Below are 114,494 nucleotides of genomic sequence, written 5' to 3' on the forward strand. Positions count from 1 at the left end.
CTTATTTGGTAAAGTGCACGGCAGCAAATGTCAACAAGTCTCGATTCAGGTAAGGTTTTTAAAGATAACTTTCTTAATATTTGGAGATTTATTTGTGAAATAAAGACCATAAACCCCGCATTTAAGAGCTCTATCCAAGGTAATAAAGAACTTTCTCTAATATCCTTAAGTTTTCCTGAACATCTTGACCAACTGATTTCTCAGAGTTGAAATCTAAGGCAAAGTACATGGCTTTTGACAAATCTATCGCTTTACTTCATGTTAGCCGTAAATAATTAATACACAAATCTTATTTTAAGCAAATTTTATGTATTTTATAGTTTTCAGCGTGTACTGTTTAACTTTCAAAGGTAAAAATGAACTTAAACCAAATTGATAAAATACACGGACATTTTAGGATGATAAAGTACACGGTCATTTTAGTTTATGTTTGAAAGTAGAGTGCGGTTTACAAACTAATAGTTATATAATCATTTTCTATTCGTGAAGTCAGATGTCAAAAATCAGATAGTTTTACTTATAAATTATAATCTGGACTGACGGCGAATAAAACATCTCTGTAGTAAGCGGCCCGTTTGTGGTGATTATAAATTTCATGAATGTTCCGATTAGGATATAAAGCATATAATAAAACAATAAAATAGGCACATCACAAATAGTTTATATATATTTCCACATTTAAAGCATATTGTTCATACCTTTCAGTCAACACTGAATCTTTTATTTGGTTCAGTTTGAACAAATATTATCTGATCTACATCAGTAAAACTGCGGTCGTTCGAACAATACAGACAAGAACTCATTGTAAAGATGGAGGCTCGGAGTTAGATGGGAAACAGCAAGGACGAATGAGAGCACACTATAATACCAACTTACAGGCTAGGACTAAGCCTTGAACATCTAGATAAGAGCGAGGGTAGTCATAATAAAAGTATAACTGTTAGTATATTCTTAGTTCACTGCGAAAAAAATAAAGCTAAAAACTAACCTGTGTCTGTGTAAACGCTTTCCCGCAAAAACGATGGCAATTGACCAGAATGCCTTCTATCGTGGTCTACTTGATGCTGTTTTTTTTATTTTGAAATGCCATTCCGCATTCTTTGCATAAAGTCGGAGTCTTCATATTCTGAAATGAAACAAATGTCACAAAATCATAAGTCTATCAAATCAGCTAGCAATTGAAAACATTAAAAGTACAAGAACAGTTTTCATTCTCAAAATTTACAAAATGAAGTGTTATTAAGCAGTTATGTGTTATTGTTTACCATGTATAATGATTACAAACACGTTTTACATATACGATACCTAAAAGAAGTGGAACACCCTTTACAAAAACTTCAAGCCCTTTATATGTCAATTGCGAATATATTTTTAAAATACGGGACTGTATTTTAGTGTGATAACACATGTTTCCATGAGTCATGAAAATGAGCCATTATTTAGGCGAATCCGTCGGTCTAACTGTTAAAACGCGTTCATTATTCCATTGCCATTCCATTACAAAACGTCTTTTCAAACATGGAGCAATGTTTAATAATAAATTTGAAGAATAGAAATAATAAATACATTTATAATAACTCGTTTTGGAACCAGTTAGTGAAATAATGAGTATATACACTGAAGGTTGTAAACGACCGTGTACTTTATCAAACCTAAAATGTCTGTGTACTTTATCAATTTGGTTTTAGTTCATTTTCGCCTTTGAAATAACTATAAAAAAAGTTCAACAATACACGCTGAAAACTTTAAAATACATAAAATTTGCTTAAAATAAGATTTGTGCATTAATTATTTACTGATAACATGAAGTAAAGCGATAGATTTGTCAAAAGCCGTGCACTTTGCCTTAGATTTCAACTCTGAGAAATCAGTTGGTCAAGATTTTCAGGAAAACTTTAGAATATTAGAGAAAGTTCTTTATTACCGTGAATAGAGCTCTTAAATGCGGGGTTTATGGTCTTTATTTCACAAAAAATCTCCAAATATTAAAAACCTTACCTTGATCGAGACTTGTTGACATTTGTTGCCGTGCACTTTACCAAATAAGTCACGTGGGTTCTCCACCGTGATAAAGCCCTTGCGGAAACAGCGATAGATTACTGAATCAAATGGATGGTATCACTGTGTAGATAAATAGAAATTCGATTTGGCCTAGCTAAAGAACTTCAGCGATCACGTTATATATATATTATTACCTTTTGGGACGCGTTCGCTGAAAAGAACGCGGTTTCCAAACCCAACCAGAATTCTTGACATTGTATGTCGCGCTGTTATTTCACTTGTACGCATTGTACAGACAAAAAAAAATATCATCAGATAAATGAAGAAAATGTAGTTAACCGACATATTTTCAAACCAAAAACGCTTAGTAGATATGTGTTTCACCTTTATAATAAATCCGATTAGAAACATTCCTTAAATAGATCATAGTTGTGTTCAAATTTAATCACGTGATAACAAGATTTTCAGAAATTACCCACGTGATCTTCATTTGACCTCACAAATGTAAGGTTTATTTTGCTGTTATTTTTCTATTTTAAATGATAACAAATCTGACAGATAACATATTTGGAATATAATTATTGTATTTATATATTAAAATTAATTTTCAACCTAACTGCAATTGGTTTCAACAAAATAAACTTTGAGAAGCCGATGCTAAAATTAGAATCATTCGACGTCATCACGGACATGTGCCGAGTCATTTCATTGAATCAGCGTAGTCAGTTTTTTCTGTTTACATTGGTATGGGAGTTACACCATAACTTAAATGTGTAGTAAACATCAAAACAATAAATATATAAATTAAAGTTATGGAAGCCAGAACTGGGTTTGCACATGTAAATCCGTTTTTTTCACCTGTTTAAGTTTTTGTAAATTACATGCAGAAAAAATCATAACACTATACATTTAAAGTAAACCAAAAATTTTTTTTCTCATTTATTTTTCAACATATATCATATTTACATGATGTATCAAGAACATATGTTTGTATATATGCTTAAACATTTCTATGTTGTGTAAAAATCATTTATCATACACAAACGCGCTCACACATACACACACACTTACTAAGTGATGTCCCTGTTAATGTTTATAAAATTTAGTTTATTTATTTGAGGAAAAGAAACAATGATTTGATATGCGTTGTTTAGGCTAGATGTATCTGTTTTGTATCTTAAGTTGTTTAGACTATTGAGTACTTCCCATTTATTTCTGTGGGTTTCAGACTTATCATTGTTTAATGCTTTTTGCTTTTCTATTTTGGTTCTTAATTTCAGATAATGCAAAAATGCATTGAAAGATAAATGTCTGTCATTACATTTTGATGAGTTTATATAAATTTCAGCGGCGGAGGATTCTCCTTGTGGCGGTTTTTCCACCCAGATATGTATTTCGGGAAATGTTATTATACACAGGCTATTGACACTTATGTTTTATTTTACGATATTTCGTAAAAACACTTTTATGGCATTAATAAATGCCCTATTTTCATTCAAAGCTTGTGTTACGTTTTCCCTTCATCCATACGAGTTCGACCCGGCCTGTGACTTAGTACCTTGACGTTGAGCAATACATAAATGAAATTTTATGCAAACATAAAATTATTTATGGAATTGTTCAACCATTAATTTAGTGGTATTTAACCATGTCAGCACCCTGCATAAATTATTGCCTCAGCCAATCACCTTTGAGTTTTATCTCATGTGGCTCTGAACAGCCAATCACGATACGTTGTAGCCATTACTGATATATTTTTAGCGTGGGCGAAAGCCTCGGCATTTTATTTTAGTTTTCATATAATACACCACCACCATCCCCACCACCTTCTGTTTAAATATCTGTTTTCCACCCAGATATGTATTTCGGGAAATGTTATTATACACAGGCTATTGACACTTATGTTTTATTTTACGATATTTCGTAAAAACACTTTTATGGCATTAATAAATGCCCTATTTTCATTCAAAGCTTGTGTTACGTTTTCCCTTCATCCATACGAGTTCGACCCGGCCTGTGACTTAGTACCTTGACGTTGAGCAATACATAAATGAATTCATTGATAAGTTGTCTCTTTAACTTCCATGAAATAAATTGTCTTGTTTTGATAACCTATAATAACATTTGTAATTTGAATCCTGGGTTTGGCAATTATACTCCAGTAGTTCAAGATAATGTGGTTGTTGACTGATTTAAATGTCAAAGACTCTGTATCTGTACATGAAAACAATAACCAAATGTCCAAGATTGGCTATTTTGTGAAAAATAGTGTTCAAACTTTTCGAATTTAATTTTAGTAGATATACAAAGAAATGATGATTCTTTCAAGCAATCATTCGCAAAACATTAAAAACATATACACATGAATGCATGGTTATGAATTATAATAGCTTATACTAGTATACAAATCAGCTATGACACTTGACATTTAAATGGATGATTAGGGATTAGTATTGCCCTTATAACTCACGTAATCCTTGCAACGGATTGGTGGTTTGCGCTCTTGTTGTGCTCGTTGATACTGCTGTTGTTGTAGCTGTTGATTAGGTGGATGCTGTGGTTGTTCCGCTGCTAGTGAAGTATCGGCGATTGTTGACGGATCCTCCACCTCCACCAACGACCATCATTTACTTCAATTTAACATGAAACCGGACCAGTTTGATTAATGACTGTCCCCTGTGTCCATGATATTTTAACACTTTCCCACACAAAAACCTTTTCTCCAGTTTGATACAGTTTCTCCACTTTTCGAGCACGACTTTTTGATGAATGGGGGGCTATAGACAGAAAACTTCCGGTCCTCCCTTGCGACCCCCCCCCCCTCCCCCACTTCCCACACCCGGTCCTTTTGACCCGAGACTGATGGGAACCGGTTTTCCCCCTGAACGTTCTAGTTTTAGGTCATTTTGTGAGACGGGTCAATAATAAGGTCGCCGGTCGGACCAACCGGAAATAAGTACTTGAGAGTTTCCATAAACGGAGCTTGCACACGGTACCTACATTTTGGCATCGGAAATAAGTGCTTGAAACTGTTCGCACGTGTTTCGACCCGTTACGGAAACTGGTTCGGACCAGGTTGTTTAAAAACGATTTTGGTAAGTATAAAATAGCATACCTGCAATATAGATGCAATAAATATGCAATACATGTTATATCATTAATATGCGTGAAGCAAAGCGGTAGTCGGCTGAATGAGATTATCAATAGCTGATACATTTCACAGCTAGCTGAACACACTGTTATTATTGCTGGTAAACGCTATCGCTTCATGCTATTGTAAATATGTGTTAAGATCTCATTTGTTCTGCAATTTGTCTGCAATTATTTTGTGCTTTGTAATTGCCTGAATTATGTATTTATCCGTTGACAGATACAAGCTTTCTTTTATATCAGGTATTTAGTTGACTGACGCTTTGCTTCAGGCATATTAATATTATTTGTATACATTGCAGTTGTGTATCTTTGTCGGTAGAACCCCTAACATCCATCCGGTAACATTTACACGAACGGTTTAAGAAGCATAATTTCCATTTTTTGTTACGCATACACATAATATAAATAGACAATGCATGCTCAACGCACACATCCGGCACAGACGGTGATACCCTTGAAATGAAATTGGAGGTATGCGTTCAAATTTGATCCAAAATTTTTTATACATTTCACCATATGATTTGTCATACATTTTATTATACAAAGAATAACTACAAAGCGGTTTCGATGTATTCATTTTAACGAGGTAGAACTCAAAATACTCCCTTTACGAAGCATACTGAAAATGCGACTGGGAAATGATGTAAAGTATGACTCCTTGCTATTAAAGCAAGTGTTCACTTGTAAGATAATTGTACACAATCAACCGTCTTTCATTAGTTTGAATTAGCATCAATCTTCGCTCGGTGTGTGGTTCGTGTGCTCCAATGTGTATGAAGGCATATACAGTCGAAACCGGTCGATCGATATCGCTTGGCTCCATCTCTTCGTTATTTCGAACTGGATGTCAAGGGCAAATTTGTTTTACTATTTGTAAGCATTCCTGCTTGGCTCGATATTCGCGAGGCTCGAAGTATTTTGCCGGTCCCTGTGAAATCGAGGCAACGGGTTTCGACTGTATATTAACTTTTGCCCGCTTGCAAAATGATATTGATATCCAGTTAAATCATAATAAGCTCAAAGATCAAACTGATCGGGTTGCAAGTTTGATTATTATTCAAGCAGTAAATAACTCTTGAACAGTTTGAGTTGGCTTGCACATTGGTATTTGTCACGCTTTTAATTTCTCAAATTGAATTGGTATTTAAACTTGCTACTCGGGTTGCTTATCTTCTAATTATAGGTGGAAGTGTATGGAATGATTTGAATTTGTTTTTCAGAAATTTGTGAAATTTTATGACGAGAGCACATATTTAAAACATTGATCCTAAAGTAAACACAAGTTTTCCTTTTTAATGTTCAGCAAGAACAATTTTAAATCCGCTAGTGGAGTTTTCTTTTTTAATACCTATTTCATGCACTATTTTCTTCTCTTTTTTTTCAAAACAACAACAACATATAAATATGCTAATGAATTCTGCATTGATGTTTTCTTTTTTACAACTATATATTCGTATTGAAGAACATCACTACTTTCATATAAAAAGAGGATACTTGTTTGTTTCAGTGTTACATCTCAATATATTTCACCGAGTGAGTTATATTTCACGAGTGGGGTCGCTATGAGTGAAATATTTACTGTTAGCGTTCACGAGGTGAAATATTTTACGATCGGACACGGAAACAAATAATTTTTGTTATAGTATATGCTATAAATGATATAAAGTCACATTTAACTGTAGTTTTTCAGAAAGCGCGGCAAATTGTATGCGAATTGAACGTCATTTTGGAAATGACGTCGTTGCAATTGTTTCCCAGCCCTGTGTGCGCTGATGTTTGATCTGGACAATAGAATGGACTAAAATTTCAAAACAGTGAAAATACCAATTGATATTTTCACAGTTTGAAACAGTGAATTATTATTTTTATGTCAATGATAAACCTTTTTAAACCAACTGAAAGAATTTAATAAATAAAATGTGAAAAGAGAGGTCAAAGCAACAGTTCAGAAGATGAAATATGTTTGGAAAGATAATGAATATACGGCGAGAGAGAATATGAATTAAGTTACTCTCGTGTTGACCCATTTTATCATTCTCACTGCAATTCCTTTGCCTTTATTATTTTCTCATTATCATATACTTATATTGCATGACTCGGAAACGTTTTGTTCTGTACTTTGAACAAAAAATGTAGAATTTTATATACAACTAAAAAGTTGGCTATTATATTAACGGTTTTTCTGTGACTGACTTATCCGAAGTTGATATCTTATATCCATTTTATTATATTTTTAAGAATTCAATTATTTTATTCCACAATGATTGTACGAGCCAACCTTTTGTTTAGGGGACCTCTAAGCAAATGACTAGATCAGTAAAACAAAATGCCGTCTCGGCCTTGTGATTTACATGCACACGGTACAGATATGTAAACCCAATTCAAAATATTTACGTTCAACTAGGGTGGTATTCAATATGCAACTTAGGCCACAACAAATTGACCATTTGTTCTGCGGATCTTGACAAAATAGAGAAGGAGCGAGCGAACAAAAAAATATTTTATTTTTTTTTATGTATACTTCTTACCAAATTTATCTTACAATTATATTAAAAAATGCTTTTTTAATTGCGAAGAAAAGGTTCTCAGTTATAAATGAATAGGTTTGGATTGGCAATAAGATCCAGTGCTTTACTATTAACTTTCATTGCATCAGCAATTTAAACGTGGATATATTGTAAAGCCAGCATTCCTCACAGTAACGTGCAATTTCTCGAAGACCTAAATTGTATTAATTCCGTACTAATTTAACTTATTATCACAAAAAAAACATTTGAAAATTTCCAAATATTGGGTCAGGACTAAATTTGAACCTCTTGAAGCACATGATAAAATTTTAGTGACGTTGACATGGCAGAAGATGGAAAATGTAAATAACACATAACATTTCTAAAAAGACACTGTGAAGCAGTATCAAAAAATCTGCAAATGTGGCACAGGTCATTATAATAATGCAGGTGGTGGATTAAAGACCTCGCCTTTACCACGAACCTATGGTTAATAAGTCCATGCCTTGGAAAAGAATAACATGACAGCCTCCATAGCTTCAATGCCGTACGAGACGGTCCACATTATAACTAATCGATCAAAAAAATAAGTGTGGAATAAAAAAATAAGAATTTTACTTATAAAAAGATTTTTTTTCTGAAACAGACTGTTTCTAAGTCCAACTTTTTATCTGTTTATAACACTTATGAGTATAATAAAACTGAAAAATTCATTTTAGAATTTAAAAAATAACTCACGAAACCATGTTCAATGGTTGTAAGTCGATGTTCGTGTATTTGAATATAAGTTTTGCACTCAAAATATGATTTAGTTATTATTTAGCACTAAATTTTGAGAACAAAACAATGAATTACTTAAAACACACATAACTAATTATTTCCTTTGACGCTGTGAAACTGCTGTTGTTTACTGAAGACTATATCCATTGACAATGACGCTTATTTTCACTTAAAACCTGTATTTATTTATTTAACTTTACGAAAACTGAAAGTAAACTGAAAATTAATACCGGAAATGAATACCAACGAAGCGTCCTGCAAAATATTCCCGACAAAAAAGGCTGTCAACAAATATTAGCTGTATTACGGTTACCCGGACCTGATTTTGTCCTGACACGAGGAAAGTTTGCTCGCGAAGAAAGTGTAAAGCATGGAAATACCTTCAAAAAAGGCGAAGTCGAAGTTGCAGGTTTAAATTGAAGTAAAAGAAATTCAGAAAATGGTGGAAATTCAGAAGTAAACAAAAAAATAATCTGCGCTGCCTAATTTTATTATTTTTTTCGTATTTCGAATTTTAGGTGCGGCAAACAAATACGACGAACAAATTATCAATTTGTTGTGGCCTTATGACACTCTTATGGTCATACATCATTGACTCCATTCACTGTAAAGATCCGTTAATTATGTCGAGTAATCCAATAAGCTACATAGTTCTTAGATCGAATTTAGACCTGTATTGAAAACCAGACCTAGCCCTTTGTATAGACAAAATTTAATGTTCGTATTGTATACCACAAAAGAGTCATAAGAGTATTAATATTATTGTTTCTGGCATTTATGCTGTATGTATGCAGAAGGGCAAGCGACAAGCGCTCGCGCTCGTCATGGTCGCGAACGCATGAAATTGTCAGTGTGCTCTTAACAGTGTCAGCCGCAATGTGTTTTTAAATGGCACTGGCGTTTCCGTGACGACAGAGAGAACCTTGAAAATTACGAGGGTAGAGGACAAAAGAAAAAAAAAAACGGTGCGACGTAAATCACGTCAGTCGCTGACGCCTTAGCAGAGAATCTGCAAATGTCAAAGGTGTGTGCATAAATTATACGATGTACAAATATTATTTTCTAAAGAAGATTTCCTCATAAATGAAACGACATGCATATTTTAAAGAAACATAGATTCAAGTAGAGAAGGACAAAATCATGAATAACTTGTGTGGAATTAATACTTTTTATAATTTTAACAAATCATTTCAACCTCTTAAATAACTATTAATAACTAATAGAATAAAAACGACCGACGAGACGTGCCTTTGGTTTTATGATCCCGAGACAAAATCACAATCGACCGTGTGGAAACATGGCGGATTCCCACCTCAAAAGAAACCCGTGTGTCCAAGAGTTTCCGGAAAAATCATGTGCCATGTTTGCAGACATTCATGGGATGATTCTTAGCCACGCAGGTCCAAGCCGTATGGACGTAAATACAGATTACTATAGCATAATAGCGTTATAGCGTAAAATAGCGTAATTTTATAAGTAGCCTATCGTGAATATTTTAGCCACGCATATTTTCAATTGAGCGGGTCGTACCTGTCTGTTTATTTTGAACGAAGAGGTCGGAACTGCCCTCGATAATTTTATATTTTGCCTATTGACAATGCATCGTCCTTTTACAACAAATACGAATCGTTTATAGATCGGATTCGAGACATTAATTATCACCATATTCATAAAAGATTTTGCACCTTTTGATTTTTCCAACGCCCCGACAATCAAAACTCAATTGAAAGCAAGTCGATTCGCTGACAGACCTCCGGTCGGGGACATCTAAAATGATCAAAGAGCATGACTCTAAGTGGTGTAGCAAAGTAAGCCGACACCAATGGATAAATCGCAACCAACGGTGTAGTAATTGTGACGTCGTTCCAACGTATCGGACGTGCGCCGGGTAATATAACTTCCATTCAAAAAAGATATATTATAACCACTCTTAAGAGTACAGAATTTTAACGAATAATGTATAATTTCACACCTTCCAACTCCAAGACCATCTAGATAATGCTTTTAAACAGCTATATTTCAATATTGACAAACACACACAAAGCTTCAAATTTACTTTCTATCGTTTGCACTATCTATCTGTTTTATCAACTTAGCATATGCAAATTAATTCAACTATAACACACACCGGAAAAACACCTTATGATCTATGTGCACATAAATTACCCCTAATCCGGCAGAGTGAGAACATTTCAAGCTATCCAGACATGATCCTCAATGTACTACCTGTTAAAATTACAATGCAAATACACCCATCTTTATTTCAAAACTGATACGATAAATTAAATCACATGTTAACCCATATATTCAGTGTGACTGTGTATATAATATTGCTCAAATCAAACTGTTAGAATGACCACAATCAACAACACATATCTTGCACATAAATATATACAAGGCTCAACTAATTCAGTTCCTACTTATGTGCACAGCGATCACTCAATCAGTACGATTTAAGTACTATCAATTCATTGCTTGAGGATGCCGCCTAATTTATGTCAGGACGGTTTAAAATGTCTTCTAACCGTTCGGCACGAGGGGTGACCATCTTGTTTACGACGGTGTCGATTAAACCTGACGGTGCCTAAATCTAAGTTGGTAATTGAATACGGCACAAGGTTTTTTAAAGTTTCCATTGATAATCAGACGGGACTTGTGTTATGATGGCGTTTTATCCCTAGGTCTTCGTCAATCGTCCATCTTGGACCAGATGCAATCTGATATGGTGAATAACCAGTGGACTCGTGTACAACTGTGTTGTAGGCTTGAAATAGGGTTGGAACAACGTTCTTCCAGTTTGCTTTTCTTTCATTTGAGGTGCGTCAAGCATTTGAGGGAGTATGTCACGGTACCCTTATCTATACAGATGTTGAGAAGGTGTATATGCGGTCTTGTAGCTCAGTCAGCATAGCTCTCGCACTGTAGGCGAGTGTCCCGGTTTTGAGCCCCGATCTGGCTGCACAGTTTTCGCACACTGTGACAAAGGGCGTCCAACAAGAGACCAGGCACCATGCCCTGATAAGGTATATGCACCTAACGGGAAACCGACGACTTTCGGTCTTCGTACGGTACTAATTACCACACAGGATTGGTTAAAATAAATGATTCTTAATTGCCGTGTTCGCAGTGTAAATAACAGCTTTATCACTGTATACATTTAACTTTCTGTTCCGACGGTCCATATTAAACACGTTTAAAAGTATTTAACCTCTCCAGAGCTTTTCACGACACAGAGATTAATAGTTAAGTTTAGTGTAAACAAATGCGCATTTGTTATTTATATCATGGTCATCCGATTTTCAAAAAATCATGAACCGGAAGATTTCAATTTCTTGAAAGTATTTTAACGGACGGGGTAAAGACGGATTGGTAATAGATGGGTTGGCGTTCGGTGGATGGAAGAGGGAATGTAAGGCGGAAACAAATCACGACAGGAACAGAGAGACGGGTGGAATGGCAATTTGATGGATAACAGATCTGTGAATGAATAGTTTAATCCAATGCATGGAAGGACGGACTGTGTTAAGCCGTACATTCTGTGTTCTTTTTTTATCTTTTCACCCCCACACTTTAATTGTTTTAAGCTGTCAACACCCTTACCTTTCAGTTTTGTATTGTAGATTTGAGCAAGGTGTATTTTGTTCGTATTGGCCCAGATCTACCGTGCCTATTGGAGCTACGCCGATGAATTTGTTTATTTGGGTAAATTATTTACATGTCGAAAAAGTCGATTTTAAAAGTAAGCTGCATAACATGTTATAAATATATTGTACTATGTAATTAAATAAAATAGCTCTTTTAAATTCGAACGTACAAAGTTTAAGATGGCTGAGGTGTTCCAAATGCTTCTTTATATATTTCATGATACCCGTACGTCTGGTGAATATAACTTAACATACTTGAATAAGAATTGAAACTGCTAACACTGTTATCCAAACTATTTTACGTACTTTACAATACGTTTACGTTCGTGTTAATTTCATTACAAGTAGTACCCCTGCATACATCATTCTGCTGCTTTACAAATCATCTAGGTGAAATACATAAAGCTTAAACCATGTGTAAACATATATTTGGTGCGAGAGCTTACAAACTGAAATTATACATAATTTAAAGACACGACTTGTGATAAGAGATTAATGGTTAATAAGTGCTATTCGTTCAAACTAGGACAGATGCATGTCGTGTTTTGACAATGTGTTTGGTGGTAATTCTTTTTTTAAGCTGCCGTAAGTTGCCTATTTGTTATTTTTGTTGACAATTGTACTCGAACAAATACAGTTCTGTGCTAATTGTTATGTGACTAGAAAAGCAGGGCTTCTGTTGTTGAGTAAGATGGGAAACCGGCCCATATTTAAGCTGCTTCAGGAACATGGATTCATTATTTGTATAAGGTGGAAGCAGGCTCCTATTTAAACTGCTGCATGGACATGGATTCATTAATTGTATATGGTGGAAACAGGCTCCTGTTTAAGCTGCTTCTGGTACGCGGATTCAGTATTTGTCTAATTGGGAAGCAGGCTCCTATTTAGGCTGCTCTAGAAACATGAATTCAGTTTTTGTGTAAGGGGGAACAACTCTCCTATTCAAGCTGCTCCGGGAACAAAGATTCAATACTCGTATACTGGGGAAGCATACTCCATTTCAAGCTGTTCCAGGACGGGTTCATTATTTTTGTTAGGGGAAAGCGCGCTCCTATTTAAGCCGCTTCTGGAACGAGGATTCAGTATTTGTCTAAGGGTGAAGCAGATTGCTATTTAAGCTGCCCCATGTACATGAATTCAGTATTTGTATAAGGGGTAAGCAGTCTCCTATTTTAGCTACTACATGAGCACATATTCACATATTTCATATATTGTGTAAGCGGGACGCAGGTAATCTATTATAGCTGCTCCAGGAACACGAAGGAATTAGTATTTGTGAAAAGAGGGATCAGGTTCTTATATGAGCTGCTCCAGAACACGGATTCTGTATTTGTGTAAGAGGGAAGCAGGCTCCCATTTAGGTTGCCTCTTTCACAAGGATACATTATTTATGTAAGAGTTGAGCAGCCTCTCATTTCAGGAACTCCAAGAACACAGATTCAGTATTTGTGTAAGGTGTGAAGCAACCTTCTATTTAAACTGATCACTTCAAACCTCACCCCCATCTCCCGTCCCACTCGAATAAAACCATAATTATTCTACATAGTTGAAAAATACTTTGAGAACATGATCATGAATAAATACTTTTCACTTAGATCAACTCAATTGTGGTGAAGGGGCTGAGCCAAAAAACAATCGTCTCATTTAGAACGATACAGAACAATGCTATGTATACAGCTGGCAATTTGGATCCCATTTCAGACATTAGGCAAACCCTTATAGCCACAGCCAGTCCAAATCGAAGTTTTCTTTCACAATTTAAATGTTGCACAATCAAAATTGAAGTGTGCTTACAAAGTCAAAGTATTTGAGCGCTTTTTGCAGTGCTGACGTCAGCGTCCCTGGCATGTCGGCAGTGTGATAACGTCCTGTCTTGGACCGACTGCTCGGCCCCGTTTCACTGTCTTAACGAGGTAAGGACTACTTTACAGAGTTACGTTAGTGTTGGCGGGTACTGCGGTTTACTGCTTCGTGTGACGAATATGTTTGCCGTAAAGGCGTTCAAATGACTCGCATATATGTGACAACGGCGATATCGAAATATCGTATCTTATGAAGCCTTAGTATAATATGAACAAGACTGTTTTATAAAATCAATCCATTCTGGTTAAAAGCTTTGTTTTTATATAATATAAAGAAACATATCCCTAATTATGTAGCATTAGTCGAAGTCTAAGCCTAATTTGTAATTATTTGCAAATACAGGACAAGTGCATCATGACAGTGACACAGGAACATCACGGGAACTTCTTCTCTGTACACTGTGGCAAAGTTGAAGCGGTATGTTATCCTTTGATTATAATATCACACCGTTGCTCGAACATAGAGAATAATGGTTCTGTGTTAATACGTTATATAGTTTGAGATTAACCGGGTGACCACCAAAAGCTATATTCGACGAGTATTATAATTTACTTTTGGTATTCATAATGTGAAATATATTGTAATATAACTGTGAAACAGACAATATTTAAGTTAATCATTATGCTCGAAATGATATAAAGTGATGTGTTTTGTATTTGTTCAGAAAAGAACGCCGAATTGTATGCAAACGTAACTTCAATTCTGAATTGACGTCGTTAAAATTGTATCTCAGCCCTGTGCGTGCTGAAGTCTGGAAGTGAGAGGGGTCTGAAAAAATCGAAAACAATAAAATTGTTATTTAACAGTTCTAAGTATTGAAATATCATATCGATTTCTTTGTTAAAATCTCTGTAAGCCACCGGAAAGCATATACCTATTTATTGTCATTCTTTTTAAATTAGTCACTGTACTGTACGTGTGAAGTGTAGGAAAAACTTAAGCAATGGAAAAACTGAAGAGTGAGCATGGTAATTTGCGTCAATTGACGTTAAATGGTAAGATTAAGACGTTGGTAGTCTTATCTTATAATGAACTGGAAGTCCTTCCGGCCTTTTCTATGTACCCGCGTCTCCGGGAGGGACTTATACTTGCTTTCCTTGTTTATCCAGGTACTCGGGTCAGCATTAAAGGTCCATATATTTGCCCACTTGGTTAACAACAATTTAACGTTGCTTGTTTGAAAAAAACATATAAATCTCTATTGCTTTTCAATAAGTCCGTATTTGATTGTTACACTAATGTAACCAAAATGTTTTGTTTCACAATCCGCATGAAGGTTCAACATGACAAACACACAGTTTGTGTGGACTCCTGTAACACTCCGGACTGCCTTCACACCCTCTGTTGTATGTATTATCTCTCTACTTATGAAATATTTACAAAGTAGAACAATCTCAATTTCACAAATAACATTTCACGAAACGCAATTATTGTGTATGAATAGCGGAAATTACACTTTCGGTAATTCAATACGTGATTTATTTAGCTGGTTTTCTATACCTTATATAATGAGCCTTGGCGGTTAATGTTTCTTTCATGATGGTGACGTCATTTATGATTTAGTAAAGTGTGTTTCGAAATTGGTAATGACAGCATGTAACAAGTGTTTTAAATTTCTACGGATATCCTAAATGCTAACCCTAACCATCCTTGCCGTGTTTGATATACAGCTGAGTGGTTAACCGAAGCATCACCTGTGCATGACCACAATGCACACGGCCACAACACACATGCCCCAAAAGACACCGTAGCACCAGCTACAGACGGTAGGTGAAGAACACATTGAATATGCCCATTATGCGCCAAAAACCCATCTAGGTTTTTTAGTGGCATAAAAATCAATTTAATTCAATGATCAAACATTGGTTTTGCAAGTCTTGCAAGACACAAGTAATTAAGGCGACAACATTAGTGTAGTTGGGCCACGGTGCAATCTAATTTCCTTTTTATGTTCAAAATCATACTTGACCTTTCTGCCTGTTTGGCATCGGCATCTACCGAGCTTTCCAACATTTACAACGGACAATCTGTTTATATCCACAACAATACATCCCCAGGTAAGCCATAGTACGCATATTCACAGTACGCAAAACCATACCAAGGGTGATACAACAGTGACCATAGAAGGCAGCTGACACGACGTTTTTAATGTTCAAGATGCATTTAAACGTCTGTACTTGTTAATTTTGAGTTTATCATGGCCTGCCTGCGCCCATTGGCTGCATTATAGCTTGACCCCGCCGTGACGCCAAAACGACTTAAAAGAAATTAAATGCCATAAGTGACATGCGATAGAAGTGACAGCAATTCGCAGTCAAACCCAGACATTGGGAAACTTGAAAAAACAGAGTGAGATACAAGAGATCCGGTAGCGATACACTTGCTCTTTGCGAAGAAGAGTTGGGTTGAACCAGAACTGAGCACACCACTTTTCTAAGCACTATCCTTTAAATGCCGAGCGCCAGGCAAGGGAGCTACTTGCAGACGCCTTATCCACTATGCAACGGAGACGGTAAAATGATCGTATTAAAGCCACGGGCTATAATATATTTATTTGATTCGTATAAATAACAAGATTCATACAAGCAAGTTAGCACACATTGGGCCAGATCTTTATTAACGTTTTTTTCATAAAACACTAGTGATCTGCAGTTTTCTTAAATAATTCGAGACAATTATTTTAGGTATGACTATTTGATTTAATTATATGAGCACAACGTCACATGCTTCAAGTTTAAAAGTAAAGCAACGTTGTCGTTTATAACATTAGTAACTTTAACATAGTTTTAAACAATCGGCCCATGGACATGTTATTAGATACAGTTATCAAAGGTCAAGCGTCGTATGTGTGTTCCAGTCATCGCAGTTTGCAATCTGGCCTATTCTTGAATTGATTCAATTATAAGAGACCAAGCCGAGTTCTCGAATAACGTATGGCAGCCTACGAAGTCATTGAATGCAAACACGACGAGAGCAATTCAGACGTTAAAAACACAGTTGGCCCCAATGTTAAAAATACCCATATGTTCTTCCTCCAACTCAATCTCAACTAAATTTACAACAACATCAAACCTTGATTCAACCTGATTTTCGTGTTGCATTGTTTATTCATTTTCTGAGCAACATGGTACTTTGATCCAGCTTATTGACTAATGCCACTAATACATAGTATATTCCGCGCAATTCGAGAAGCGTAGTATTGGGATTTGTTACTAACACTATCAATTGGACTTAAAGAAGCAACACTTATTAAACGCTGCGTTGTGTTAACCAATGACGTCACAACAATTGTTTGCTTTAGAACGTTCTCATGCCAACATGAGTATTTGAAATGTTAATACACATGACTGTTTGCAAAACAAACTTAGATAAACGTGATCGTCAGTCCGTTCAACAGTGCACGATAGCCATGGACACCGTAGATACATCCAATTCAAACTAAACCACTTGCGGTCAGTTTTGGTACTTCAAAGAGTATCTTCTGCACTGCCTCTCTGGTATATGCGTTGTTGAAAGCTGTTGTCGATTGAAGATACCAGTTTAAAAGGTTAATGTATGATGCTTTGCGGGGGTAAAGGCCCACAACGACAGTAGGTAGTACCGAATGATAACTCAAAGTATATGTAAACTCACTGATAACTAAAGTCGTTTTTAATGTTGCAAGTCACTCGACAACCTATATATTCTATTGTATATTTTTGAAAGTCAATTGATGTATTGGGGCAAAATATATGCTAAGATTATTCAGTGCTTCCAAAACAGATTTATATGACTTTATGAAAAAGCACGCCTCATATGCAGACAGTATATTGCCCCTTTCACTTCACATTAAAGTGAAATACAGCAGTAAAACAATATAACGTTGTATTTTCCTCTATCCTGTTTGTTGGTATATCGACAGGAGTAACACCACAAACGCAGGTGATGACAACGATTGGAACGGCCAAAACAACAGGTTCCCAGTTGCCACCCACGACTGTTAAATACATGTTAACGAGTGGTTAGCACGATTTTGATTTGGATTTTGTAATGCTAAATGCTGTATAATGCTTTAAAACTTATGACTATTGACATTGCCACAAAGTTTATTCGGAATTTGAAACTAAAAATACTAAAAACATTTAGCACTAATTTATTGCCAAACGTTCGAACTAAGATCTTATCTATGTATAGGAGTTGGTCATTTCTTACTATATATGTATTGGTTTTGAATTGGAAAATATCTGGCATATTCAAATAGACGTTGGCGAGATATTTAAACTTATTATCTCACTAAGTGTGCAATAATTTTGCAAATGTTTTGTCATATGATGTAAAATCGGGCTAATATCTTTTCAGAAAAACAGTGCACCGACCACGAAACGGACATGTTTAAGTGTGAACATTTCAACCGTACGTACAACGCATGTCAAAGCAGCGATTTGTCTATAACTACCATAGTACTTTCAAAATGTTTGAGGTATTGTGGATTGTGCGATGCCACTACTACAGATTCACAGCATCTTACATCAACAAATGCTAAACCTGGCACCACGACGGAAATGTACACAACAACACAAAATAACTTGCATGACACAACCACCGGAAAGAACGTTTTTGACACTACGACAGGAGCAACACCGGCACAAACCCAGGCAATAACAACGACTGGAACGACCAAAACAACAGGTTCCCAGTTGCAATCAACGAACGCTCAGTATATATCGACTACTGGTAAGCAAAATGTGTTTAAAAAAATAAGTTTTATGCTTCGGAGTTATCAATAATGCAGACTCTTTTTTGAAATTCGGATATAAATGTAATAAACACAATTAGCCCTTATTTAGTACCGATGTACAAACTAAGATATTATCCTTGTGGATGAGTTAAACATTTGTACCAGATGGAAACTGGTGTTGCAATGGAAAACGACTGGAATTGGCGAGAATGTTCAAATAACTATCATATGTTTTGTGTAATTAGCCTACAAGAGTTATGTTTTGTGATGAGAACTTGAATTAAACGCATTTCAGCCATTTTATCAACGTTAGAATTCAAAAACGAATTTGAATTACACACAATACATATGCGGATCCCTCTTCAGGATCACAGTATAACCTGTGGTTATTTAACTCATTTGCAGAAAACCAGTGCACCGACCACGAAACAGACATGCTTAAGTGTGAACAATTCAATCACACATACAACGCTTGTCAAAGCAGCGAATGGTCTATTAATATCATCGTTCATTCAAAATGTCTGAGGTATTGTGGGTTGTGCGATGCCACTACTCCAGGTTCACAGCATCTTACATCATCAAATATTAAACCTGGCACCACGACGGAAACCTTTACAACATCACAAAACAACTTGCTTGACATAACCACAGGAAAGAACGTTTTTGACACTACGACAACGAATTATTTACATCACACAACTACTGAAAAACAAATCACATTTTCACAACCGAAATCATCCACTCAGCTACATGTCACACAGACAACTGATTTCATTGTGACCGCAACATCTTCTATCCGACACCAGACTGCTGCTACCACCTCTTCACTTCAACCCAACGGGCTTGGTAAACTAGATTCTTTTATTGTCAAATTATTGACATGTTGACATTATATTGACTATGTCGATTAACTTATTCCGGTTAAAAGATAGCTGTACTGAGTTGGTAGTTTTTAAATACGTGCAAATCGCATTGGACCGCAGTTATTGTTCAATAATTTTATAATAAATATCATCAATCGATATCAAGTACATTGAGTTCATATCGATGGCTATCGTCGATAATACAAAATTTCGATGTTTGCTTACCACATAGAATTAGTATGTTTTAGGACTAAATACTATTGACTAAGGACTGTAGCATGCAGGTTTCTTATCTATTAAATTAATAACCGTCACTTCATTTTAGAAAACGTTACTGCAGTGAAATGACAACTTTTTGAATATTTCAAGACCAGAAAACACTCTTTTATATTTGATAGTATTTTGTTTTACATATTCAGGCATCCACGCTTCACTTAATTGTACATTACATATATGTACATATTATACCTTAAATAAACCATATTTACAACGTATATCACACAACTTGGTATCTTGATAGCATTAAAGATACTTTTTTACCCAATTGTGTACAACAGTAACTTCAATGTCGTTGGTAGAACAATTCCAATTAATTAAGTGGTATTTTAAATCAATGCAGGACCACAGGTAACGAAGAACTTCCTGACAAGTACAGACGTCCGATCCTCTTCGCATGATGCATCAACACCCTCAATGGTACTTATCCGAAATAACGTAACTGTGTCAAACACTACGAGTGACGTCCCGTTTACCGCTACAAGCCGATCAATGAACACATTTTCTTCAACAGATGCTACAACAGCTGTCGATTCAATAACGACGTTTCCTTCTAAATCAACTTCAAGCTCCAACAAAACGACACTAGGCACTCACTGAAAATTATGAATTAAAATGTAATTTGTACCACGCATTGGGTTAATGCAAACCTAAGTCTTACTGACATTAAAGTTAGGAGTGTTGACAAAATCTGCGTTTTTGTGTCTAAATCTATTATTTAATGTAAATAATGCTTCGGTTGGCAGCCTTATATCAGTACATTTGTATATATTTTTTTATATATGTATTAAACATACTTTTATATTATTTTGAAGAAAAAAGTCATTAAACATACAATTATACTTCAAATAAAATAATTGATTTGATATTATTGATATTTATACCAATACTTGAGTGAAAGTATTGAACAACAAAAACACAGTGTGCATTAAATATTTATGTAAAAAAACTCAGTAGCCAAAAGTTTGAACATAAGGCTCGTTTAATGGCACAGGGTAAACACCAAAGACATAGAACACAAAACCAAACAAACCACAAGCAAGAAACACGGAACAACAGCACAAAACTCCGCAAACAACACAGTACCAATATATTATAAAAAACTTTAAACAGTAAAACATTAAAACATTAAAGGTTGTTTTATATTGTACGTAGTCTACTCAAGATGGTAATAAAATGAAAGTATAGTTCAATACTTCAAGAGTTAATACCTCTGTCGTTTAAACCATTTAGTTAAACATTGCCCGAAGCCATATCGGTTGTGCAAAACCAATCCTACTGTCCTTCATTCTCATATACAGATATAAAGCATTCTAAAGTTTGACTCGTAACAATGTCAACGTAGTTTATTCCCAAATTGTAAGTGCATAGTTTAACGCTTAATTATTTTATTTAATTTACGGTCAGTTGCAAACCACCAGACAGTTTTCATTGAACTACAATGCCAGCATTTGTTTCATTTTTGGTTAACCACAATGTATATATTGAACATATACAATTATACGTGATTACGATTGATATAATCTGTATTCAGTGAGTTTTGAAAATAATATGTTAATGAATAGGTAAATCAGTAAAGGAAAACTTGCATTATTGCACAAAATGTGTGTTTTCGGTCCGTTATCGTGTATTAAAACGCAAAACCCCAGGCGTTATCGGTAAAAAAATGTGCATTTTTCAGTAAATTCACTTGCCGTTAATGACCGGTTCTTTGTTTTACATAAGCGCTTTCAGGGCTCGCATCATAACAATGGCAGCTTAGTGACCTGGTTTCTGACCGATAGTGGGTCAATGATGCGAACGTTTGCCTAAAACAAATTTCAGCATATATAGCTGTATACAAAAATAAACAAATTAAATAAACTAAAATTTTAACTATTTGTTTGCTTTAAAAACACTAGATCTAAATTAAGACTAAACCGTTCAACTCCTCCGAACCGACGACTTATATGGACATGACTTCATTACGTCGTATGCAATGAACAAAGAAATTTCAAATATTTTTCTCTGATCCTGAAGATGCTGTACATTTCATCAAGAACATGTTAACTAATTGTTCAGGCTAAAATTAGCTGTCTCAACAAATAAAGGTTAAAGTAAGACTATATCGGTAATTAATCGATTACCCAAAAGGTATTGTGTGTAAATAATCAGGTCATTTTCCCAAAAAACACACTTTCCAAACGAATGAACACTGCAAAAAAGGACGTCGAACAATGACATCACTCATTACGTCACACAAGCACCTGTTATGGAGGTTAATTTGAACTAACTGTTTTAGCATTTTCGTGATATTTAACAGCTTTTTTTTAAACACAAACGTTTCTTATGGTGTGTATTTTATGCACTCGGGCTGTAAACCATTTTGCGGGCCTTTGCAGATGGTAACGAATTTAAAAAGGTATATTAACACTATAATAAAATTTAACGACATCCGAAGTACTTCTACTGCCCGATATGAGATTGGCATGCAGCAATTATTTGGTTTATAACAATTTCAGTTGCGCTGATTAAGATTGTTTGGACTGTCATGATTCTAAAACTAAAATGGATGAGATCGGCGGTTGTTAGTCCAACACTATTAAAATAACAGTTTCATGTTAAAATCTATCGGAAGTTAATTTTTACACTAATGAGTGCAATGCTTTGTCAATAGTTTTTGAAACTCTTGTAAGATTTATCTGAATATAGAGGAAATTAAAAGTTGGATATAATATAGTTTGCACTTAGACCGGTAATATGCTATCTATTGAGCACGTTCTGAGTTGGTCTTTATATCCAAAGGGAAACTCCTAAATACTCTTGATTGCAAGCAGAGGCATTATACTTTGTTTATTGACAACGTACACGCGTTGTAAAGGTGAAGTATGACAGCTTTTAATATTTGATCTCTAAGTGTTATTTTTGACCGCGAATAAATCTATATTTGCCAGAACCCTCAGATTGAGAAGTTTTAAGGAAGATCGCGGTAGAGTAAGAAAGTTGAATGCGACGGAGGCTGTTGCATAACAAGAGTTCAAAGTTACATACTAGGCCAATATATAAAGGCTTGATGTAACCACTGATAATGTTATTTATTATGTAGATAGGGATCATAAACGCCATATGTACCTTTCCAATCGTTGAAAGATTTTGAATTTTTCAATTAAGTTAGGCGACACACTATTTTGAAAAGAGACAATATAACTGCAATAAATGCATAATAAAAAGGGAACCCAAAACATATTAACAACGGGCCTCTACAGTTGGTAACGACCGGAAAAAGTGTGTTTTCGCTATTATTGCAATGATTCTAAGATATGAGGTATCTGCAAAATCGTATGGAAATGACATGACATGCAGAAAGAGTTCAAATTAACACTAACACAAAAAGACGAGTGCTTGCTTGTCGTCAATTTGTTTTTGTTTTTATCTAAAACTGTTTTCGTAAAACGTCTGTGAGGTCCAAAATGAACAAAACATTATACTTTTTTTCTTTTTTTTATTAGGTTTGGATATACATGAATATCATTAATTATTATTTATTACTTTACTTTACTTTACTGTCCGAACTTTGACTTAAGATACAATTATTTAAAAAAACACCTTTGTGCAGCAAAATTATATGGTATTTCTACTAGTTTTCTTGTATTCAGCTGATCACTCGGACGCCGGCACCTTTTTTTGTATCGCCCTTAGGCATTGATCAAGAAAAGTGTGCGGTAAGAGAATCGTTTGTACTCTCATAACTGGTATATTTCTTGTATAAGTCACGAGTACCCCATGAACTTCTTTTTACAATTAATTTTTACACAATTTGCAAGAAACAATCGAACCTAAATTAAAATTCATAACAAAATTGATCAATGCTGCTTTGTCGGAGCTTGTGTAAGGTCATTGCCGATAGCATCATCGACTAATAAGCCCCGTCGTATATAGACGATGTTTGGTAAATCGGTTATCGGCCGGCTGGTGTGATTGACAGGCTGTAACATGTCACTTTAAAAATCCAGTAACGTGGATGGTGTCGAATTTGATTGAAACTTTAAACGACCGAGAGGGCATTTCCATCTGATTTTCGATGATAGCCAGACTTCATGATAGGGATTTTTATATTAAAATACCAATTAACTGTTGAATATAAGGGGCGGTGTTTGAAAAGTCGTACCCCACATATTTTCATGGTCATTTTGTCTTAGATATATGTGTACACTATATTGGAGTTTATTATCACTCTGATATTTGGTTCACATTATCACCATGACTTGGTTGAAGGCCTAACGAGTTTTTATTGACCCATGACCATTTTGTCTAAAAGTTATTTGCAATTTCATACATTATGATTTATTGGAATTTGTACGGCGAAAATCTCCCACCGCTCAATATGTATTACACTAATAACTTGAACATAATACCAGCAAGGTGTGTGATAACGAGTCTAGCATGTTTTCGTGGCAAGCGGCCACTTCGTTTTAAATAAATGTGTCCCTGAATATGATTGTTACATTTGTGGATGTATTGGGGTTTGTGGAGCCATTTCATGCCACAGATTAAGAGGTACCACTCTGATAATTGATACACAGTACCGCCACAATGAGTAGTATATTCTGGCGAATTTTTCGTGACCTACGACCATTTCTACGTAGAGTTACGAGCCCTTGAATATGATTTTACACTGTGGGTTATATTGGAATTTGTGGAGCAGGTGATTTATTTAATGCTAACTGGTGTAATTACATGCATGCGATAAATGAAGAGAATACAACTATTACCTTATCTTCTAATGATGTTGATTATTTGATAACAAGACACGGGGATGTTTCTATATGAATTAAAAACGAAGAGTTTCTGCATGTCGATCTAATTACGAGGCAATAGAAGTACTTGCCAATGTCTATTTTGATATTCCAGTCTTTTTTTATTGCATCACCAGTTTCCATCTGGTACAAATGTTTAAACTCATCCACAAAGATAATAGCTTAGTTTGTACGTTGGCATTAAATACGGGGTAAATGAGTTTATTAGATTTATTTCTGAATTCAAAAAAATGTGTCTGCATTATTCATTAACTTAGAATAATAAGGCTTATCTTCCTAAATATACATTGATTACGAGTTGTCGATATGTTCTGAACGTTCGTTGTCTGCAACTGGGAGACTGTTGTTTTAATCATTCAAATCATTGTTTTCGCAAGGGTTTGTGCCGGTGATGCTCCTTTCGTTGTGTCAAAACGTATATTCCATTGGTTGTGTCATGAATTATATTTTTTGTGTTGTGTATCTTTCCGTTGAAGTATTTGTTGATATAAGATGCTGTTAATCTAGAGTTGTTGCATTGTACAGTCCACAATACCTCAGACATTTTGAAAGTATGATGGTAGTAATAGACAACTGGCTGCTTTGACGTGCATTGTATGTAAGGTCAAACTGTTCACACTTTAACATGTCCGTTTTGTGGTCGGTGCACTCTCTGAAAACATGTTAACCCGAATCTGCGCCATATGACAAAAACTTTGTAAACTAATTGCACAAAAAGTTAGATAGTCTAAGTAAGAAAACTATCGCCAATGTCTTTTTGAAAACCAGTTTTCATCTAGTTTGAAATTCCCAACTCCTTCACATTGATAAGATCTTAGTTTGTACGTTTGGCAATAATTGTGTGCTAAATGTGAAAACCCTTTGTGGTGACAATGTCATTATTACTAACTTAAAAGTATTTGTAAAAGTCCTAACCAAAATCATGCTAACCAGTTGTAAACATGGACCTCGTAAACAGTTGTGGGTGGCAACAGGAGAACTGTTGTTTTTGTCGTTCCAGTTTTACGGCAGTCTTGAGATATGTTCTTTAGTGAGTGATTTATTATGTATGAATTGAATGCATTGATGCCAAAATCAGCTGACTGCGAGGAAAAAAGATAATACTGTCATTCTGTAAGAGAGCAGGTTTAACAATTCCTGTATATGTTATATATGACTAGTTTCAATTTTATATATTCTTTTTTTGTCGATGGAGTGTCTGATATAATCGACTTTTTATTTAATTTATAAATTCCTGTTTTTGAGTTTGAATCAAAGACTCAATACTCGAGTGATTATTGAATACGCTTGCTCTTGCAAGAGTCCGCAGTAGGGTAAATAATAGGTTGGTATGTGACATACGTGGTTGAATCCGCTTGCTTCTTTAAGAGTCCTCAGAAGGGTAAATAATAAGTTGATATGTGACATACTTGGTTGAATCCGCTTGCTCTTTTAAGAGTCCGCAGTAGGGTGAATAATAGGTTGGTACGTGACATACGTGGTTGAATCCGCTTGCTCTTTAAGAGGCCTCAGTAAGGTAAATAATAGGTTGGGATTTTACATACGTGGTCGAATCCGCTTGCTTCTTTAAGAGTCCTCATTAGGGTAAATAAAAGGTTGGTACATGACATACGTGGTTGAATCCGCTTGCTCTTTCAAGAGTCCTCAGTAGGGTAAATCATAGGTTGGTACCTGATATACGTGGTTGAATCTGCTTTGTCCTCTAAGAGTCCTCAGTAGGGTAAATAATAGGTTGGTATGTTACATACTTGGTTGAATCCACTTGGTCCTTTAAGAGTCTGCAGTAAGGTAAATAATAGGTTGGTATGTGGCATACTTGGTTGAATTCGCTTGCTTCTTTAAGAGTTTGTGGTAGGGTAAATAATAGGTTGGTATGTGGCATACTTGGTTGTATCCGCTTGCTCTTTCAAGAGTCCAAAGTATGGTATATATTGGGTTGGTACCTGACATACTTGGTTGAATCCGCTTGCTTCTTTAAGAGTCCTCATTAGGGTAAATAATAGGTTGGTACATGACATACGTGGTTGAATCCGCTTGCTCTTTCAAGAGTCCTCAGTAGGGTAAATAATAGGTTGGTACCTGATTTACGTGGTTGAATCTGCTTTGTCCTTTAAGAGTCCTCAGTAGGGTAAATAATAGGTTGGTATGTTACATACTTGGTTGAATCCACTTGGTCCTTTAAGAGTCTGCAGTAGGGTAAATAATAGGTTGGTATGTGGCATACTTGGTTGAATCCGCTTGCTTCTTTAAGAGTTTGTGGTAGGGTAAATAATAGGTTGGTATGTGGCATACTTGGTTGTATCCGCTTGCTCTTTCAAGAGTCCAAAGTATGGTATATATTGGGTTGGTACCTGACATACTTGGTTGAATCCGCTTCTTCTTAAAGGGTCCGCAGTAGGATAAATAAAAGGTTGGCACGTGACATACGTGGTTGAATCTGCTTGCACCTTTAAGAGTCCGCAGTAGTGTAAATAACAGGTTGGTATGTGACATACGTGGTTGAATCCGCTTGCTCCTTTAAGAGTCTGCAGTGGGGTAAATAATAGGTTGGTATGTGACATACGCGGTTAAATCCGCTTGCTTCTTTAAGAGGCTGCAGTAGGGTAAATAATAGGTTGGTATGTGACATACGCGGTTGAATCCGCTTGCTTTTTTAAGAGTCCGCAACAGGGTATATAATAGGTTGGTATGTGACATGCGTGATTGAATCCTCTTATTCTTTCAAGAGTCCGCAGTAGGCTAAATGTGCACTGTGCCATGGCAGACATATACTTTGAAAAGGTTGGTATGTGACAAACGTGATTCCCAGTCAAAATTGTACCATGCTTTAATATAAAAATAATACCCATTCGTTTCGTTTATTAAATTAGATTAGATCAAATTAATACATGTTATTTATAACATACGTTTTAGTAGAGTATAACAATAGAAATAATATGGGAATTAATTTTCCTATTGAGCTTAATGTTATCTGTGTTTAAAAAAATCGAGATGAAGCCTTATTTATTATATATTAACTTTGGGCTCTTGCCTTGTGCCTATAAACAGTGTTTACTTTTGAATATTCAACTACTGGTCGTGTCCGTGTGGTAATATTCATTGAAATATTAAAATAATGCGGAATTGACAATAAGATAAAAGTTTTGAACATTTCAATGATAATGTTTATTGATTTAGGTGAATCGGACATCATCTGGTATATAAAAAGTTACGTATAAAAAGGCTGGATGCATCCTTTAATTTATTTTATTAATTATTTAGACACAACACACGAACTACAAACTACAGAGTAGGGAATCAACCTGGTACTGGCGTTTATGTTGCACACCAAAGACTACTTTTACTTCAAGACCTGCGTGTAAATAGACCCGGGCGTAAAAATAGACATGGGGGCACACAGTGAACTAATTTACAGTATTCTAGTCTGGATTTGAAATCAAGTCTTTCAATTTTCAATTTCAAAGTGTCAAAGTTGTTATTTTATTTTATTAGATAATTGCAGACATTATTTAGATTTTCCTTCTATTCTTTATGTTTCGTATAGGGAATAGCAATCATTTTAACAGTTTGTATTATCTGCTTTCCGGTGGTTAATAAAGATTTATGAGTAAGATATATTTAAATATGTTCACCATTTCAAACAGTGAAACATTAAAAAATCAATTTCACTCAATGGGGGGGGACTCATTTTGATATGTTTTGACACTCGGAAGCGGGTATGGGAGGATGCTGCTCAATGTGCTGCGTACTGGCACAGAAAATTACTCGGAGGAGGGGATGAGGTCACAATGTGATGCGTTCTGACACGGAAAAACTTCTCGGAGGCAGGTAGTGGTTGGGTGCTTAATGTGTTGCGTTCTGACACAGAAAGCTACTTGGAGGCGGGAAGGTGGCTGCGTGCTAAATGTGTTGCGATCTGACACAGACATATACTCGGAGGCCGGAAGGATGGGAAGGTCGAAACAATGTTATGCGTCCTGACACAGAAAGCTACTCGGAAGCGGGAAGGGGGTGGTCTGCTAAATATTTTGTGTTTTTGACACAAAAATCTACTCTGAAGCACGGAGATGGGCTAATCGGAGACGGGAATGGAGGGGTGCACAATGTGTTGCGTTCTGACAAAGAAAGCTACACGGAGGCGGGGAGGCGGACACAATGTGTTACGTCCTGACGCATAATGCTACTCGGGGGCGGGGAGGGGGGATGCACAATGTGATGAGTCATGACACAGAAAGCTTCTCGGGGGTGGGGATGAGGGATAACACAATGTGATGAATCCTGACACAGAAAGCTTCACGGAGACGGGGATGAGGTAGGGCACAATAAAAACGTCCTGGCACAGAAACGTTACTCGGACGCGCCGAGGAGGGTGCCTAATGTGTTGTGTTCTGACAAAGAAAGCTTCTCGGAGGCGGGATAGGATGGCCCTATTTATTGCTTTCTGACACAGAGAGCTACTCGGACGGGGGAGGGGCGGTGCACAATGTGTTGCGTCCTGACACAGAAAGCTATTCGGAAATCGGAAGGGGGTTGCACAATCTGTCGCGTCCGCAAACAAAAAGCTACTCGGAAGCAGGGAGGCACAATGTCATGTGTCCTGACACAGAAGGTTACTCGTATGAGTGGAGCGGGTTGAAGCACAATGTGTAGCTTGCTGAAAGAGAAAGCTAATGGGAAGCGGGGAGGGGGAGGTGCACAATGCGATGCGTCCTGACACAGAAAGTTTATCGGAAGTGTGGAGGGAGATACAATGTGTTTCGTCCTGAAACTGAAAGCTACTGGAAAACATAAAGGGTGGCACAATGTTTTCGTCCTAATACAGAAAGCTACTCCAGGGAAGGTGGTGTTGCTTAATTTGATGCGTCCTGACAGAAGAAGCTACTCAGAGGCGGGAGATGCAGTATGCGTTGCGTTTTGACACTAAAATCTAATCAGACGGTGGGGGGCTGTGCACTATAGTTTGCTTCCAGACCCAGAAGGCTTCTCGGCGGCGGGGAGTGGAGGGTGCTCAATGTGTTGCATTTTAAGACAGAAACCTACTCGCAGTCGGGGTGTGGAGTGCTAAATGTGATTCGTTTTGACATGGAAAATCTCCTCGGAGGCTGAAGGGGGATTGCTTAATATGTTGCGTGCTGACACAAAAAGCTTCGAAGTCGGGAAGAGGGTCAAAATGTGTTGCGTTCTGACACAGAGTGCTACTAAGAGGCGGGCTGGAACTACTCTATGTGAATCCTCCTGACACAGATACCTACAGAGGCCGGCATGGGGTATTAATGTAATACGTTTTGACACAGGGGCTCAGTGTGATACCTCCTTACACAGAGAGCTAAATAGAGTCGGGGAGGGTGTGCTCATTGTGTTGCGTTTTGACACAGATTTATTCTCGTAACCGGGAAGGGGTTTGCTCTGTGTGTTGCGTCCTGACACCGGAATCAACTCGGATGCGGGGTGCACAATGTATTGCGTTCTGACACAGAGAGCTAATGTGCGGCGTCCTGACGTATGAAGTTACTCTTTGCGTTTAATGTGTCTGTTTGGAACGTTGAAAGCTCTCTGCGTCTGGAGTTTAAAGTGTCGGAACTCTATGCTTCCGGATCTCTATGTGTCGGGATCTCTTTATGTCGACGGGCTCTATGTGTCAGAGCTATATGTGTGGGCGAGATCTATGTGAAGTACCGACATTTTCCAATCCTTGTTTATTGAAATGTTTAATTAAATGATTTCATACTTATAAATAGTTTAAAACTTGGCGACCTGATTTTTGTTGAACACTGTAATTGTTTTAATTAACATGTGGAAGAAAAATTCATTGATAATAAAAATGCGCTCATCGTTACGAATAACATAACTCAATGAACACGGCAAATGTACACTTAGGCAGATACGAATTGTTTTATTAACCTTTTTAGAACATATATTATAAAAATTGCTATTTATATAGTCAGGACAATTTTGACATATAATACATATTGCTGTTCTAAGAGTGTTCCGTTCAAACGTATAAGGAATTTCAAACTTTCCTTTTAGACCTTTGCTGTTGTTTTCATTTTTGTTAATTTGATGTTTAAACGTTTCACAGAATGTGCAATACATAGACTTGGTGAGAATTCTCTTTGTTTAGATCCACCGTTTAATTGTATCAGAGTCATAAGATTGCTTATGATTGGTTCTTCCCAATGTCTGTATACGAAGGTATTGAACATGGCGTGCATTAGCGCTCAACACTAGGTCTACAAAGAACAGACGACTTGTTAATTATTCAAGCGTATTGTGTGGAATGTGATACTATTCCATTAAAAAATATATAATAGATTTGTATCAAAGAATAAAAATCAGAAAAAAGCATAACCAACATAACAAACAAACCGCAACAACGGATTCGAACTCATAACCATTTCGGAATTGACAATTACAAGTTCGGAGCTCTATCGCCGAAAACATACATTGTATTACATAATGCCGATTTAACTATCACAATGAACGAGTACTTGTTATATATTTTATACGAGCTCTAAATTGATAGAATCTCAGCAGAGTCCTATTAATGCTACATGTATGCGCGTATACAAATAGTACTACCTTCTTTCAAAAGTGTTACTACTATATGCCGGAAAAGAGTCGTAAATTGTGATGGAATCAGTATTTGACGGTTTAAAAACCAAATCGAGTGCTTGATTGTCGGACACCAAAATTTCAACAGAGCGTGACGGAACTGTCATTGTTAACTCGGCCGTTACCGTATATTTTTTGCTTAAAACCACGAGAAGCTAAAAGTCCAAAAAAGTAATTCTCAGAATAGTTTAAAGTATTCTTATTTACAAAGAACATGTTTACTGTATATGGGTAAACTAACACGTAAAAACAAATTAAAACTTGATATGTTAAGGGAGATAAATATCTTGTATTCAGTTTTTCATAAAAGAGATTCATACGCACGAAAAAAGTTCATATTTGTTATCGAAGTTTTTCGGTAGGCATTCAACGTTACTTGCATACCTATTGTGGATCGTAAGTGTTTCTTCAAGTTACTTACATTTTAGATTGGGTCTCTTAAGTTATTGAGGTAACAAACGTACAAGTTGGGGTCTCTCAAGTTATTATCAATGTTACGTACATACGAATTGTTGTTTGTAAAGTGTTTTTTGTGGTTACTTACATACGACTTGTGGTCTCTGAAGTGTTTCTTGAGGTTTCTTACATACTAGTTGTGGTCCCTCAAGTGTTTCTGGAGGTAACTTACATACTAGTTTGATTTTCTAGAGTTTCTTGAGGTTACTTACATACCAGTTATGATATCTAAAGTGTTTCTTGAGGTAACTTATATACTAGTAAGGGTTTATTAAGTGCCTTTGCGTGTTACTAACATGATAGGTTTGGTCTCTCAAGAGTTTGCTGAGATTATTTACATACTAGTGGGGATCTTTTAAGTGTTTCTTGAGGTAACGTACATACAAGTTATGGTCTCTCAAGTGCCTCTTCAGGTTACTTACATCCTAGTTGGGATCTCTGAAGTGTTTATTGAGGTGACTTACATACTAGTTGCGATCTCCCAAGTTCTACTTGAGGTTGATTACATACTAGTTGGGGTCTCTCAAGTGTTTCTTGATGTTATTTACATACTAGTTGGGGGTCTCTCAAGTGTTTCTTGAGGTTACTTACATACTAGTTGTGGTCTCTCAAGTGTTTCTTGAGGTAACTTACATACTAGTTGTGGTCTCTCAAGTGTTTCTTGGGGTTATTTACATACTAGTTGGGGGTCTCTCAAGTGTTTCTTGAGGTTACTTACATACTAGTTGGGGTCTCTCAAGTGTTTCTTGAGGTAACTTACATACCAGTTGTGGTCTCTCAAGTTTTTCTTGAGGTAACTTACATACCAGTTGTGGTCTCTCAAGTTTTTCTTGAGAGAACTTACATACCAGTTGTGGTCTCTCAAGTGTTTCTTGAGGTAACTTACATACTAGTTGGGGTCTCTCTGGTGTTTCTTGAGGTTACTTACATATTAGTTGGGGTCTCTCAAGTGTTTCTTGAGGTTACTTACATATTAGTTGGGGTCTCTCAAGTGTTTCTTCTGGTTATGTAACCAATTGTGGTCTCTGACGTGTTTTTTGAGGTAACGTTCATACAAGTTGTGGTCTCTCAAGTGTTTCGTTAGGTTACATACTAGTTGGTGTCCATCAAGTACTTCTTGAGATAACTTACATTAGTTTTGGTCTCTCAAATACCTTTTAATATTTCAAACAGTCGACATATCATGATAAGAGCATTGTACATAATGTTTTCAGGAAATAACTTTTAAAAATACATACTGAATAAAGGGCTTATCTACAAACAAACTATACTTAGTAAAGCAGATCCATGTAAATACTAATATAAGCACATAAAATGCATGTGATTTTAAATTTATGTAGGATATACGTTCAGAGTATATGGGTACGTGTAATGTTCATTTAGCTAACGAAGAGATGTATATATTTATGACGTCATCGGTATGATCAGATAGAAGCACGCGAAAAGGCCCAAACTTCTTGAAACACCTTAATTTTCTAACATGATTAAGCTAAGCTCACTGTATTAGTTTGGTATAATTTGTGATATATTCAAATACACTTTGGACATTAAAAAGGAATTATTATTATAGAACCACGATAAAATTATCTTGATTTATTTAAATTAAGATTACGTAAGAACCCAGCCTACTTAAATTAGCTACTTAATTCTGGTAAGCTTATTAAGTTTTGAGAAATTGAGGCCAATATTATTAAATAACAATTCCTTGTCAAGGTACCATACATGTTGAATAGAAATAGTTATATAAATAGATAAATGGCCCTTTTCTGTGGATCTCTTCAAATGGCCATTCCACGATCTTTAAAGTACAAAACCTGTTAATAGTATGCAAGGAGAAAATCTGATCAGTAGTTAATAAGGCAGACTCCACCTTTTATATCGCCTTTTATAAGCGACGTAAATTGTACACACAACTGTTAATTGTTGTGGCTCTGTATTGTATTAGTTTGTATTAAATAATGTTATTTATGTATACGTGAACATATTTCGTTGTAAGTCATATACTCTATTGGCGATGAAAAATGTGCAAGTCATAAGTAAACTTTCAGACGGTATGACCTTGTTTCTTAGGGTAGAACGAACGCATTGAGAAAAATGAATCGCCTAACATCCCACAAAAACGTTACCTCTGATACATACTATTACGTGAAAACAATAGTTGAAAATAATAAAATGATAACAGGGCAGATTAATCAATATAGCTATTTAATGATATACACTCTAGTTTCCTCCCCTGATTTTATTTTTAACCCAGTTACATACTTTCTATCGTCATGGTAATGGGTACCCCTGAGTCATAACGTTACCCGTTTATCTATTGCAAATATTGAATATGGAAGGAACAGGTAAATATTTAACTTATTTGTACATTTTACATGCTGAAATATTTTCTAAGATGTTACATAACAAGTTTATATAATTATGCTAAAACTGCTGTGACCTTTTGTTAGTTTGTGTTTTAAGGTTCAACATAATAGGAGTGATGTAACACACGGTGTCTTATATTTAATATCGACTTTACAAACGCTTTAGGCCACACCAAATTAATGTTTAGTTCCTCGGATTTTTGCCAAAAAAATTTGGAGCGAGCGAGCGAAAAAAAAATAAAAAAAAATTTTTGTCAGTTTTCATTAAAACCGAAGCGAGCGAAGAGCGAAAAATATATTTTTCCTTATATTCAATATAAATAAGAAGGATTGTTCAAAATAATTGCCCTTAAACCCATTTTAATGCCATCTTGAACTGAACCTCTATTGGACATTGGGAAAATGTCGGAATACACACTATTTATTCATCCGTGTTTAGTACAAACATTATATGGATAAATCTAATTTCTTATATAATTAAAACGTACTTTAATATGACGAACATTCATAATAATAAATAACCCTGCTTTTAGTAAAAAGTTTGAAACGACTTATATAAATCTAGCTGACTCAGTTTAACATCATATGCAACTGTATTTAGACATAACTTAGGATTGATTTTGTATTTGTAAAAAATGATCACTTACACAGGCATCATCAAACATCAGACTCCATTTAACATAGACTAAATTTTGTTTTTATTATCACAGGAAATGCAATGACATGTGCTTATTAAAACAAAAAGAAGGATATTTTTTAGAGTACTTTTTTGGTTATTTAGATGTTTTTATACACCAGCCAATTGTATATGCCAACTCCCCCCCCCCCCCTAAGTCCGGAATAGCGGGGACTTTGACTTCCGGTCTCTCAAAACCCGGGTAAAATACCCGACCTGCAAGGACAGTGCTGGTAAAATCCCTGCCAAATGGCCCCGCAACCCCGAATACCTATGTGAGGCCCATTCCCGACTATTTTCAATATGAAGACAAAACCACATTCACTAGGCACTGCGGGGCCACCTGTAAGGTAAAAACACAGCCCATTGCCTCTGCTGTCCCCGGTATACCCCTGGAACAAGGGCGAGGGGTGGGCGGGGCAGTAGTTACAATTGACAAGTGCATTACAATCCCGGATTATGCTGCAAATAAAAACAAAATATAAGGTGATAAACTTACGCTTACTTATGTTCAGGTATATCCAGACCAGTGTTTATATCGCTATTTGTGAAAGATACTTGTTCAAAACTGTTGTTTTGTCAGAATTTGATCAAAAATGAGATTGATACATCAATTTGGACCAAACAATGACTCATGTTCCGTATCATCTTCAGCATCGTCGTAACGAGGTAAAATTTTGGTCCCTTGTATTATGACTTGAATAAAACAGTACAGAACTAAGTTGATCATTCCGATTTCCATTCAAAACGAGTCACTAATTACGCAATATAATCGCTACCAGTCTCAGGTACACATGCTTTATTGCATAATGATTTCTTTAAATAATGATCCTTTAGTGCATGAGACGATCCACAATGACTTCAAGCATGCTCAAAACATATTTATTGTTAAAAATAAGATTTAATTTCCAAACTTCGAGCCACATTGTTTATACCGGAAGCCGCCATTTTGATTGAATTTATTGAAACCCATGCTAAACCGATCGAGATACAGTATAAAAACACTACGCATCGGTAACTTCCCTTTACAAAAACATGAAAACTAGCGTAGAAAAATTATACTTGATTATTTTTAGCCTTTTAATAAATTATTACCTGAAAAAAATCTGCTTGGCGATCAAAATGGAGGTGCGGGCGCACAAAAAAAATAAAAATATTTTTTTTACATTTTCAAAAAAAATAGGAGCGGTAAATCCGAGGAAAGAAATATCAATTTGGTGTTGCCTTATTTAAGATAATCGTGGCATAAAGCTGATTGGTAAAATGTCTTACCTGATCTGTATTAGGCCTTAAAGCTGCACTCTCACAGATTGAACGTTTTGACAACTGTTTTATTTTTTGTATAGGAATCAGCCATTTTTTTGCGAAAATGCATGTATGCCAGTTATATAAGACTGGTGACAAAACATAGATCGCTGATTTTTATATTCAAGTTCAAAAATTAATGTTTTATGCATTTTTCTTAAACCGCACATCCAAAGAGGAATAAAACATTTGTTTATATTTGTGCAAGAATGTTTTTGAACCATATGATTTTTAATCAATGAGCTTCCGTTACGGAGGGTTCATTCATTTTTTTACTGTTTTTTCCAGGAAATTAAAATGTATTAACTTTAATAGATTCATCTGTGGTTATATAACTCAAGTATGCACATAGTAGAAGCCGCTTTTTGTTCAATTCACATTTTATGGAAACGTGTGAAAAAGGATAACGTAAAATCAACGTGTTTATGCAGTTTGACAGTTCGAAGAGATGTACAAGTATGAAGGATCCTCGAAAAATTGTGGCCGAGCGTCCATAGTGCATACACGCTAAAAAATAAGGATCAACCCTTATGTATGTATTTACAGTTTCCTCTTTCATAACTTTGTTGTTGTTGTTTTTATAATGATTTTCTTGGTAAAACATTTCGAGTTTAATCAGGAAAGTAGCGGTTTTTGTTTTTTAATTCGAGTTTTACATATGAATAAATGACCCGGGTCTTTCTTGCGAATCACGATTATAAATGTACGAAAGGTCTTCAGGTTCATTAAAAATAAACTAAGTTTTTACCGCATAGTATTCAAATGTGGATGTAAATGATACGACCATAAGCAAAAATTCATATGTGGCTACCGATCTCGGAATTGTTACTTATATGCGTTTTATATACTTTTGGTAAGTACACCGGCCTATTATACCAGTGAACATAAGGCACGATCGTATTGAGTTGTTTTATTTACATCAGTACTTCTACGTTATACTTATACCTAGTTTCCAAACAATTGTTTGATCCGTTAGTACATAGAAAGTGTATTTGACGTTGGAAATAAAACTTGCAATACCATTTGTAACACGCAACTACAGATAAAATCAAAGCGCTGAAAGCGCTGCAAGACTGTCGGTGACGTAACTGAAGCAAGCAAACACTACCGCAAAGTTCTTTCAAATGAAACGTGATCAAATGTTTTCATACAAACGATGAACACTCTTTAAGGTAGATGAAGAAGGATAAATGTGATTATAATAAGCACAAATATATTGGCCCTACTTAATCATGTATCCAATGGCCTACAAGATTCTTAATTCAAATTTCCTAATTTTGAACCGCTTTAAATTAGTTAAATGCATATTCATTATGTTAAAATTGCTTCAATTTATGACGTCGCTTATAACAGTTTCAGTAAGCAATTACATTCCTTCATTTCATTAGGGTCTGTTGAAGCCAATGTCTTTAAAATGCAAATACAATACAAACTATACCCAAGATTCAAGGGACATAATAAAAATATAACTTTAAAATGATGCTCTTTCAAGCCTAAAAATGCCTCCCAGAACTTCTATCAACAGAGTCCACATATCTACAAAATTTGTGCTCGAGTTACTTTCTTTGATATAAAAGTGAAAACAAGTCTGCATGGTGCTGTGGCATCATACCATGAACTAATATCTTTAACATTTGTTTTCTAGTTTGTTTTTATTATAAAAGTGTTAATAAATCTGCATGGTGCTGAAGAAAAAAAACTAATGTCTTAAATTTCAAACCTGCAGCATTAGTTAGCGCCATGTTGTCAAGAATATCTGGACAATTGAATGAAATATGCATGGACCGAAATGACAGCTGGTTTTTCATTGACAAAAGATGCCTTTGAGGCAGTTTTAAGATTATGCTATTCAAAGTATGAGGGTAGTTGGTACAGTTTTCACTCATATTCAGATGATGGCTGATATTTGCTGATAAACATGTATCCTCTTAGCAGCAGGGAATAAGTAAATGACATAATTTTAATGACCAATATTGGAGATGTGACCTTGACCTCCAAATCCAAAGAGGTCATCTGCTGGTCACCCCAAACCTAAATTTCAAGTTTGAAGGCCATGGGTACAGACTTTGTCGAGTTGTCACACAGGCAAGCTTTTTGCGTTCAATGGTCTGTGACAAATCAATAGGGCTCACCTACTGGTCAGGCCCAACCCCAAAGTCAAGTTGTTCAAGGGCCATGGGTGCAGGCTTTGTCCAGTCATTATTAGTACAACCTTTTAGCATTCAAGGTCACTGTGACCTTGACTTTTAACCCAATGACCCCTTAAATCAATAGGATCTTCTAATAGTCAGACTTAGCCTCCATGTTGAGTTTGAGGGCCATAGGTGCAGGCATTGTCAACTTATCAGTCAGATGTATGGTTTGACACCTTCCTGTTCAAGGTCACTGTGACCTTTGACCATATTACCCCTAAAATCAAAAGGGGTCATCTACTGGTTAAACCAAACTTTCATGTCAAGTTTGACAATAGGTCTAGGAATTACACTACATACAACAAGTACCATTTTGATATTTTCGAATGCTCATTTGGGCATGTACATGGGTTTTGATCTGACTATGAACATGAAACTACATAGTGATGTTCCCTCCTATCAATTCTAAATTTAAATAACCATGAGAAAAAAAGAATGTTTTCACTGCACCATAAATAAATATGTCAAACAAAATAAATGTCAAGTTATTCAAGATTAATTTAACACTGTTCTTTTGATGATTTCCGTGCATTCCTGACTGCAGGTTTTTCCCATTTTCCCACACAGTTATTTCATATTGGCCTTACAAGGTCAGATCTTGAGTTGGGTCTTCATTGCTGGACACTATCTCTTTATCTCCACAGAAAACACACTGGTGCAAGTTTCACTGCAACAACTGCAAAAAAAAGTTATATTATATTCTAACTGAACTATGCATCAATATTCAATTATTTTTTATTGGATTTAGAAAATGTCTTTGTTTTAAAGGGTTCATATAAATTAATGCATTTTTTTTTCAATTTAATGCATTATCATGCTGGACTCTTTGACATTGATGGTTAAAACAAAGTAGGCATATGATTTGTGTACAGATTGAACATTATTATTAAAAATGTGTTCTTTAATTAATAGACAAGTGGCAACAATTTCCCCAGTTAAAAAAGCTTACATTTGTATATCTGCAGATTAATCATTTGCATTTCTTTTGCTCTGATCATTTAAGTCAAATGAGTTAGACATGATAATGCATTAAAATAAGAAATATAGTTTTGGGCATCAATCTATAGTGTGTGCCTTCAATCTAGAAATAAATTTCTTCTCAACAGATGCTAAATTATAAAAAAAATATATAAACCAAGATTTTGATTATGACATACCTGCATAGTTAGTGATCTCCATAACTGCTCAGAAATGCTCCCTATGACAAACTAAGTGCTGGTGTATGGCTGGGTAATAGTGCTGCTCCAACCAATAGCGCAATTCTTCCTACAGGTGGACCAGCTCCTCAATATGGTTTCTGTCATGGCAGTGATAACAGTATGTAACATGCCCTTTTCTACTTTCCAGAGAATGAATCTTCCAATCTAAATTACAAATTTAAGAACAAATATATACATATGCACATGTAATGTTGTTAAAAACAAACCATTTAGATGCCACAAAACTATAAGATTTTAGGTGAAAATTGACCCAAATCAAAACATTTAGTCATTTAAAGCTGCACTCTCACAGATTTACTGTTTTTACAACTTTTGTATTTTTTGTCTTGGAATGACCTATTTTTTTGCTAAAATATCTGCAAACCAGTGATATAAGACTACTGACAAAATATTAGATTGCAGACTTCCATATTTCAGGTCGAAAACAAAGGTTTTATGGCTTAAAGCGTTACTAACGGTTTAAGAAAAATGCAAATCTCAATCTGAAAGCTTACAAAAGAACATGGCCTGTAATATTTAATAAAAAAATCATAATTGTTTACTCCTGGATGGTGGGTTCTAAAGTAAACCTTTGAGAAAAGATGCTACTGGTATGGTGCTTGAACCCACGACCATGTGAACACTTGCATGGAGATCTGTCAAACTGAGCTAACTGGGTAACTGATTTTTAGGCAGCTCCCAGCTTGGCTCTACAATTGACAGGTGCATTATACATTATAGAGACAATAAATCAAACACTTGAAGCAGTAGTCCAAATAATAGTAACTTAACTGATCTTTTTACAAATTTTGAAATGACATATCCTTCACATACAATTTTTTTGTACAAAAAGTGGGTAGCTATTCCGATTGGGATTCTGGGTCAGATAATTATATATATCTAAAATATGAGTTATGTACACAAAAAATAAAAGCTGACGAATTATATCATCATTTCTTCATTTCATACTGTCAAAACATAATGATATAAACTGTTATACATGAAAATCACCTGCAAGGCTGCGGTGCATAGATTTACATAGATGTAAAATGGTTGTGTTTAAATACATTAAATGCTTGTTTTGTGAAAAAAATCTTTGCACTTACATGGTAATAACTAAAATACGAATATAAACCTTTAATATCTATTTCAAACATATAATACTTCTCTAACTACGATTTCAATATCTTTCAACCCCCACCCTGTTTTGCACAAACCCGATTAGACGTAAGGGATTGGAAGAATCCCATATAACACGTCTATTTTTTTTAGACTATTGAAGCATATATGTTCTTTTTTGATGGTTGAGACGTTTCAGGTTAAACAACAATTAAAAATGCGAAATAATTTTAGTGAATTATCAACTCTGAATTGAAAGTAACATGAAGATGTTGTAGTGAAGGATTTGCCATATATATATATATATATATATAAATATATATATACATTATTTTTAATCGTAAAAAGAGTCCGTCAACGTACAAATATTTAGACTAAGAGATGTAGATCAGCTAGATGTACCTTCTAGTCCAAATAATTGTACGTTGACAGATTTTTTTTACGATTTTTGATACAGCAAATCCTTCACGTACAAATTGTTTTGTACGAAAAGTGGGTAGTTATTCCGATCGGGATTCCGGGTTAAAGCATATTGCTTCTATAAAATATCATAAAAACAAGAAATATTACCAGATAATGTTATTTTATATAAATTCCGTAACCAAAAAGTAATATCAAGCAAATAATTATGAGTTTGATGTTTTTTTCTTCATTTCATTCTGTCAAAACATAACAATATATACATGAAGGGCACATGCAAGGCTGCAGTTCACAATTTTACAACAATCGAGCATTTCGGCCATCAATTGTAACAACTCGCCATCTTCGGTAAGCTTCGAGATAGTCAATCCCTGTTGGATACTGGCTGAGGTGTTCAGATTGTTCGGCCAAGGCCGAGTTGTTACTATTGTATTATCTCGAAGCTTGTCGGAGGTGGCCGAATTATTACGATTGGGTCAAGTTGTTCCACTTGGCATAATTGTTGTCTGTGTCAGTCAACTTTCCTTTTAATGAAAAGGTAAATAATGTGTTTTAATGCATTAAATGCTTGGTTTTTTTTGCAAAATAGCTTTGCACTTCCATGTTAAAATATGAATATGAATCTTTACTTTATTATCCATTTCAACCATAAAATACTTCACTTAATACAATTTCAATATTTTTCAAACACCCCCGCTTTTTGCACAAAACCGTTTAGACGTTAGGGATTGGAAGAATCCCGTATAACAAGTATATTATTTCAGACTAATGTACATGTACCTTCGTGTCCGAAATCGATCACTTCCTGGCAGCTCATTTCTGGATTGTCTCCATCTAAATTTAACATTTTTAGACGCATACATTGATGCCATTTTTGCTTCGATTGATGTTAAAGCAATATAGCACTAAATACAGGTTGGTTATTTTGTAGAAGAACGTGTTCGAAGTAACATTCAATTTCATTTCCGCATAATCGCCGCCATATTGTGTTTGACTTTAAAAACTACACCCTATAGTCCAAAATAACAATAGGCATAACGTTGACACACTGTGATAGGTATAATCCAAATAATTTACTCAAACAAATACAATAGTTCGATTGCTGCTGAAAAAAATCATTTGAAACATAAAAGCTATTTCACAAAATATTACATGACATGAACTCTTTAACCGCGTATGATTTATTTCTTAATAGCTTTCATTCATAAAATAAGTTCTTTGCCGGGGTTTGCCGGGTCAGTCTTGGATGCCGGGATATGTGTGACGTCACACGGGGTGCAAACATGTGGTGTAGCTTACTATTGGATGAAGGGTAAAATGACTTCGTATGTAAATGCTATACTTACATTATTTTTCATTATTTTGTTCAATAAAACTCACCAAATTGCAACGGTACAACTATACTAAGAGTAACACGCAATGTTTGTCATAAAAAAGGCAATAACGCGTTAAATACACATAAGCAGGTAATTGACGCCCCACATTCAGGTAAGTAGTTCTGTTGCTACGCAGGTGGTGTGTATTAATATATTCATGTTCAATATGGCGTGTCAGGCGACTAGTCGCGTTTCTGAAATACCGCTCTCTAAAGACTGTCGGCTTGCAGCCGACAGTCTAAAAACCATCTTGATCTTGATTTTGATCAAGATATGTTGTTGTACGCTCATTTGTAAGACATTTAAAAGTACATCATCATTCAATATCGTTAAAAGTACATTTGAATCCCGTTGGCTCGAACTCGAAACTTCGAGCCAAGCCTTTACCTGATATTTTGGCATAGCGTATGACACGAGTGTTTTCAACTGAAATCAAATTAATCGATCGGAAAATTTCAATGTCAATAGAACTATTGCTGTACACATGTATAAAGTAATACGTATTAAAAGTTGTACGTTCAGCGAGAATTTTGGTTATAAAACACAAAAATAACACAACTGTCGTGAAAAGGCATCCTTATTTTAGCGTTGTGCGAAATTTCGTCTCTAGATTCCACTCCGATGGCCTGATATTAACACGATTTTCAGACCATATTTATTTTTTGGTGGTTACCAAAAAATCCGCTATGACCTACTCGGAGTTATTCCGAGCAGTTTCGAAAGCCTACGAAAATAAACGGAGCACAAGCACGTGACAGTTATGAAGTCAGCAAATCAAAACAAAGATGAACAGATGAAAATGAAAAGAGAAACAGGGCAGACAGAGATTGCCAAAATCGATCAGAAAGCGACGGTAAATGGAAACTGTAGGAAAGATATTGACGTCAATGGTTTATTTAGGCATTCATTAAAAGAAAAGGATAGCAATTAAAGCTTCAAATGGAGTGGGAAAATGGAGGGCGTGGAGACGAAACATCACGATAGGTTTGTGTTTTATCTTTAACATTTTACCTGTTTTGAAAAACATTGATAGTTTATTTATTAACAGTCAGTAGGGCTATCTTTCGACACACTTTCGGGCGGGTGCACATACCCCATTTCCATGGAGAACGGATGTACTTATTCGCCAAAATGTTAGTGAAAGTTCCTATTCAAAATCCAAAATAATTTCGAAAACAAACAAGAGCTGTCAGAGGCAGCATGATCGACTTTTTTCATTGCTATAATGCACCAGTCAGTTGTAGCCACGCCCCCCAGGTCCGGGGGTATACCGGGGAAATGGGGCGTGGTATTACCTTCCAGGTGGCCCCGCAGTACCGCGTGAATGGGGTGGTTTTATGTTCGCAAAAATTTGTGGGGAATGGACCTTACCTAGGGTGCGGGGATTTTACCAACTGGTCGTCCCGGCAGGGCCGGGATTTTACCCGGGGTAGGCTGAAACGAAAGTCAAAGTCCCTGCTATTCCCCGGACCTACGGGGCTGTGGTTACAAATGACTGGTACATAAGCATTAAGGATTTCAGCACTTGCAATATCAATATGGGGGGGCACACCCCACACCTAACCCCATAACTTCCTTGTTTACTGCCTCTTTCAATGGTACTGGTACACTAATAAGCAATCAGGCATACTTTTTTTATTGTTTTGACATTTCTTATCTTCTCCCTGTACGCTTAAGTTATAAAAATGGTCAAAAGACTCGTTGAAAGTCATTCAGGTGGCATATTTTTATATAGGATTAAAAAGAAATAAATTGCCCAAAATGTACCATTTCGGACTAGATATTATGTACATTTCCTAGGGGGTGAACCTGGCCGTTTGCCATCATTGCTGACCAAAATTATTCAGTTCGGGGGGGGGGGGACACACGTTGAAAGGTTACAACCCCTGAGTGACTCCAATCTTGTGTCAATTACTGGATCCGCCTTTGGCAGGCTTTGGCAAAACATGCCTGGATCACTGTAAAATAAGATTACATGCAAAATCCAGAATTTCTAAGTCAAATGTTAAAAGGGCAAAATAGTTGGCATCATATGCAAGTTAGAGATATCGTCAAAAACATGAAAAAGTCAAGCTAAATCCAATAGCAACTGCAATTTAATTGAAAAGAACAATTGTATACAGCACATTTATTTGCATTTCAATATATGTAATTTGTTTTGAAATATTTTTATTACCAAAAAATTGCATTTGATGTCTTTTTTGACTAACTGAAGGACCTGAGCCCAACCCCCAAATGTGTAAATACAGCTCTTCAATAAGCTGTGATAAAGCATTCTTTTGTTAAGAAAATCCATTCCTTTTGACAAATGGTCGAAATTAACACAAGCCAGTAAGCCCTGCACTGGTAAAAAGCCTCGGGTCCTACCCAAATTTTGATTTTTTTATAGCAGGGCTTGTTTGAAATTTGATCCAAAGCTAAAGTATACGAATCAGGGCTTCTTCATCTAATTTCAATGATTGTTTTGATCCTGCTCATGATTGTATTGGCATTTGAAAAAAATATTTTATTATCATTTGTATATCAATAATATAAGAACCTGGCTTTAAATAGAAATTGGTACATATGTGATACTAGTTAACATGTTAAAGGTAGTCCATCCATCTTTTATGCAAAAAAAAATTCAAAAAATTATATTTCTTTTCTTTTTATATTTCTGTTTTGTATATGAACTCTACACAATACATGTACCAAGGGTTTATTTATTATAAGATAAATGATTTGCTGAAATTTCTATATGAACATAATATAATACTAGTTAATAAAAATTTACAATATTCTGGGTTTCAGTATCTTTTGACATCACGCTTCAAGACTCCGATGTCAGGAGGCTGGTGATGTCACAGATTTTAACCTGGCTTGAACATGCCAAGTGTACTGTAAGTACAGTTTTTTTTGCAAATATAAAAAATATCATTCGAACTTTTCAAATATAGAAAATCAAAGGCAGCGTTTTATCAACTCCAAAATCTCATTTTCTATTCATAAGTGTTAGAAAGGCTTTTAGGCAAAAAACATCATACTTTTTGAAAGTAAGTATGAATAACTGCACTCACCTCTTTTGTCAGCATATCTTATATCACTGGTTTCATGATATAAGCTTAAAAAGTGGCTAATGAATTCCAAAACAAAAATTGAAATAAAATATGTTTACACAGTCCATAGGTGAGAATGCAGCTTTAAAAATCATGAAAAGGTAGAAAAGAGGTTGATATCCTTTTTATCAAATAAGGCCTGATATTTGTGTCATGAAAATGCAGTGATTTGAGCTTGGAAGTATATGTTTGTATATTGATTAAGTATTTATAATATTGATAATTAACATATAACATTTATTGATGATATAAGTAGATAAATGAAAATAAAATGAAATGCTATTTATTTTAAGGGCATCTCAGCTGTTCTTCTCCACCATTTGACGGATGAGCATGAGTGGCCTCCCCCGATTCAATATTATGAGTAAAGTCATGGGCCATTGAGCCAAGAAGAGAGGAATTCACCATGGCTTAACAAGAAAAAAAACTTAAGTACCCTTAAAGCCCTCCGAGTGATTGTCCTTGACAACCACCTTCCATCAAAGACGCATACTATCTAGTCTACAGGTAAATAAATTTAATGTACAGCAAGCTTTGACTCTTTTCACATCTTATATTAGTAGAAGTTTGAAGTTATACCCTTTTATATATTATTATATTAAAAATCAGGGAATTCAGGCTATTTATACAGGAAACAAGAATAAGCATTTCATAAAATAACTGCATCATAATTCATGAAATTGAAATGATCTGATCGCATTTTCAGGCTTTAAAGCTGCACTCCCACAGATTGAACGTTTTGACAACTTTTATTTGTTTTGTCTTGGAACGAGCAGATTTTTATATTTATGTTAAAGAAAGTGATGTTTATGCATTAAACATTATTTTTCGAACGGAAATATGAAAAACTGCCATCTGATTTTTTTGTCAGCAATCTTATATTATTGGTTACCAGATATTCTCGCAAAAATGTGCTCTTTGCAAGACAAAAAAATAAAAAATGTAAAATTTGTATATCTGTGAGAGTGCAGCTTTAAGTCTGGTTCTTTGGCAAACTTTTTTTGTGAAAGTGGAAATATTTATTTCGATAACTATCTTACTTCTAGATAATTGTGCGTGTGTGTGTGATCTGGTCAAATCTTATTCTGTAAATGAAACATTTCTTGTTTTGTTTGCAGACTAAACCGTGCATGGAACAATAGAAGAGGATGGCAATATTCCCAAGTAAACGCAGTGAAAGAAAAAAGACCTATCCATACAAAGAGTCGCTGAAGAAACTGATCTCCATGTGTCACTTGACCAACAATTTTTCGGTATGGGTAGAAAGGCTGTTATGGAGAAGCACTACCCTCGACAAATCTCTAGCCACCTTGAACAGTTATCTCCTTAACCAAGAAAGGAATTGTACAGCGAGCAAGAATCTAGGTTTGATAAGAGACATTTCTAGTGGTTTACTATGTGCTCCAATATTCATGAAACGTAATGACAATGGTCTCATTGTTGTCTTGTTTGAAACTAGGTCACATGCGGACTGAATGGAAGTCACTTGATTTTATTTTTAAAACTTTATAGAATCAAACCTTGGTATTGCTTTGTAAGATTACATGTGTTCAAACTTAGTGAAAATGTTCCCCTTGATGAAATGTTAAGGGAGATCAAGTTTGTCACATACGGTAAAAAATATGGTCACTTCTTAAGAAATACTTGGGTACTAGAAGCAAAATATGTACTCGCAATCATGTAAATTTGTGTGTATATTTGTTCTCTTCAGCTTTATAAGTCGTGTTACCTGCGAAATGCTAACGCATTTTATGTATTTAAAAAACGTTTGATTTTATATTAAAGTGGATGGAACTTGACCAAAACCCTTTGAAAATAGGGTATATCAAAAGCACATAGGATACTTTGAAAGTTGAACTTCATACATGTATATTGATTTATATGTGATGATTATTTTGGTGAAGTTCTCAAAAATAGACAAAATGTCAAAATAAACATTTGTTTTTCATGGAATCTTTCTGTAAAAGAAAAAAACAACACAACACTAAGACAAGTTAGCTTTTAGATAACTGGGCCAACATTAGTATTTCTTTTAAACATTAACTCTCATTAACTTTTGACATTATATAGCTCCGTATCAACAGTTTTATATAAGTGACATTGGCTAGAAATAGTGATGTTTGCGAGAAATGACAACAATCACAAGATAGAGCATTTTCTTGAATATAATCTCTACCTTACCTGCCTTATAATTTTGGAGATGTTAACCTAAACAAACGTTTTTAAGACCATTTCAGAACAGTGTTGTGGTTGGGTATTTTGTAGCTAGCAAATTGACTAGCATTGTCAAGAATTCATCTGATTATATTAACTTTCAAAATATAATAAGCACTTAAGGAGCAATTGTCACATACCAGCAAATCATACATACTGACCATTCCGAACAACTCTTCGGGTGCATACAGAGGCAGCTCTTTTTTTACTATTTTGCTTACACAAATTATCGGATATATAAGATTTGAGTTTTTAAATCAAGAAGAGGTCAACAAACTGTGGGATATTCATGGTTTTATTTCAGTTATTTACTTCTTTGTGGGAAAGTGGTTTATAATCAAATTATTGCATTAATCTTTGTTCTACTTAAGAAATGGGCTGTATCAAAATTGAGCCTGCTTTAGGTCCATTTCATTATTTTTAAACAAGGTTGAGAAAGGTATGACACATTTTAAAGATAAAATGTGAAATATGGATTCAAACAGACATATTGCTTGAGTGTCATTTGAAAGCGCTTTTAAACAGAAAAACAAGAGATGTTTGTCAAACATATGAACCCCCCCCCCTTGAGGAGCACCAAGTTGTCAGGCTTATTCCGCAAATTGAATTAAATATGCAAAGACTGAAATGACAGCTGACTTGTCTTTGACATTAGATGCCTTTGCGGCAGTTTTAAGATTATGACCGTTCAAAGTGTGAGGATAGTAAGTAAAGTTCTAAATCATGTTCAGATGATGACTGATATTTGCAGATAAAAATATATCCTTTCAGCATCAGGAAATAAGTAATTATGACAAAATACTTAATCATGCATATGGGTTGACCTCTGACTTCAAGATCTATAAGATCATCAACTGGTCACCCCCAACCTAGATGGCAAGTTTGAGGACCATGGGTGCAGGCATTGTCAAGTAATCACACGAATATGCTTTCAAGGTCACTGTAACCTTCACCTTTGACCTGATTACCCGAATTCAAAATGGACCATCTACTGGTAAAGCCAAATTCCCTTATCATGTTTGAGAGCCATGGGTGCAGGCATTGTTGATTTATCACTCGTTCATTCTTTACGCACTTTCGTCACTTAGGGCCAATGACTCCTTAAATCAGTTATGGTCATACCCAGCCTCAATGTCAAGTTTGATGATCATAGGGCCAGACATTGTTGTGATATCACTCAGAGAATCTTTGTTAACCCTTTCACCTTAAAGGTCACTGTGACTGTTACCATTGGCCCAATGACTAAAATCAATAGGGGTCATCTACTAATCAGGCCCAGCCTCCATGTCAAATTTGATAACCATACCGTACGTTCAGGTATTTTTTAGTTATTTCTCGGACAAGCTTTAACAACTTTATACAATGTAATAAAGGTCACTGTGATCTTGAACTTGGACCTGATGACCCCTTAAATCAATAGGGGTTATCTACTGGTCAGACCCAACATTCATGTCAAGTTTGATAACCATCTGTCCTTCAATGTGTAATTATCTCGTTTCAATTTAAAATCCAGAAAACCTGCTTGTTATGTATACTCATGTTATTGTTTATATGTATGCCCCCTCCGAGGAAGAGGATTATATTGCATTGCACATGTTGGTCGGACGATTCGCAGCTTTGTTGGTAGACCAAAGCTTGTCTAAGTGATAACTCAACAATTGAAGGACAGATGGTTATCAAACTTGACATGAATGTTGGGCCTGACCAAAACATTTCAAGATCATGTTTAGGTAAAACGAATGCTATAAGCGAACGTTTTTAAGACTATTAAACCTTATAATGCAGTTTAATCGAAATGAGCATCGAATAAAAGCAGCATAACAGTTTCCTACCAATAACATAAACATATTATTTTGTTCGAAAAAACACTGTTTACCTTACGAGTCATCTTGTAATGATTGAGATAGGAATTATTGTAAATTGCTGTGTTTACATAAAAACTTTAAATAAGAACATGGCTTGCAAACGTGATCTTTATCTGTTTGAAGGCCAATCTTAGTCTGTAACAACAATAGATTGCACTCTTGTCGCTCATAGCAAGAAATGGATTTAAAATTTAGAAAAAGTCACACAAGGAAAACTATCAATCTTTTTGTTATGATGTTAATATCCCGTGGATAACTTTTGTCGGTCATAGACAGACCTTCACCTTAATATCTTATTCTATGATAAATTTCTAAAAATCGCACAAGGACACCTATCAAGTTTCTTGTACTGAATTAAACACTGGCCTCGTTGCGCTCGTTCCATTTTTTATCGATCACCAAATCGACCTCTAACATATAAATAGATTTCTTAAAATTGAACAATGAGAACTATCAAGTTTTTTGTAATGATTTAAACACTGGCCTTGGTACGCTCGCTCCATTTTCTATAGATCACCGAATCGAACTCTAACATGTAAACAGATTTCTAAAAATTGCACAAGGACACCTATCAAGTTTTTTGTAATGAATTAAACACTGGCCTCGTTGCACTCGTTCCATTTCTTATGGATCACCAAATCGACATATAAATAGATTTCTAAAAATTGCACAAGGAAAACTATCAAATTTCTTGTTACGGTTTAAACATAACGTGAGTCTCTCTCGTCGCTTATAGAAAGAAAAATGATTAAAAAGGTGTTGTTATATTTCATTTTGGTATTCTAGTGAAACTGGAGCGAGCGCAGGGAGGCTGCAGGCTAAGAAAGCTCGCACCTTTTTCTGTAGATCGCTTAAATGAACTCTAACTTATTATTTATTAACTTCCCACTAATTCTTCCCTTTTTGTAGTCACGCGATAATTTGGCGCGAACGTTAAACTGCATAGGCGTTAGTTTCATTAAATGAGTGTCGGGCAAGCTTTTTCGGCTTTTTGAGTTATGAGAGCAAATAAAATGGAGTCACGTTTGTACAAAACTAGAAAACACATGAACGTCTATGGTACTTGTGTTGATAGTATTTGTTATTTAGATTAATGCAATTACCTAGGTTTGTTTGCATAGTACAGAAATTCGTTGGGATCATCTCTTTAAGTTTTTATTTTTCATAATAATCAACAACAGATTGCACTGAATTCGCTTGACTGGTTGTAGTATAATTAGAGCATATTACGGAAGATGCGTAAATCGTAAATTCGTATTTGAATATTGTCACACAGATTTTATAATGTTGCACTGAATAGTTGTCAACACGATTTGATAGCTGATTAAACATCCATTTAAACTCGGGATCATAACGTTAGCTTAAACTGCCTATAGACATGAAATTGAATGTTAATCTAGTTACTTCATGCATGCGCAGATGACAGGGCGATCAATGAAAAAATGACGACTGTACCAATGCATTTAGACCAACAAAATACCCTCTACAAAAGTAAAGGTTTGTTTTCGCCCTCAACTCTGCTAAACATGATATTGAGCCTCAGTAAATGGGGTGAATCATCGATTGTCATTAGCCTAAAATTATGTACAAACCCCAAATATCTTAAATTCGCACAAGGAAAATTGTCAATTTTCTTGATATTATGTTAACAACATGCGAATGGTCTTGAACAACGCGACGATTGATAAAAAGGCATGTTAACTACCACGCTTCAAATATTCAACACATCCGAGTTTATTCGTTGTTCGCATGTTAAAATGTTAGATGTAAAAGACCTCTTGTAATAAGTTGAGTTCATAGCTGTTTTTAGTTCAGACTTTCAGTCTATAATTAAATTGCATATATAGACGCGTGATATTTATCTGTGTCAGGGACAAACGTCGGCTGTTTGCGTTCTTGTCGTTCGTGGAAAAAGAAATGGTTTTTTTCTAAAAATCAGACAAAGAAAACTATCAAGTTTCTTATGGCGTGATGTTTAACGAGCCATGAGAAAATACCGCTTATAAATGTATTCAACATGCCCTGGTCTATTCTTGACTGATATGCGAAGACGACCAACGTTGGCTGGTACTTTAGACAACCGGTGAGTAGATGTGTATCTTGTCGGAATACTTGTTAATGATAAGCGGAAAATGATGAAGTTAGTTCATACTTAATTTTGTGCTCTTTGAGTAAAAGAACAAAAATAGAAAACAAACATGACTTGCGTCGGCGGATACGTACTATTGTGTAGAGTATTTTGAATAACACTACATCATATTTGTTTTGTTTTTTTGTGTTCTTGTTTTAAATTAACCAGGGCTTCGTAAAAACTTAAAGGTATGTAAGACTATGTTGACAGTTTGGTAACGCACTTCAAGCAGATTATGACTATCTTTATAAAATCGCAAATACAGCCTATCACTTAATTAAATTGTCGCTATCTAATCCTTACAATCACAAGGGGTCCAACGTGTTTTATGTTTTCCGAATTTTAAATGTGGTAAATGTGTGATGCGGAATAAATGCGTTCTCAGAGATTTTAAAGTTTTGGGAGAATATTTTCACCTAGAAAGTATGTTTTATCACTTTTCTCGCAATATAAATACGCCTACCCGGAGGCTACATGTGTAAGCTTTTCTCAGCCTTTTAACCTATGTTTCTAGAGGCCTTAACAAAAAAGTTATTGAATGTATAAGCAGTATACAGACACAGCTGCCGGGGTTGGCGGGGGGGGGGGGGGTGGAACTACCACTGTTTTAAGACATATTTACGTGATTTTCGTGGTAAAATAGTATCAGATAGATAATGTTTGCATTCATTTTATTTGCCGTCGAAAATTCAATGAAAAATAGCTGAACTAGGTAAAAAAATTGCACTTTGACTAAAAACACAGTTTCTAGTCACATTATTTTCTATTTTCGCTTACAAGCAATCGTTTAGCTTATACATTCAATAACATTTTTAGAAACATAGGGAATGCGTTTTAAACTGCGAGAAAAGTGATACAAATTATTAACCAGGTGAAAATATTCTCCCAAAACACCAAAACCCCTTCAAATACCGCCATTTTATTCCGCATCATACAATTCCCTCAATTAAAATTCGGAAAACATATTAGACCGACCTAAAACATTCAATATCTTTTACTTCTGCATATCAGTACTTCTATGAATCATTTTCGTAGCATTTATCATAAAAGCGACCTGTAAAGGATACCAATTCTGTCTCGGCTTACTGTAATGGGAACGGCATCTTTTATGGAGGTACACCTCTCCCCTCTCTGCATCCCGGATTGAGGGCAAATTTAGGCGGTATTTTAAAGGCCGAGGTTAGATACGCTGGAGTGTGGGCTACTTCGGGCTCTTTTCCCGATGCCGAGGTCAGATTCGCCGAATTTTGGGCAGTTTTCCAGATGCCGAGGTTAGATACGCTGGATTCGGGCTTTTCCGGGCAGTTTTAGATGTCGAGGTAAGATTTGCCGGATTGTGGGTTATTCCTGGTCGTACGTCTAATTGCCGAGGTTAGATACGCAGGATTTCGGGTCATTACTGGCGGCTTTTCAAATGCAATTTTTCAAATGTCAAATGCTTTTCATTCGCTGGATTCCGATCCATCGCGGGAGGTGTGTAACAGGAAAGAAGTAAGTTTAGAGAGCATATCTATGATTTATTCCACTGAAACAGTTGTGGACGGTGAGAAAAGTGTCGTTTACGCACAAACGCAGATCCATGAAAATAAAAACAGACACGCCAACTCAGATGTAAACAAAGAATGTGGGTCAAATAATGTACATGTAAACAACGAAGCGAACGATGCACAAGAAGTAAACAATGATTTACCGGTTGAGAACAATGACAGTTATCCAATTAAATCCATCTAGAATAACGAGAGATCTATAAAAGCGCCTGCAAAAACTCTTATTGTCGATAAGAAGAACAGCAAAACACATGAACCCCGAACGCCTTCAACTAGAACGATGAAACATCAAACAAGCGATGGAAAGCTAAGTGTAGAGAGCGATAAAAATAGACAGAGTAGTGTAAGGGGCGACAAAAATAGCGTGGGAATCGAGAAACTGTCCAGGGGATCCCAGAAAAAGACTGTGCGTAACACTGTGGGGAACGAGAAACAGGGCAAGGGAACAGAAACGACCAATCAGAAGCCAGCCAGGGAAAGGTAGGACAGCGGTGACGTCAAGAACGAGGTCAAAGTGTGTTTACTTAACGTGCAGGGCTTAATAGGTAAATAATATAATAAACTTAACTGTGAAGAAATGAAATTTTTGTTTAATACTTATGACATTCTTTTATTTACCGCAACTTTGTCAAATTATTTATTTAATTATGATGTTGATAATTTTACTGCATATATTCTTCATAAAACAGATGAAGTTAAAAATAATAAAAGAAGTAGTGGTGATGTAATGATTTATATTCATGATAAATTAAAACAGCTTGTTACATTTGTATAGAATAATAATGATTGTATCCAATGGATGAAACTGGATGGGGAATTATTGAACATTAATCATGATATTCTGTTATGTCTTACTTATAATGTTCCACAAGGTAGTTGTAGGGGATATTTGATTGATAAAAAAATGTTTGAATTAATATTAATTGATATGTTATATTTCAATACGATATTTGACAATGCATGGGAAGTTTTCATATGTGAGGATTTTAATGGTATATAGAGTTGGTGAAAGGCCTGATTTGATCTAAAATGACAATTCTCGCTTTTGTCTAGAAGATATTTTACCAGATGATTATGTCAAGGATGATTTTTTTATCAAAAAACAACTTTGATAAGACCGCAAATGAAAATGGAAATCTGTTATTAGATTTTTGTAATATTGAGAATTCTAGAGCGTAGGATTAGATGCGAGTATCTTATAGACAAATATTATATTGTTAATTTTCTTGGATGTAGCACCATTGATCTAGTTTTAGGTCAAAATAAAATGTTTTCATATGTTTAAAGCTTTGAGGTATTAGATTCCAATATAATATCTGATCATTGCATTGTGAGCTATAGCTTAAGTCGTTCCACAAGATTTGATATGAGTGAAAATGAGGGGCTTGTAATGAGGCGGTGAATATTGAGCACAATGTTAGTTGCTTACCATATAGATACAAATGGAGTGATGAGAAAAAATGATTATGTTAATGCATTGAATGATAATAATGTTACACTTTGTGAAAATATTGAAAGTTCATAGAATAATTTCTGACATAGATGAAGAATTAAATTATTTTTGCAATATTATAGAAGATGTGTGTTAACCATTGTTAAAAAAATGTTGTACTACTTATAATATCTCTAGTAATAATAAATCTGATGATGCTATATGTTTTGATGATGAGTGTAGATACTTTAAACATTGTTATTACCAGAATTTGAATGTATACAGAAATTACTCATGTGATATAAGGCCACTACTTTTATATAAATTGGTTTACAAAACCGGCGGGTCTAATTTTCCGAAAAGTACAAAAAAAAATAAAAAATGAATTTCACTTTTTTTTTCAAAATTATTTTCCCGACCGTATTGATTTTGGTGCGAAACGAAAGAAAAACGAACAGATAAGAGTACGAATGCAGTGGATCTCGACTGGTTTGTTGTTCCGTAGCCGTATCCACCAATTTTTAGTGATAGCATGTGAGCCAGTCAACTGTTATGGCAGCGCCCTTGGCAATGGCGGAATTGACGATAGCAGTCATTCTTTGTATGAAATAATTAATTAAAATATGCAGGAGTTATTAAAATAACAATAGCAATAAACATTGGCAAATTGAGCAGCCGACACAAACAATAACTGTCACTTGATTGTTGTTCTTCCCCGCCAATTTAGGTCATGAAAATATTGTTGTTTATAGTAGATGAAAAATAAAAGTGTCAGCGGCTGCCATCGAATAAGTAGACACAAATATCCGTAAATTGTGAGAAAAACATTTTAAAACATTTTCTGGTTAAATATCAAATAAAAGTGCACTTAGTGTGAGTGGTGAAATCGAAAGTAAATGTTCTAAGTTGACACCGGTGACCTAGTTTCACAAGTTCGGTTGGTTGTGTTAATGGATTTTAAATCACAAAATGGTTTGGAAATACTTGTCATTGAGTCAATGTAAAGCTTGTGTTTATTCAAGATTACAAGTTTATTCCTGTTTGCGTTAATAGTAGAGTAAAAACAATGAAAGAGTTGAACACATGTGCCAATGACATTTACTAATGCCAGAACTGGCAGGAGTTGTGTGCAAAACATTTAGATAAAACAACACGGAAAACTATTTTGAATAAGTCCATTTTAATTTGTAATGAACTTGAAATTTCACTATAAATGAGATTTGTTGTTGTAACCAAGGAATACTCTTTAAAATGAAAAATAAACAATCATGAAGTATAGATGCCCTGTGAACACATGATAATCAAAATGGCGAAGTTGGGAGAAGATGAAAATATCCGATACATAATTATGGATTTCTCTGTTACTATCATTGGTACATAAAGTTAAGTCACAAGCTAGATTTATTATTTTGCTATGTGATTTTTATGTATTGATGTGGTAATTTGCTGCAAGATTTGAATTTGAAATGGATTTGGTGAACATCCCATGGTAAATATCCCGGTCCGAAAATATCCAGCCTGAGCATGGATTGGGTTACACACAACTAGGACCCCGCATGGTAAAGGTTATTAAAACTCAAATCTAGGTCTAGTTTGGTTTTTACTTTTTCAGGAATTGTTTCCACAATATTAAAGCTCAAATGTCTTCACAAAATGTTACTTCTTTATTTACAAAATTTTATTTACAAAATTGGAAATTATTTCACTTTATTGACATTTTCCAATATTGAAATAACTGAAACAATGTTTAGAAAATGTAATGTATTGTCTTAATACAGTGCATTTTTTGTGTATTTTAATGCGTAAAATTCGCCTTCCCTTTTTTCAATTTAATATTGGTCAGTTTTTAAGTGTTCTGCATTCACTTTTGCTTTAGCATACCCTTAAAGCTAAACAAATGTCTTGCTGAGTAATATTCAATGTATCTTTGATAAAAAGTGTAGTTTAAACATGTAAACATGTTTTATAGTCAATTTCATTGATGTTTTATATGCACAGTATGTAAGATTTAAACTGTGTGTTTAATTAGAATTTTGAAACTTTGAGTGTATTAAAACATGCATTAATAGCAGTTTAAAAATTTTAAATGTCAAGTAAATGATATAAATTTTCAATGATATTATGTTGTTCTCTGATTTTCACACTTTAAGAGTATGTTTTGTGACTTTTTTCCTTTTTTTTTTTTTTTTCGACCACCCGGTGGACATTTTTTCCAAAAATTCTTGTAAACCAAAAAATAAAAAAGGAGTGGCCTAATTAGAAAAAAATGGTAGAAGCTAGAAGCATGTTTAAGTATAAAAATACTGTTAGAAAACAGAAATATATTTATGATAGACAACAAACACAAAACCTAGAAAATGCTATATTATCAAATGCTAAACTTTATTGGAAATTGTTAAAAGGGTCGTTTGTAAAGACAGACAAATTGAATTTGTCAAATAAAGATTTCCTGGAGTATTTTACAAAAAAAACAATAAAGTAATGATTTTTAAAAAGGGTGGAAGGTTAAGGAATAATATTAGTTTCTTATATAAGGGTGAAAATTTAGATTTGGTGAGATAGTCAGGAATTGTTCATACTTGGGTATTGTTTTTACAAGTGGAGGCTCTTTTACAACAACTTTTGATACACTAGCAGGACAAGCATCTAAGGCTTTTGAAATTAAATTCATATTTAATACAATTTCATTTAATTTCCAAGCAATATTATATAGATCTGTTTGATAAATTAATCCTTCCAATTTTAAATTATGGATCAGAAATTTGGGGTCTAAATAATTATCTTGTTCTAGAATGAGTTAATTTATTTTTTTGTAAAAAAGGTGTTAAAATTCAAATTCAGAATAATTTGATCTATGTAGAGCTTGGTAGAACTTTATTGTTTAGCAGTAGAGCTGTTAATGTAATATGACGATATTGGTTAAAACTTGTTTAATTAGAAGATCATAAATATTCTAGAGGTATTTACATTCAAATGTGTATTTACATAGAAACACAGCCAAATTGTAAGTCTTGGGCAAAATCTGTATGTACTGTGTTACAATCTCTTGGATTCCATTATGCTTGGTTGAATCAAGGTGTTGGTGATGAAAACATATTTATGTCTTTTAAGTCTAGACTAAATGATACATTTATCCGAAACTGGAGGTCAGAACTGAATAACTCGTCACGTGCATGAACTTATACAATTTTTTGTAATTTTATGTTGCAACCTTATTTGACATATGTTAATATGTATAAATTTGGAAAAGACCTTTGTACTTTAAACTTATCATCTCATAGATTAAAAATATAAGCAGGAAGATGGCACATACCCGAACCAATACAAAATTTGTTGAATTAATGCAATCCGAAAATGTTAAAGTGAATAGAAATTTAGCCATGTATGATAATGTTGTTAATTATGCATTAAGTTTAAGTAAAACAAGTATCATTATTATTATGACTAGTGATATCCTATTTTACTGTACATTTATACAAAAGTTATTAGTTTTGTATTCTATGCGATGTCATATATGTTCTGTATATTATAAATATTGAATTGATCACTTGACAATATATATATAGTTTTGTAACACCGTACATGTGGGAAGAATTGTAATCCTCAGACCTTCGTTCTGGGATGTTCACCGTCAATGTGGGCAGATCGGAATCGTCGCAAATATACGGTACCCTCATTTCATTGATTATGTCTTAAGGGGTGATAATTCGGCCTTAAAAAATCTGCCCGCAATCCGCAGGCTTGGGTTGTGGGACGAAAAATCTTGTTTGGATTGCCTCCCTTGATATATTTTCTCAGTAAAATTTTCAATCGGAGCAATTTGGTCACCGATATCCCGAAGCCTGCCGGAGATGGCCGAGTTGTCCGCCATTTTGATAAACATTTATGGAATAGCAGCACAGAGTTTGAGGTACACATGTACTTAATGACAGTTTAGCAACCAAAGACAGTACAAATCAGTATTTATAAAATAACAAGTCATTCACAAAAGTATACAAAAATGACCTGATATTGTTTATATCATATTTTAATATTTAAGAAAATCGAGAGAACAGATACGATCCGTCTGCAAAAATTGTGTTCATCTACTGAACCCTCCTTTGCACAAGGCCAGTGTATTGTTGTTAGGGAATCGGGAGGGTTTCCTGGACTCTCCACACACCATAAGGGAATAGCCCTCTTGTCACCAGCCCAAAAATAACTCTGTGTCAGAACACCATATAAGTCGCCTAGTAGCGGTTGGGTCACGCCTGGTCCTCCTCATCAATGAACACAAGAAATCCTGCCTCATCAAATGGGCAAGGGTAAGAACCTCTTCATTCAAAACAAGGAGGTCAGAGTCCTGAAAGAGCGAAGGTTTATCAAAAGCCAGTAGCATAATTCACAGATACTAAGATTAAAAATAAGAAATATGCAGTGATGTGCTACTATTAAGTCATACTTACTTCAGTACGAATGTTCAAGAAAGTTCTCAGCACTCACCTAAACAGGAGTGCTTTAAATAACTTAGTAGATACAAACTTTGCATATAAACATATAAAATAGCTTTTAAATGTTTAAAAAAACAACACTGCCCATGTTTCATACATGCCAACAATTCAACTTGGTATGTCTGTGTGTGACTACATCATGTTAAGATGTTTAAAACCATATGATTATACTCAGTAAGCTGGGTTTTTTTTAGAAAAATACAACACTAGACTTCCTAAGAAGTAATAAGTACAATCATGCAAATGAGTTGTCAAGTATCCATTTTTCAGTACAAATTTTCAAGAACTCATTAGCAGTATTAAATAATGTAAAACCAGCTTTTAAATGTTTAAAAAAATAACACTGCCCATGTTTCATACATGCCAACAATTCAACTTGGTCTGTCTGTGTGTGACTACATGCATGTTAAGATGTTTAAAACCATACGATTATACTCCGTATGCTGGTTTTTTTTTAGAAAAATACAACACTAGACTTCCTAAGAAGTAATAAGTACAATCATGCAAATGAGTTGTCAAGTATCCATTTTTCAGTACAAATTTTCAAGAACTCATTAGCAGTATTAAATAATGTAAAACCAGCTTTTAAATTCACATGAAATGTTATAAAATTGTTCATAAATATCAACTTCATTTAACATTTAGGTACACTCATGTCTTAGATCTATACTGAATTTTAGTTTCTATAAGGTTCTTACAGCAGTTTGAGAAAGACGGGCCTCGCGGCGACAACAAACTTTGAAATGTCCCGGCAGTTGAAGCACACTCAAACCAGCTTGGAGTTCTACTCCCTTCCTCAGACTCTAGTCCAGCACCTCTAATACGAGCATCATGAATCCTGGCTCCATCTTGATGACCCTTATAATTGCTCCCAACTTTGTCAGCTTGCTAACTTGTTTCTAAAGATAATAAATAATATTACAAGTATAATTGTACCTTTAAAATAGCGCAGCGCTTTGTTTGGCAAAAGGCACTAGACATTTTGGGAATTTTGAGTCGCGAATATTCCTAAATAGGGAAATTTTACAGTTACAAAAACAAGATTTTCAGTCTCCTGTGAATAGAGAATTTTTTATAAAAAAGTTTATTTTCCCGTTCAAAAGACCTTAATTGCCTGAAATATCAATACTTGGGGTATAAATATCTTTAGCAATAAATCATGACACAAAATATTTTATACTGATAGATCTCTGAATGTGATGAAAATCAATAATTTCTGATTTCAAATATTTCCAAAACTTTAGATTACATAACACATAGTTAATTAGGATGCTGAATGAGCCAGTACAGGTAAAAAGACTTCCATAAAAAAGGGGTTTTTTTGCCTTTGTTTGACTAGGATTTTTTTCTGAAGATTGGGAAAAAATATTGTATGTTTTGCTTTGGGAATGGGTCTGATAGTCGGAGCTGTGGGTACTATAGAAAAAGCCCTAAAGCTGACTCTCATTTATGATCAACTTGTTTACATTTATTCCAAAACAACAAACCAGTCAGTTGTAACCATGCCCCCCCCCCACCGGTGCGGGAAGCAGGGACTTTGACTTTAGGTCCAGAAAATATCCCTGAACTGCTGGTAAAATCCCCACCAAATGCAACTGCACCCCGGGGATCAAAGGTAAGGCTCATTCCCCGCTATTTAAGCACTAGACAAAACCACCGCATTCATCCAGGTTCACATTGGAGGTAAAACACGGCCCATTTCGCCGGACCTGGGGGAAGTGGGGGGGCGTAGTTACAATTGACTGTTGCATAATTCTTACAAGTTCACATTTCAATTGCAAATACTGACATGTTTTGGAAACTTGAAGAACATTTGGGGAGTATAATGGCAATTAAAGACAAATGCTATATAAGAAGTCAAAACGGTCAATTGGTGAGAATTCAGCTTTAAAATATACAATATAAAAAAATATGGAAAGGAGTACCCTCCAAACATAATTGTGTCACCCCCCCCCCCCATAACATATTTATTATTACTGGATCAACTTGTGGTTTAAATTTTATGTGTGCAGTTTCACTTATGTGTAGTGTCAAATTATAGAGTGATCTAGTTTTGGATTCTTAATTCTCTGCATCATTCAAGTACATTCAAATACACATTTAAAATGGATTTCTAAGATGATGTACGTGTTATAAACTTACGCTGTTGTTTTTTTTTGGTTGGCTGTGTTAAGGTATTTGAATCGACGGATCAGGCTCATCAACATTCTCTTTTAATATCAATTTGGGATAAGGGAATGCTTGGAGGTGACTGAAAATAAGAATTTTATCTACATACTGTACAGTATATTATCTACCTGACACCCATGCAGATCACTACGTGATTTACTTTTAGTTTCATCTTTTTTACAAAAGAAATAAGTCAATCAATCATGAATTAATGGTCCAGAAATCAAATGCACGTTTACTTACAAGTATGCGTTGCTCCAAACATAATACTGTACGATATCTATGATAAATTAGGCGCGATTGAATATTAACTTAATTTTACCCCACCCACTTCAGTTACTGTAGACATGCCTTTTGATTTATGGTAGAATTTAGAAAATATAAACAATAAAATGCAAGTTCGTTCATTACCTCATTAAAAAAACGGTTAGAAGTAAAATAAAATAACGCTCTAACCTCAAGAGTAACTGGTAGAAACATTTCTTTTGATCATGTTGGTAGCTGAATGAAAGTCGCTATCGCCTGTATCGGTTGTTTACATACGGGCGCTTCATTCATGTATTATGCAAATGATCGATTCCGAAGCTGGCTACGGACGGCTACAAACTGTGGCGGGTAATTCGAAAGTTGATATCTTTGATCTCCAAAATATCAACAAATGCGAGTTTTCTTTATAAAAAATTGAAATGTAACATCAAATGAATATGATATGAACTAGTATATCATAATATTTTAACTTTATTTATGCTCACGTATTTTTCTAATTACCGCTGAACGTATAACTTTAAGGAAATATTTATCATGTATTACGGGTACTCTTGACGCCATTTAATAATTTACGCTGTAAGACATATTTCTGTGATGTGCGATTTGATTATGTACTTGATATTGTACCTTCTCTCAAAGCTCTTGAATCTCCATCGTAAACATATGTACTCACTTTAATGCAATGAACTCAAGCGTTCAGCCAGATCGACTGCCTTTCAAAGTGTTGAGTGTATGTACAGTGCACCCGAGCGATTCTGTCATATCTTCAATTTAATTAATCAAGCATTTGTATTGAAAGTCACAGACTTACGAACACACTTATAATAATTTTTATCTTTGAATGAAAACCGTCTAGCAGTTAGGTGAAGCGTAGAAATGAGACTTTATTTATGAGACGATTATTTATACAATGTATACATTGATTTCATTCGCCTGTTTGAATGGTTTAAAATAGTATTTGTAAACAGTTAAAATTATGTACCCTTGCACAATGTATATACTCGTATTTAGATGTTGTTTTATAAGATTTTAAACTCCATAGTTTTATGTTGTTTGTTACGTTCTAAAGCCTCACTTTAATGAGATTGTCTAATGTGGTGTTCTAAAACCTCATTTATATGAAGTTCTCTTGCGTTACTATATAAAGCAGTTCGCAAAGTTTCTACAAACATGTCTTTCGTAACGTTCTAAAGACTCAGTCATATGCAACGGTCACGCTTGACAAGTCAAATATAAGAAAACAGGTGCGCATATTGAATGTTTTGCACAGATAATGTTTAATGATTTTAGCGGGATAACGTATCAACCAGCATTAAATCTTGCAACTCTGTAAACTGAGCATACCAAGTAAACCAACATAGTGCAATTAGACGGGATGAAATACCTCTCCGATGAAATATGCCATTATATAGGGTTAAGGCAAAAAACTATTCGCGAAACAAACACTAAATCTATTCACTTCATTAAGCCCCGAACTTGAGAGATAACAAAAACACATTTTTCTTCTAACTTTAATTTCGTGTTTTTATACACAAAAATTATCCACAAAGGTATATTTTAGTGTTCAATAGTTAATAGAAGTTCAAGCATATTTAAAACACCTTTTGAATCCAATATGAACTGATAAACCGAAGTCCAAACATTATATATTGAACACAATTGCGAACCGATTTATACCAACCTTTTCCGCCAGCTACATATGAAATGCACAAGCATTGCGGGTAACATTAAATAAGATTCTAACGGAGCAGACTCCGCCGGAGTTGTTACACCATTGAAAGCACGCTTGTGTAATACCTCAACGGTGCCAAAATAATAAAGCAAACAAGCAACTTAACTCATGATGGAAAAATACAACGATGAAAATTAAACAATCAACAAGTTATTATAAGGTAACAAAGATTAATTTAATTTATACTCAAATAGTTTTTAAACATAATTGTCCACATTCGTTATCAATTAACAAAGATAGAAATGCTTTAATAGCATATTCGCAGAGTTCGCACGACAACCCTTGATATGGTAGTTAAACACCAGGTAGCAATATACTAACACATAAGTCATTATAACATTGAGAAGTACGGACAATTTACAATTACTGGTTATTGTAATGTTTAATTTAATGATTTCATAGTTATAAAAAAATTCAATACTTGGCGCCCTGATATTTGTTAAGAACTGTTATAGTGTCAATTAATACGTATAAGAAAATATCTTTGATGATAAAAATGCGAATATCAACGTTACTTAATGAACACGGCATAATGTACACTTAAATAGATACGAATTGTTTTATTAACGTTTTTGACATATATTATAAATATGCAACAAAACACTGTTTCTTGATAGTCAGGACTCTTTTGGCATTTAAACAATTTTCCGTTTAAAAGATATATGGAACTTTGCTTATGTTTTTTTTTTTTTCATTTTCGTTAATTTTATGTCCAAACATTTCACACAATGTACATTACATGAACTTGATGATAATTAGTTTTGTTTTGGATCCATCGTTTAATTCTCTATCAGAGTTGTACTTTAGATTGCCAATGATTAGTTATTCCAAATTTCTGTATACTAAGGTATTAAAAAGGTCATGCATTAGCGCACACACTTGGTCTACATAGATCAGACGACTTGTAATTCTTTCAAGGGCATTATATGGAATGTGATATTATTCCATTGATATAATATGTATTCAATTTGTATATTAGAATAAAGCTCAGATGAAACAGGCATAACGAACATAAATTCAAATCGCTAAATGGTAAACAAATACCGCTTACAAGATAGCCTTAACGATTTCATATTTGCATAATGTAGCACGTTCGAAGTCGAGCAGGAAAAACTATATCCATAAAACTGTAAAACAGACAGAACTAACTCTATGGCCCGTAAGACTTAACAGTGACAGGGATTTTTTAATGTTCAAAAAACTCCATAAACAAATTGAGTCATGTGTTGTGTGGCTGTCCGCAAATAATCGCTCGGACTTAAAACTTGCGCTCTTTATTGCTCAATTGTGGCTAGAAGCCTTCTAAATGATCACATCGACAGTTCTAGGCTTATTTTGAAGAAATACAGTACTCGCCAACCTGGTGTCTAGTCCCTTTAAGTTTATGGCTACATTGCACACAAATAAAGTAGGTATGTTGCATGAACATTATCTTCAACTAGAAGCGCCGCAATGCGACAGGTTTTTGTTATGGGCAATCAGGCTACATTGCACACAAATAAAGTAGGTATGTTGCATGAACATAATCTTCAACTAGAAGCGCCGCAATGCGACAGGTTTTTGTTATGGGCAATCAGAATTTATAGCCAATTTATTTGTTGTATGACTTTATCTTTACTTTTATCAAAAAGAGATGCCCCCCTCAAAAGCAATCCCAAGCTAGCTCTTCACATAAGCTACCCACACACCAAGTTTAATCAATATCTATCAATGCTAACAAAAGTTATTTGGCAAAAAACATTTTTCTATTTCAAGTAACAGTGACATTGACCGTAGCCCCTCCCCACTCAAAAGCAATCCCAAGCTAGCTCTTCACATGCTACCTACACACCAAGTTTCATCAATATCTGTCAATCCTAACTTAAGTTATTGGGCGGAAACCATTTTTCTATTTTTAGTAATAGTGACCTTGACCTTAGCCCCTCCCCACTCAAAAGCAATTCCAAGCTAGCTCTTCACATAAGCTACCTACACACTAAGTTTCATCAATATCTATCAATGCTTACTTATGTTATTGGGCAGAAACCATTTTTCTATTTAATTTTTAGTAACAGGCGACCATGACCTTAGCCCCACCCCCCTCAAAAGCAATCCCAAGCTAGCTCTTCACATAAGCTACCTTCACACCAAGTTTCATCAATATCGGTCAATGCTAACTAAAGTTATTGGGCAGAAACCATTTTCATTTTAAGTAACAGTGACCTTGACCATTTTTCTATTTTAAGTAATAGTGACCTTGACCTTAGCCCCTCCCCACTCAAAAGCAATACTAAGCTACCTCTTCACATAAGCAACTTACACACCAAGTTTCATCAATATCGGTCAATGCTAACTAAAGTTATTGGGCAGAAACCATTTTTCTATTTTAAGTAACAGTGACCTTGACCTTAGCCCCTCCCCCCTCAATAGCAATCCCAAGCTAGCTCTTCACATAAGCTACCTACACACCAACTTTCGTCAATATCTATCAATCCTAACTATAGTTATTGGGCAGAAACCATTTTTCTATTTTTAGTAACAGGCGACCTTGACCTTAGCCCCAACCCCCTCAAAAGCAATACCAACCTAGCTCTTCACATAAGCTACCTACACACCAAGTTTCATCAATATCGGTCAATGCTAACTAAAGTTATTGGGCAGAAACCATTTTTCTATTTTAAGTAACAGTGACATTGACCATTTTTCTATTTTAAGTAATAGTGACCTTGACCTTCGCCCCTCCCCACTCAAAAGCAATCCCAAGCTAGCTCTTCACATAAGCAACTTACACACCAAGTTTCGTCAATATCTATCAATGCTAACTAAAGTTATTGGGCAGAAACCATTTTTCTATTTTTAGCAACAGCGACCTTGACCTTAGCCCCACCCCTCTCAAAACCAATCCCAAGCTAGCTCTTCCCATAAGCTACCTACACACCAAGTTTCATCAATATCTCTCAATGCTAACTAAAGTTATTGAACAGAAACCGATGTTTGACGCCCGCCCGCCCGCCTGCCCAACGACAGCCTCATTCTAATACCCCAGTTTTCGTTGAAAACCTGGTTAATAAAAAAAGCCTATTCAAAATATATTGTTGAATACGTCAATAATGTTTCAAATCTAATGGAAATCATCCAACTTGAGGCATACAGTCATTCTTTTTTGAGACATTAACAAAATAAAAAGACAATAAAAAAGTCATATGCTCATTGACTTAAAGAATCCATGATAGCAAATTGATTGTTTAGTTTTGTTTAATTACATAATTTAATCAATGACGTTCTAATGAGTAGGTCATATTTATGGAATAAGACAAACACTTATATCTTATTCATGTGTATGTCAAAACTTTGCATTCATATATACATACCATTCAACTTTGTCTTTGGTGTTTGTTGCATTTGCAAGTCTAGAAGAAGATGATGATGCTGGTGTTCTTAAAGAGTGTGTTGCTGGTGTTCTTGTGGTTCGAGTATTTTTATTCGGGTAGCTGTTGTTGCTGATGTTTGTGTTTAGGATGAATTTGTTCTTGAAGCCGATGTTTTTGTAGTTGTCCCTGCAGGAAGTGTTGATGTTCTGGGGTTGAAGTTGTTGTTCTTGAAGATGGGGTTGGTGTTCATGTTCTAGTAATCAGAGTTGTTCATAAATCTGGAGTTGCTTTTGTTTGTTTTTGTCAGAAGTATTGTAGTTCTTATACGCAGGGTTGTTCTTGTAAATGAAGTTGTTGTGTCAGGGGTTGTTTCAGGATCCCACTCAAATATGTCGAAGGCCTTAAAAATAAGAGAATGTGAAGCTGTGACAAGTTTTTTAAATGACAAAAAAGTTTCACATTTTAATTATATTTTTTATTATTAAATTTTAAGTTTAATTTAACATTTTATGCTAAAGTTTAGAATGTTACAGACTATATATATATATATATATATATATATATATATATATATATATATATATCCCTCCTTAGTTGAACCACCACTTGAAAGATTAAAACTTAAATTGTCACTATCAAGATGTGTTTTATTACCCCCAATTAACCCCCTAATTCACTCCATGTGTTAGGTTTAGAAGTGTTACTATGGAGACCTTTAAAGCCAATGTTCTTAAACTAGTATTTTGCTTCAAACACTTTCAACAGAACCTACCATAAATCAAGAGTTGAAGTTGGCCCCCAAGGCCCCTGACAGCCAGCAAAAGAACTTTACATTTGCAGGGCTTGTGGGCTTGTGATTATTTTGATCACTGATATGACAACATGGACATAATAAGGCCTATACAAATCTTTGTTTACACCCATCTGAATTTTTTTTCTTCCTATATTTTTTTTTTGCGTTTTGATCAAAATGCGTTATTTCAGAGACCTAAAATAATACCCTGATACAGGTCAGTTTGCTAAAGAATTATGGTCGTCCAAAAACAAGTAATGCCTACCTATCTACCCTTTTTTGGGGGGATGTTAGTAGAAACTAAGAATATTTGTTTGGCCTAATCAAGGATTTAATTTGAAGACAGTTTTGCTGCATACTGTATATATTTTTACTTTATTTAATACATTGCATTGTGTGGGAGTAGGATTTGATATATTGGTGCAAGGTATTTTGATTATAACAATTCCAGGAAGTTTATCAAAATGCTAATCTTTATGCAAGATGTGTCATGTTTGGTGTCATTATTTTGCTTTTATAATTCACTTTTATATTGTATCAATGTAAAAGTTTAATTTTTATTACAAGAAAATGAGGAAAATCAAAATAGTTCCTCAGTTGGTAAGATCCATCTACATTTCATGTCAGTATTTATCTTAGCTCCGCCCCTTTCACTGGACTTGACATTGCCCCTTTCACTGATTTTGACATCTGATTGGCTGAGTTAAAGTGCCTTTTAATGTTTCTTTATGAATGACAGTTTTATACAGGGAAAGCCTGGTTAATGTGACAATCATTATTCTGAAAATGGTGCTATAAATATGATTATGAATGGGCTTATAATTTATTTAAGATAATAAACATAATCTGCAGTTATGCACTTTAATTGATCAAAATACATGTTTCTTAATTATACTTAAAATATAAATCCTTATAATATTGGAAGAAATACATGTATGACTGTCAATTTAGAATTGAACTTCAATTTCATAGCATTTCACAGAATTGATTAAAATAATTGCTTTATGGTCATGTTGATTTATTTATAGGCTAATAGCAAAGAGGGAAAAAAAAAGAAATATATATAATCATATGGAAAGGAAAAATTGAGGTGAATTTTATGTGAATATCTTAAATGTATAAACATTTTCTCCATTTTGCTAAATTGGCTAATTGTTATTTAATTCAGATGTTGTTGTTTTTTGTACATTTCATTTTGGCATTTTGATATTATTTCAAGGATATTCTGGATATGCCGTTTTAATGTCTTTTGTTTGATTAAAAAATTAGTTTCTATTTGTGTAAGAAAAGCCAGACAAAACTATAATTATTGTTATTATTTGCAATTGTTTAAACCTGGGAGTAAGATAACATATTATTGGTCCCAGTTTAAACATAATTTGGCTTTAAGTGAAATTTATTCAATATTTTTACCAGTTTTCTTTGTACGGTGCACTTAAAGCTGCACTCTCACAGATTGAACGTTTTGACATTACTTTTTATTGTTTGCCTTGGAACCAGCCAATTTTTGCAAAAATCCATGGAACCAGTTATATAAATAAAACTTCTAACAAAAAATCCAAAAATCATATAATATGCATTTTCCTTAAAAAACATAAATTTTTCAAACCGAAAAATGTAAAAATCTAAGATCTGATTTTGTCAGCAATCTTATATCATAAATTTATTTGCAGATATCTTGGCAGAAATTTGCTCTTTCCAAGACAAACGAAAAAAAATTGTCAAAATGGTATATCTGTGAGAGTGCAGCTTTAAGGTCATCTAACACCTAGATTTTAGAGTAATTAACAAGTCTTACTTTTTGTTTTTAATTTTAAGTTTAATTGGCTATTATAAGGGCCCTTTCCATATCTTGATTAAGATTTGTTTTATTGGAAAAGTTTAATTATGTTCTCTTCTACTATTTTCTAATTGTGGACTTTTTGTTAATAGGGAATTTTAAGGGCATTAATGGTACAAAAATACTCCTTTAGCAAAAGTTCCATCAACGGATGGGGGTAAAACTCCCCCCTTTGGTTTCAAAATTTTGTTCAGTCACACTTGGATATATATGTAAAGGGATCAAGCCATCATAGGGCACGGGCAGACCTTCATTATCTCAACAACAACAGGATCAGAGTGGCATAAATGCAGCCACAGAGACAATTATAAACAAAAGCCTTCTAAAATAGACATGTCACATATGAAAAATTCATATAACTATACATGAAATAGACTTAAATCATACTGGATTTGCAATTGCAATTGTGTTATTTGTTATCGCTGATTTAAAAGGTACACTATTCTTAGAATAAAGGAATGGAAATCCTGAACAGAAGTCTCTGACTGTTGAAAAAACTACATCAGCCAACCTCAAATACTCTAAGGCTGACCAACAGTAATCTTTCAGTAGGGACTGAAAACAAGGAGGCACACTAGGGGCACTACTGTGCTATTCCCCAGTCATTCAAAGTACCCCCTGCGAACGCGTTAGCGGACTTGCGCCCAATTCTTAGCAAAATATTGTGCATGAGTGTAGACATTAGACATATATATATATATATAATCCATATATAATCCAAATGTGAACTTATTTGACAGCTTCAAGGAACAGAGAGAACTCAGCGGATTATTTTGTTTCGCCAAGGCATGTAGGAAAATGAAACCCATTTCATCATAAATTTTGTTTATTCCACACTTTAACAATAGTAAAATCTTCCAACTAAAAAAAATAATATCAGTGTCTGCAATTTCAGAGTACCATCCACTCATGATATATTATCATTTATCATGGTGTATTTAATTAATTAAGTCATTTTGACATCCTACTGTTAGTTTTAAAATAATATACTAAAGTAATAAAAAATTATGGGTACATGTACATTACCATGACAGTCACGCCAATGGGAATACTTATTTAGGGACTAACATTATAATTCACCAGTCAATTGTAACCACAGCCCCCCCAGGTCCGGGGAATAGCCAGGACTTTGACTTTCGGTCCAGCCGACCCCGGGTAAAATCCCCGCCCTACGGGGACGAACTGATGGTTAAACCCCACCCAAATGCCCCCGCACCCCAGAGACTCTATATAAGGCCCAATCTTGGCTTAATTTGGCCCTATGACAAAACCACCGCAGTCACCCGGCCCTGCGGGACCACTTGGAAAGTAAAAACACGGCCCTTTTCCCCGGTATACCCCCGGACCTGGGTGGGGTGGGCCGGGGCCGTGGTTACAATTGACTGGTGCATAACATTGACAATATAGAATTTAGTTACCCTGACATGTACTGACATTGAATCACTACATGGGGACATTTATTCAGGGTGATGGACATAACATTGACATACACTATTGTAATAGAATTTCTGACATTAACTTTGAAAAGACACACACCATGAGGACAGTTCAATACAGGGACAAACATAATGTTCATTGACATACACTAAAGTAATGGTTATTCTGACATGAACATTGCAGAGACAGCCATGGGGAGACTTATTTAGGGAAATAACATTGGCATACAATTATATAGTAATTAGCATTGTAAAGACACACACCAGACACCCTAAGGGTGACTTAATTAGGGACAGACATAACACTGATATACAATACAGTAATTAATTATCCTGATGTGTACTTTACATAGAATCCCTACATGAGGACAGTTAATCAGGGACGGACATTACATTAACACCACTATAGAAATAGTAATTCTGAAATGAATATTGCAAAGACACACACTATGGGGAAAGTTTATCAGGGCCTGTCACACTAAATTGACATACACTATATATAGAAATAGTTATTCTGAAATTTATGAACATTGCAAAGACATACCCCATGGGGACAGTTAATAAGGGACGGACATTACATTGACATACAAGTTATAAAAATAGTTATTCTGATATGAAAATTGTAAAGACACACACCATGGGGACATTTCAGGGATAGACATTTCATTGACATATACATTATAGAAATAGTATTTCTGCCATTATCATTGTAACAACAAATGCCACCATGGGGACAGTTATTCAGCGACGGACATTACATTGATGTATACACTTTTATAAGTACTAGTTATTTTGACATATTAACATTTTAAGACAAGCGCCATGAGGACAGTTATTCAGAGACGGATGTTACATTGACTAGACTTAATTGACACACACTATAGTAATAGTTAGTAATAGTTATTCTTACATGAACATTGCAAAGACACACACCATGAGGAGACTTATTTATGGACAGACATCACACTTGACAATAACCATATACTAATATTTATCCTGACATTTACTTTACATAGGGACAGTTATTCAGGGACAAACATACATTGACTAAATGACATTATACTATATAGTAATAGTAATTCTGACATGTACATTGTAATGACACACCCAATGGTGACAGTTATTCAGGGACGGACATAACATTGACACACACTCCAGAAATTGGTATTCTCAAATCTACCTACAAAGAATCTCACCATGGGGACAGTTATTCAGGGACAAGCATTACAATTACATGTACAATATAGTATAAATAGTTATTCTAAAATGTACTTTATAACAAAAAATGACACTATAGTGACATTTATTCAGGGACGGACATTACATTTGACTTTCAATATACTAGTATAGTAATAATCATAATAGTCATTCTAAAATGTATGGTACATTACAAAGACACGTGCCATGGGGTCAGTTATTCAAGGACGAACATTACACCGACATATACTATAGTAAGAGTTATAAGGACATTTAGTACAATCAAGAGATACACCCCATGGGAACAGCTATTCACGAACAGACATTACATTCATGTATACAACTTTCAAATTAATAATTCTGAGGACAGGTACATTGAAAGTAATCACATCTTTAACAGATATTTAGACCAACATAACAGTGACATATATACTATAGTTATAGTTATAAGGACATTTACATGGAAAAACACACACCATGGATACAATTTTTCTGAGGGAAGAATTTTACATATAACAAGCACAACTATTCTACCAGAAAGTCCAAACAGTAACAAAAATATGTCAAAACATGCACATACTGAGTCACAGTCATCCAATTAGACTTTTGGAGGTACAAGCCTGAATTCTAACACTAATGCTTGGCATTAATTTTTTTAACAAGCCCTGCTACAAAAAATTTGGGCTGGTGTCAATTTTGACCACTGCAGTCAGCTAAATATGCCATTAATATATAATAATCATGCGCCAACCTGCAGATCATATACAGTATAGGCAAAACTGTTGTCTGTGTCATAAGAAGCTTACTAAATCTGAAATCTCGGGGCAGATCATGACAGTTTATATTGCATTAGGATGTTGAATGCGCAATTACAGGCAAAAGACTTTCATGAAAAGAATAAATACTTTTAATAATAATGTTGTTTTTTCTGGACGTTTTTTTAGGAGGGTGGGGAGGCCATGAATACCGGAGGCCTTACCTAGGGTCCTTGGGGTACTAGTCTAAAATAATAGACGTGTTATACAGGTTTCTTCCAATCCCTTATGTCTAAACGGGTTTGTGCAAAAACCGGAGGTGTTTGAAAAATATTGAAATTGTATTAAGTGAAGTATTTTATGGTTGAAATTGATCATAAAGGTTTATATTCATAATTCACCATGTAAAAGAAAAGTTATTTTGCACAAAACAAGCAATTAATGCATTAAAACACATTATTTACCTTTCCAATAAAACGAAAGTTGACTGACACAGATAACAATTATGCAAAACGGAACAACTCGACCCAATAGTAATAAGTAGGCCACCTCCGACAAGCTTCGAGATAGACCGTCAAACTCATAATTATTCGTTGGATACTTATTTTTTGTGTACGGAACTAATATAAAAAATAACATAATCTGGTAATATTACTTGTTTTTATGATATTTAATGGACGCAATATGATTTAACCCGCAACAACTACCCACTTTTGGTACAAAACAATTTGTACATTAAGGATTTGCCATATCAAAAATCTGTCAACGTACAATTATTTGGACTACTTGGGGTACAGGATCATTTGGCAGGGATTTTACCGGCAGTTCATCCCTGCAGGACAAGGATTTTACCCGGGCTTGGCTGGACAGAAAGTCAAAGTCCCCGCTATTCTCCGGAACTGGGGTGGCTGTGATTACCGGAGAGTGGGTGTATACCGGGGATAGCTGGGGAAAATGGGCCTTTGCCCGGGCTTAGCTGGACCGAAAGTCAAAGTCCCTGCCATTCCCCGGACCTTCTTAGCCATAGGTGCAAGTCACATAATCAATAATCGCCTTATATATGGGATATGTGTATTAAGATATTCTTATTAAAATTGTTTGTGTCAAGTAGATCTGATACATATTCAACAAGCCACACAAAAATGCAATAGAATAAAATATATATGACTTACCATGGAAGTTTGGGATATATCCATTTTGCAAAACTTAGTGTCATTCAGTCATTCTGATTCATCGTTCTGCAAAGCTCGATGATTTTGTTTATCTTCTATGAAAGACAAAATAATTCGTCTGACACATTCGTAATTTTCCAGCATGATACATGTACCCTGGTATTGATTATTGTAATTGTATGTTTGTGTTAAACCGGTTTAAAGTCAGATTCAAGTACCAATAATTAAACAATTTTAAGCAATATTATCTTTTTAACGTTACAACTCTTTAACGTCACGTATAATTTTCATTCATGCAGTATTTGTAAAGACGATTTAAAAAGGAAGATTATTTTTTTAAAAGGTTACATTACACAATTTCATAAGTTTCGAAATTAGTTAAATTACCTTTAATAATATCATTTACATAACTAACATGGTTGTTATATTAAACATAAAAGATACATATGTAGTAACATTTGTTTTTGCTTTAAATGAAGTGCAATAATCGCGTTTTAAATCATAAATAGTCAAAACAGGTTTTGCTGGGTTTTTCTCCCGTAAAAAACACACATAAAATTTATGTTGTTCTTTAAATAAGAAGCAAGTATTTCAAAATCCTTAAACAAGTGATAATTAACATCATAACAATAATATAATAGCTCAGATGTGGGGGTTTTACGGATTTTGCATTATCGGTAAAATCTTGGAGTTTTATCCCGCAGGAGAAAAACCCCGTACTGAAAAGCGGGTTTTTTTGTTTCGCGTTATTTCACTTCCGGTGTCGAAGCATAATGCTCCTTTTGATATAAGATGTTGTTTTGAGCTAAAATAACTTGAATCTTGTATTATTGAAACCCCGCGGGATTTTTCCCCAGCTTTTGAAAGACGGGAGAAAAATCCCGCGGGATAGTGAAAAAACCCGTGTTTTTCTGCGAAAACCCCGCTGGGGCCCGAAGTTGGCGGGTCAATTAGACAAACTTCCAAAAACATTTCGCAAACAAAAAACACCAAATCATACCTAAATGAAGCCTTCTAACTAAAGTATAGGCCAGTAATCGATTTCACCGTATTTAAAGGGTACTTGAGTTTGCGAAATCTAGAATTTGCAAACACAAATTGGAGGTCGTTATTTTAGAAAATCATAAACCGGATATATAAAGTTTATGAAGGTATTTCAATAGATTTTCATAACGTTTTAAAGCAAATACGTGTAACTCTTCCTGGAAATAACGATATTGATGGTATATTTAGGCATTTATTTAAGTGCAAGATATGTGTTGTTGATTGTGTACATAATAACAGCTCAAGCTGTATTATATACACTGAATGTTTGTGTAAACATGTGATGTGTATGACAGTATCAGTGGAAATACAGATGTATGTATTAGCATTGTTAACTTTACAGGTAGTATCTTAAGTATTATGACCGACTAGTTTGAAATTTTCTCAATCTGACGGGACAGCGAGCACTTTGTGTGCACATATTATATTAGGTTGTTTTTCCATGTTTTTTAATGGTTCACTACTTGACTGCCGCTTTGCTTCACACATTCAGTTAATACTATGATATATATTGCATATACATTGTCGTTAGATCATTTTGTTTAGATCATTTCATTTGTTTTGCAAGTTGTCTTTTGTGCTTTGTTATTGCTTGAAATATTATTGTATCCGCTGACAGATACATGCTTTCTTTTATATAAATGATTGTTTAGAAGTATCTTCCATGGCCGAGAGTGTAAGATAGGTTCATCCCGACCCGAGTGTAGGGTGTTTTGCGGAAACGAGGTTTGGAATGAACCTATCTTACACGAGCGACTATGGTAGGTGCTTTTTCTCCCACCTAAGTTAAACAAAATTCAATAGAAACTAATTTTTGCTGGAACTCTTTTGTGCGTTGTGAAACTAAATGCGTATGGATATGTGATAATTCGTGGTTGTCATGGATATGCACGCAGATTATGTTGATAGTCAAATCGGTCTTTAAATTAGTCTGAGGAGAGTGAAGCATTATTTCTTGTAAGGTGCATGAAAAAATGTTATGGTGACATTTGAAGCGAGAAATTATTAATTAGCATTCTAAATATTGCCACAAGACAAGGTTGCTATGATGCTACAGACGACAGTCTTCAACAAGGGAGGTAAATACAATGTAATGACCATTAAAAAGGAGTTCCATACAAGTACTTGTTTTATTTTGGCCCTTTGGCAAGTTAAGAATTTCTAGCATGGTTATCTTTTTGGTTCTACTTATCTGAGTTGGGAGAAAATCTCTATTCAGGTGACTGACGCTTTGCTTTTATATATTGCAAATGAATCTTCGTCGATAAAACCCTTAACTCCCTTGTGATAGCATTTCATTAAACGGTTTCATATCATTTTTTAAATTATTGTTGTTGGAGTTTGTTCTGTTCTTTTATCATAAATGTAAGGTTTTATCAATTTAAGTATAACATTATCAAAGTATGTGCTTTTTATGACTGACTTATCAGCGAAAGTTCTTATTTCATAATATTAAATCTTCACAAATATCATTGTATTTTAAGAATTGAATTGTTTTATTCCACAATTCGTTGTACTTTCCAGCCTTTATGTTAAGGATGCATTTTAATCTTAAATGACTGTATTCATTAAATAACTTCCGTGTCATTGTGATTGTAATGTACAAGGTGTAGATTGATTATCCTTGAGTCAGCTAGTTAAATTCCATAAAACAAAACGAGCATGCCATTTGATCGGGCAATAAACGCCCACTCTTGTGCACATTCCATTTGACACAAATAACGATTTTTTTTATCGAAGCAAATGTTCCAAAAAGGAAAGAAAAACTCATAGTGTACGTGTCTGTCATAGAATCCGCATGGGCTTTTAATTAATATGCCAAAATGATATTTGCTTCACTCAGTGTCTCTGCTGGACCAACCCCGACATTTAATTGTCGATCTTAGGTCATTACATATTGACAACGAACAATTAGATATTTTAGCAAAATGCACGTTTTTGACATCATATTTAAGGGCAATAGGTATCTGGCAAGAACCCATTATTGTTATTTTAAGGACAAACAACGCCAATTTTCGGCAATATCCTGAAATCAGTAACAACATGTTTCCAACTCTTGTTTCTAACAATACATGACCAAAATGGCGCCGATGGCCAATACGATACAACCAATTTGAACTGTTCAGTTATTGTCATTGTTCCAAATCATTGTATTAACTTCAATCCCTCCAATGTCGGGATACCACCACTTTGAGATAAAACGCTTATATGTGTAATTATTTGATGAAGCAAAACAATTTACTTTCTGCGGACCCCATTTGCTGACTATACAACAAAACCAACTATCTGAAATAAACCAGTCATCATCATCCCCGACCTTACTCAACATATCGGCTTGCTTATTTTCCGTTGTTGATCCATTCTAGAACTACAGAAAGCATGTTAAGTTGAAGCAATAGTATTTGTATTACACTTTTTACTTACATTTAACAGAATTTATTTTACATCTTTATTGTTAGAACACACTTTATCTTGATAATATTGCAAGATAGGAGCCTTGCTTTGAATAACCTTACCGCTTTATTTCCCTCCAAGTGGAACTCTTAGTCCTTTTATTTGCAGACCAAGAACCAACTTCTTGTTCTTCTAAGCTCAAATATCCAATTAAAAAAAGATTGAATATATCCAACCTTTCCTGGCTCAACCATATTCAAGAACCCTTTAAAGTCTGCCTATCCTATCTTCGTGTAGGTAAACAAAAACAGTTTCTATCATAAGTTTACCGTTCTGTCACCTTGCAAGTACTTAACAGTACTTTTTTCTCAGACGCTAAGATACATCCAAACCTTAATAATGTCTCTTTCACCTCTCGACTTGATTGTAGAGCGTCAGTTTAATTGATCGCGATCTTGAAACATCACAAAATAATGTCCGACTGTACGGAGATATTTAACTTCAACACAAAGTGTCTTCGTTAACCTATGCCCTGTCGTTTTGATTTCGAATGGAAGAAAATCATACACAAACTACTTTTTCTGTCCATCGAGGACCCATGAATACTCGATATATATTGGGTTTACAATTATCAATATGATGATATGCACTTTTAAGATCGTCTGTAAAAACATATAAACATGGCTTAAACGAACATTCTGCAACCTTTATATCTTTAATGTTTTCCTTGAAAAGACGCCAATTTGGATTTATGTGTTTACATTCCAAAACTTATCTTGGATTATTTCCCTCTCCAAACGCCGCTATGAGTGGATTAACCACTGTTGGTACTTAGTTGACTTGCTAAATTACTCCTTTTTACAACAATTTCACCTTATAAAAGGCAATTGATTACCATTTTTAACAATACTAACAATGTATGGGCCCGCGGATGCCAACCGCCACATTGATATGTGCTCTTTAAGTCTACCAACTGGAGAACGAACAGATGGTACTTCTTTCTTTAGAGGAATAGCATTATTTTCCAAACTAACCCGACTAACTGCAGATCGACCAGTTTTTGCCTGCTCTTCAGTATTTCGACAGCTGTGAAACAACGAATTTATGCATTTTGTATTATGATAAATACTTCCTATTAAAATACGTCAAGTGTCAGAGCAAACACCGCCTCCAGTCATTGATAGAATTAGGTCAAATAAGTGAATTAAATGAAAAGTGAAGAAAACTGACCTTGGAGATACTATAAGTGTTCTTACTTGCAAAATTTCGTATGATGAAATTCCAGCTAACTGTTAAAAGCAATACGATTAGATAATGAATCTACAAACATAAAAGCATAAATAAACTCCAGAATTTTATGAATTTTAAAACTCCACAGTCTATTTTTATGTCTTACACAGAACATCACGCATCGTCCAATTCCCCGAATAGTCCATGCACCCAACTGTTTGTCAGCACGCCGACAACTAATATGGATGACCAGTCGATGACAAAAGTCACTGAGCAGCTACAAGATAAGGCACAAAAGGGCAAGGTCAATGAGTTGAAAGCCAAGAAACAGCTGAAAGAGGAGAGACGGGACGATGACTACACGAGTTTGAGTCCCAACCCTGGGCCCAGTACTGAGACGAATATATACAACAGGCACGAGACCAAGGCTCAGAGGGATCTGGCTAACGTGGAGAAACATGTAAACAGGTAAAGAGGCTTTTTTGTTTGTGGTTGTTAATAATTTATATGCTGTTTCATAAGACGTGTAGAATTGAGAATATTATTTTGATATTTTAGCCGTTAAGTTATTTGAGCTTTTGATTTGTTTTCAATTCTGATGTGAACAGTATTTGACGAATTAAATGTGTTGATATATTTTTAATGCACATTGACAAGAACAACACCTTTTTTCAGTTGCAGAACGATGATCTCCGATGTGAAGGGACTGCTTGATGGACAGCAAGCCCTGTCCGATCCAAGGGAGCAGGCATGGAGGTTTGTGAAGAAATCCTGTCTTCGTAATAAATGTATCAATTTCACCTTTGTGAGATGTTTTCATTTTCTCTAAAAGACACAATAATAGTTATTTCGTGTGCATTCTTCTGAAAACTGGTTAAAACAATATTAAAGATTTTAAAATATTCATGATATTGTTTTCCACCCATGCCAAGAAGGTTGAAACAATATATATCATATTAACTTCATCAAATGATATTTACATATCACGGTCATATTAACCTGATACATGTCAGATGTACATCCTTACACGCTTTTCTGTTATTCCACGCGACGTCATTTTAGGATAGGTATCAATGTTGTATCATGAAAGATCACGTGATCAGAATGGACCAGCCAACATTAATATTGTAAAATAAGTCTATAAAACATGTTTGATAAAAAATAACCTTTATAAACAAAAAAATGTATAAACTGATTAAAGAAAAAGGAAACCTTAAGATTCTGTTGTCTTATACCGTTATTTCAACACCTATGCGCATATAATCGATATTTAATAACTTGTCCTCAAACTCGTAGGCTACGGATGTTTCATATCTTGGTTTACTAACCTTAGGACCCGATTCATCAAACCTCAGAAAAAACGTATTTGGGGATGTTTTTCTTATTTAAAATAATCTGATTTTGAATAACTGTGTAATCTTGAAAAATCAATGACCATTCATAACATATAACAAATTCAATGCAGGAACTGTACGTAACCCAAAAATTACATAGGCTCACCCAATAACCCATCAGCCGATCAAATCCCAGGAATTCCCCCCCCCTCCCCCCAAAAATGATATAAGAAATAATAACATGTGGTGAAAGGTGTCGGTGGAATTTCCGGAAAAAAAAAACGTAAAACACTTTAATGTTCATAAGTTTACACAATAGAGTATGCAAAGGGGGTTGGTACGGCTTGGGTTCATACTATATTGTGTTAAAGGATCGTATAACATATACAAACATTATTACATTCTTACACAGAGGTAGGTGCTGGTATAGTCAGAACAGTTGCCGGGCAGAGGTTTGGGTGGTTACCTTAGGGTAGGGACTGACCTAATCATGGGAGAAACCATGCCTTTGTACGATAAGTAGTATTTCTGGTAATATCAGCAAAATATAGTTGTATTTAAATTACATGATAAATATAAAACCTCTTAGTAACATTCCAAAGATCTTTCCTATCAAGCTAGATTAATTATAACATTTTTACCAACTACACACCAATGTACCATGCTATAATTTCCCATGTATATGATGCTACCAACAATTTTGCTATATAAATTTTTTTGATTATCTTTTAAGTTACACTCTTAAAAAGAACTAACCATTTAGCAGTGGTATGTCAACTTACAAAACCGTGCGCGTGAGGATTGCTCGTTCAGTCGGGAAAACTAGCTGGTGTAATCACTATGTCAAGTGCTCAAATCCATCTTAATTTTTGCAATACTATGTATGAATGTAATAAGGAACAGCTTTTGTGAACACTTGTTCCAATACGTGTACATATTTATATTTCAAACTATATGTTTTTGCTTCATAAGCTCATTGACATAATATGTATGTGTGTTATTCATGTCGGAAAATAGCTCATTAAGCTAATGTTTTTTGGTTATCATATACCCGTCCTTTATTTTTACGTATTGTATCTTATATATTTCTAATGAAATTGAAGGTTAATCTCATTAATTTGAAGTTATATTAACTCAGAAAGAGACGTATAGATATGTATACATGCATATGTGTAAATCATTGTTTAGTAAAGGTCCATGACATTATCAATGATTTAATTCTTAGATTTTTGCTCACATTGGAGAAGGGATATCAACAACACATATTGTTGAACCTTTTATTATAAATATTTATTGCAAAAAAATAATAAATAAATTAAAAATAAATTAAAAATTAAAAATAAATAAATAATAAAAATGTCGAATTGAACTTTTCATATGAATATGGTCTGGGACCACTTCCGGATAATGATATATGGTCGACCTACGGAACTTCAGATCAATGTCGTTATAACCTTAAGCTTACATTCAGCTGAATATTGGTTTCCGATCGATATATGAGACTTAGGCTTAGAGACCTCGAACTTGGTAGAGATCCCTAAAACATGACCAGTACCTTAATTATTGTTATGTCAGTTGGTCAAATGTCAAGGTCGTGGTGATCTTCAGCTTAAAATCCTATGTCGTTCAATAGCTGAAGAATGCTTATATCTACGTACATCAAACTTGGTATCCTAATTTAATGCATCTGCTACTTTTTAGCCATGTTACAAAAACATTTTCGAGGTCTTTGATTATTTGCCTCAAAATTAGTCTTGTGATCATTTCAAATGTATACAGGCAAGAGCTAGCTTACGTTGAGAAGGGACTGAAGTTCCCGAAGACGGTGATAGCTGTGAAAGGGAACACAGGAGAGGGAAAGTCAAGCCTGATGAACGCAGTGCTCGACCATGGCAATGTCCTACCTACTTCCGGCCTGCGGTCGTGTACAACTGTCGTGGTAGAGGTTGTTCAGAATACAACTAGCGACAGTTTCGAGGCAGATATCGAGTTCCTAGAGAGCAAGGTATTTAAAGTATTTATTTTGACAAATTCTGGATTGTTTGTTACTCAAATGGATTGTCGCCAAAGTAATAATATGTCGAAATCATTTGGTGGATTACCAGGCAATCTATTAGAATACTGCAATCATGTTTTTATATTAATTTACGAAATATAATCCTATTATTGATCAACACATTATTTGATTGAGAACTGGCGACTGGTCAATTACCTGCTTATTTAGTTGTATATTCAAACTTTCAATGCCGGGCAATAAGCACAAATAGGAATGATGAAGTTCAGGGTAATGAGCTTCTAACATCAGACCATCATACGATTGTAAATGGTGTTGTTTTTGCTGGATATTTACATTTAAAATGGTGCGAAATTCTGGTGGTATAAATGACGTTGGAAACAAGAGCCAAAGCCACTATACTCAGAGCCCTTCATAATCAACGTATTTACAGGATTTTCACGATTGGTATTTTTGGTCTATTGTCATACCTGATTTAAAGGAAAAACATGAACGACTTTATTTGATGAAGATACATGTCATAACATGTGTACGTCTGTTACATTATAAATTAACTAAATCTAACGGTCAAATGTGTTTTAGGAATGGTTTGACGAGCTACAGATACTGCTGAAAGAGTTACAGGACGACACAAACAAGAAGAATGATGCGTGCGCCGCCAACTGCAAGGTGAAGGCCGTGTATGGTCGGATTGACTCATTCGAGATCCTGTCTAAAATAACCGACGTTACCAACATGCTCGGCAGCACTATTCACATCCAGGAAAATGACGTGAGTAAAATAATGGAGGATGATTAAAATGCAAATCTTTAATGTCCAGTATACCCAAAGTGATTTAAAGTTGCGTGCAGTTGCGTGCACTTATCAAACCTCTTAATATGTTGAAACTAGTAACTTGTTAATGGACATTCACGGTATATTCTCGTACATCTAAGAATACAATCATATATGCCATCACATATTTTAGCCCGAGGAATTCCGCCTCAAAATAGAAAAGTACATTGAGAATCTGGACTCAGGTACCGGAGGTCAATACTGGCCGATAGTGAAGCACGTAAAACTACGAATGCCCCATTGTGATGTGTGCAGTAGTGGGACCACACTGGTCGATCTGCCGGGGTCGAGGGACTCGAATGCTGCCAGGGATGAGATTGCAAATAATGTAAGGAAAATCCATGGTTATAATTGCAATAAGATATTGTAAATGTTTAATCACAAGACATGTTATGCAAACTTTTGCTACTAACATTATAGCAAGAATTTCAAAACAATGAAAGTTAAACTATTTTCTTTTAAATATATATACATACGAAAATTAAACCATTGCATGTCAAACCTTCCATATTCCTGAGTTTTTTTTATATTCTTTCTTATTCATTGCTTAGTGTTACGATCACTTCTAGTCATGACATTCAACAATTGAAAGACTTTTCGTAAGTCTTAATGATCTAGAAACAAATCTAAAGTGAGGTCTCTTACAGTACCTGAAGAACTGCACGGCAGTATGGGTTGTGTCTAGTATTCACCGAGCGATCGATGACAAGATGGCCAAAGACTTGCTAGGGGCGAATTTCCGGCGCCAGTTGCTCATGGATGGACAGTACGGCAGTATCACCTTCATATGCACCAAGACTGATGTCATCACGCCCTCAGAAATCATCAGGTAGAACGTACAATTTCAAAGTACGATCAGTTGTTATAACAGGTTGCATGCATGACTGTATACTAGCACCTTGTACATCTGAGAATTTAATAATTCAAATCACAAACTTGCTCCTTCATGTGCTTTTAAGTAAATTGTTCATGTATAATCAATAATATAAAAAGACAATTCTTATCAACAGGGATCGAAGTAAGACTTGCCTGAAAGTACACGAGGGTTTGAATAAAAAAAACGAGCATGCATGGGAGTTTTCATTTGCAGGATTAATTGTTCATTAATCATTTTTTCAAGGTCACTTAATCTTAAAAAGAAAACAAAAGAATATGACGAAAACATGAAAAACATGGAAAATATGAAGACCGCTGTTGTCAAAGAGATCGCTAACGTCAACAACGTGCTGGGTGGACTTAGAAAGAGTATAGAGGATCAGAAAAATGAAGCCCGGGAACTGAAGGACACTCTGGCTAATATTGACTCCCTGCTCGAACCAGCAGAAGGAGAACAGGTACAGGTATGTTTTTGAAGATTCTGTATTCTGAATTTTAAAAAGTTGTTTATTTTTAGATCCTCCCCTCTGTTTAATTCCTTAAGGGTGAGGCGAATATTGCTGTAACATGGGGGAGATGTGCGCATGTACTTTGAAAGTTACATTACAGGTACTTTTGTAAAGGACAGCGTAACTGTACCTGCTGAAGTATACGGAAAAAAGTAGAACAAAGAGGCTCTTGATAGTGAACATTAAGAATTAAAACTAGTATATACATCATATTTTGCATTCAAAGTCAGGAGCAGGAGTATGAAGAAGACTTGATGACTTAGAAGGCACGCACTGATAAGGGAACATAAACATGATCAAAATACATGAAGGTGACATTTATGATTCAGAGAGAGAGGAACAGGAGGCCCTTCAGGAGGTTAAGGGGCGTTGTCGACCAAGGGAAAACAGTTAGACGATCATTACATAATCAAGCTACATATAGATGACTTTTATGTTTCATAATGAGGAGCTGAAGATTCAGGAGTATAAGGAAGATTTGAATACCAAGGATGCCCTGATCAGGGAAAACGAGGACCTGGAAAACAAACTGCTTCAGCAGAAAAAGGAGGCCTGTGAGAAGGTAATATCAATGTTGATGTGTTATTTAATCATTTACACAACAAATGCCTAGTTTATAGTGCTCAAAACTAAGATGGATAACATTATGTTCGGTGTTTAAAAAAGTCTGCGCCCGACTGTGCCCAGATTGCCGAATTAATAGTTTAATGGAACAAAGAGAAACATTTGCTTACAAAACCTTTTGAATATAAAAAGTACAATGAATATAACAGGGACAAGCCAAACATTTAAATATAAACCTTGTTTAGAGACACATGATTAGGATCGAAACGACACTGAACGAGAAACACTAACGAACAAACACTACATACACACTTACAAACACAATACAAATACTACACATGCATCTGAAAGCTTACCAATAAATGTTGAGATTACTTCCTTGAAACGGTCTGTGAAACCCGAGTGTATTCGCACACGGGTCTACTGGGGGTTAACGCTAGTTAATAGTGATACAACACCATCGATCAACCGACTTACATATTAATAATATCCTCTTTGTATAACCATTAAAAATGCAAGAACATCAATGTACTGGGTCTGTTTTGAGTATATTGATCATACAATACGAGTAGTATAGGGAGACAGTATTGTTTTAAAAAGTGTAAGTTCTTCGTCAGCTTTGTCCGTATTGATACAGATTGTAGCAACTGACAAAATGTATTTCTAAAGCAACACTAAATACAAGTACAATATTAATGTCTTAGCAAATACAAGAACAGTTGATATTTGTTTGCATAATTACGGACCTTTTATCCCCAGAAAACGTCCCTGGAGAAAACAATTTCCCAAGAGAGGAATAAGATAGTCGCCATCTGCGCCCTGGCTAGGAACGACTACTCTATCTCACATATCAAACGAGACTTCAAGGATGGTTTAAGAGTAGGTTAAATGTTGCTGTTTTCTAATTGTTTAATGTTACGTAATTTGGCTAGAAAAATGAACAATATGTGACATTATGTTAGAAATGGATATCAAACGCAATTTATAAGAGAATAGTTACAGTATTCAGAACTGTATGCCAAAATGCGTATAATAAAGTGGTCAATGTTTATAAAAAAAGCTTCTATTAACCAATCAAATTGTTTAAATGTCAAAATTAGCTTAACGGTAACCTGTGGACAACAATTTTGATACAAATGTCTGCTAATGATAAAAAGGAAATATTTTGTTTATATAAATGTGACATAACTTGTCATGCATGAGGTCACAGAACACAGCTGACAGTATTTCCCTGAGACAACCCTGACATACTTGAGAACAAAGCTTTCATTTTTACCAAAAGTGTTTGCTATTAGGTAGCTGGGTAATGATAAGCCTTCATGTTTGAACGAGTTTTAGTTGCTTCCGTCTGCACATGAACTCCCATATCTAAACGGTAACAAGTAAAATGAGCCTTCTATAACTGCTTTGTGCATATATTATAATGCCTGTTACGCATACCTTACGCTGTTTATTTAACGGTGCCATTGACAACACAACACAAAACAGTTATTTCACCCGCAACCCTTTTATTTGATAGTATACACCAGTGCTGATGTAAAATCTCAGTAACACTGGTAATGGGTGCCGTAACTATTACATCGTCGTAAAAGTCAACACCTTTATTTTAGCAGCACAGAGAGTGATGCTCTAGAGAGTGGATGGCAAAATGGATAAGTTAATCTGTTTAATATTATCAACCCTTAAATCTACCCTATCCAGGAGATGAAGCGTCAGAATGGGATGTTGAACACTGAAGACCCCGAGGAGGAAGAAGACCTATATTCTGATGACAGCGACGACGATGATGGGGACACTGGCAGTGCTACTAACAACTTACGGGTATTCTGCTGCAGCTCCACTGAGTATCAGAAGATGAAAAACCTGTCCGCCTATGATGGGCCTCCGCAGGTTTGGAAACATGCTGAATATGTAAAATTTCTTGATAAGAAATACATTTAGTTTATGAAAATTTGATGACTAGCGGTACAGATTCTTCTGAATTAAAGATAAACGTAAGCAGACAATTTGATTAAAACATAAAAAATGATTTGGCAATTGAACTTGGCACTTTTGGCGTAGTGAAGAAGCTGACGAACCAAAAACAAAACAATTTGGAATCATACACTTTAATCAATGTTCCTGACTTCCAGGTGTTCAGTAACTTGACGGACACCCAGATTCCTGCCCTGCGGAATTACGTACACGAGATGACGTACAACCGGCAGCGTCAATCCTTGGAGAGGCTCATACACAACCTGGGCAGGCTCGTGTTTGACATGCACATCTACGCCTCTGGGAGGTTAAACACGGTAAGGCAGGCACATGTTTGACATGCATGTCTACACATCGGAGGGGAAATACGGTAAGGCAGGCTCAAACGTGACGTGCATATCTAAACATCGGAGTGGAAATATTGTAAGGCAGCCTCAAACGTGAAGTGCATATCTACACATCGGCAGTCTCGTGTTCGAAATGCACACATACAATTTGGAGGGTAAAATACGCTTGGGCGGGCTCGTTTATGACATGTATATCTTTCAAGGGTAAATTACGATAATGTAGGCTCAAGTTCGACATGCACATAGTTTACATCTGAGTGTAAACTATGGTAAGGCTGGCTAGTGTTCGTCATGCGCGCCTACTCCTCGAGGGGGGAAATACGACAAGGAGGGCTCATGTTCGACTTAAACATCTTCACCTCCGAGGATAAGAACACGGCAAGGCGGGCTCATTGCGACATGCACATCTAAATCTCCGAGGATTAAAAACGGCCAGGCGTGCTCATGTTTGACATGCTCATCAACACCTCCAATGGTAAAAAAAGAGTAAGGTGAGCTCATATTCGACATGCACATCTACACCTCCGAGTGTAAATAAAAGGTAAGATGGGTTCATGTTCGACATGCGCATCAACACATCCGAGGATTAAATACGACAAGGTGAATTCATGTTTGATATGAACGTCTGCACCTTACGAGGGTTAATAAAAGGTTAGGTGAGTTCATGTTGGACATGCACATATACACCCCCGAGTGTTAAAAAGAGAAAGGTGGGCTCATGTTCGACATGCGCATCAACACATCCGAGGGTTAAATACGACAAGGTGAACTCATGTTTGATATGAACGTCTGCACCTCCGAGGGTTAATAAAAGGTTAGGTGGGTTCATATTGGACATGCACATATAAACCCCGAGGGTTAAAGAGAAAGGTGGGCTCATGTTCGACATGCACATATACACATCCGATGGTTAAAAAGGGTAAGGTGGGCTCATATTCGACATGAACATATACACATTCGAGGGTTAAAAGGGGTAAGGTAGGCGAATGTTCGACATGCATATCAACACCTCCGAGGGTTAAAACGGCATGGCGGGCTTATATTTGACATGCATATGTTCATCTCCGAGGATAAAAACGGCAAGGCAGGTACGTTCGACATAAACATCTATACGGCCGAGGATTAAAAACGGTAAAACTGGCTCATGTTTGACATGCACATCTTCATCTTAGAGGGTTGAAACGGTAAGGAGGGCACATGTTCGAAATGCACATCTACACGTCCGAGGGTTTAAAAACCGCAAAGAGAGGACATGTTCGACTTTAACTCCTACATATCTGAGGATTAAAAACGGCAAGTCAGGCTCATTTTCGACAGGCACATCTACACGTCCGATGGATAAAAACGGTAAGGCGGCCTCATGTCTCATGTTCCAGATTCACATCTACACACAGTAGGTAGAAATACGGCAAGGCTGATTTTTGTTCGACATGCAGATCAACATCTCCGTAGGTTTAAAGGCAAGGCGTGCTCATCTTCGATAAGCACATCTTTACCTCCGAGGGTTAAAACGGTTAAGCGTTCTCATGTTCGACTTAACAGTATACACCTCTGAGAATTAAAAACGGCAAGGCAGACTCATTTTCGGCATGCAGATATACATCTAAGACGGTTAAAACGGTATTGCGGCCTGCTCGACATGCACATCAACATTTCGTATGGTGAAGTATGTTAAGTCGGGGTTCTGTTATAAGTGTCTCGAGTTCAAAGTTAAAATACCCCACTCAACTGCAAATTTATATAAATCACAGAGGTATGTATTTCGCTTTAGTCCGTCTAACACTAAGTTATCATTGAAAGTCCAGTTTGAAATGCTAAATATCTGCAACTTTCAAAGACAAAACTTTAAAAGTATGTTTTTTGATTGAACAATGCCCTTTACCAGATTGCAAGAGGCATTGAAGCTGTCGGGAGTGCCATCGAAGATGAGCTAGAGAGGCTGGACACCGACCTGGGTAACGTGTTACAGAAGTTGAATGCCGACATAGACAAAATTTTTGACGGCAATCTTAAACCAAAGATTGAGAAGGGAGCGTCCAGTGCCTCTGAGGAGGCTAAAAATATATGTGCCAAGTGGGGTGTGCCAGTATGTAATAACTTTTTGTCGAAAGATACTCAATATCTATATAAACATGTGAAACAGCAGTTGTTTCTTTCTGATAGAAATAAAGAAAACGCTGGAAAATAATGATATCATGAATGAATAATATTTAAATTGAAACATTCTGCATTAATGGTACTTTTAGACTAAATTAGACAACGAAGACATTTCTGATTTAAACAAAGGCGTGACAAGCATATTTTGTTTTCAGTCTGAAACAATGGACAGGCGTGCAGGAGGTCTCAGTTGTAAAACCTACATAGCCACCACCCGTCGCAATGGGGTGTATACCTCATCCAGATTTGGACAAGTTGATTTCAACGCGGAACTTGCTGCACCTATGTATTGGAGCATTGCCATTGACTGGAATAAGGCATTCAGGTTGGTGTGAACAAAGTCTTAATAATGTTTCTTACTTGCCGAAGTCACTCTCTTATGAGAATATTATATCAGTTATTACCTAAGTTTAAACTGTATTTATTTTACAACAATTTTAAAGAAAGTTTTATTTACTTTTAATTGGTCATTCTCGTTGACACGAAGTTGCATGAGAGTGTTGTCTTGTGTTGTTGGGGAAACCGGAGAACCCGGTGAAAGCCTACTTATCCGACTTGGTGAACACCAACCAAGCTCACATGCACCATTGCCGAATGATGTTAAAATGATTTACCAATTTTAATGCCAATACAATCACACTGTAAAATTGATATGAGAAAAAACAAGAGAGGCAATATGTAAACCAAGGTTCATTGAGATATTTTTGAGTAACAGCCGACACTTGTTAGTACACGATTTGCAAGAGACAATGCACCCAGGTATAGCAATCACGCTGAATGGGGTGTAAATCTCAACCACATTTGGACCAGTTGATTTCAATGAGGACTGCACCCATGTATCGGAGCATGGCCTCTGTCCGGGATACGGCATTCAGGTTGGCGTTTACAAAGACCTTATAATGTTTCTTACTTGCCGAAGTCACTCTCTTACAAGAATAAAATACCATTAATTAACTTAGTTTAAACTGTACTTATTTTACAACAATCTTTACAAGTTGTTTTTATTTTTATTAAGTCATTCTCGTTGACACGGTTTTGCGCAAGAGTGTTGTCTTGTGCTGTTGGTACATGTTTTGCAATAGACAAAACACACATGTATAGCAATGCCTTTCACGTTGAATTTTATAGTTGCCGAATGAGTTAAGGCGTTTTTTCCCGCAGCATTCTTGTCTGAATGACAGTTAACTACTTACCATAGCGTTTATGTTCTTACAACTTAGTATGTCAGAATTTTTACTGAGCAAGTAAGAGAGTATTGTACAAGCTCTTTTTAACAATTGCACACAACACCGATTATTGGGTATACAGTTTAACAATGTAAACATGAAATTCAAAACTGTAATTCTTGCATTTTCGTTATATTTATATCATGTTAGCAGCATATTAGCTGTTACTTTGTTACATGTGCATATATGCAATTCTCCAGTGAGATGTTGTGGCGGGTGATGGATGAACTGTATACTGACATAGTGGCCCGGATACGGGGCTTCACTGACAGGCTACAGAAGCAGCTTGAGTTACTTGGGATTTCGGCCATGCGGACTGCCCGCCTCGCTACGCAGGCCAATTGCTCTGCAAACAACAAGGTAGGCTGGCATTTATATGTCTCCCAAAGTGTATTTAAGATAATGATATATTTTTATATTTGAACAGCCTTATGCCTGGCATCTCCAATCAGTATTTTCGTGTGAGTGATATGAAACTGCGAAAATTCCAGAAGATGGTATCATAACTAAAAACTATGTTTCTTGCTACCTTGTTCTAATTACCCAACAATATCAATAGTTATCAGACTCAGACGAAGTAATTTAAACTCACAAGTTTACTCACTACTAGTTTTTTTTCGAACTTGTACAGTAGCTAAAAGTGCCCGAAACAGTTCTGAAGCTTTTCACCTTTACGTTTTCTTTCCTTGTATATTTAGCTGGCGGAGATGGTAAGCAACCTAAAGGACGTGGTCACGCCTCGGCAGCGGGACATTTACCGCATTGTGACGCCCCACATACAGACAATGATGCTTGACGATTATAGGAAGTGTGCAGCTGACTCCGGCAAGGGGGTGTTTGTCCGCATGAAGACGTACATGGCCCAGGGTATCGACAACAAGCGGGGCACCATGTTTGACGAGGCAAAACAGATGCTCATGGAACAACTGATGAAGCTGCGGGTAAATAGTATTGTACCGTCTTTCTTAATTGTCTGATAGTAATTAATAGTGGAATAATTGAACCTATCAAAAGGTTATCAATCTCTTGACAGGGAAACTGCAAATAAACGAAAAGACTGCATGCATAAAAGCAAAGACCTACAAGCATGAAACAGGCACTGAATTTTAACACTTAATTGTAATGAATATTGAGTAAGGAAGTTTTCTTTTGAACGGCGTTTGTTTACTCTTTAACAATTCGTCTAACTATATGATCATCAAGGCTCCTGACTCTGACATAGGTGGCGGTATAAGTCAGTGATGGTGATTTTTAGCTTATCAGTTTTGCAAAGCAAAAATGTCGAAATATTTTGATATCCTTTGATAAACATTCCAGATATTCCAATGAACCTTGGTGTAAATGTTGCCCCTCGAATTTCTTTTCTTTTTCTCAGTGATTGTAACACAATAAAACATTATTCGGCTTGGGCGTATGTGAAATTTTTTTGTGGTCACCAAGTGGTCTCCGGGCTCTCCGGTTACCCCCACAACACATGACCACACCCTCGCGGAACGTCGTGCCAACTACAGTAACGTAGCATAAGTTTACGTAACTTTCCTATTACGTAATCATTGTATATCAAATGAAGTTTAAAATAAACCCTATGAAAATAAATATTGCATTTATATGTTGTTTACGTTTTTTATGTTCCAGACTGAACTAGTTCAGGATGTGAAGAGTGTGAAAGACATCCTCATCACAGACTTGAGGCGGGGATTCGAACCCGTGTGGGAGGCCACATCTAAATCATTGGTTTTACGACAGGCATTTGCAAAAGGTGAGAAAATTTTGCATTTTATAAATGAGCAGACACAAATTGTTATGCAGAGATATCATATTAGTTCGGACAAAAGGACGCCATAAAATTACCGCCCGAACAAAAATGAATATTGGAAAGACCGGTCGTGTGAGGACCACATTTTCAACCTTAACCGAATCATCAGGAATTACGCCAATTTGTGTTTACCGCCTTTATTGACCCGAAGAAGGCCTTTGATTTTGTGGACAGGGACATGGTGCTCTACAAACTATGTCGACGGTAACAAATATAACAGCATTAAATCAATTTATAATTATAATTTTAATTTAACAACAAGTTGACAGAATCGTTTGATTGCAAGTCTTGAGTACCCAAAGGAAATAATTTGTCACCGACAAATTTTACCGCATTTGTTAATAACCTCGTCACTGAAATTAATAACCTTGGCATTGGTGTGCAAGTTGGTGACCATCCCGTGTCCATATTACTCTATGCTGATGATACAGTGCTAATTGCCAACTCAGACAGAAGTTTACAGACCTTGCTCAATACTCTTAACGTTTGGTGCAAGAAGGGCGAGTCCTCAAAAACAAAACAAAAAATGCTTGCATTTCCGGCGTCCACGTTCGAGATAAACAGACTTTCGTTTCCAGACCGTTAAAAAGTTTGTGAATACAGATATGTTGGAGAAATCCTGACAAAGAAAGGTAACTTTGTATCTCACGCTCAAGCGCTTAGCCGCAGAACAGGAAGAGCCCTAGGTAGCCTTATTTTCAAAATACAAAATACTTTGGCTTTATTTCATTTGAACAGTTATTCAACAGTTGTATTGTACCAATATTGGATTATTGCTCAAGTATTTGAGGGATTTAAATATTACCAAGACAGTGATAATGTTCAACACAGAGCAATACGTTACTGTTTCGGTGTACATCGTTTCGCTCTTACTGCTGCCATTTTCTGTGACATCAGATGGCTCCAAGTACAGTCGCGTGGAAATTTAAACATGTTCCGTTTTTGGAATAGGCTCATACCTAGTGTTCTCATACTCATGAACAGCATTATAATTATAAAACAGGTGTTTTGAACTAAATATGATAACCCGCACACGAACAACTGGTGCAGTGCGGTAAAATCAAACATGAACGACCTTTAGTTATCCAATCACTACTGTTCCAAATCCAGAATATGTAGACATGTTTAAAATTAGAATTATTACACAACAATTACCATACTGTATCTGATATGCTCATTGTATTGAAATGCCATATTTACGTATCGACTGTATTATATATATTGATGGTGATTCTAATTGTACATCTATAGCTTATTTGGCATAACGGTGACATATAGGTGAACACCTTTTGTCTTTATAAATTCATTTACTGATGTATTTAACACATTTCACGAAAAATAAATAAAATTTACTTACTTACTTACGTACTTATCAGTTGAGGTTATAGGTTAAAATGTCTTTAGGTTAAGAAGTGTATTCAGTGCAAAAAAAAGATATAAATCATATACATGTATACACTGCATAGATTACTTAAAATTTTAGTTTTAAATGATTCGAATGAATAGATAAGTTTAAAAACGTTCTATTTCAGTTCTTGATGAGTTCACAGACAAAATGCGAGTCATTTACCGAGAAGCTGGTATTCGGAACACAGAAGAGGGGCACAATTCCCTGCCACAGGAGTCCGGCAGTGTTACCACTGTTACTAGGGTACAGGGGGATTCCACAGTTGCCAGGCAACCAGATTGTCCGACAAACACGGATACAATTCACCAGATGGAAGACTTTTCGTATGGTAAAACGTTTATACGAAGACAAAAAACAGATATGGGATATAGTGTTGATTTTGAGAAATCATATTTTCATTTGTTATCATGGTGTACTTTATAAAGGTTATTAAAATAGAAAATGGAAAACATATTATTAAAGCGCACAAATGTTTGAAACTGTGTGTTAATACTGGCCCTTGTGGAGAAGTGCGCAAACTTTATTGACTTTATTGTGATGCAGTGTATATAAAGCATAAATGATACTTTTCAAAATTAATTTTACCCCACTCCCGTCTCCAAACACTACGCATTCAACACGCGAAACAGACAACAGCTGATTAGATATCAAAGCAATATATTAATATATTTCTTAATCAAATATCATTGGCCAGTTAAAATGGTAAATGGTTAGACTAAGCTACATTGAGTACTAAAATAGTTTGAAACGTTATTGATTGTCATTGTTTAAATGACTTTCATTCCTTCATTTCAATATTATACAGTATACATTTTGTTTCGCTAGAACAGTTTTTATATTTAAATAAGATTGCATTTGATCTTTCTTTCCAGACACAGCAAGCACTGAGGCATCCCCTATGGCTATTGGACAACAGACTCTGAACGGTTTTTATCAAAATCCTCCGGAGGACAGCCCAGCGGTCATGTCACCTTTACCTAAGAAAGAACCCGATGAAACAGCTACGTTTTCCGAACCACAAGCAAAAGTAATACATATAATTACTCCTGACCAGTCATGTAATCCAGTACTCATAGAGGCCAGATTTCATGTAGACCAGAACACTAGACAAATGACTGTATTGAATCAGAATACAAACATTGTAAGTGGGACTGGCAGTAATGCAGGCTCTGGTGTATGGAAAAATACCAATCATTCCTGTTGTGAATGAACTAAAGCCTGGTGGTAATAGCATACAGAAACATAATAGTAGTTATCCTGGTAAACTGTATGGTATCTTATAAAAGGGTCCTAATGTACAACTGATATTGTGCCCTATAGTGTGGGCACTGGTAACACAGGTTCAACTAATGCACATACTGCCCCTTTACAAGATAAGACATAGGTGATGCTAAACACGACTGACACAAATACAACTTCTGGTGCACACAGTATGATACTGCTGTTCAAAACTGTGTTAAAGTGAATGACGTGATTAACGACGTAATTGTTTATTATTAAAAGTAAAATATTTGATTATATGCTAATATATTAAAATAAAACAAGTCAAGCTGAAACAGTTGTCTCACATCTTGTAAGAAATACTATAGATTACTCCCATGTATATATTGGGTACATATTAATTTATTTGCATTAGTATCAATTACTAGAAAGTTATACAGAAATTCAAATTTTGTAGAATATTTGTACTTTGACCTTGCTATGGCTTGACCTTGACCTAAAGGTAGTAAGTGCGGCACGTTAATTTAAGAAACATAACGTACATGACCAATACATATTGAAACTTTATACTCATTTCTATAACCATAGACTCATTTTTGTGATAAAACAATGTTCAATTAGATATTTATGGCTGTTATCGTGAACGCCATCGTGGATGTCTTGGTCTTCTTTACACAAAATTAAGTTTAAAAAAGCAGCACTACTGCAACACATTCAATAAATGTTAAATTTCAAAGATGAATTTGTAAAAAGCTTGAAGTTTTATTTTCTCTAAAAATCCGTCAATTAATCATGTTGAAGGAAATCATTGTTGCCATGGCAACAAAAAACCTTTTATCGAGAAATATTTGTATGACTTTTAAAAGGTTCACTTTCAAAATCTTAAAAGTCATTTAAATCACTAAACAATGCCTTTATTCCAGTCGCAGTACAAAGTACATAGTACCACAACTATATATTAACACAATTAGGGTAGTGGCGGCCATCTTGGATTTTGGTCGCCATATTGGATGAATCCAAAGTGGGTCTTGAGCTTTTTTAAATCATATTTACATTTTCTGCATGTATACCAAAATTCAAGATTTTAACCCAATGTGCACAATTTTTTCACAATATTAATTGACTATATCCAGCTATACATATGAGATAGACAATAACTACAATGACAGACATATGACTGCATCGTACCTTTGAAAAGTTTTGACATTAGGTGCTCTGAATTGTGTTCCTCCGTCTGCAGATAGAGTTGGGATCTCTAATCATAGAAGTACTTGGGGTTTACCTTTACGTTTATTATTATTTGTTTTATTGATAAGTTTCCTCAAGTTAATGCATACTTTGATAAGATTTACCTTATAAAGGATTGTTGTGATAAGAGTGAGGTTTGTGCACATAAACTGGTTTAAAGCGCCAGTATATTTACATTTTACTGACCGTTCCAAGGCGGTTCCTAACAATTCTTGATAAACATACCTATTTTTTATATATATATAGTATGTATGCACTGTGCTGTTTGTGGAGTTTTGTGCAGTTCTTCTATGTTTCTTGTCTGTGATTTTGTGTTCTATGTCTTTGGCGTTTGCCCAGTGCCACTAAACCGAGTTTATGTTTAAACGTTTTGCTACTGAGCTTGTTTCTGTAGCTTTTTGCATAAATATAGAATAATTAAACGTTCACAGATCTTTAACAAGTTCATGTTAAATCATGGTTTTTGGTGGACATGGTTTGATAGTTATGTTCAAATAAAACACTTCTTATCGAATTATTTTAAACTGCATACTAAAACAATAAAAACACGCATCAATCTTTCTTTGGCATTCTTTCAGGAAATGATACATTTCACAGATGATGAATAAGAAAAAAAAAACAATGACACAGAACATGAATACGAATCGTGAAGTGTCATTAACTGTATGGAAAATACTGTTGTATATGTGTGATGTGATGCAACAGACTCGATTGATATGGGGCTGCTGTGTACAGTGTGGACAAACCATGGGTTGTGACGTCATGTTCGTGTACATTTTTTTCCTTAGCCTGCGCTATGTTGTTATGAAAATAACGACCTTCAGCTATAATACTATCAGAAACGAGTGGTATTTTGCTTCCCGCAATAACCAAATGTGACGTCACAAACCACGTGGTATATTCACTCTGTGTGTACCAGCTTTAGGTGGTCTTCTTCATGGAAAATCTGTTGCAAGCGCCTGGTGGTTGGACAACCCATTACATTTGAAGGCATGACTAGCAAAAGTAGTTCTTGACAATATGATTTCGTAGCTTGCTGTTGATTTCACAAATTGTTTGTTGCAGTATTTGTTAAGTATATCTTTAGTGATCTTAATATTTTGCTGTCAATGTTATGGTGTTGATAAAAGTAACGAATGTTATTTTTTCTTGTGTATATTATTTCTGCAACATTTTATGTTAAATGTGCTTTTATCACCATAAATGGTTGGTTTTTAAGGATGCTTTATTATATTTTCTTTGAAAAGAACAATATTGAATATAAATGTGATTTAACCCACTTCTTACAATTGAATGAATGTGAACACTTGCAAAGCAGACATGCCTTATTTTAGTGTTAGGGTCCCTATGATCTTATTTATAATGTTATATCAATTGTCAAACAGGTGTACCCATGTTTGGCTGATATTGTTCAACTAGTATGTTTTATTACAATGTTATAATACTTCTAATAGGATGTTGAATAGTTTTATTTTTTTACCAATTTAATTTTAGCATTAAATGAAATCACGTAAATAATTAGCAGTTAAAATCAGTGTTATTATTCTTCTAAAATAGTCATTGTAACTGTTGAAGATATTTATGTAATTCACCACAGTTTGGTTACTTTTCAAGACTGAATTGTTGTTATCTTCACTTGGTATGTGGTCTTAGTTCGGTTTGGATTGTTGCTGGTTTGCCAAATATAATTGTGTACCTTTGTGTTGTGTATTAATCTTTTACCTGTCCAATACAATAGCGATTCGAAAGTTTCCTTAATAATTATTATTTGCTTTAAATTGTTTATTCTTTAAATAAAAAGGCGTTCCATTTTGTACAAGTAGCTTACATAACAATTGCCATGTTGGTTAAGAAAGCCAATTTGAGTATACAATAATTTATTTGAATCAATCTGTTGAAAATTGAATAGTTGATATTATTAATATTTTTTTAATAAATAAACCTGTTCAGAAATGCATTCGATAGTATTTCAAAAAGGGAGGTGTCTGTGCTATTCTATAAATATAACCCGACCATTCGCAGTTTAATATTAAATTGTAATGAAGTCGTTAAAAATTTAGGCATATAGGCGCGAACGCCGTCCTCCTGTGATTTTTTCAGCTATTAATACTAGTACAATAAACTTGGTCATATAATTTATGGAGATTTTTAAGTTTGTAGAAAATAATTTACGGATGAAAAGGTCCTATCGGATATCATCTGATGTCAATTCTAATCCTTCTTTGTTATAATATAGAGTTTTATAACTTATTCTTCTCCCAACATATATTATGGAAGTGGCGTGTATTGATCAATACAGACAGAACCAAGTGAATCCACTTCCAAAAAGGGCGGACATCCGCGACATCAGACGAATTGGTAATAAACTGCAAGAAGTTGTTGACACTTACAAATACCTGGGTCATCTTTCAATCTAAAGGCGATTTTACAAACAAAGCGAACGCATTGGCGAAGGGCGCAGGAAGAGCCTAGGGAAGCAGTATTCATAGCACTATACATACTTTGTGATGCTTTAATGTATGTGTATGATCATGTTTGTATATAGCGCATGGCAAGTCAATAAATATATACTAAGTTACCTACTTATATTACAATTACTCCTTAATTAATTACATATACCAAATATTTACACAGAAAGTTTGTTTTTGTTTCAACACACAACGCTGCTACTAGTATTGTTATTGTCTGTCTAGCATACTTTGTAAATGCTCCCATTCATGAATAACAATGAACTCGTATTTACATTCCAAGCTAACTAGTGTAATTAACCACCATACTGAATCCAATGCTCAATTCCAAGTAGTGTTGAATTCCTAGCCAACTATTGAAATAAAACACCATGCCGAATCCAATGCTCAATTCAATGTAGAGTTGAATTCCTAGCTAACTTGTGTAATTAAACACCATGCTGAACTCAATGCTCAATTTCATGTAGAGTTGAATTCCTAGACAACTAGTGTCATTAAACACCATACTGAATCTAATGCTCAATTCCAAGAAGAGTTGAATTCCTAGCAAACTTGTGAAATTAAACACCATACTGAATCCAATGCTCAATTCCATGTATAGTTGAATTCCTAGCTAACTTGTGTAATTAAACACCATGCTGAACCCAATGCTCATTTCCATGTAGAGTTGAATTGCTAGCCAACTAGTGTAATTAAACACCATACTGAATCCAATGCTCAATTCCAAGTAGTGTTGAATTCTGAGCCAACTAGTGTAATTAAACACCATACTGAACCCAATGCTCAATTCCATGTAGAGTTGAATTCCTAGCTAACTTGTGTAATTAAACACGATACTGAACCCAATACTCAATTTCATGTAGAGTTGAATTCCTAGACAACTAGTGTAATAAAACACCATGCTGAATCCAATGCTCAATTCCATGTAGAGTTTAATTCCTAAACAACTAGTGTAATTAAACACAATACTAAATACAATGCTCAATTTTATGTAGTGTTGAATTCTGAGCCAACTAGTGTAATTAAACACCATACTGAATCCAATGCTCAATTCCAAGAAGTGTTGAATTCCTAGCCAAATAGTGTAATTAAACAACATGCTGAATCCAATGCTCAATTCTAAGTAGAGTTTAATTCCTAGCCAACTAGTGTTATTAAACACCATACTGAATCCAATGCTCAATTCCAAGTAGTGTTGAATTCTGAGCCAACTAGTGTAATTAAACACCATGCTGAATCCAATGCTCAATTCTAAGTAGAGTTGAATTCCTAGCCAACTAGTGTAATTAAACACCATACTGAATCCAATGCTCAATTCCATGTACAAATACCTGGTTCATCTTTCAATCAAAAGGCGATTTTACAAACAAAGCGAACGCATTGGCGAAGGGCGCCAGAAAAGCCTAGGGAAGCATTAATCATATCACTATTCATACTTTGTACTCGTATTTACATTATTAGCCAACTTGTGCAATTTAACACCATACTGAATCCAATGCTCATTTCCAAGTAATGTTGAATAAAGAAATCCCAACAATACGCTGGATCCGTCAAAATCACAATGTGCCATACAAATCGCGGTTTGAAGATAATTCAATATATTACTCAATTAAACAAGTTATGGTTTTGCTTACATCTTGCTTGACTGTGATTAAAACGCGTGTTAAAACTATTGTAACCGATACTAAGAGAACTTTAGAATAAACCTATTCTGGCCCATCAATAACACAATTTGGTCTCCTTATTCGTAGACATCTTCCGTCAGTAACTGCTATTTCTGGCAAAATACTGCCAACCCCTAGTTCTTTGTATTTATGGTTTGATTGTCAAGACAGAGAATGACTTCCAGTATGGTATAAACTCTTTTTAGATATAAAAGGAGTATATTTAAATCGTAATCATGCAATCATGTCGTTTAGACATTTGACTCAATTTTAATCGATCAATATTCCCTGACAAACACGACACAATATAAAGATCTTTAACCAGAACTGGGAGGTTTCTTGTAACTTTCACATAAACATGTTATATCCAGTGTTTGGTAGGTAGGTATATAAATATATAAATTTAAAGATTAAAAAAACAAAAACAAAAAAAAACAATGCGTTTTAAAATTTATTTCTGGACACTTAAGAGTGCACATACATTTGACATATACATTTAAACATACAAACCTAGATGTATCAAAATGCAAAAAGTTTTAAAACAAAGCCAATACAAGGATGCATGCAAGAAATATAAAAACATAACGAATAAACCTTTAGTTATAACTTTAGGAATAGGAGCGGATGTGACCCCATCAAACTAGGTATAGGTGAGAACTAAATAAAAGTTGAGCATAACTGGACCTCGGCTGTGATGAAAGTAACACATAGTTGATACATGAGACTATGCATTGAAAAATCTGACCCTTTAATTAAGAGAGTTAGAAAAAGTTGAAAAAAAGTGAATGTGACCCCATAAGACTCTCTCTACTTCTACTTCTACTTAGAATTTATAATTCAATAAAAAACGAACATACCCATGTCCCTGTATGTTATCTTTAAAAATAACAAATAAATGTGTATTTATTTGTTGTTTATTATTAAGATATCATGTGGTCTCATACACAAACATGTTTTAGGCGGTATATTTACCTATTTGGTAAAAATACAGTACTGACATACTCAAAGACGGTAAAATAGATGTGTCCCTATAACGGGGTTAATAAATATTTTACGACTTTTTTATCTGATATTATTGAAAAATCTTTCAGTATTTGCTGTCAACCTTTAGTAAATATAATAGTTATCACAAACAAACAGTTAAAATAAAATAACTTGATGTTACAGTTATTTTATAACGATGTTATAATATGTCCCATTGTTATACGGTCAACTCCGATACGACGGCTTAAAGGGTGAAAATATCATTAACCTCCCTTGAAACCGCGAAATTTAATCACGTGATCCGCTCATGTTTTTAAGTGCGAAAATATGAATCAAGATGGCCACAAAGACATCTTAATAATAAGAAGAGAAAAACTTGCTGGTAAGTCAGTTATTTCTTGCGTATACAAAAATATGGTCAACTCCGTTCTTACCTTAGAAAAAATATCTTGATAAATAATGTTAAAATTATAAATCAATCAATTGAAGATACAGTGTGAGAAATGTTAAAGCACCTTTGTTTACAAAAATGGCGTCAGTCTATCAAGCTACAATGATAAACATGTCAAAATGTCAGCTCCGTTACATTTCGTAACGGAGTTGACACATTCGAAACGGAGTTGACTTTTCAGAAGGAAAAGTATAATAATAATAATAATAATAATAACGATAATAATAATAATAATAATAATAATAATAATAATAATAATAATAATAATAATAATTAAAAAATAATAATAATGAACATATCATTATAAAATATATTACAAGAATGTTTTGTTTCTTAAGCCGCAAAACAGTATTTGGAAGAAAAAGACAAGCAGTAAGGGGAAAAGCAGCGTACCCTAGCCACTCTTCTTAGCGTTCCGCATGAATTACAATTACGACACCAACGACCAGATTACAATTGAAAAATATCAGATAAAGCTCTTAAAGCTAAAGATATGAGAATGGCAAAGTCAGCTTAAGAGCGAATGGCAGAATACAGAAAACGTAAAAGAGAAAACCAGGATACATACGAACAGTACAAGGCTTCAGAGAGAGAGAGAGGTATAGACGACGAAGAGAGACAGGGGAAATAAAGGTTATAAGTGAACTATCAGATCGTGAGAAAAGAAAATGTCGGCGCAATTGGGTGAAAGCAAAGCGTTCGTCTAGAGGCTTTTATGTATTACACCACCGATTTCTCCCGAGACAGATGAACACGAACATGCATCTCCACAGAACACATATCGATCTGACTCAATGAAAAGGTCACACAAAAAATGAAACAACAAACAAAGATCTACCTGCTACCGCGCAAATCAAAAATTGAAAATAAAACTGCAAAGCCAGGAAAGATTAAAGGAGAAGTACAAGAAAAGGTTTAACCGTTTAAAAGTAAAATTCACAAAGAAAGACACTACTGAGGAGCCTGGAACAAATAATGGCAAGGCACACAAGCTGTACCAAATAATGATCTTAAATATCCGTAAGTGGTACAAAAGAACCAACAGCATGAGGGATCGACGAAAGCTGGCTAACTTCATTTGTAGCAAGCAGATTTTGAAAAGATATGGTCTGGGGGCGTTTTGCAGTACAACTCTGGGAATTTCTCGCAGGCATATGAAACTCAAGGACAGAAAGACACGTGTAGCTTCAATCAGGAGACTAAACTTGAAGGAGAAGGTGAAGTTATTTTTAGAACGGGATGACAATTCCCGTTTAAAAGCCGACAAACAAGCAACTTTAACAAAAAACGGTGTTAAAAAGCAAGTAAGGCTTCTCTCTCATGACTTGAAAACACTGCACAAGAAACTTCATTTAGAAGGCAGCAAGATCTCATACAGTCTGTTATGTAAATTACGCCCATTCTGGATAATTAAACCCACTGAAAAAGATCACAAGACATGCTTGTGCAAAATACATGAAAATTTGGCTTTCAAAGTCAGCTCAAGCCATAATGCAGATATGATTAAAACCAATGACCCCAATGTATTAATGAAGACAATAGTATGTGACACAGATAGCAAAGCATGCATGTATCGCGACTGTAAAGATTGCGGAAGTCGAAAATTAAACTTAAATGTTGAAGGCGGAGAACAACTAACGTGGAATGAGTGGAGAAATAGAAGGGTAGAAAGAGAGAGGAGTGGAACATCTAAGATTGTATCTTTGACTGTTAAAGAGAAGAAGCAGGGAACGAAACAGACTCTCGGGGAGGAATTAGATCAGGAATTACAAAGAGCATGTCGTCATTATTTCAACATACGTCACCAGTATTAGGCCATGCGTTTGTTGAAAGAAAATATGTTAACAGAAGAAGTCATGATTCATGTCGATTTCAGTGAGAATTATAATACGAAGTACGAATCTGAAATCCAATCAATGCATTCTGGCGCCTCTAGACGTCAAATAAGTCTTCATACAGGTGTGGCATACATTTGGGCTGACGTATACCCATTCTGCACTGTATCAAATTGACTAAAGCATGGACCAGCAGCCATTTGGGCCCACATGGAACCAGTCATCCGTTACATACAAAATATCAAGGCAATATCCGGAATACATTTTCTAACAGACGGACCAACCACTCAATATAGAAATAAGACTTTTATAACTTTTATCTCTGGGCTAATAAGGTTTTTGACTACGGCTTTAAGTTCGCATCATGGAATTTCTTAGAAGCTTCCCACGGAAAAAGTGCCTCTGATGGAAAAGGCGCAGCAATAAAAAGGGCCGCTGACCACCAAGTAAATGTTAGGGGCCGTGACATCTCATGCGCTGCAGAGTTGGTTGCTACTGTTCAACCATCCAGCTCTGTGAAGTTGTTCATCGTCGAGGAGTCGTCAATAGATGCGATCGAGGGGATTCTTCCCATTGCACTGAATAGTATTCCCGGTACAATGAAACTTCATCAGGTAATATAATATATACACAATACAAATCGTAGCATAAATCAGCTAATTGTTCCTTAAACTTAAATTAACTAACAAACAATCATATTTATAGCAATCGGAAGGGATGTTCACATAATACAGATATATATTTATATATGAAATGCATATTTTATGATTTTAAAATATTAAAAATGTTTTTATTCCAGCTGAATACATTGAGACGCGGTGAAATATCCTGTCGTGTCATGTCCTGCTTCTGTAGTCACCCTACTTTATGCGACTGCTTTGAGCCATTAACCATTCAGTTTCCAAATCCAGTGACTAGAGAGGTAAACACTCTTAAAATAGTATTTCTCTTAATGTTATTTAGATGTTCTTGTTTAATGATAGTGTGTTTGATCAATACGTAAACACGATAAGTTTTTCCTTAGATACTTAAGCAAAATGTTTGACTAAATATATATTTAGTCGATATTGAGTAGTCACTATATATAATATATAAATATTTGTTAAATGTGATTCTTGAAAAGACAACAGATTTCGTACGTTCGTAACAACACGATCTTAAAATGTGGTTTTTGCCGTAAAGGTATCATTTAACATTAATATTACAATTTAATGATTGATGCGGATCAAATGTTTTCATTTAAACAACATAGCCTACAAATTCAAAAATTATTAAAGCCAAACAACCCAGATGAAGATGACCAACACATCACTGGACACGGGACCCACACTTCAATACCGGATACCCAACAGCAGATGTCTCTTACTCAGAATTCTCCTCAGGTAATTGCAACAGATACACACACAACGTAACTGTTATCCGTTTAAATAAAAATGACACACTTTTCACTGCTATAGATTTGTTTCCAAATAAATATGCATAGAATAATAAAGCGAGTTCATCCGCGGGTATGTACCTGTGTTAAAATGATTAGTTTATTGAATTTGGTGTATATTTTTATTTTAGTTACTGAAGAGTACATGCGTCGATGAGACTTTGATCGGTAAATATGCGGTGGTTTCATATGACGTTTCCCGGCAATATAGTAGGAGTAGACGAGAATGACCTGGACGTAAAGGTAAGTACTACCATAAATGTGTGTTTAATTTATTTGACTGGAGAGCCATGTATTGAAACATTACCCGTAAACTTTTTGTAATATCCAGTTAATCCTAACAGGTGCTATGATGTGTTAATGCGAGCGATACTCATACCTGCTAACTCCTAGTAGCTAATGCATGTACTTATAACAATTTCAGGTCATGCACAAGGTCGGCAATAACCGCTACTTCTGGCCACTGATAGACGACCAGTGCTGGTACACTCAAGACAAAGTAGTTACTCTGCTCGATCAAGAGCCAGAACATGTCACTTTTCGGCATTGTCAGATACCCACCATTGTATGGGAGCTCATAAAGAAAGAAATGGACATCTAGTTAAATATGTTTATGTTAGTGTTTGTTACCCAGCATCACAAGATGTCAAAATAGTGTTGTTTATTCAGGTACCGAAGAAGAAATAATGTTAAGCGTTTTAAAAATCAATGGCATATGTCATAATTATAGCTGGTGTAATAAGTTAATAACCCATGAAAATAGATCTTTGTAAATAAATGTTGTGAATTATATTAATAACAATATATAAATGTTAATTTAATTTGATTAGAATTATTGCTATAAATAAAGCATTAACTACAAAGAACTTACTCTTAAGATATACATCAAACGTCCGAAATGAATTTTTTAAACATTAGTTATTGCTTGTAAATACATCTAGGAAAACATGTTCCGAATGTGTATAGGTATTAGAAATTTACTTCTGTCTAAATATTGAATATAAAAATAATAATTGTATCCAGTTGATTTATTTCATTTGTGATTTAGCTAATGCTTTCATGTAAAAAATGTCAACTCCGTTACATGGTGTCAACTCCATCACGCAATGTCATTTCCGTTACATTATGTAAAACGATAAATATACAAAAAAGTATGGCATTCTCAAATGCACAAGCTATATGATTACACATTTGCAACACTATACAGGGTATGAACGTTGGAACCAACCAGATAATTGATAACACTTCTTTTCAATACAAATTCAACTGGTGCTTAATTGAGAAATTTCTGATTTTGTGCAATATTCCTGGCACAGTCTGTTAAAAAAATGTCAATTTTTTTAATATTTTTCCACAGCAACCACAAAAATGTAATAAAATATACAGTATGGGTTGAAATTAAAAACAAATGACATCTATATATCACATTTTAAAGCAAAAAAAAATCTTAGTAACGGAGTTGACTATTTTCGGTATTGACATTTTTAAAATCCTAAATGTGTGTCCAAAACATATAGAACAATACAAACTGTGACCTTATTTCAAAAATACAATTGTGTCTTTAATGAATTAAAGCATTTAAAGAAATGTAATAGTTTGTGTTAGTATTTTGCTACTAATGACCTGAAATGCACGTTTTTATGGAATAATAGCAATACGAGCATAATGAGACCAATTATAAGGCCCTACCTCGACCGTGATGAAAGTTACACATAGTTGAAATATTGATATGCATTGACAATTTGAAAAAGAAATACCCTGTAGGCAAAAAAGCAAAAAAGTAAGAAAAAGTTGTTAAAGGAGCGAATGTGACCCTTTAAACTAGGTATATGTAGGTACTGAATAATAATATGAGCAAAATGAGACCAATTTTGAGGCTCTACCTCGGCCGTGATGGAAATTACACATAGTTGAAATATGGATGTGCATTGTAAACTTGAAAAAAATAACCCTGTAAGTAAAGAGGTTAAAAAAAGTTGGTAAAGGAGCGAATATGACCCCATAAAACTAGGTTTTGATAAGTATTATATAATAGTACGAGCATAATGAGACCAATTTTGGGGCTCTACCTCGGCCGTGATGGAAATAACACATAGTTGATGTGAGGGTGTGCATTGAAAATTTGAAAAAAATGTCCCTGTAAGTAAAGAAAGTTAGACAAAGTTGGTAAAGGAGCGAATGTGACCCCATAAAACTAGGTATAGGAAAGTTCTGAATAACAATACGAGCATAATGAGACCAATTTTGATGCTGTATCTCGGCCGTTATGGAAACAACACATAGTTGATGTGAGGGTGTGCATTGAAAATTTGAAAAAATAACCCTGTGGAAAAAAAGGTAGAAAAAGTAGGAAAATGAGCGAATGTGACCCCATAAAACTAGGTATAGGTAAGTGCTGTATTATAAGACGAACAAAATAAGACCAGTTTTAAGGCTTTACCTCGGTCTTGATGAAAGTTACACATAGTTGAAATATTGATGTGCATTGAAAATTTGAAATAAATACCCTGTAAGAAAAAAAGTTAGAAAAAGTTGGTAAAGGAGCGAATGTGACCCCATAAAACTAGGTTTTGGTAAGTATTATATAATAATACGAGCATAATGAGACCAATTTTGGGGCTCTACCTCGGCCGTGATGGAAAAACACATAGATACTAGGGTGTACATTTAAAATTTGAAAAAAATATACACTGAAAGTAAATAAATAGAAAAAGTTGGCAAAGGAGCAAATGAGACTCCATAAAACTTGGTATTGGTAAGTACTATATAATAATACGAGCATAATTTGACCAATTTTGAGGCTCTACCTCGGCCGTAATAAAGGTAACACAAAGTTGATGTGAGGGTGTGCGTTGAAAATTTGAAAAAAATGACTCTGTAAATAAAAAAGTTAGAAAACGTTGGTAAAGGAGCGAGTGTGACCCCATAAAACTAGGTATAGGTAAAATCTTTATATTAATTCGATCATAATAAGACCAATTATGAGGCTCTAACTCGGCACTGATGAAAGTTACACATAGTTGAACTATCATAGATGTGCATTTAAAATTTTAAAAAAAATATGCACTGTAAGTAAAAAAGTTAGAAAAAGTTGGTAAAGGAGCGAATGTGACCCCATAAAACTAAGAATAGGTAAGTATTGTATAATAATACAACCATAATGAGACCAATTTTGAGGCTCTTTCTCGGCCGTGATGGAAATAACACATAGTTCATGTGAGGGTGTACATTGAAAATTTGAAAAAAATGACCCTGTAAGTAAAGAAAGTTAGAAAAAGTTGGTAAAGGAGCGAATGTGACCCCATAAAACCAGTATAGGTGAGTGCTGTATATTAATTCGATCCAAATGAGACCAATTACGAGGATCTACCTCGGCAGTGATGAAAGTTACACATAGTTGAAATATGGATGTGCATTGAAAATTTGAAAGAAATGACCATGTAAGTAAAACAAAGTTGGTAAAGGAGCGGATGTGATCCCATAAAACTTGGAATAGGCAAGTACTGTATTATAATACAAGCATAATGAGACCAATTTTGGGGCTCAACCGCGGCCATGATGGAAAAAACACATAGTTGACATGGGGTAGTGCATTGAAAATTTGAATAAAAATGACCCTGAAAGTAAAAAAAAATAGAAAAAGTTTGTGAAAGGAATGAATGTGAACCCATAAAACTAGGTATAGTTAAGTGCTTACTGTATAATAAGATGAGCATAACGAGACCAAGATCAATTTTGAGGCTCTACCTCGGCCGTGATCGAAGTTATTTAAGTTGATATTAGGATAAATTGTCGAAAATACACATTTAAGTTATTTAGTTGAAAAAGGAACCAATGTGATCCCATTTAGTACTGTATAGTAACATCAGTTTAATGAGAAAAATATATATGGCTCTACCACGGCCGCATTGGAAGCTACACAAAGTTGAACTATTGATACCCATTGGCAATATGAGATTAATGATTTGTAATTAATTAGCAGCTAAAGTAAGCAAAACAATAACAATAAAATAAAATTATACACATAAAGAAACTGTCTATACAACTACTAGTAATATAAAATTAAATGAAGGGCCATAATTTGTATTTAGGGTTAAATGGAGTTGTGTACATGTAACCTTATTGTAAGATTGTCGTCATTGATTTTGCGAAGTATTAAGTCAATTGAATGAAGGGTATAAAAAGTGTGTTTTTTACTAAAATCCAAACTTGCCCTTCATCTTCAACCTGCCCTGAAACTTTAACCTTAGTTAATCAGAGGCCATAACTTGTATTAAGGATAATATGGGTTATGTAACTTCATTTTGTGATTGTCCTGTACAACACTGTGAAGTATTTAGTCAATTGAATAAAGGGTATAGAAGTTATTATTAAATATCCCAACATGTCCTAAATCTTTTACCTAAGTTCAAAAGTCAATCAGGGGTCATAACTTGTATTAAGGATAATATGAGTGATGTAACCTTATTGTGTGGTGGTCCTGAACAACTATGTGATGAATTAAGTTAAATAAAGGGTATAGTAGTTATCAATAAATACCCCAACATGTCCTTAAACTTTAACCTAAGTTCCAACGTCAATCAGGGGCGATAATTTGTATAAAAGATAATATGGAGTTATCTAACCTCATTATGTGATGGTCATGAACAACTGTGAAGTATGCTACATTTATTAATACTATTAAACGTGAAAATCCCAACTTGCCCTTAAACTTTAATCGGACGTCGATGCCGACGCTGGGTTGATTAGTATAGCCCTCCTTATTCTTCGAATAGTCAATAATGAAACTCTTTATACATCTGATATAACAGCTTTCAGTTTTTCTTAATGCTGCTGAGTGTTTTATAAGAGCTGTCACACATCAGTGCACTTAACTTTTCAGCACTGTGTCTATGATATGTAAGTTTTATTAAACAGCTGTGTATAATTGATGGACATACAACTAAAACATCCAACTTGCATGTAAGCACTTTGACCTGACACAATATGCCCTTAAACTTAAACCTAAGTCCCAAAGTAAATCAATTTATCTAGGTTGAAATAGAGTAATGTTACTTAGAAATATAATGTCAAAGAACAATTATGTAAAGTTAACAAGGGGAGGCATCATTTGACTTCAACGGGGTTCTCACATGTGTCACCAAGCTTGAAAACCGATGTAAACAAGCAAGAAAGTGACAGTAATTCCTTTTTTGAGAGAAAAGATAGGAAAGTATGTCTACGCCTATAAAAGACTATGATGTTTTCTGCTTCTACACGTATAAAATATTTTAGATTTGCTTGTATTATAACGATGCAATCCTTGGCCAAAAATTAAACTCGGCGGAGTTTTGTAGAATGATGCTACGCTGTGTGCGCCGTGATTCTTTGTTTTGTACATATTTCTTAGTCATTTGTAATAATTAAGAAGTCAGAAATGCGTTAAAAAGATAGTTTTGCTCATTACTTTCATAAAACGAATTGTTCATTAAATGTTATTTTAGTGTTTTCAATAAATATCGAATTTTCATAAAGTGCTGTTATAAACGTGAATGTAATATGTGCTGTCGTTACCGTAAACTTCTTCTATAATAAATAAAGCTGACTATGTTAAGTTGGTGTGCTTAACCAACTTATCATAACAAGCTCAGTTTATTTTATTTTATGGTTTGTTTTGCCGTCTCATTTGTGACGAGAATGTAAACAACCTTAGTCTTAAAACTCCTGTTCATGGTATTAATTCACACCAATTGAATCGATTTGAAAATGTTCAATTTATGTTGCCTAAAGGCCATCACAGGGAAACTTTCAAATAATCAGTATCCCTCTGCAGTTTCACCATATGTTTACAAAGATGGATAAATTAAATGGATGAATTAATAGATATATAATGATGTAACTTAGGCAAAAGAATTGATTTACAAAATATTGTTTTATCTTTGACATATGAATAAAATGCAAAATGTATATTTTATTATTGATTATATAATAACCTGTTTCTTGAATGTTTTCATTAAGCTGTTTCTTGAATAATTTATAACGGTTTGTGATAATCTTGTTGCTTCATATTTGGCTTCATTTGATCCCAATCCCCCTTTTTACATATATTATTGAAGCCTTCCTGCTTAATCTTTCTTTAATCCTTTACGAAATTCAATGTTGGATATATTTTAATTGACGCCAATTACTCTTATGCATACCTCTTGGAAATGTCTTTAAATATGTTGTCACAGAAATATGCACTTTGGTAATCCCTTGTTTGTTTATAGCTTTCTTCTTTTACTTGTCACTTGTTTTTATCAGTCTCGAATTGACTTATGGTTAGGACCTCCTAAGAGAACCATTTTTTACGTAATATTTGTGGACTATCCATTTTGTGTTGTAAATATATGTTGGCAATCCAGCTTGTGAATAAAACTTGAAAAACGGTGAACAAGGACTTCCTTGAATTATAATTAGTGTCAAAGACTCCCACAGAGACCTTTGAGGGAACAATCTCTTCTGACAGAGACCTCTCCTCATAAAAGATACACTAAAATGGACGGCAAAATTCACTTCAGCTAAACCCGCCTCATGTACGTCCCAAAGTGAAAGAAATTCAACAGCCAAGACACGACAAATAATAATAATAATTCTATAACAAAATGCCATTCCTAAAGGTTAATCATAAAACTCCCCACGCTCCAGTTAAATCTAATGCTTCGAAACAGGTCAAAATATCTTAATCCGATAGAAATCAGGAAATAATAAGAAGCATGAAAATGACCTTCCCTCTTAAGGTGATTATTTGTATCTTGCATGGCATTTCGTATAAAAAGGTTCTAGCGTGTTATGCGGAAACAAGGTTACACAGTTTTCACTTTGCAAATATCACCATATGACAATGTTTCCACTGTGCTGCAGACAACGGTCTTCAACAATATTTGAATCTACTTATCTGTCGAGGGGCGGGGAGAGAAATTGATAGCTTTAACGCTATAGAAGAACATATCACCAACCAGACACTAAGTGGAATCACAATCCTCAAGTTGTGATAATAAAGTTTTATAGTTTATTCAAATGCATAAAGGCCATAGGCCCATGAACATACATCAATGGAATTCATAATATATATAAAATTGAATGCACTTCTATCAATCGATCATAGGTCATGATATTTATTAATACACGTATACTTATCTTAACTAACAAGGTACATTCGAAACACAAATTAAACATAGACAGTACACATAAAATATAATATAACCCTAGTGAGGTGACAGTGGTTACAAATATCATTTAAATGAGTTATTTAGCAATCATTATAAATACAACAGGGACTCTCAATTAAAAAGATTTGTGGATAAACATTGCCAATTTCCTTTGAATAGCCTAATTGGTATTTGTAAACGTTCAACACAATTGGTCATATTTGGTTTATTTAAATAGTATTTATTGTATGTCTTCTTCAATAACATATTAGTTAAGGTATAGGAGTAAAGTGAAAAAAGCCAACTTGGCCTTAAACTCAAAAGGAGGCTGGCACTAATGCCAGTAGTTTAGCCTCCTTACTCTTCGAATAGTCGAGCTAAGAAATGACCACATATGTTAAAGAATATTAAACCAGGAATTACTACATTACAGCTCGATCCCTGAAATCAATCACGGGCACATCCAACAGGAGAAATGAATCATTGGAAGTTGTTGTGGTCGATTTCTTTAAGAATTAAACAAGTTTCAGTCACTTATAATAGCATTTTTGAAAAACTATCTTTTTTGCAAATATTAGGGTTGGAATGGATATGTCCATAGTAATCCTTATATTTTATTTTGCTAAATAGTACAAGCTTTTTAAGCCTGTTTAGCTCAAGTCTTTTTCAATAAATCAGGCCCATCTCCTTTTTACATGGATGACGATTAAGCATCTTATCTTAACAAATATAAGTATGTATTTTTTCCATTATAATAAAATCCAATTGTATGAAAAGACTTAAAATTCTAACAGAAGTAAAATAACACAAAGATAAGCAGTACAAAAAGTAAAATAAGGTCAATCCTACGAAACCCTGGAATCTTGAGGAATAGGCTCCTGCATAAAAGTATTGGGATACAATTCAACGATAAAACCTGACCATGATGGAGGTTACATTCTTGCATACCGGACGTGTGTTTCCGGTCATGTGGCCGGTGCTGGAAAAACTCATCTTACACCCCCCATGTAAGATGAGTCACGCGCAACAACGCCCCACTTTTTATTGCTTTTATTGTATGGTTTATGAAAAGTATAGTATGCAATTTCAATAAAGCGGAATCAAAAATATAAGTATACAATACTTTTAATTAAAATTGAAAATAAATAATCGTAAAAGCGCGATTTTTAAAGGAACTATTTGACGTCGATAGTGATTTAGAATTACTGCGCTTTGTGACGTCAGTACACAACGTCGCACGCGCTTTTCGGCAAGCCTCGTTACCGGCTTACGCGCGTGCCCTTGGGTCGGATTTTTCTATCTGTACCGGAAACACATGATAGATACTTATACTGTTAAAATTAGAATACTGGTACACAATGAAAATTGTAAAAATATAAAAAAGCACTCCATCAAGGTATAAAGTTAAAAAATATAAATGATGAGCACATTGAAATCAATTTGATAGCTCTATAATGGTAATGTAAGCTGAACTTAACAATGGAATGTTTAAGTTCACTATTTCAAAAATACCGTGTTCAATTATGTGAAAAAAATATTTTACTATCAGTACTTAAAAACATTATATTTAAATGATCAGTTTCTAGAAGTTCTTTTATAACTTAAGTACTGAAAATTTGACATTGCAAATGCACTTAACATCAATAATTATATGTGAACACACATATAATAGGCTATTTGTCTCTAAACAGGTTGACATTTTACAGTAAATACACAGTTTTTTGTTCTGCTCTTCATTTTGGATATATCGTTACTGTAAATCTATTTGTAAAAACCATCACAACAATTGGTGTTTTTCTCAGATACAATTATTTTTTGCTATCCACATGAATTCCATCACAAAGATTGCGTCATTTCAGCAGATGCAATAGGATCAGTCTCAGACAGGCACTTGGAAAAATCTCTGAAAGCAAAAGTTAAAACCAATAGTATTCAGAACTCAAAAAAATACATTGCAAATTGATTGTTCTTTGAGTCTTTTTAGATACAAAGCAAGCATCTCTGCAGTGCCTTCCATTTTGTAATACCATAATGAAATGAGTTATAAATTAACAAAGCACTTTATAACTATATAACAAGGCATTTATGACTATTTCACAATGTATATAAACTTTACTACGATCAGTTAACTAGTTTAAAAAAAAAATCCTAATGGATTGAACTGCCCAGGTGCTTTCAAATGCTCAAAATTGGCCAAGTATATTTATTACTTGCAATAATTTAAGCTGAAAGTGGCATGGGGTCCCCTGTGACAGTGCTAACCAAATGTGCATGTTCAAGAACCAGGGTAGCTCTAACCAGGCTTAAATTTTGTCTGTGCACTATGCTCCAAAAATCTAAAATGACGACTATGGTAATAATCGTAATGGAGCACTCACCGAATGGGCTAGGCCCGAGTAAGAGTATAAATAAGCTTACATACACATAGCTGAAACCTTTGATGTAGTGCTTTTTAACACTACCATATGTTAAAGCATGCAGAGGTC

General features: G+C 34.9%; 2 protein-coding genes and 2 long non-coding RNA genes across 12 annotated transcripts; 3 read left to right on the forward strand and 1 right to left on the reverse strand.

The window, feature by feature from the left end:
• The first annotated feature begins 13,912 nt into the window (after positions 1 to 13,912).
• Positions 13,913 to 15,288, forward strand: LOC128242121 (uncharacterized). The gene is made up of 3 exons (XR_008262544.1): positions 13,913 to 13,998; positions 14,297 to 14,365; positions 15,225 to 15,288. It is a non-coding gene; the product is annotated as an uncharacterized LOC128242121 (long non-coding RNA).
• A 2,566-nt stretch (positions 15,289 to 17,854) lies between these two features.
• Positions 17,855 to 20,494, forward strand: LOC128242122 (mucin-3A-like). The gene is made up of 4 exons (XM_052959162.1): positions 17,855 to 17,948; positions 18,287 to 18,661; positions 19,071 to 19,511; positions 20,148 to 20,494. Exons 1-4 carry the CDS (start codon positions 17,873 to 17,875, stop codon positions 20,402 to 20,404), a joined length of 1,149 nt encoding a protein of 382 aa, XP_052815122.1. The 5' UTR covers positions 17,855 to 17,872; the 3' UTR covers positions 20,405 to 20,494.
• Positions 20,495 to 36,528: 16,034 nt separating this feature from the next.
• On the forward strand, positions 36,529 to 98,580 carry LOC128243248 (uncharacterized). Of its 9 annotated transcripts, none has more exons than XM_052960881.1 (20): positions 36,529 to 36,547; positions 78,645 to 78,942; positions 79,150 to 79,230; positions 81,588 to 81,813; positions 82,405 to 82,593; positions 82,790 to 82,984; positions 83,304 to 83,485; positions 83,777 to 83,996; positions 84,490 to 84,603; positions 85,365 to 85,484; positions 86,307 to 86,495; positions 86,738 to 86,896; positions 88,812 to 89,012; positions 89,239 to 89,408; positions 90,510 to 90,669; positions 91,008 to 91,250; positions 91,945 to 92,068; positions 93,658 to 93,861; positions 94,406 to 94,560; positions 96,581 to 98,580. In XM_052960881.1, exons 2-20 carry the CDS (start codon positions 78,716 to 78,718, stop codon positions 96,608 to 96,610), a joined length of 3,189 nt encoding a protein of 1,062 aa, XP_052816841.1. In that variant the 5' UTR covers positions 36,529 to 36,547; positions 78,645 to 78,715; the 3' UTR covers positions 96,611 to 98,580. The 9 variants fall into 9 exon arrangements, with proteins under 9 accessions (XP_052816841.1, XP_052816838.1, XP_052816843.1 ...); XM_052960878.1 differs by lacking the exon at positions 36,529 to 36,547 and adding an exon at positions 51,421 to 51,578; XM_052960883.1 differs by lacking the exon at positions 36,529 to 36,547 and adding an exon at positions 51,421 to 51,578 and having other exon boundaries at positions 84,493 to 84,603.
• LOC128243250 (uncharacterized) lies at positions 58,637 to 61,787 on the reverse strand. Its single transcript, XR_008262800.1, has 4 exons — positions 61,721 to 61,787; positions 61,238 to 61,346; positions 59,794 to 59,994; positions 58,637 to 58,947 (listed from the first exon to the last, which is right to left on the reverse strand). It is a non-coding gene; the product is annotated as an uncharacterized LOC128243250 (long non-coding RNA).
• Positions 98,581 to 114,494: the final 15,914 nt, after the last annotated feature.

The sequence above is a fragment of the Mya arenaria genome, chromosome 8 (genome assembly GCF_026914265.1).
Source record: "Mya arenaria isolate MELC-2E11 chromosome 8, ASM2691426v1".
Classification (NCBI taxonomy): domain Eukaryota; kingdom Metazoa; phylum Mollusca; class Bivalvia; order Myida; family Myidae; genus Mya; species Mya arenaria.

Coding starts and splice junctions, on each gene's coding strand:
- LOC128242122 (XM_052959162.1), top strand. CDS start 17,873: ATGACAACGATTGGAACGGCCAAAACAACAGGTTCCCAGTTGCCACCC. Junction 17,949..18,286: donor TAAATACATGTTAACGAGTG/GTTAGCACGATT, acceptor ATATCTTTTCAG/AAAAACAGTGCACCGACCAC. Junction 19,512..20,147: donor ACTTCAACCCAACGGGCTTG/GTAAACTAGATT, acceptor AAATCAATGCAG/GACCACAGGTAACGAAGAAC.
- LOC128243248 (XM_052960881.1), top strand. CDS start 78,716: ATGGATGACCAGTCGATGACAAAAGTCACTGAGCAGCTACAAGATAAG. Junction 81,814..82,404: donor TCGAGTTCCTAGAGAGCAAG/GTATTTAAAGTA, acceptor AATGTGTTTTAG/GAATGGTTTGACGAGCTACA. Junction 89,013..89,238: donor GTGCCAAGTGGGGTGTGCCA/GTATGTAATAAC, acceptor TTTTGTTTTCAG/TCTGAAACAATGGACAGGCG.